Source organism: Cyrtonyx montezumae, unplaced genomic scaffold, assembly GCF_038088225.1.
Source record: "Cyrtonyx montezumae isolate F1298 unplaced genomic scaffold, pur_monq_1.0 scaffold_25, whole genome shotgun sequence".
Lineage (NCBI taxonomy): Eukaryota > Metazoa > Chordata > Aves > Galliformes > Odontophoridae > Cyrtonyx > Cyrtonyx montezumae.
Window position 1 is genome coordinate 857,420 of NW_027071992.1, and position 144,179 is coordinate 1,001,598.

General features: G+C 40.0%; 2 protein-coding genes across 3 annotated transcripts; one reads left to right on the plus strand and one right to left on the minus strand.

The window, feature by feature from the left end:
• Nucleotides 1-20,076: 20,076 nt before the first annotated feature.
• PDE8B (phosphodiesterase 8B) lies at nucleotides 20,077-95,333 on the plus strand. Of its 2 annotated transcripts, none has more exons than XM_065739745.1 (22): nucleotides 20,077-20,358; nucleotides 50,833-50,892; nucleotides 56,510-56,700; nucleotides 57,981-58,040; nucleotides 59,149-59,206; nucleotides 62,916-63,004; nucleotides 67,231-67,309; nucleotides 67,811-67,951; nucleotides 68,334-68,422; nucleotides 68,882-68,942; nucleotides 77,941-77,992; nucleotides 81,573-81,650; nucleotides 82,426-82,502; nucleotides 83,661-83,825; nucleotides 84,637-84,682; nucleotides 85,076-85,211; nucleotides 86,292-86,490; nucleotides 87,085-87,302; nucleotides 87,743-87,878; nucleotides 90,705-90,872; nucleotides 92,720-92,849; nucleotides 93,334-95,333. In XM_065739745.1, the coding sequence occupies exons 1-22, from the start codon at nucleotides 20,077-20,079 to the stop codon at nucleotides 93,447-93,449; spliced, it is 2,631 nt and encodes an 876-aa protein (XP_065595817.1). In that variant the 3' UTR covers nucleotides 93,450-95,333. The 2 variants fall into 2 exon arrangements, with proteins under 2 accessions (XP_065595817.1, XP_065595818.1); XM_065739746.1 differs by having other exon boundaries at nucleotides 50,836-50,892.
• A 4,122-nt stretch (nucleotides 95,334-99,455) lies between these two features.
• On the minus strand, nucleotides 99,456-121,060 carry WDR41 (WD repeat domain 41). Its single transcript, XM_065739747.1, has 13 exons — nucleotides 120,989-121,060; nucleotides 118,293-118,408; nucleotides 113,886-113,934; nucleotides 112,896-113,027; nucleotides 112,468-112,530; nucleotides 111,864-111,975; nucleotides 110,311-110,373; nucleotides 108,987-109,097; nucleotides 107,937-108,121; nucleotides 104,722-104,843; nucleotides 103,792-103,880; nucleotides 102,164-102,294; nucleotides 99,456-100,281 (listed from the first exon to the last, which is right to left on the minus strand). Exons 1-13 carry the CDS (start codon nucleotides 121,037-121,039, stop codon nucleotides 100,141-100,143), a joined length of 1,365 nt encoding a protein of 454 aa, XP_065595819.1. The 5' UTR covers nucleotides 121,040-121,060; the 3' UTR covers nucleotides 99,456-100,140.
• Nucleotides 121,061-144,179: the final 23,119 nt, after the last annotated feature.

Consider the following 144,179-nt stretch of genomic DNA (forward strand, 5'->3'; position numbering starts at 1 on the left):
ATCACATAACAATATTTTGCACAGGCATGCTGTGTTTTGTCCCATAACTCCAATGAATTTTACAAATAATTATGTTTAATAAGGCCTATAATATTTCAAAGCTGCCTTAGCCCTATGCTTGTCCATTCAATCATGAGTGTTGCAAAAAGTACATAGTCTTTGATGCAAACTTTATATTTAGTTGAACAGGTGTGCATTTTGTGATGTAATCATGGCTTGACAAAGCATTAATTACCGCATAGCCCTGCTGTAGAAGGATATGAAATATTGGGATTCATGTTTGTTTGTTTAACAAAATAGTTCTTGTTACCTCTTTGTTTTGTGTGCTTGATGAGAAACCAGAGAATCATAGAATGGCTTAGGTTGGAAGGGATCTTAAGGTCTATCCAGATCCAATCCCCCTGCCATGAGCAGGGTTGACAACCCCTAGGTGAGGCTGTCCAGGATCCCACCCAGCCTGGCCATGAATTTCTCCAGGGACAGGGTACCCACAGCTTCTCTGGGCAACCTGTTCCAGTACCTCAGCACTCTCTGAGAAGAGAAGATCTAATCTAAATATATACTCTCTTAATTAAAAACCATTATCCCTTGTCATAGAATTATATAATGGTTTAGGTTAGAAGAGGCCTTAAGATCATCTAGTTCCAACCCCCTGCTATAGAGAGAGACACCTCCTCCTAGGTTTTTCAAAGCCCCATCCAGCCTGGTCTTGAGTGTTTCCAGGGAAGGGGCATACTCAGCTTTACTGGGCAACCTGTTCCAGTGTCTCACCATTCTCACAGTAAGAATTTCTTCTATCTAAGAGCCTAAATCTACCCTCTTCCAGTTTAAAACCATTTCCCTTCATCCTGTCACTAGATGCCCTTATAAATATTAAGTCCCTACCCAGCTTTCCTGTAGGCTCCCTTCAGGTACTAGAAGGCTGCTACAAGGTCTCTTTGAAGCCTTTTCTTCTTCAGGCTGGAAAGCACCTGCTCTGCTCAACCTGTCCTCACAGGGGAGGTGCTCCAGCCCTCTGATCATCTTTGTGGCCCTTCTCTGGATTTGCTTCAACAGATCCATGCCCTTCTTGTGTTGGGGACCCTGGAACTCCAGGCTGGATCTCATGAGAGCAGAGTAGAGAGGCAGAATCACCTCCCTTTACCTGCTGGTCACACTTCTCTCAATTTAGTCCAGGATACAGTTGGCCTGCTAGGCTGCAAGCACACATTGCTGGTACTTGTTGAGTCTTACATCAACTGATACCCACAAATCCTTCTCCTCAGGGCTGCTCTCAAAGCCATTCTCCACCCAACCTGAATCTGTGCTTGAGACTGGGTCCGACCTAGGTGCACAACCTTGCACTAGGGGTTGCTGAACTTTGTGAGCTTGGCATGGAGTCAACTGTCAAGATTGTTCAGATCCCTTTGGGTAGCAAACCTTCCCTCTAGCATGTTAACTGCACCACTCAGCTTGCTTTCATCTGCAGATATGATGAGGATGCACTTGATTGCATTGTCCTACTAAGATGTTAAATAACATCAGTCCCAACACCTGAGGAATGCCACTCACCACTGTTCTCCACTTCAGAGTTGAGCTGTTGACCACAACATTCTGAGTGCAATCATACAGCCAATTACTTATACAAGAGGTCTGTCCATCAAATTCATTTTTTTCCAATTTGGCAACCAGGATATCATGTGGGACAGTGTTAAATACTTATCACAAGTTCAGGTAGATTATATCAGTTGCTCTTCCTATATTCACTGGCACTGTAACTCCATAATAAAAGGCCACCAAATTTGTCAGGCATGGCTTACCCTTGGTGAAGCCATGTTGGTTACCACCAATCACCTCATCTTTATTTTACATGATCCTTAGTAGGGCCTTCAGGAGAATCTGCTCCATGATCTTGCCAGGCACAGAGGTGAGACTGACTGGCTTGTCATTCCCTGGATCTTCTTTTTTTCTCTTCTTGAAAATGGGGTTTATGGTTTCCCTTTTCCAATCAATGGGAACTTCACAAGATTGCCATGACATTTCAGATATGATAGATAGTGGCTTGGCAACTTCATCTGACAGTTCCCTCAGAACCAGTGGATGAATCTCTTTGGGTCCAATGGACTTGTGCACCTTCAGGTTCAAATCTGATTTTCACCCACAGCAGTCAGATCTTCCTTCTCCAGGTTCTTTCCTTTGCTTTCTGCAGCTTGGTTGGTGTAGGTAGACCCTTTGCTGGTGAAGTCTGAGGCAAAGATGTCATTGAGCAAGCATTTCAGCTTTCTCTTTATCCATCATGACCAGGTCTCCAGTTTCCTTCCAGAGAGGACCCACCTCTTCCCTGGCCTTAATTTTATCACTGATATGCCTGTTGAATTTCTTCTTGTTCCCCTTTATGTCACTGGTTAGATTTAATTCTATCTGGGTTTTAGCTTTCCTAATCTGATCTTTGGCTCCACAGACAACTTCTTTGTAAGTTCATAAGTTCATAAGTTCATAAGGTTGGAAAGGACCTACAAGATCATCTAGTCCAACCATCCTCCTATCACTATCCCTACCCAACTACTAAATCAAATCCTTTAGCACCTCATCTAAACGCTTCTTGAACAGCGCTAGGGATGGTGCCTCAACCACCTCCCTAGGCAGGCCATTCCAGTGCCTGACCACTCTTTCAGAAAAAAAAAGACTGGAATGACTTGTAGTCTTCCAAGGTAACCCATTCCTTCTTCCACTCCCTATAGACTTCTTTTTTGCATCAGTGTAAGTCCAGGAGCTCCTTGCTGATCCATGGAAGGCTCCCAGCATTCTTGCTTGCCTTCCTTTTTCTCAGAATCCACTTCTTCTGAGCTTAGAGGAAATGGTCCTTGAATACTGACCAGCTTCCTCAGGCCCCTGTTGCTTCCAGGGCTTTATCTCATGTCACTCAGTGAAGTAGTACCCTGAAGAGTTCGAAGTCTGCTCTCCTGAAATGCAGATTAGCAGGCTTGCTGTGCACTCTTTGACACCCTAAGGATCTTGTTCTCCACCATTCTGTGGTCACTGAAGTCAAGGATGCCCTTAAGCTTCACATTACTCACCAGCCCTATTGGTGAGGACAAGGTCCATCATAGCACATTTTTCATGGGTTCCTGTTCCACTTGGAAGTGGAAGTTATTATCAACACATTCCAGGAACCTCTTTGATTGCTGGTGCACTGCTGCATGTACTTCCAACATATATCAGGGTGGTACCTTATGAGGACCATGTTTTGGGAACATGATGCTGCTCCTATTTGCTTCTACAAGGCCTATATTGTATTGTACTGAGCTCCACCTGGGTGTGAATGATGAACTAGTGGAGAGCTTGTAGGTAAGAATTACGGAGTGAGCTAACATAAGTGACACAGTTGTGGGTATGGCCACCTGACAAGGAGGAGTTGATGAAATCTTCTACGAACAGACGGAAGTAGTCAAAAATCCCAGGTACTCATCCTTATGGCAAGCTTCAGCCATCCTGATATTTGCTGGATAAACAACTTGGCCAGGTACAACTTGGCAGCTCCTGCAATGCATTGAAGATAAAAGGAAGGGCTGGCTGGGGATGTGAAGTTTGGGGGCAGATTTAGAGACAGTGGAGTTCAAGATTTTGTGTGGAAAAAGCAAAGCAATAAGTAGGATTGCTACCCTGGACTTCAAAAGAGCCAACTTCGACCTCTTCAAAGACCTACCTGGAGGTATCCCAGAGGCTTGAGCTTTATGAGGTACCCATGAGAGCTGGTTGACTCTTAAACACCATTTCTTCCAAGCTCTAGATCAGTGCATCCTTAAGAATAAGAAATCAGGGAAAAGTGGCAGGATGCCTGCATGGATGAGCAAGGAATTCATGAATAAACTGAAAGGAAAAAAGAAGGTCCATGAAATGCAAAAAAAAGCCTGTTTCCCTGGGAAGAATATAAGAATGTTGTAGGGATACAACAAGGAAGGCTAAGGCCCTCTTGGAATTACACCTTGAAAAAGGGGTAAAGGATGACAAGAAAGGATATTTAGCTTTGTCAGTAGTAGAAGGAAAATCAAGGAAAATGTGGGTCCCCTACTAAATGAGATGACTGCCCTGGTAACAGGGTACACTTAGAAGGCAGAGATTCTGAATGCCTTATTTGCTTCGGTCTTTAAAGTTAAGACTAACCCTCAGGAATCCCAGATCCTGGAAGTAAGAGGCAGTCTTGGGAAAGAAGGACTTCCTGTTGGTTGAGGAGGGTCTGGTCAGAGATCATCCAGTCAAAATAAATACGCACAAACCCATGGTCCCCAGTCAAAATAAACACACACAAATCCATGGGCCCCAGTAGGACACACCTACTTGTGCTGAGGGAACTGGCAGATGTGATTGCTAAACTGATCTCTATCATATTTGAAAGATTCTGGTAAATGGGAAAGGTCAATGTCATTCCAGTCTTCAGAAAGGGCAAGGAGGAAGATCTGTGATACTACAGGACAGTTAGCATCACTTCTGTCCTTGGAAAGGCTGTGGAACTTGTTCTGGATATTCTTCCCAAGAAATTGGAAGTGAAGAAGGTTGTCAGTAGTCAGCATGGATTCACCAAGGAGAAATCATGCTTGACCAACCTGATAGCCTTCTATGATGACATCAGTGGCTGAGTAGATGGAGGGAGAGCAGTGGATGTTTTGTACCCTGACTTCAGCAAGGTATTTGACACTGTCTCCCAAAACATCCTTGTTATGAAACTTAGAAAGTGCAGAATAGATGAGTGGACGATGAGATGAATTTAGAACTGGCTGACTGGTAGAGCTCAGATGGATGTCATTAGTGGAACAGTCTGGTTGGAGTTTGTAAGTAGGAGTGCATCCCTGGGGTTGATGCTGCGTCCAGTCTTATTCAACATCTTCATCAGGAACCTGGATGAAGGGATTGAGTCCAGCTTCAGCAAATTTACTGATGTTACAAAGCTGGGAAGAGTGTCTGACTCACTGGAAAGCTGTGCTACCATTCAACAAGACCTGGACAGAGTGGAGAGTTGGGCAGGGAGGAAGTTGATGATGTTTAACAAGAGTGAGTGTAGAGCCTTGCACCTGTGGAGGGATACTACATGCATCAGTACCGATGAGGGGATGACCTGCTGGAGAGGAGCCCTGCAGAGAAAGACCTGGGGCCATGGCGGACAATGGGTTGGCCATGAGCTAGCAGTGTGCCCTGGTGGCCAAGAAGGCCAACAGTATCCTGGGATGCATTAAAATGAGCATGGCCAGCAGGTCAACGGAGGTGATTCTTCCCAGCTACTGTGTTTTGGACAGGCCACATTCAGAATACTGTGTCCATTTCTGGCTTCCCAGTTCAAAAACAGAGAGATCTCATAAAAGGAGTCCAGAGTACTACAAAGATGATAAAGAGCCTGGAGCATCTCCTATATGAGGAAAGGTTGAATAACCCAAGTCTATTCAGCCTGGGAACTGAGGGGAAATCTGATTGATGTTTATGAATATCTGAAGACAGGTGAGGGGAAATAGATGAGGCTCTTTTCAGTGTTGCATAGAGATAGGACAAGGAGTAATGGACTAAAACTTGAGCATATTAAGTTCCATACAAACTTGCAGAAGACCTTCTTTACAGTAAGGGTAATGGAGCACTGGAATAGGTGCCCAAAAGAATTATAGAGTCTCTTCTATTCAAGACCTGTCTGGACAGCTACTGTGTGATCTATTGTAGGCAACCCGCTTTGGCAGGTGTATGGACTCAAAGATCTCTTGAGATCACTTCCAACATCTGGAATTTTTTGATTCCATGATTCTCTGTAATAATTTACTGAGTACTTTCACATTCTCCTTGTCTATTGTACCATTTCTTCCTTTTCATATATCAGAGGAAGTACACTCTCTATGGCCTTTCTTTTCTGATTGCACCTGTGGAATCTCTTCTTGCTGTTTTTCACATCCTTTGCTAAAGTTCCACTTGTGCCTTGGCTTTCGAGATCCTATATCTTTATGTCTGGAGGGCATCCCTGTATTATTCCCACACTACACATCCCATCTTCCACTGCCTGTACATGTATTTTCTAACCCTCATTTTCACTAGCAGGCCCTTGCTCAGCCATGATGGTTTATGCCAATCTGGTTCTGCCAAGTATTGTAGCTTTTAAAAACCAAATTTATGTCTTTCCACACAGACAAATATCTTTCATGAGCCTACAGTTTGCCAAAATGAATAGAAAAGGAATTTTCTTGTGATGCATAAGATGAATACTCTCAAAATAATGTGATATTAAATTGTATGTCAATGGATATTCAACATATGGATATTCAGTGCCAAAAGTTGGTATTTGTTTATAGGGCAGACAGCAAAAAGAGCAGAGAATCATTACTTGAACTAGATAAGATTTTTTTTTCAATGTTTTTATGATGACTTTACTTTGCAACGACAATACCCATTTTTGAAAAATGTCTTATTTTTTTGGAAGACATATCACTACAGATCAGGATTTACTGGTTTCTTTGTAACTGTTTTCCAGTTGGAAAATGCATCCCTCAGCTGTTTTTGTAGTGGCATTGTTTGTTCCAGAGGCAGTAGAGGACTATGATCCACAAAAAAATTGTGTTTCTTAATCATGAGATACAAGACAGTATCTCCATGTGAACTTGCAAGGCAAAAGGACCAGATGGTATGAGTCCTAAATTTACTCCAGAGAGACAAAATTAATTCACTGTCTTCTATAGCAATTTGAACAGTATTTCTCATCCACTGCCTGATATCATAGAATCATAGAATCTCAAGGTTGGAAATGACCTACAAGATCATCCAGTCCAACTGCCCTCCTATCACCATTGCTGCCACAAGCACTAAACCATATATTGTAGCTCCTCATCCAAGCACCTCTTGAACACTGCTAGGGATGGCAACTCCGCCACCTCCCTGGGCAGGCCATTCCAGTGCCTGACCACTTGGTGAGAGAAGTTTTTCCCTTTATCTAACCTAAACCTGCTCTGGTACAACTTGTAGCCATTTCCTTGGGTCCTATTTGTTGCCTGGGAGAAGAGGCCAAACCCCTCCTCATCACAACCCCCCTTCAGGAAGTTGTAGAGTGTAATGAGGTCTCCTTTGAGCCTCCTCTTCTCCAGACTAAACAACCTTAGCTTCCTCATTCGTTCCTCATAAGACCTGTGCTCCAGACCCCTCACCAGTTCCGTTGCCCTTCTTTGGACGTGTTCCAGGGCTTTGATGTCTTTCTTGTAGTGAGGGCCCCAAAACTGAACACAATACTCAAGGTGCGGCCACACCAGTGCTGATTACTTGGGGGCAATTACTTACCTGCTCCTGCTGGCCATGCTACTTCTGATGCAGGCCAGTATGCCGTTGGCCCTCTTGGGCACACTGTTGGCTCATGTTCAGCCGAGCATCAACCAACACCTCCAAGTCCCTTCCCTCTTCACAGTCATCCAGCCACACATCCCCAAGCCTATAGCATTGCATGGGGTTATTGTGGCCAAAGTGCAGGACCTGACACTTGGCCTTGTTGAACCTCATCCCAGCAATATAGCTTACCCAGGTCCCTCTGAAGAGCCTCCCTACCCTCACGCAGATTTACACTACCTCCCAGCTTGGTGTCATCTGCAAACTTACTGAGGCTACACTCAATCCCCTCATCTAGGTCATCAATAAAGATATTAAACAAGATGGTCCCCAATACCAACCCCTGGGGGGCACCACTTGAAATGAGTCGCCAGTTGGACTTAACTCCATTAACCACTACCCATTGGGCACGGCCCTCTAGCCAGTTACTTACCCAAAGAAGTGTATACCTGTCCAGACTACGGGCTGCCAGTTTCCCCAGAAGAATACTGTGAGAGACCGTGTCAAAGGCTTTGCTGAAGTCTAGGCAGACTACATCAATGCTTTTGCCTCATCTACTAGTCTAGTCACACAGTCATAGAAGGAGATGAGGCTGGTCAAGCACAACTTGCCTTTTGTGAACCCATGTTGTCTGGGCCTGATTTCCTGGACACCACGCATGTGCTGTGTGGTTGTGCCCAAGATGACTTGCTCCATGACTTTCTCTGGTACTGAGATCAGGCTAACAGGCCTGTAGTTCCCCAGATCCTCCCTGTGGCCCTTCTTGTGGATAGGAGTCACATCGACAAGCCTCCAATCCTCTGGAACCTCTCCTGATAACCAGGAGCACTGATAGATGGAGAGTGGCTCAGCAATTATTCTCGCCAGCTCCCTCAACAACCTGGGATGAAGCCCATCTGGACCCATGGACTTGTGACAGTACAAATGGAGGAGGGGCTCTCTAACCATCTCCACCTGAATCACCAATGGTGTATTCTGCGCAGCATCCCAGACTTCCAGATCAGGGCATAAAGTGCCCTGAGAGTAACTGGTCTGGCTATTAAAGGCAGCTGTAAAAAAGGCATTGAAGACCTCAGCCTTCTCCTTATCCTCCGTGGTCACATTCCCCACTGTAACAACTAAATGATGGAAATTCTCCTTGGTTCTTCTCTTACTATAGATATATTTATAAAAAGATTTCTTATTTTCTTCTACTACCATGGCCAATCTGAGTTCAAGCTGGGCTTTTGCCTTCCTAACTTCCTCCCTGCACACCTTTGCAACTTCCTTGTAAAATACCTTATGAGGTGTATGTCCCATGTGCCAGCTGAATGATCTGCACTTAATTCTTCCAGATGGGCTCACTGAGTTAAGTGTTTCAGTTTCTGTAGTTTTTCACAATGTAGCATTGTGTAATCTTCTAATTTACTGTAAGTCTATAGAGAAGTGATTCCCTTGATGAGCATTTGCTTTGTGCGATGATTACAGCTTTCTGGCTTGTAGTTCAGAGATTTTCCTATGCTGGAGTATTTTTACACTCCATTACTTTTGATTTGCAAGGTAAAAAAAAAAAAAGCATGCAGAATACCCATCACACATCCAGTTGAAAACACACTTAACAACAAATTGATGATCTACCAACCAAATGAGCCACTCCAAGGCGATACAAGACATACCATACATTACAGCTTATGCAATATGTAAATGACTTAAAGTATTATGGCATTGATTGCATACAAATATCATGCTGTAAAACATTACTTTGGACAAATTAAAAGCAATTCAAGTAGCAGACACACTTTGAAGCCTACAGAAAGCAAGACAGCAGCCTCTCCCTCATGCTAACTGTACCAATAAAGCCAAAGGACATCAGGACTATGTGAAGCCTGATGGAAACTTTGAACTGGGACCACTCGTTCTCAAGTGAACAGAGGGCACTTTATGCCATTCTTCTGTTTCTGCATGCCAGAGACAAGAAATGGGACTGTGAGCAATTCAGCTGTTTTCTCCTCTCCTCTCCTCTCCTCTCCTCTCCTCTCCTCTCCTCTCCTCTCCTCTCCTCTCCTCTCCTCTCCTCTCCTCTCCTCTCCTCTCCTCTCCTCTCCTCTCCTCTCCTCTCCTCTCCTCTCCTCTCCTCTCCTCTCCTCTCCTCTCCTCTCCTCTCCTCTCCTCTCCTCTCCTCTCCTCTCCTCTCCTCTCCTCTCCTCTCCTCTCCTCTCCTCTCCTCTCCTCTCCTCTCCTCTCCTCTCCTCTCCTCTCCTCTCCTCTCCTCTCCTCTCCTCTCCTCTCCTCTCCTCTCCTCTCCTCTCCTCTCTTCTCCTCTCCTCTCTTCTCCTTTCCCCTTTCCCCTTTCCCCTTTTCCCCTTTTCCCCTTTTCCCCTTTTCCCCTTTTCCCCTTTTCCCCTTCTTCTTCTTTTTCTTCCCTTTTCTCAAAAGGTCCACAGAGATATGTGCAGATGGAGCAGAATTAGGGGAACATTTTTGAAATACAATGTATAAGCAAGAGACAGGAACTTCAATGCAGCTTAAATGCAGCATAAAACCCACAGCCCTTTCAGTTTCATCTGTGCCTTTATATGAAGTGGCAGCTAATTGTATAGGAATGCAGATTTATTGCTATTGTTCTTGTTGCTATTATTAATCATTATTACTACTATTACTGAATGACGTTTCCTTTTCTGAAGAATCGTTCTTTCTTAGCCTGTGACAAAAGCAATGCTTTTTTTGAGTACACATCACATGACATCTCTGTCAGGCAGTGTTGTATTCACCCAGCTGTGTTCTGCTGGAGTATTGTTAGATATTTGCCTTGGCTTCTAACATCAATCTTCAGTGACTTATCTGTTTGCCCCTTTGATGATCTAAAAACCCAAGAAGAGATTAATACAAATTTTGTGTTTAAGCACTGAATGAGAGAAACAAAAACAAAAACAAAACAAAACAAAAAGAAAACTGTAGCAACTAAACACCAAAGATGCAATAGGATTCTGTGCTCTACTTTAGCTTACAGTCTTGTAAATTGTGGCCTTTTTGGTATTAATATTGTATCTTACACATAGATTATGGATAAACAAAAATTGTTTGTCCATTATAAACACCTGATTTTGAATGACTTATCTATTGATACCTAGCAATATTTTCAAGGCTGACAAAACATAAATAAAAATAGTTTTTGTCAAAGAACACAGGAATCCTACTCCTACCTAGGAAGTATGAATGAAATCAGAGGAGGAAATTGCTGGCAAGGAAATGAATGAGGACTTTATTCATAGGGATGGGTCAATCTACAAGACCAGGAATCTTTTGCACTTTGCTAAAGCCAAACAAATGACCAAGCACAAATTTAGTTGAGCTCTTAAATCTGCTTGAGATCAAAGCCTCAGAACCAGTGCAGTGAGCATTCTGCTTGCATAGAAAACGTGAGCTCTATTGCTATCAAGGCATGGGGATCTTGTTCATACATAAATTGTGTGCTAGGGAAAGTCCATAGAAGGAGACAATCAAATAACCACTTTCTTGCTATTGGCATAAGTGCAATAACTCTTCAGAAATCGGCTCCTCACAAACTAATTTGCGGAAGAGATTAATTTTAATAGCAGATTTATGCAAAGAAAATCAAGAGGGCAAAATGTTAATATAACCGGATGATGTGGAGGAAAGAACAAGGGAAACAGCATAAGAAAGAAACAAGGGACCTCTAGAGTGTTAAAAATGTTGAAAATTACCTTCTTGATAGTAACAGAAGAAAGTCCCAGAGAAATTAAAATGAAAATGCAGCCCAAAGGAGAGTTGAAGTCTGTGTACATTACCCACTAGGAGGCACAGTGTTTGCATACTAGAATTTAAAGTTATTACTCAGGACACTAGAGTGTACTTACAATGCTCTCAGAATACAGCAGAAGCAAATTAAGAGAGATGAAATGGATTAATAAAAAAGCAAATAAAAAGGCTGTAAAGTTCAAATGAAGGGCCTAATTCCATTCCTATTAAAATATAAACAGACACATTCCCATTAATTTGAGTAGAAGTAGTACAGTGAGCCTGAAGTAGGCTCCACACTGCATCCTAAAATCTGTACACATGGAAAATGTAATGCAAAAGCAGACAATTAACTTTTCATTTTACTTCTAGATCTAAGAGGAGAATAGGCAGAATAATGGACTATCTTTGGGCTGCTTCTCCAGAAACAGCTATTTTTTTCTTCTAAATTGTTGTCATTAGAGCAAGCAACCCTGTCTCAAGTCACAGGTGAATAAAAGACAAGCGCAACTGTGTCTGTGCAGTTTGTTTGCTCACAAAAACCTGTGCTGACAGAGCAGTTGCTGGATAATAGCATCCTCCATTGAAAGTACACTCCAGGTGCCATTTGCCTGCCGCATACTGAGCATGGTTGTTAGCAATGGGACTAATCCTGCTGTGTTTCATGTGTCAGTTTCTCAGTACTTGCCTGGAATTGACACTGGCTGTTCTCAACATTCCTCCAGCAAGACCTGAAAAATCATGCCAACTGGAAAATGCTAGGAGAAATGCAGGAAGGATCTATGTGGAAGCTGCAAAAAAAAAAAAAAAATCTCTGCTGCTGTATCTAAAATTTTATCTCTGTGAGCACTTGTCTGTCTTTGCTTACCTGTCTCCAGATAAGCACCTTGCCCTCATCCTGATGTTCTCTAGGCAAGGTCCGAGCAGATTCCTGCCCCTTCTCTTATCTTCCTTTGTCTTAGCTGGAAAGGCAACTTGGCTGTACAGAATGGACGGAGTGAAAGCCACCCTTGGGTTAGCTCCTCACCTGTTCACCTGGGGAAACTAGAGTCCCAAGGCAGGCTGCAATGCTTGCTTGCTGCAACATGGTGTGAGTCCTTTGAAATAACTGGGCAAAGCTGACTCTAAGGTTTGCACTTAGAGGCTGACAGACACCAGTTTATACCTCCTTTGAGATCTTAACACGCCTGCATGCTCAGGTGTCTCAGAATGTGCTATAGCAAACCTCATGTCCACCACTCTGATCACTCTGAGAAAATGGAAGGGACATACGCTCCTAGACAACAGCTCTTGCAGGTGTATGGCCACAAAAGGGTAGGTGTTCTGACCTCCTGTTAAGGACATTTCAATGTATGCTCTCTCTGGGGTTTTGGGGGAGCTCAAGCAGGATTGTGCTTGCAGACGGTGTTTCTCCTCCTGGAGAAGTAGGGCAGCTCTTCACGCTCCCTGGCCTCAATCTGACACAACTTGCTGACCCATACTGTTTCTGCTGCTTCTCTGAAGAACTGATTTTCTGTACAGGTTCAGTGCTTTGAATTTACTTTGTGATGTGGTCTGTGTTTTTTGGGCCTTTGGATAGATAGCTGCTGTGACTTAGCTACTGTTTGTCCCACACCTTCAGTGCAGTGACAATATCAACCACGGTAATGAAGTACCCTGAATCAGTAATATGCCAAAAAGGAAAAAAGCAACACACTGCCTTTGAATCTTGAAGTGACATGAGTTAAGTCCAGTTAAGCCCAAAGATATCATTCCCAATGCAATCCGTTCCACCATTGTGGTACTTGTTGCAAACCAGAGTAGCCCAGAAATGAAAATACACTTTGCAGCATGTCCTTGGTCACATTCCTGACGTTTGTGTTTTGCCCAAGATCCGGGTAATGCTACCCTCTCTTAACAACAGGTTGTTTGTTTTCCCTCTCTTTGTCTGAGGGGCTGAATTTTACTTGTGAACCCTAGATATCTTTGGATACGAGCAGTCTGCTCTGTGGATTTACTCTCTCGAGGGGCTGCAAGGGGCTGCCTTTTTCCAAATGTTACACGTAACTAATATCACACTGAAGCAAATCCAGCCCCCGCATCACCTTACTTTCCCCATTCAAAACGTTCCCAGTCGGGACTGGGATGAACTGAACAGGGCAGGGGCTGGAAGCGCGGGACAGCCGGCTACCCCTCCATCCTGTGGGAGCGGCGGGGGCTCGGCGGCCCGGCCCCGGGGCGGAGCCGGCGGTGGGTCCCGCCTCTCTCACCTGTGCAGGTCGAACGGTCGCACTGCCCTGGCTCCTGCTCCAGCCCGCTCCTCGGAGGATGAACGCGCCGAGGCTGCTGGCCGAGCCCGGCAGGGAGGTGAGGAGAGAGGGGACACACTCAAGAGGGACGGGCGGCTTGGGGTCGCTGGGCAGCAGCCGGGTGGGTGTCCTGTGCGCGGGGAGCGGGGGGAGCAGAGTTGGCCGGGACGGGGGCATGGCTGCAGAGGGTCCAGGTGGAGGCGTGTCTGCCTGCTGCGGCTGAAACCTGGGCCCATCCAGTACAACTGGGAGTTGCTTTCAGTGGTGCTCCACAGACAGAGCCAAGTGCAATAAGCACCCAAGTGGTATTTGCCGTGCAAATATCCCATACAACAATAAATCGATGGGGAACAGTTGTGCTATTGAAGTTGTAACAAGTGAATGATAAGGAAATGACCACTGTAGTGTTTCTGGGGGACTTTTCCATGGCGCTGTGGGAACTGCAGGTTGACTCTTTTTGATTTTGAGTGCTGTGAAGTACCTGGTTCACTTCTATTCTGAGGCAAACTGAAGGGCTTGATGGAGAACCAGAGATGTCTAAGCATTGTTAATATGATCACTATTGCCCTATGAAATTTGCTTGTAACTACTGGCTTTATAACTCAGATCTTTAGAGAGGAATAATTGCAAGCACCAGTACAGGCTGGGTGATGAGCTGCTGGAGAGGAGCTCTGCAGACAGGGACCTGGGTGTCCTGGTGGACAACACATTGACCATGAGCCAGCAGTGTGCCCTCGTGGCCAAGAGGGCCAATGGCATTCTGGGATGCATTAAAAAGAGCGTGGCCAGCAGGTCAAGGGAGGTGATCCTCCCCCTCTACTCTACCCTGGTGAGGCCTCATCTGGAGTACTGTGTCCAGTTCTGGGCTCCCCAATATAAAAAAGATAGGGATCTCTTGGAAAGAGTCCAGCGCAGGGCCACAAAGATGGTGAAGGACCTGGAGGATCTCCCGTATGAGGAAAGGCTAAGTGAACTGGGTCTCTTTAGCCTTGAGAAAAGAAGAGTGAGAGGGGACCTCATCCAGGTTTATAAATATCTGAGGTGTGGGGGACAAAGTGGTGAGGCCAGACTCTTTTCAGCAGTGTGTGGAGACAGGACAATGGGGAACGGACAGAAACTGCAGCACAGGAGGTTCCGCATGAATGTGCGCAAGAACTTCTTTACGGTGAGGGTGACGGAGCACTGGCACAGCTGCACAGGGGGGGTGTGGAGTCTCCTTCTCTGGAGATATTGAAGACCCGCCTGGACGCCTACCTGTGTGACCTGGTGTAGGGAACTGCTTTGGCAGGGGGGTTGGACTCGATGATCTCCTGTGGTCCCTTCCAACCCCTATGATTCTATGATCGTTGAGGGGATTAACACTAACACGCAATGGCAGTGCTACTGACTAAAGGATCTAGCTTTGTACATTACTTATCCTCTTCAGAGTCAAAGAGTAGCTGTGTCTCTCAAGAATGTGCTGATGTGAAGGACAGTGCAGTGTTAACCCATTTTGGGGAAAACAACTGCAGGTGTCTGTCTCCTGGAGTGAATCTGCATCCCAGAGTACTCTGAGGCAGCCTGTGGCTTGGGTTTCTGTCCCTGTCAGCACCAAGATACAAAAGCCCAGGACTGCATCTTTACCTGCCCCAGGGGAGAGAAACAGCTGCAGACACAGGAGGTGGGAAGCACAGCCCTGCCTTGCTCCTGCAGGAAGAGCTGGAAGTGAAGAGCAAAGGAGGGCCCCTGCCTTTGTGTGCTCTCAGTTGCCAAGCAGTATTTACACCAACACAGGCTTCTAGGAAGGGCAAATGCTCTGCGGTCCCTCTTCAGCTCTGCTCCCTTGTGTGGTTTTGGTACTGGACTTCTCTGTGACTCAGTCTTCCCACTTGCAAAATATCCATAGGGCAAAGTATTCTATGAACTTGTGAACACTGAGATAGCTGTTATTGTTCAAGCCAGACAAATCTGCCTGTAAAAGAAGACCAATTTTACTTAGAAGTTTTACAGTGTGATCATCCCAACAAAACCATTCAGTTTGAGCAGTATCTGCCTGAAAGCATATTACTGTAGTGTGAGTTATTTATTTATAGCACTCAAGAATTTAGTATACAGACATATTAAATACATATTAAATTGAAAAAAAAAATCAGTTATAAAATAGAGGAGTTTTAAGCTGGAAAAAAAAATTCAGGAGTTGATTTTGTTTTCTGGCTGAACTGGAGGAAACTCTTTGCTTCCAATGGGTTATTCTTGTTTACACTGGTGTGAAAATCATCACATAATTGTGGGCTGAAAGATACATTGCGCTCTTCCTCAGGCAGAAGAAATAACCCTCACTCTTGTGTTTAACACCTTCCTTTTTTCCAAGCAACAGACTTTCTTGTAATTTCTTCTTTCTTACTCTTGACAAGTAGAAGCATGAGGTAAGCATCTGATAATCTATTATTACAGAGCTAGTTTTTTTCTTGTTTTGTTTTTGACAAAATAGTGGTATACATAGAAGGTTTTCATTCTTGCTACCATCATTATATTTTTTCTCATATCTATTTTGAGTTACAAACACAGCATGTAGTTAATATTTAATTAATTTTTATATTAATATTTAGGCATTTACTTTACTCTCATCTGGGCATGTGTGTTTTTAACATAGTTTTGAAATCCACTGGACCAATGTGAAAGGACTGAGAAACTGTTGAGCCTCTTCAGAGGCTAGTAGTTTTACATACATATATATATATATATATATACATATATATATATATACATATACAAGTTTATTTATCATTTATTAAACTGGTTTCACAGTAAAAGAACCATAAATGTCTTCAGAAGTTGGTCGTGAAGTTCTAGATTTTCTGTAAAATATTACCTCTGAAGTAGTATATTCTTACTGTAATGAACTCAGATTTGCAGATGTTACTTCCAATAGTGTCAGCACAAGCTTACCAATCTACTTGTAGCATAGGCTTAATATTGAGGTCAGAGTGAAGCCTATAACTGGCTTTGGAAGGGATACAAAGTTTGGAGGAGTATATTTTCCTCATTATGAGGGGATTTGCAGGTATAGATGCCATAGAGAATGTGTATCTCTTGCTTTTTGTTGGAAAAATAGATGAGGTTACACAGAGGCTCCAATGATGTCCTCCGTAATCACTTGTACATTTAACGTCACCATGCTGAAACTAGCCTTGTAAGAAACTGGTTTCCTATACAGTGTAAAATTTGTTCTACAGTTGCAAAAGCCAGCAAAAGATCTTTAATAGTGGAAAAATAGGTGCACATGCATATCTACCAATGGCTGGATGCACTGGCTAAATGCTGAGACCATATGAAATGTGCAATTTTGAGGGCAGAATCCACATCAGTATCTTTCCTGTCCCTCCTGTAGTTCCCTGGTTGAGTTAGCCATGCTACTTATAGTAAAACCTTCCATGTTAGTGAACCTTAGTCAGGATGAGTAAGGCGTAAGACATGGTACAAGTAGGTAAGCATGCGAGTTACATGTTCCCTCTCTGCCTTGCTCAATGAATCTATGGCTGTCTTCTCACAGGAAAGATGCAGGAAGAATACCAACATTAGAAGAGGATCTTTAACTCACTTCTCCATTTCTTCACCTGTTCCAGCTGTGGACAGTCATCCAACTCCTCTGCATCCACTTACTTTGTCCCCCTCTGCACACACAGTCACTGCTTGCATGTTCCATTTCTCTAAGTTCCTCTCACTGCCAGACAAAGCAGCAAGTGACCCTCCTTTCTGTTGCCTTTCGGCTGTCCATGTAGCACTCTGTCCTGCAGCCTTCACTCTTCTTAAGTATTCCGGTACTCTGCACCAGCAATTTCATACCTTTGGTGGTGATTCTTCCCCATTAGCCAAAAACCAGTAGAACAGAACAGGGAGAGCTACTCAGCAGTTGTGTTTAGTAAAAAATTTTCCAGAGATGTGACTTATCCTCTATTCCTAAAATTAAATCTCTAACAAATATCATGGCCGAACAAGGGAAATCCACATGAGAATGGACAGGTGCCTACAATGCTGTCTAGAATAAAGAGCAAAATTGTAGCAGAGCTCAGTAGGAACAATATAGAACCTTGAGCACGGGGAAGTTGTGGAAACTTAAGTAGTTCCTGACTGATAAAATAGCTTTTTTCTTTTTTTCTTTTTTTTTAGACACTGAATCTACTTGAATGAATGGACTGCAAATAGCTGAGAACGTAATCTAGGGTGTGATGTGACATCTTCAAAATGCAGTTTACCCTCACATTTTTATTTTATTAAGTTAGTCTAAACCTAAATAGTAAATTCTTAGGGGTCTTTTTGTGACACTTCATTTACAATGCATGTATGTATTTCATGTGGAATGGTCCTGGTTCTCTTCTAAAATTCTGCTGTGGCCCACAGCAAGTAATTCAGATGCTAAGCTTGTATTTCCCATTCATTAACAGTAAGTTTAGTTCTTCAGCATAATAACACTAAAATGAGGAGTGGTATACAGCAAGAAATGAAGACAATTTATTGCTGTGTTCATAGAATCAAAGAATCATTGAGGTTGGAAAAGACCTCTAAGATTATCTAGTCCACCCATCTGCACCATGCCCACTGAACCATGCCCCTCAGTACCATATATTTCTTGAGCACCTACCTGGGCAGCCTGTTGATTTCTTCTGAGATGAAATATTTCCCGATATCCAATCTGAACCTTGCTGGTGCATCTTGAAGATACCCCTCTTGTATTGTTACAAGTGAGAAGAGACCTACCCCCACCACACTACAACCTCCTTTCAAGCAGTTGGAAAGAGTGATAAGGTCTCCCCTGAGCCTCCTCTTCTCCAGACTGAACAATCAGTTTGCTCAGCTGATCCTTATGAGCATTGTGCTCCAGACTTCTCACAGCTGTGTTGCCCTTCTCTGGACACATTCCAGGGCCTCAATGTCTTTCTCGTAGCGAGGGATCCAAAACTGAACACAGTACTCAAGATGTGGCCTCACCAGTGCTGAGTACAGGGAGCGGTCACTCCCAGCTCCCACTGTCAATGCTATTTTGATACAAGCCAGGATGTCATTGGTCTTCTTGGCCACCTGGGCACACTTCTGGCTCATGTTCAGCTGGCTTACAACTAGAACCCCAGATCCCTTTCCTCCATGCAGCTTTCTAGCCACTCTGCTGTAAAACAGTAACAATGAGTGGGGTTTTATGACCAAATTGCAGGACCCAGCCCTTGATCTTGTTGAATCTCTGGCCTCAGCCCAGCAATCAGCCTTTGGACTGTACAGGACATGTTCATCTGCAGCTAAGTGCATTAGGCTCTGGTGGACTGAAAGATCTCACCCAGAACCGCAGCCTAAGCAGCTACAAAGGCTACACTGATGAGGCGTTGTTCACTCACAACCAAGCCTGGTTTCACACTTGGTGTCTAAGGCAGCTATCAGCAGGGCAGCACCACACAATCATTCAACACGTGCAGGATATGAGCCAAAATTTTGTGAACTTTGACAACAAGTGGGGAAAAAATTACTGAGAGAAATATGACTGCTAGAGCCAGCACAGACAGGCTCTCTCTGGTAAAGCCATAGTTTGTCATATAGGATGGTGATCTCAGAGAGTTTCTTGATGGATGGCTGAATGCTCCTACTGCCACAACGATGCATGGAATGGACTGGCACACGCAGGGGTCTGAGTAGTCCCTCTACATGTAAGCACTTTGTCTGTGAAGCCGTTGCTCCTGTGGCAGTGAGTGTACTGGTCTCTGATCACAGGGCTGCTTTTGGAACACCAGGAAGCGAAATGAAACGCTCAGAGCATGTTGTTTGGCATCACAGTCCTTACGCCAATCATTCTTCGTGTTGTATATTTACAATGCTTATTAAAAACTGGAATGACTAAACATCAAGTGATGCTCCAAGGAGTGGAAAGATGTATACATGTGCAATTTGATAACTGGATATTGGATAAATGTTGTATTAGGCAGTAAGCACAGAGATTGGATGACAGTACCAGTTCTTGAGGGATTTATGACGTGCCATGGAAAACAGAGGAATTTAAACTAAAACGTTGCAAAGAGTTAAGAACCATAGTTTTACACCTTTGCCTGCACTTTCACTGAGGTTAGTGACACTTTTCACTGTGGAAAGCCAAGGAGGAATGCAGGTCCCTGTTGGGCTGAGCCTGCGTTTCTGGGACTGGATGCGGTGGCTGGTACTTAACAGATGTACAAGCTGAGGCCGCAGGGGCAGCTCTGAGCACTGATTTGATTGAAAAGCAGCATTCAGAGCTGTTGAGCAGCCCTGGCCTTCTTCCTACCCCTGCAGCAGCTGCTGCACGGCTCTGAACTCGTACCTGCAGACCTACGAAATAACTGACACTTGCTTACCAACTAAGTAAGCTCAGAAGGATTTTCCTGTAAAAGCGCTTTTGAGAGCTTTAGCAAACAAAGCGTTAGACAGCAGGGGCGAACCTTGCTGGGGGTGTGACACTGCGAGTGCCACCGGGCCCTCTAGCCGAGGGAACCGGCGGGTCCGAGAGAGAGCTGAGATCGGAGGGGAGGGCGCGGCGGTGGCCCGGAGGCGCAGCGGGCGAGGTGGGCGCCGGGCGAGCGGAGCTGCCGGGGCTGAGCCACGGGCTGGGCGGCGGCGGCGGGGGGCGGTGCCACGGGCGGTGCGGCGCAGGGCGGCGGCCCCGCAGCCCGGGCGGGCGGCAGGTGGGAGCGGGCCGCGGCCGGCGGTGAGCGGAGCGGAGCGGGGCGGGGAAGGGATGGGCTGCGCGCCCAGCATCCACGTCTCGCAGAGCGGCGTGATTTACTGCCGGGACTCGGACGAGTCCAGTTCCCCCCACCAGACCACCACCATCTCGCAGGGTGCCGCCACTCTGCACGGCCTCTTCGTCAAGAGCGACGCTGCCGACTCCATCCCCGCCGTCCTCGCCTACCAGAGCCGGCAGCCGCCGCCCTGCTCCGGCCCCCGCCGCAGGGAGCCCAGGGCGCCGCGCTGCTGCGGCATCGAGGCGGAGACTCAGACCAGCAGCGGCAGCCTCAAGGTGAGCGCCGAGCGGAGCGCGGTAGGAGAGCCGCCCCGGCGCTGGGATGCGGCAGTCCCCGCTGACTCATGGCTCCCTGCCCGCCGCGAGGGCAGTTGCGCGGCCCGGAGGGGAAGGGCAGCTCCCGGCGCTGCGGTTAGTGGTGGGGAGCGGGCGTGCGGGAAAGGTCGGTTCTCCTTAGCGAAACGCGCCTCCTGGACGCTGAGCTCTTCCCATCTTCCGTCGGTCAGAATGAGCTGCTGCCGTCCGCAGGAGTACGGCCGTCCACATCCGCACGGCCGGCCGCCGCAGGGCTCCAGCAGCGGGCGGTCAGCGGCTCCGAGCCGGCCAGGGCACCGCGTGGCTGCGGCAGCGGGCGGCGGCTCCGCGCCGCGCTGTGAGCGGGCGGCCGAGGGGACGGACCCTCCGGAATGGCGCGTTGACGCCCCGCGTGCTGCCGGCGTCGTGGGGCACAGGTTTCCCTGCAAGAGAATCCCGCTGGGATCCCGTTTCGCAGCGTCGCACCGCTAAAAAGTTGCTCTCAAAAGAAGCGGTGTGGTAATCCCAGCAGCACCCCGGGGTGCCCCTCACTCGTGTAAATAAAGCCAGGTATCGTGTCACGAAGACGTCTTCTGGGATTAAATAGACTCTAGTACTCGACTATAATTAAGAAATTAGGAGATTAGGTGAACTTAAAATATACTCAGTAATTAAAAAAAAATCGGAAAACATCCAACGAAAACATAGGTTAGGTCACAGAAAATAAAAAGGAACAACAAATATAACAGAAACCACTTCAACTCATGAAGTAAAAAGAAATGTTAAATTTGTTGGGGTTTTTGTGGATTTTTTCCACTCAGAGTGGGATGTTTCCTGAGACAAATTACAACTTTTTAATATGCAAAATAAAATAATTGCACAGAATAGAAATCACTGCACAATTGTTTACATTGAAAGCTGGAAAGAGATTCTGAAAGTGGTTCTACCATTTTTTGTTCTTAGGGATTGTTTATGCTTTGTTTACATTTTTGCTGTTACACCATGTGCTCTTGTAAGCAAATATACTTGTCAGCTTTCTGGTTTGTCAGAACTGAACACATTTCAGATGTTTCTGAGCTTTGTAATTGGGCACCCTAATGTCATTGCTTCAGCATTTTGCACAAGTGTGGGGACCTGTGCTCAGGGAGATGGGGCTATTCAGTTAAGAACTGCTCCAGTTATGCAGTGGTAATGCTTCCATCTTATGTGCATTAAGAACTGTAAAATATTTTGTGTCATTTTAAAACCAAGTCAGAGCTCCCCATTTTAACCACTATTCCCTCCAAGATAATATATTCTTTTGTGACCAAAAAGAGGTCTGAATATTACAGAGCTGTTGCAAAGGCAAAGTAATATTTGGCATCTGGCTATAGAGAAAGAAAGAGCATGGAACTACAGTTTTTCAATTAGATAACAATATTTACTAACATTTGAAGAAGTTTTCTTTGTTTTGGTTGAGATTATGTGTCTAGAAATGCCTGAAGGCTTCAGCCACTGCAGTTGCACGTATGGGCTGTGTTGAAATGGCATCTAAATATTTAGGTGGAGAAACAAAGACAGGGGTCATTTGGCTGCTAGACGCATGGTAAATGATATAATGTTCCAGTTGTGGAACTTATCAGCCCACTTGAGCCATGCTGCTTCATTTGTCTTCATTTTCTGCTCTAAACTATTCTCAAATTGTTTACATGATTGAGTATTGCATTATTTGCATTTGAACTTATATTTATAGAATGTTTTAGAACTGGTCCATATCACAGTATTAATCTGGCATTGAAAGACATCATCTCATAATGACTTCAACCCAGTGTAATTCAAGCAAAAAAAAAAAAAAAAAAGGAAAATATCACTTGTCTCTTACAATGTCTTTCCCAGACTTCATATTTTAATTTAATTTCATCCAATCTATTCTTGCTGGGGTGAGACTTGTGTTACAAAGATAATTTGTTTTGCTCTTCTTTCTTTCATCATTTGTTCTGAGTTGTTCCAGGTATTCAGATGTGTTGGTTGCATCCTGCTCATAAGGCTATAAGTAGTCATTTTGTATTTCTAGCGTGAATGCATTGCTTTGTGGATCTCAGAACCTTGCTAACAAACAGATCAGCTGACAGAGAAGTTTAGTGACTTTTTAAAACACCAGTTGAGCGTTACTGATGATAGAGATGGTAGATCACATTAGATGATGCTGCATCCTATTTGAAATAGGACCTCCAGTTTGAGGTTCCCTGCCACATGCTGTACTATTAAAACACTTGTGCACAAGCGCTGAAGTAAAAAACAGCCATCCCTTGCCCATGTTTAATTTTTAATAAAACACATGATTTATGTATTAGTTATGGCCAGCTGATAATCATTGTGTACATAAAGCCAGGACAGATAGTAGATGCAGTCTTCTGTGACGAGTTGACTTCAGCACCAAGTCCTTGCCAACACTATCATGGCAGAAAGCTATTAGCATCTCAAACCTTATTTTGGCCTTTATAAAGATATGATGCACTTAATTTGCTTAATTGAAAGCTAACATTGAGTGTGAGATGATGCAGAGAGAATAATGGTTGCTTGATCCATTGCCTAAATATAGCTAGTCTTGAAATGCAAAAATACCAGCTTTTATCAAGAAGTAAAAACTTCTTGAACATTTCTTTGGTGATGTGAAAAGATGATTGTTTCCACTGTGGGATTTAAAGAATACAAATGCATATTTTTATTATGGCCAGTACGGATCTTGAGCAGAAGTGTGTGCATAGATGGACGCTTCTTGCGCACTGTGGTACTTAGGCATTGGCCAGAGTATTACAAGAACAAACAAGTTCTTATCACTAAAACATAGTAACAAATGGGAAAGCAAAACAAACAAACAACTCTGCAGTCTTTCATTGATTGATTATCCTCTTCTTGAAATAACAAGAAACTTCTCTGTGGAAGAGAAAAATATGTTTATGAGCCTCCCACAGAAGTCAGTCGCAGCAGAAATTGTGACAATTTTCAATCTTTTCCATATCAAAATGGAAGCAAAAGAAGTTCAGGAAAAGGAAGAAATGGAATGGGACATTATCTTTAATATTAGCACGTGTTAAGCTCTGAGGTAGAATTACTGAGAAGATGCACCTCAATATGTCAAGCACCTAGCTTTTCTGATTTGTTTATTTATTTATTTACGTTTTTGTTTTATTGGGGAGTATAAGAAACGATGCAGCTATCAGTTGCAGATCTGAGGATGTCAAAGTGCTATGGAGAGCATTGAGAAACTCAGGTACAGAGGGAGCTGTCCCGGGTGCACAAGCCCTGATGGAATGTATCCCTATGCACTGTCTTGAACTAAAATATGTTTCTTCTCTTTAAAGAAGTATCATGTCCAAGAACACAAAAGGTCTATACGGTACTGCCAACTGGCTGGCAGAATGTTCTGTAGAATGTGGAACATATTAGACATAGAGTAAGCTTTAAAAACAGACACCACTAGGAGAAGTTGTCCTGCTTTGTGACTCAGTGACAATCAGTTCACAGCTTGATTTCATATGTAAGACATCATAGTTCTCTTGAACATACTGTGGGACAGCAGAGCTAGGAAATGAAAATTAGGGGCAGTCTGAAAAATACTGGTACGTTGAAGCTACATGACTGTGTAGAGTATTTTCAGTTTATCCCAGCTGGACTGTGAGAGGTACTTACCATAAAAAAAATGTTTCTAGAAGAGAATTGCTTTTCTTGGGCTAAGCCTGGATTTCTTATATGAGCACACCAAAGCAACTTTTGCAAAGGTTTGCTGTTCCGTATTTGTCCTTTTCATTCCTCCCTCAGCAAGTGCTTAGTTATTGTCTTATACACTGACTGACAGTGGAAATGTGTAGACTGAAGTGTTACAGAATGGAGAAAACAGTTTCATCAGAAAATAATAAGCTGCTTGGCAAAGGAAAAAGAGCAACCTGATAGAATAAATTCACTTGATATTGCATCGCGTGTTGTTCTGGACTTCCAAAACTGTTCTGGGTGATACGTATGTTTTATATAAAATTATAGAAATGTCTATTTCTTGTTTCTTTGTTTCCTTCTTCCTTAGCTGCTATAGGAAATGTGTAGTTAAATTGTAAAAGATTTGTCTCAATCATTGGGATACTGGGAATTGACAGTCATCTCAGGACCCTGCATCCCTGTTAGTATTTTAGAGCCCTAAGTAATGAAGTAATAGCAGCACCTGTTTCCTACTTTGTACCATTTGCTATGTGCAAAGAAACATTCCAAGGCTTTATCTTTTGAGGAGACTGATGTGGATCATTTAGCAATTTCTAATACTCCATGATAGTGCTGAATGCAGAGAGGGATTACAAATAGAACTGACCACACAGGTGAAAGAAATAATGCAAACTGAGAAGCTATGCAACAAATCCTGAGAATACCGAATATTCTTGGGATTTATAAGGTAATTTTGTGTCTCTGCAGTTTACAATATCTTTTAATTTCTGTCTGCTTAATAATTACTAGGTTGTCACACAGAAAATGGGTGTACTGTTTCCCCTCCTTTCTCCTTCAGGAGAGGAAAAACCTAGCAAGCTATATCATACTAAAAGTAGTGGTTTGGTTTAGAAAGTGAAGTAATTCAGCAGTTCTAGTCTCTACAACTAAATCACACACCTGCTCTGCAGGTACTCTAACCCAGAGCAGAAGTGCTCAACAGCTAATGCAAGCACTTCCTTACAGATGGCTTGAGTGCCCCTTGCAGACACCGGTCACTGTTTTACCCTATTGTGGTAATGAATTTAACCCTTTTTTTTTGGGGGGGGGGGGGGGAAGGGAAGGGGGAGGAGGTGGTCTTTCAATTTATTTGTGTTTATTTCATGCAAGGTTGCTGCACCTCTTCTAGTTCCATGGGTACGAACGGTCCTACATCAGGTAGCTGCACACCCAGAGGAATAAGAGTTGGTGAGAGTAATTAGTGAGGCAGGTGCAAGGCAAAGCAAGGAGTGAAAAAGCAGCCCTGCTCTGGGCTATGTTTTCCTCTGGTGTCACCTGCAGTGCTGACAGATTTCAGGGTATTTTATTTTTGTAGACCATTCTCTGCTCCTATTTCTTGACCACCTGTTGATCACTCCTTTTCCAAAGGCTCAGCTCTTGTCTCAGTAACAGGCTTATTTGGTGAGGCCCAAAATGAAGAAGTTGTAGGTGTTTCTTTAATGTACGTGTTACTTTTCTGAAATTTCCTTTGATGAAGTCTGCATGTACCTGTGTGGTTGCTAGGAGATAGCATGTGAAGTGTTTTGTGGTATAGTGGAGTTTGCCTCTTTTGGGGGATTGTTGTCATAGTAACCAGGCCCAGAATTTTCTGCACTTCAAAATAAGTCAATGGTAGCTAGATTGTGGCTTCAAAAAATCAACTGTCACCTTTACAGATGTATGAAAAAAAAACATACAGCACATTATGGCATGCAGCATTTGTGTTTGAGGTGCACCATGCTATTGAATTTGCAGCAGAGCGCTATACAGTGATCTCTTGTGTGTTGCTGTCTCCTTCTGGCCCAGTTTAGGAGCTGCATTTCTAGCCCAGCAAGGCACCTGTCCTACAGGGCTGCAGCACCCAGCCTCACCATGCCTTGCTGCTCCATGGGATGGTGTTCGAGGACAGTCCTTACAGGCCATGAAATACAGTGAGCTCATTCTGTAGGAGCTCCTGCTTCTCCTCAAAACACTAGAGTGCTCTGGGCTTTTGGACCTTGAGCCACATTTGCTTCTGGGTGAGGGAGAGGCATGTTATTAACCCTGAGTGAGACAGAATGCTGTACTGCCTTTTGGAGGGACTGCCTAGCACAGGTAACTCCCTTCACAGGAGAAAAGCAGCTGGACTGGCTCATGAGATTTGTTGTTTCCTCACAGATTAGCCATTTGTGTCAACTACTGCTTCAGCCTTCTGCATCCAGTTATTCATATGCTTGTTTCTCACCTGTATTGTCAGCTGTAACAGAAAACAAATGTATTAATCATGTTCTGTTCCTTTAGGTTACCTCTGTTTCTGTGAAGAGAGGATTACTCTGGAAAAGTGATTAAAAAATAAAAATAAAAATCCTATGTACCTCAACCCATTGGTTTTGCTCATCCTGTAACAGATATTTCATATCTTAAATATAGAAGAAATAGAACTAAGATTTATTGCAAGCCTATCGGCTATGTGGTGTTACATTAGAAGCAGTCTCAATATGAAGTTCCTGATAATAACTTGAGTTATTCCTTTGAAAATACAAAACTAATTTTGTAAATTCACAATACACTCATTTGTTGCCCTGGATTCCTATTGCCTCTTAAAAAAAAAAACATGTTATTTCTAAAGGGATGGGAAAATCCAGCCAGTGTGAGGCGGTTTCATAGCATGTAAGAGAGGAGCAGAAATGAAGTGATATAGGCTGCCTCAACTGCAGCACACCAAATCCGGAGCAGGTCTATGGGAATTCCACAGAACCACTGTTTCTTCCTGGTTCCTGTGAGTTTACAGAGTGTGTACATGTGTTTAAATATTACACAATAATATTTAAATGAGAAATTCAAAGAAATGGCTGTTAATTGAGAGACTATGTATTGTAAGTGTCCACTGCGAGGTGGGGGAATGAGAGGAAATGGGCGGAATGGAGTTTTGAAGCAGAGTAGCTATTAGAAAAGAAGTTATTGAACAGCTATTTATAAGCCTAGTACAAACTGTGCTCACAGCCTTTTTGCATGTGGAGCTGTAACCTGTTAATTTAATTACAACTTATTTGTTTATTTTTGCAGGAGCAGAGTCTGACTTACTTCTTATTTTACAAACATTTTAATCAAAATAGTGGTATACTTCCAGTGGCACGTGGCCTAGTACTATTAAATAATAAGCTTAATTTAATGTGGAATTGGGCATGTGGCCCATTAAGTTAACTTCAGAGCTGCTTCCACCACTCCTTTTTCCCTTTCTTTGGAGGTCAACAGTTTTGCTAGAAGAACAGCAAAAACTCTTTCTACTTGCCCCATTACTGGTGTAGATGGCTCTTGGACAGCACTGTGAACTTGAAAGTTGTCAGTAATCATTCTTGTCTTGTATTTATGTTTAGTAGTCATTGTGTCTGATTAGAGATCAAAACTCACCAAGCCATTGTGGAGACAGAAAACTAAGGAGTCTCTTTTAGAAGAGGGGAAAATGGAACTTTAAATTTCCTGTTCATCTTGAATCATGAAGTAGATTTCTTTTGAAATGCTGACAGAAACTTTCCTGAGGATTGGTGACATTATGGTGGCTAGGCTATCTTCTGGAGACAAGACACTAAGGTTCAGTCCTCTGATTTGAAGGAATGTGTCCCCAGCTTCCTGAAGTGCTGACAATAGTGGGTTTCTCCTTCTGTATGTCTGAGATAGCTTCCCTGGCATCCACCGTTAGCACACAAATCATGTGTCAAAAAGAGTTACCTAAGCAGTTGCTTAATTACTTTGGAAAAATAGCACAAACTTTCAGGAAAAAGCGTTATGTTCTATCTCAGAATAAAACTGTTCAGATACATTAAATATTGAAAAGGGTGTGCCTGTGCCAAACTGTATTGTGAACAGGTGAGTTGCAGAGCACCTTTCCACAGCCTACTTTCAAGCTACTTCCCTTTACCTCAGAGAACACAGCGAGGGAAACCAGGATGTCAGAAAGTCTCAGAAGGTCTAGTTTCCTAAGTTCTTGCAGACTTGGTGAGGTAGGGGATTGCAGAGGCAGTACTCAGCACGGCAGCCAGAACATCCAGTGAGCACTGCCTTTAGGCAGACTGAAATGCCTGCTTGACTGCCTTTGTTTATAAGAGGGGTTCATAGAATCATAGAATGGTTTCGGTTGGAAGGCATCTTTAAGACCATTTAATTCCAACCCCTTTGCTGTAGGCAGGTACACCTCTCTCTAGACCAGTTTGCTCAAAGCCCCATCCAGCTTGGCCTTGAGCACCTCTGGGGAGGAGTCATCCACAACCTCTCTGGGCAACCTGTTCCAGTGTCTCACCACCCTCACAGTGAAGAATTTCTACCTAACATCTAGTCTAAATCTACTCTCTTCCAGTTTAAAGCCATTTCTCCTTGTCCTGTCACTACATGCCCTTAGGAAAAGTCCCTCCCCAGCTTTCCTGTAGCCACCCAGCTTTAAAAAGGGTGTGAGAGAAGACTCAGAAAACTACAGACCTGTCAGTCCAACTTGTGTCTCTAGAATGTTGTGGAGAAGATTGTCCTGGGACATACTCAAAGCAATTCAAACAGCAAAAGTATTGTCAGGCGTAGCCAGCATGGATTAGTGAAGGGAAAACCCTAACTTAGTAATCTCTGTTTGTGATGATATCTCCCACATAGTGGATGAAGGAGGTGGCAGGTGTGATCTTTCTGGATTTTAGTAAGGCCATTTAGACTTCTGTTACAGACTCCTTTTGGACAGATTGTCCCAGTGTGAGATAAAGTTCATGCTGCCTTGGGTCATGGAGTGGCTTGATGGCAGAGCACAAATGGCTGTAGTGAATGGGGCTAGATCTGGTTGGCTGACAGTCATTAGCAGTGACTAGTGTCAACTCTAGGGCCTGTCCTATTGCATGTTTCTATAAATGATCTGGGTCCAGGAGTGGAGTGCACCTTCAGCAAGTTTGTTGATGACACTGAACTGGGAGGGTCTGTTACCTATCTGCAGGAATGTGAGGCCTTGAAGAAAGATCCAGAGACACTGGAGTATTGGATAATCATTAAGAGCATGAAGTCCAACAAAGAAGAATGCACCTGGGGCAAAGCAATACTGGACACAGGCACAAATGGGAAACAAGTGACTGGAGAGCAGTCCAGCCAGAGGGAACGTGTGGGTGCTGGTGCCAGCAGTCACCTCGAACCAGCAGTGCACCCTGGTAGCAAACTGCATCTTGGGGTGCATTCACACAGCGCAGCCACATGGTCAAAAGAGATGACTCTCGCTGTGTTCAGTATTGGTGCAGCCTCACCTTGTATACTGTGTACGGTTCTGAGTTCCATAATATAAAAAGGATGTTAAGGTCCTTGAAAATGTCCAGAGGAGGTAATAAAGCTGGTAGCTGGACTGGAAGGTGTGGAACATTTCCTAGTAAGGTTGCTGGCAACCTGTGGATGTCAGTTCAAAAGGCATTTGCACAATGCCATCAATAAGTGCTGTAACTTTTATTAGCCCTGAAGTGATCAGGCAGTTGGACTTGATGAACTTTGAAGGACACTTCCAACTGTCCCATTCTGTTCCATTCTGTTCTGTTCCTTGTAAAACAGGACATAATTGTTCAAAAGAAAGATAATTAATCTGTAGCATAGGTTGTGGCAGGTGTAGAAGGACCATCTCTTACAGTGTAGAAGTGGCCTGAGCTGAGATGTAAGCCAGAGAGAGCGGGACTGAAGAAGCACATGGGAAGGAAGATGTTTTGAGGAAACTGAACAAAAGCAAGTGTAGAGTTTTGCAGCTAGGGAGGAATAATTGCATGCACCAGTACAGGCTGGGTGATGAGCTGCTGGAGAGGAGCTCTGCAGACGGGGACCTGGGTGTCCTGGTGGACAACACATTGACCATGAGCCAGCAGTGTGCCCTCGTGGCCAAGAGGGCCAATGGCATTCTGGGATGCATTAAAAAGAGCGTGGCCAGCAGGTCAAGGGAGGTGATCCTCTCCCTCTACTCTGCCCTGGTGAGGCCTCATCTGGAGTACTGTGTCCAGTTCTGGGCTCCCCAATATAAAAAAGACAGGGATCTCTTGGAAAGAGTCCAGTGCAGGGCCACAGAGATGGTGAAGGGCCTGGAGGATCTCCCGTATGAGGAAAGGCTAAGTGAACTAGGTCTCTTTAGCCTTGAGAAAAGAAGAGTGAGAGGGGACCTCATCCAGGTTTATAAATATCTGAGGTGTGGGGGACAAAGTGGCGAGGCCAGACTCTTTTCAGCAGTGTGTGGAGACAGGACAAGGGGGAATGGACAGAAACTGCAGCACAGGAGGTTCCACATGAATATGTGCAAGAACTTTACGGTGAGGGTGACGGAGCAGTGGCACAGGCTGCACAGGGGGTGTGGAATCTCCTTCTCTGGAGATATTCAAGACCCGCCTGGACGCCTACCTGTGTGACCTGGTGCAGGGAACTGCTTTGGCAGGGGGGTTGGACTCAATGATCTCCTGCGGTCCCTTCCAACCCCTATGATTCTGTGATCCTATGATGATTTTTTTTTTGTGTCACTGAATGTTGATGACACCTGGAAGTCCTGAGGATGCCTGAATTTGGATATTCTCATATGAATCTTGTACCTACACTACAGGAATGTAATTTGCATCTCATTTCTGAGAACTTTGTTTTATAGTGGTCTTCTTGAAAATGTGACTTCTGAAGCTTATTTGTGGTATTCTTAAGACATTTCTAAAGTTACACATCTGTTTCACTGCAACAGGAAATTCACAGATGGGTTCACTGTTCCCTGAAGTCACCAAAATAGTCTGTGCTTTTCTGTGTTTTTATTTTTCCACCTTCACAGTGGTATAGTGCTACTAAATCCATATAATCTTTTATTTGAGAACAAGTCAGAAATATATAATACTTATCCAGATGAGTTGAAGGCTTCTGATCAGTCTGTTTGGAAGATGTATGTTCTTGAAAGCTTCTGAAAGTTTCAGAGTATTTTTTCACTGGAGTACTGCTCCAAGCATAAATAATATTGCTTTACTGTAGCCTCATGATACCTGGGGGAGAAGTGCTGGTAGCTCAATCAGTGCTTTTATGCGGGAAATGTAGCTTACTGGGAGGGCTTGTTGACCTAAGGAGAGCTTGACAAAAAGGAAAAAAAAAAAAAGAAAGAAAACAAGTTGGATGAGAGGATGAGACTTGTAAATACAGAGATACTTCTGGTACAACTTTGTGAGAGGACAGTGTGCACTCCTGTGTTCTAGTATGAAGGGTTAACACAACCCTTGTTACTGCTCTGTGGTAGTTAATTTGATTTTAATATCAGCTTATCCTTTAAAAGGGACTTTGTATTGATGTCACTTTATCTGATGTAATATTTTCTTTGATGTATTCTGCTCATTTTAGTGACAGAGTTTATTATACTACATTTTAATGACAGAGTGCATTATACTACGTTGGTCCTTCAGGTGAGCTTGGAGTGCAACATTTTTGGAATTGTTCTCCTTCCAAAAAGATATTTTTTTCCTAATGCAATTGAAAGCCACAGGTTTGATAAATACTGATAAGTTCACAAGCTGGAGGCAAGATTTGTGCCACTCTTAAAATACATTTAGAACTTCATAATTATAAGTTCGGTTCTGTGCATTCTGATTTTGGAATTGTCAGATTTCTTTCAGGGAAGCAGCAAGCTTAGTTGTTTAACTGAAATACACAGGTGTGAAGCCAGATGTTTAAGGAAGTCAAATATCTTAACGCTGGCAGTAAAATAAAAAAACTTGGAGCTGACCAATGTTACATTCAGCTGTAAAGCACAAGGATATTGCACAACCTCTAGTAAGATCCTGCAGTGAATTACATCCGTGTGATGCTCTTGGGTCCTCATTAATTTATGTGAAGCATTGTTTTGTATCTCTCTGTGTTCCTGGATTTTGCCATAATACTTAACAGTTTGTCCAGGCAAATTCTTACAGATTGAAGAGGGAAAAAAAAAAAAAAAAGCAGGTGGCAAGAAACTCTTAAAAAATAGTTCAAACCAACTGTTCAGCCTTCAGGCTTAAATTTGTTTCTTTTCTACTCTATCAACTTGGAAGGTTTCTTTGTTGTCTCTTTGCAGATATCTGTTAACTGGTACAGCTGATACGCATGTAGATCTTTTTTGGCCCTCTGGCATTTCAGTGACTTATGGACTATCCATATAGTTCAAACAGTTCAGTAATGAATAATCTTCAAAGCAGAGAATCTTTTTCATGGGTTCCTCCAAATTTATACATGAGACTATTTTTAGATCAAGGACTTTTTTTTTTTTTTTACCCTTAGGACTTATAGGCATCTGTGGCCTTGCCTAAGATTTCAAAAATCTGCTGTTCTGAAAGTAGGTTCTTTAGGGCCATCCTTTCAAGTTCACATTTTGGTTATTTTTCATTTAATTGCAAATAGCCTGCAGATACCTTAAAACTGTAAAGGGCTCTGGATTTCTATAGCTTACATGTAAACCAGAGAAGACTGGTTCCTCGTATGGTGAGTGCAAATGTCTGCCTGTGGCAGAATGGTACTTAACTACCATGCTCATGTTTATTCTCTGATGACAATGTATGTTGCATTTTAACTATCCAGGCCTGAGCTAGTGTGTTTACAGCTTGGTGCTTTATGATAGAGATATGCTTTTGGAATATAGCTTGTTAAATATCAAGTGAGTAAATAGTATCTTCAACATAGACTTGTTGTATTTGTGATCATAAGTAGTATAGCTGTACAGGATTTGCTGGGACAAAATGGAAGAGACTGCAAGCAATTTTCTGGCAGTTGGAAGGTGATTCATTTACGTAATCAATGTTTTGAAAAAGATAGTAGTGGTATATAAAATCATAGAATCAAAGAATCACCATGGTTGGAAAAGCATTCCAAGATCATCCAGTCCAACAGTCCATCCACCACCAGAATTTTCCACTAAACCATGTTGCTCAGTACAAAATCTAAACATTTCTTGAACACCTTCAGGGATGGTTGTTTTTGAGTTTGAGTAAGAACAAGCTACCCTTAGAAGATATTGTTATCAGGAACATTTAGGAATGCTTGAATATAAAGAAGAGCAGTCAGCGAGACAAGACTTTTAGTTCAATGAAAATTCACTAGTGAACCTTGATATCTTCTCTTCTTAATGAGCAGTCATGGTCAAAAGTCACTTACCTCCTAAGCCCTTATCTGCTATGGCTGTAGCTAGTAGTTGGGCTGGGCATCTCCAAATACTTAGTTCCTAATTCTCTCTTGCAAGGCTTCAACATCTGTTGATGAGTAAAGAAGGCAGTGTCATGCCATCAGTGATGCATTCTAGCTTTACATCAGTTGGAGATGTCACCAGTAATTCTGGCCATCACTACATTTTGGTGGTCAGCCAATCTCTCTGTCATAGAGGATTCTTGTTTCTTTTTCACTCACTGTTTCAGTACAAGATCATTGAAGAGGATATTCTGCCATTTTTTAGATGATGGCAGATCCTTTTGTATGTTTGCTTAATTTATGCTCATCTGCAGGTTGGATGAGCCTTATTCTGTTATCTGCACTCCTGTTTTTGTGTTTTTGTGAGTTTTTTTGTTTTGTTTTGTTTTGTTTTGATTTGATTTGATTTGTGTTTTTTTGTGCAGTTGTTTTTTCTTTTTCATTTGACCAATTGCGGAGGTGTTTCTGCTGCTGAGAATGGGATCAAAGTTGAATACTTTTAAACATATGGGCTTCTTGGTTCTTTCTGGCCACAGTTCACACCCTGTGTCATTGCCAAGCCTTTGCGGTTATTCTTTGGTGATTGATTGTTCTCTCACTCTGGAGGAGCATAGTTCTACCTCTTTATTTCAACTTTGATGGAAGAGGGTGAGTATCTGGCAACAGATCTTACCCTACCAGCTTGTATGCCATGAACAGCATCAGACAGGACAATATTATGTCACAGATTTGTGGCTTAAAACAGGACTTTCAGTGTTGACCATTACAGGATTGAGCATAAAAGATGGATAATGATCTTCCATGCATTTTATCTTAACTTTTTCCAAACTTTTTGCTGCTTTTCTATTCAGAAATTTGTTTGGCAAGTGATTTGTTTCTGGGAAATGGATATTCTCTGGAAATATCACTTCAGAAAGAGAAATATTTCTGAGATAACATTTTGGAAGTAAGTATGGAGTCAATCAAAACTTAGTAAAATTAACCTCAGGTTCTGTTTATATTTATATAAAAATGTCCACCCGAGTTACTACATCTACAAAGGCTTTACTTCTTGTGGCTGGGAAGATCCAGCTGAAAAATGTCCCGTCTGTCTGGCAATGCTAACTTAAATGACTTCATGCTGCAGCTGGGAGGTCTGAAGACATGTTATTATAGAGATACCCACATTCATTTTAAATCAGCTTTACACTGCTACAGCTTGAGGCTTAATGATTACAGCAACATCAGGTGTGAAACACACACCAAGAAGCTGATACATCCAGAGTGGAAACTGATATGCTTCAGCAGCTGGCGGCACTGAGTATACCTAATTACTGCCCTTCAGTGAGTGACCATTGAGCTTGAAAGCAGAGGACAGAGCTCATAGTTCTTGCTGAGACAGTCAGCCTTTTGCTAAGGAGCCTGACCAGGTGCCTGAATTTCTCAGTTAAGTCACCCCTGTAAAGAACAAGTAAGTGGCATGTGGTAGATGGATCAGATCTAGCTAGAAAGGCCCTCTAGTTCCACAGATAGGATTGCTCTCCTTGTTATTGCTATTCGTCTTCATTTGGTGACTTTTTTTTAATCAATGACTTACCTACCATCAGAAAGAGCAAAAACTAAGAGTGATTATAGTTTTGCCTTCACTTCTGTATTTAATGCTTGCAAATACGTTCAGTGAACACATATAGAAACAACAAATCCTTGCCTTTGAATGGAAAGATGAAGTAGAGCACAAATGTGAAGAATTTAGAAAGATATCCTTAAATAAATGTCTTTCTTGGTTTTGCATCTCATTCTAACTCAGTCAAAAGAGGCCAGGTGATAGTTTAAATTGGGCTACTATGGATCCATTGTTGTTATGCTTCTTTTCATGGAAAACCTAGTCATATGAGCATATGTATGGTTATCTAATATTACTGTCAGCAATAGAAATGGAATGTGAGTGACAGGAGTGTTTGTTCTGTACTTAAAAATTCACAAAGACTGTACTGATTTGTGCTGTACACATTTCAGTGATAAGTAATAATCTCAGAAGGAAATGTCTGTAATCTACCTTTCAACAGTAGCACAGGCAATCACTAAGCCAAGCCATCTTAAATTAAGAAAGATGTTCTCACAGCTGTTTCATTTTCTCAGGGTCAGTCTTATCACTAGAGCTCATTTATAAGTCCTTGCCTAGTAGAGTATATTTATTCTATTTCTGTACTCGGTTGCAGCGTCTTCACTAGTCTCCAAGGATAATAAAATAATTTGTGGTGGCTACTGGTGAAATTAGTTTATTCATACTGTAATGTAGTTACTTGTACCTGCATACATTTTCATTGCAATTATAGCAAGTGTCTTATGCAACAAGGGAAAAATTCGATTGAAGTCTTTGGCATGTATGAGAAGTGGAGGAACAGTTCTTATTTGTTGAGTGTGTGGGTAAGGTTTCCATTCTAATACCATATTTTCACCTTCTTTATTTGTTAAAGTAATTGATAACTGCAAAATCATAAGTGTTTTTAACTGTTGAAATAAGGAAACCTTTTATATAAAGTTCAGGAACTAAGGACTCGAATTGTGAAGTGTCCTAATGCCTTTAATGCTGTGGCTTTTGTTTCCTCTGAGATGTATGGCTGCAGAGAGTATTCCTAATTTGCAGTTATATATGTATCATAAGTGAAATTAAAATATCGGGGTGGGGGGCAACTTTGTTATTATTATTTTTAGGGGCAAAGCATATAAGGATATTTCTTGGGCTTTTGCCTTAAAGTCACATACAAAAGTGTCAGTTATTATGAATGTGTTTCAGTAGAACTTTTGAGAGAGGAACTGTATCTGCAAATGTATATGTCTCTTTACTGAAACTGTGAGAGGAAATGGAACAGAAGAAATTTCTGTAAAAGGAAATATTCACAAACCAGTATTCAGACATTCATATGGAAATGGCACTTTTTCAGCAATTTGTGTTTTTCCATTCCACTTTTTTTTCTAAATTCACCCTGAAATGGGTCAACACCACACCTTTATGTAATCTCTCTACATTTCTTGTTACCAGAAAACTGACTTCTCACCTTCTTTCTCACCTTGAATGCAAACTGATTTTGGATTCCTTTCCCAGGGCCTCCCTAAAATCAAGCAATGGTCATAATTTTCACCTAAGCAGCAGCATTCTCCTTTCTGTGATTCTCCTTATCTGGGATGATAGCAAAGAGAGGGAGGTGATCATCTCCTCTGCTCTACTCTCATGAGGCCCCACTTCCAATATTGTGTCCAGGCCTGGGGCCTCCATGCAAGACAGACATGGAGCTGTTGGAGCGAGTCAAAATTATTTCCTGAGGTACAGTCAGCTTTCACAGAAGTTAAGGAATATTTCATTGATATAAATGAAAGGAAACAAGCTTCCAGGAAAGCAGGGAAAGTGATTTGGGTAAACACAGATTCATCGTGTTGTCATACATGGAAAAAAGTAGTGCCAGATTTTTTGAAGATATTGTGTTATATTGAACAGAAGATGCAATTCACTATAATGTTATTAAGCTTACCGGGTCAGTCTAACGTGAATGCTGTTGAAAGCAACGTGATTTTTCTAAAGAAAGGAAAGTTAATAAACCTTCGAGGTTTTGGGAAAGAATTTGTATTATCAAAGACAAAGATATTCAAAAAGCTATAGTAAATGGGATAAAAGCAGTTAAGGTAGCAGCAAACCTTGAGGGCAGAAGTAGTAGTAAGGGACTGAAATTCAAACAGTATGAAGTGCTGCACTGTGCACTTAGGTTTGCTGCTCTTTGTTGGGTGACTCTTGGCTGAATATAACAGAAAAATCAGAGGTGACATGAAGAGAGAATAGATGGTTTTAAAAGTGAAAGGAAGTTTCTGTTCTTCAGAGTAGTATTCCAGGACTTTGATCAAGTAACGTCAGAAATTACTAGAAGCAAACTTTTCCAAAACTGGTGAAATTAAAGGGATTATAGAAAACGACTTTCCACAGTTGCAGGGACCTGCTCTCTGACTGAAAAATCCTTTCTTGAAAATGCATTTGACTTCACATAGCAAGTTTCTGTTGAAGTTCTAACGCTTCTCCTGAAATAAAAGAGATGTGGAGCTGGAGGCCTCCTAACAAAATATGTAATAAAATATCAGCAATTGTTACAAAAATCATTGTACATAAAAAGCTCATTTGTGGTCACACATAAAAGTCAGACTGGCTCATTGATGACATCTGTAAAATCCCTATGATGAAATGATACTGCAGTAGGAAAGTTGAATTCTCCACACAGGAATTTCATTACTTATTTCAGTTGTGGTATTACAATATATTAATACTTTTCAATGGTTTATGAGCTGGTTCGGCCCGGTTCCATGACAACTGGTGCGGGGGACCCACAGCCCAGGAAAGGGGAAGGGGGAAAGGAAAAAGGGAAAAGGGAGATGGGCCTAGAAACAAAACAGCGGCAACGATCTGAGGAGGAAAGCTAATTTTAAATAGATATTGGAAAGCAAAATAACACAATATAATACAATATAATTGGAATTGAAGCTAATAAATAAAATGAGCAAGAGAGTGTCCGAAAAAATGAAGGCCTTACGCTAACGCTGAAGGTGAGATGACAGCGAGCACCCACTGCTGAGTCTATCCCAAAGGAAAGAGAGTGTCCTGTAACCGCAGACAGTTTTTATCTTTCCCTCTGAGTGGAAATACGTAAAAATACAAAGCAACACAAAGTCCTCTGGGGAACGTAGTTCTTCTTCTCTTCTGAGACAAGTATACTCATAACTATTGATGATCCATGGAACTGGAGCATTAACTCTTTAACTCTTAATGCACTGCTTTATGTTATGATGTGGAATACCAATACCAAAAATCATAAAACCATGACATACTCCTCACTACAGAATTTAGGCCTCAAGTCTTCAGAGTCACATAACACAATCTGAATAAGAAATTTTTGCATTCACAGCTCCTCCCAGTGAAGTAGCACTTTTCGTCTGTGCTCCTTTTCAGACTTTTGTAGTGACACAGAGCTAACCAGCTGTTCTATATTTAGCTGCCAGACACAGGCTGTAACCACCCCAAGGTTGTTTAAGGATTCTTCCAAGTTCAATAACCCTGTAGAAATGTGTCCAGCTACTGCTCTGGTTTTTCTAGTCAAGCTGGATGGTTCTACTGTTATGCTTAAGTATCTTGCTAAGTTAGGCTTCAGTGAAGGGCAGGATTGCAAATACATAATAGCAGGTGTAATGGATCAGATCAAACTGCCAAGCTAGTATCATATCAGAATGGTCTCATATTAGAATGGTCTACACTGGATAATAATGTAAGATAACAGCAAGCTGATATGATACTTCCTGCATCCACTACTGACAACGAAGTACAGAGATCTGTTATGTTTACAGAAGACATTTTTTGTTTATCCTCAAAAGGTATCATGTATATTTTTAGTGTCCCCATGAACACAAGTTTTGTGGTTTTTGGAATACTAACTCCTTTTTTGTATTTATAAACTTAAAGCAGCGCACAGTCTGATGTATTTTGTAATTTGCTGACACAGAATCATAGAATGGGTTGGGTTAGAAGGGACATCAGTGATCACCCGGTTCCATACCCTCTGCCATGGGCAGGGTTGCCAACCAGTAGGTCAGTCACCAGCTCAGGCTGCCCAGGAATCCATCCAACCTGACCTCAAACCCCTCAAGGGATGGATCAGCCGCAGCTTCTCTGGGCAGCTGGTACCAGCACCTTGCAACCTTCTCAGTAAAAAAAAAATTCCCAGACATCTAATCTAGATATATCCTCTTTCAGTTTAAAAACATTCCCCCTTGTCACTATCTACCCTTGTAAAAAAGTTGGTTTCCCTCCTGCTTATGAACATCCTCTAAGTATTGAAATGCTCCTATCAGGTTTTCTCTGGAGCCTTCTCTTGACTGAACAAGCCAAGCTGTCTTTCTTCATAGGAGATGTTCTCCAGCCCCCTGATGATCTTTGTGGCCCTCTTCTGGACCCATTCTAACAGCTCTGCATACCTCTTGGGCTGAGGACACCAGCCTGGACACAGTACTCCTGATGGGGCCTCATGAAAGCAGAGTAGAGAGAGACCACCTCTCCCTGCTGACCACCTCTGTTTTGGTGCAGCTCATTGTGCAGTTCGCCTTCCAGGTTGCTGGCTTACACTGCTGGCTCATGTCCAGCATTTTTTCATCCATCATTAGGTTAAACACCTTTCATGTTTGTCAAGGTCCCTCTGGATGGGGTCTTTTCTTTCTGTTATATCAACTGCACCACTCAGCTTAGTGTTGTCTGCAAAATTCCTGAGGTCCCATAATCTATGTAAAAGAGTACTGTCCCAAGGCAGACCTCTGGGGAACACCACTCATCACTGGTCTTGACATGGACATAGAACCATTGACAACAACCTCTGGATATGACCATCCAACTAATCTTTTATCCATCTAACAGTATAGCCTTCAAACCCATCTCTCTCCAATTCTGAGATAAGGATATGGTGTAGGAGCATGTCAAAAGCTTTGCACATGTCAAGATAGATGAAATCAGTTGCTCTTCCATTGTCCAATGATGCAGTCCTTTGTAGAATGCCACCAGACTGATAAGTCACAATTTGTCCCTGGTGAAGCCCTGCTGGCTCTTGTGGATCAGCACCTCATCCATCATGTGCCTTAACATGGCTTCCAGGAAGATTTGTTCATGATCTTCTCAGGCACAGAGGTGAGGTTTGTGAGCTTGTAGTTCCCTAGATCTTCCTTTTTTCCTTTCTTAAAAGTGTAACTGATGTATCCCTTCTTCCAGTCACTGAGGACTTTGCCTGACAGCCATGATCTTTCAAATATGGTGAACAGCCTGGCAGCCACATCAGCCAGCTCCTTCAGGGCCATGAGATGCATGTCACTGGGCCCCAGAGGCTCATTCACATTCATTCTCCTTCTTGAGAATTCAGAATTTATGCCTAAGTAGCTCTTCAGTGGAGCTTTGTGTAATACTGACTAATCCAATAAAATGAGGAAAAGATACTTGAGTAAAAGCTTTGTTGCTGAACAGTTTGTCAGTAATTTGGAACTAAAATATTCCATGGCTTTCAGGGACATGATTTCTAGATAAAGGTGGTTGGAAATTTTCAGAACTTGTATTTATATATTGCAGAGGAAGCTAATATTCTCTTAGAGTTCACTATATGTATATAGTTCCTGTTGCTTAATAGTTACTTAGTTCTGGGGAGAAAAAAATAGCTAAGCATTTGGATCATGCCACCTCTTTAATCATACAAGAAATCCTTTTTATCTGCAGTGATAAAGTAAAACCAAACACATTGCTGCACTGAGACTGTGATGCATAGAATTTCAATGCAGTAGAAGGTATATTAAAAATAACCAGCTGCAAATATTCTTTGCAGAGAGAACATGTGGTTAACACTGCATTCAGCAGCCAGAACTTCTGCTTTTAACTCATAAGCACGGAAGTTCAGGTTCTGTACATACCCTGAATCCATGTGAGGGGATGTTTGTTAGAGAACTGCCTTTTGCTGTCTGTAAACAATATAACAATATAATGTGCTGTTTGTTTGTTTGTTTGTTTTCTCAGTTTTGTGTAGGGAGAGTTGCATTTTACGTCCTAATGATGGACTGTTCTAGTGATGGTCTGAAATGATTGTACTCTGCTTAAGTGTCAGTGCATGAAAGATGGAATAGAAAGCACGCTGTGGAACATTGTTTTGGAAGGGACACTTGAATATGGTTCTGTTTCTCCTTGTTAAGAATAGAATAAATGTCAAATAAGTCTTTTTCAGAAAGCTTTCAATGATTTCCTCCCAGTATGTGGAAATAATGCTGAGTAATACAGAAACTACTGTTGTTTATTGCTTAATTAATAATTCGCTCCAGCGCAGCGGACTAGCTCAGGGCTATGTAATGCCTTCTTTCTATACTGTTGCAGAGCTTATTTGGATTGTATCTGCATGCAGTACTTAAATCCTAACATTAGATGCTCTTCCTACCTGTATTTTCATGAGTAGAGTAGGGACAGTGAAATTAGTATGTCTGAATTCTGGTGTTTAAAACTGAGTAGTTAAGTTTCCAGATTTGTAACATGGGGTAATTAACTTTTCAGGCTTATCAGGCCACTTCTTACTTTTCACATCTGCTGCTCTCTGTTATTCTGAGTCAGATTTTACTTTCTTCTGACTACTTCATTTATACCTCTAAACCCACATGTACAGATGTTACTTTCACTCCTCATGTTTCATCTCTGTTTGGGTAGGTTTATAGGATCAGTCAATCTGTGTTCCCTGTTGTATGAGGTATTATAAAAATAAGAGGTGAGCTTTCCCTCTGTGATTTATAACCTAAGTACACGAGACAAGCTTCATGAACACTTTAGTCTTGAATGACAAAATACAGAGGTTAATAATGCTAGTTTTGAGTAACATCCATGCAATGAACCGTCAGTGCTGCTAGATGATTCACCCATGAGCAAGGCATTGTGCACTTCCCAGGAAGTGATATGTGAATGTCAGTATTTGACATCTCTTAGATTCATACACTACTGCTGCTGTCTGGATTATCTGCAACAGTTTTGTCAAAGTTAAAATAGAACCTTAAACTGAATTAAATGTGATCGTGCATTATTCAATCAGAATACAAACCTTTAAGTTGTGTATTTTTATGAGAACTGTGCTTTGATTTTTGTTGCCTGCCCAGTTTTTTAGTGTGAAACATGGCACACACTGTCATGTTGACAGTTTGTATCTGTGTAAAAAAAAGGTAATGTTTAGCTGGAGGCTATTTTATTTGAGAGAACCTTAGTCTTCATATTTGAGGTGGTACAGTCTACTCAGAATAATTTTTCTATCCAGACTTCTGATATGAACAACAGTAAAATAGTTAATTCTAACATATATTTATGTTAGATTGTAATGGAAAAAAAGTGTACATACCTAACCATTATTGTGAAAACTCAGGAAGATAGTGTTTTTTGCTTTATGTTGTGGTGGTACTCTGTGCAATCAGGAAGTTTTGAGGGTTTTTTTTGTTTCTCTGATTCTTTATTTCTGGGTTGGGGGGAAGTTTTTTTTTTGTTTTTTTTTTTTTTTTGTTTGTTTGTTTTTGTTTTTGTTTTTTAATTTGTTTTAATGGAGTTTCTATGTGTAATTCCAGGGCATACCCTCTAGATGCTGAAATTTGCTTTAAAATGTTGAAGTTGTAGTCTTCAGCTGCCTGTCCCCAGACTCAAACAACCAAGACAGAAAAATTGCAAAGCAAACAGTGCCTGGCACTGTGAAAGAGCCAGGGAAAGACAATGGAGAAGTTTTTGAAGGAAGTGAGGATTACTCTATTCTTTAATGCTATTTATTTTGGTATTTTTGTAAAATTTAGGTCAAAGGTCATAGCTCATTTTTCTAAATGAAAGAAAATTCTGAAAACTTCAAGAGGTGACCACTGCTCAGCACAACACTGTTTTCTGTGTTCCAGCAGGAAGAATTTATGTTAGTTTTGGTCAAATATATAGATTTCTCCTTTGGTTACTCCCAGGAGAAATTTCAGAGATGATAACTGTCTTTCAGTAAACTCTTACTGACACTGCAGGGCTCGGCAGCACAGCACAGAGTGGGACAATGGCAACAACTTGCACGAGAGAGAGAAGGAACAGGAGAAGGTCTGGAGCAAATGCTCAGCTGGCAGCACTTCTGATGCATAAATTAGCCTCCTGTTGGTTTTCCTACATAGGCAGTCTTTGGAACAGCTTTAGAGATATCTTGAAATACCTGTGATTATTCTTGTTAATTTCTCTGTTTATATATATATATATATATTTTTTTTTACTTTGTATTTTTTATAAACTTCTTGTAAGGGAGGCAAAAGATGCTATACAGCGTTGAACGTGTGGGTTCACTGTGAATTCCAATAGCTGCATGAAGCTGTTTTGTTACTTTCTTGACTGGCTGAATGTACAAGGGTGAAAATAAGATTAACACCTTACTCTGCCTGTAGTTTCTGAATTTGTTCTCGCCTAAGCATCAGTGTTCCTCCTATGCATCAGTATTTTTGAACAGTTCAGACTTAGTTGCTGTATTTTTCACTCAGATTGATGTAATGAGATTTGATTGGATCCATCAGTAAAGCATGTGGCTCATTTTCCTACTAAGTTGAGACTGCACAGTAATGATAAAATAGATTTACAGAAAGAAGCCTCTTCAGGCTTAGATCTTCAAATGTTGAGCATATCCTACGCACTTTTTCAGATGTTTGGAAAAGTTTGTTTTCCTTATGCCAAGTGTCTCCTTGCAAGGACCTTAACATAACCTGAAATGTGCATGCTAACAGAATCGATACAGTTCTAGATAAACCTCTGCTGACAAAATCAGTATTCAAAATAAATGTCATTGGAGACGGTATTCTGTAATTCTTCTTTCCACAAGTCTGACAACTTTGCTATGTATGAAACAGTTATATCTCTCCATTACCTTTGTGCTGCTGGATGGAAACTTGAAAGTCTATTTTTCTTAAAGAATATTATTAATAACCTTGCCCCAGTAATTATACCAAAAGCTGTTAAAGTTTTATTTCTTTGAAGGAGTCCATAGGAGTTCACTGTTTGCTTTTAAAACTATTTTCACAGAATCACAGAATTGCAGGGTTTGGAGGTCACCTCAAGAGACTGAGTCCAATCACCCTGCTAAAGCACTTTGCCTACAGTGGGTCATTTCTTTTTAAAATGAAGTATGCTATCTGTTTTTCCAAAACTTGAACTGAAATTGCTTAATATTACACATAGGTAGAAGTGAGGTAACATAACTACATTATGAAAGCAAATATGTCTCTCCAACGTTATAGTTCACAAATCAATACTTCTGTCCAGTCTTTAGGTTTTAATTCCTTTTCACAGAATTGTAGGGGTTGGAAGGGACTTCTAGAGATCAAGTCCAATTTCCCTGACAAGCAGTACCCCTTCAGCAGGTTGCACAGATAGACATCCAGACAAGTCTCGAATATCTCCAGAGAAGGATAATCCACAGCTCTCCTCAGCAGCCTGTTCCAGTGCTCCATCACCCTCATTGTTAAGAAGTTCCTTCACATATTGGTGTGAAACTTCTATGTTCATGTCTATGACTATTTCCACTTGTCCTGTCCCCAGAGACGACTGCAAAGAGCTTGGCCATGTCCCTTCGACTCCCACACTTTAGATATTTATAAACATTAATAAGATCATCTCTGAGTCTTCTTTTCTCAAGGCTGAACAGACCTAGGTCACCCAGCCTTTCCTCATAGGGGAGATGCTTCAGGCATCAATTTCATCTTTTTCATCAATGCAGGCTGGGAGGTGGTTGTCAGAGCAGCAGTCATACTGGACAGGCATAGACGAAGTCATGGCTGGCCTGATGTAGTGTTACAACAGCACCAGTCGGAGCAATTAAATGATCTTCAGGGGTCTCTTCAGAAAAAGGAAAACATTTTTGTGACTCATTGGAATTACAGTGAGTACCTCTAAGTGTTAGTCAAGGCCCCTCTTCCTATTTGGGTTCTGAATACTTAGCTGTAACAGAGGGAGTTTCCTACTGTTCCAGACCTTGAATGCCTGTGCTTTGCTGCTCTATGAGCAGGAAAATCTAGTCAAAATACTGCTGAAAATTGATGCACCAGATTTTTGCCATGACTTGTTCCCTGATTAGAAAAAAATGTTGGAAGGTAAGGTTTTGTTTTGTTGCTTTCTGTAAGAGATAACCAGCATCTGTGATAAGTAGTGTTTTGAAATGCCACATTCTTATAGCCGCTTGGTTTCTCAAATACTGTATTGCAATAGTATAAATATCAAGCTAGTTCTAATTAAATGTGTTTAAAATTCTACTTAATAACAAGACTTAAGAACTTTCAAACCTAAAAATAGCTTCATGTAAAAAGAAGAAAAGCTGGCTTTCTCATCGAAAGGTAGGAAGTAAAACATTAACCAGGAAATTCAACAAGAAATGTGTTTGTTTGTTTTTTTCTTAAGATAGCAGTACTGAATTTAGAGCTGAAAAGGTAGGATCCACTGGAAGTAGGATTTCTTAAAAAAAAAAAAAAAAAAAAAGCATTTGGCATCAGAATGTGATACAACATTTTATATTTTGATGTCTTCCTGGGTGCATATTTTTCATATGTGACATTTTTGTTAACCAATTTTAAGTCATTGCTATAAAAACGTTCCTGACAGTTACTATTCTGAGACTATGTCCTTCTCAAGCTATGCAAATGGCTGACAAGGCAACCGAGCCAGCTGTCTTCTGGGCACTTTGCTCTTGAGAGACATGAGAAGCAGATCTGGGGATGCAAATCAGTTAGTGTACTGCTGTGGGGGGGGGAAGAAGGAGAGATTACTGGGACCTTCTTGGCATATTCATCCTGGAATTCACATAAATCTGAAATTGCTGAAGAACTAACTACTAATGGTGATGTGTCACCTGTTCTTTAAACTGATCTCAGTGGCAGCCAGCATAGTGAAAACTGGATCGTCATAGAATCAAAGAATCACCGAGGTTGGAAAAGACCTCCAAGGTCATCTAGAATCTGTCCACCTACCACCAATATCTCCCCACTAAACCATGTCCCTTAGTATCACATCTAAACATACGTTAGCTTTCCTTAGGGGATTCAAAATGTCAAGAACTACATTTTGTTTTCTTCAACGTCTAAAGGAACCTTTAAAGATCACCTAGTCCAACTCCTCTGTAATAAACAGGGAAATCCTAGCTAGATAGGCTACTCAGAGTATGGTCCAGCCTGGCCTTGAATGTCTCCCAGGATGTGGCATCCACTGCTTCTTTGGGCAGCCTGTTCCAGTGCTTCACCACTCTCATTGTAAAAGACTTTTTCCTTATATCCCATTGAAATCTACCCTCTTTAAGTTTTAAACCATTTCCCCTTGTCATGTGTGCTTATAATTTTTGTTTACAGTTCTTGTGTATCTGCTGTTTGACACTGTAAAAGGTGTTCATTACATACTGAGGGGTTAGGCTTCTTATGGATGCCTGCAGTTTGCAGTGGCTCCTCAGCAAAATCAACAAAAAGACCTTATTTTTTCTAAAAAGTATGTGTGTTTGATCATTATGTTTAATTTATAAAGTAAGATAATCTACCGTTAACCTTACTGTTGAGCTATCCAAATGTTCGGTGGACTTCTGGACAATTTGGGAAGATGGCAGCAGGCTGGCATTGAGAAGAGCAGTGGTTTTAAGCCCTCTAGTGGAAGCCGAGGAAATGCAGGGTATGAGCAGCTAGGAAAGCAAAACCACGAATCAACTGGAAGCCGCAGAAATGGAAGAATGAAAAATCAGATGGGTGCATTCTGAATTACTGGGGGGAAGATGACAGCAGAAATAGCTCTTTGCTGGATGAGTAACTGTGCTGGTTACAGGAAAAAATTAACTGAGGCAACTGATCAAATGAATGAATGAATCAGGGAGGAATGGTGTCTGGGAAAGCCACAGAGGTCACACTGAAAACCGTCTAGCTCAGGACCAGATCTCCAGCAGCAGTAGCCCTGGGAGAACCAGATAGCGATCTGTCTTGTTTATTCTCCCAGCCATTGTCTGGGAGATTATTACTGAGGTTCTTCTTGGGTGGAATCTTTGTCAAAACATTTCCCTTAATTTTTCTCTTGTAAATGTGTCTAAATGTGTCCTTACTTCAACATACAAAAATTTCCAGACAGGACAAGAAATACATTTCCTGTAACAGATGATGCCCACAAAAAAAAAAAAAAAAAAAAAAAAAAAAAAAAGCATGTGAGAGACCTAAAGCATAGAAAGACTAGAAAGACTGAGCTCAAGTGACTACAGAATAACATCAGTGAATGAAATAGAAATTATTTGAAAGAGATAAAGAAGGAAGGAAATAAAGAAGGAAAGAGAGAAAGAAAGAAGAAAGAGAGAGAAAGAGAAGAAGGTTTGGAGTATAGTTCTGCTAAACAACATGAGACAGAGTAAAGGGAAAGAAGAGAGGCATGTAATAGTGTTGAACAATGGGAGATGACCTGGTTGTTGACAACTGCAAGCTGGGGATGTTTTAGAAAAGCTGTGAACCCTATATCTCACAAGGGAATTCAAGCCACCAGGAGAATGGAAGGTCAGAGTTCTAGTACAGACGTCGCATGTGATTGTAATCTTTTTCAGGGCCAGTTCTTGGTCAGGGAAAAAGGGAGATCTCTACCAGGCCTATCCAGGAGGCTGGTCTCCCCAGCAAATGTGCTACACCATTCTGCTGGCTCCAGCTGCTGTTGTTTCTCTGGAACAACGAAGCGTTATTCAAGATTTTTTTGCTGTGCTAATAAGTCATCATGTTTACAGTACTTGTGTTACTAATTACTGATGATTCATAAACTGCAGGGGCCTTAAGTCTTCGGTCATACAAAGAGTAAAGCTTTTGTATTAGTGATTTAGAATAGTAGAACTTAATTATTGAGTGGTGAATTTGTTTTGCTTAATGTACTGCTTTGAAAGGAAGGTAATTGATAATCACCGATTTATATAAAGGAAAATATATAATTTATATAAAAGAAAGGATTTAAGAAAATACCATTTACTTTTACATTAATTCCTTGATAAGTTGCTGATTCCTCTGGAGGTTACAATGATGCTGGAAATAATGTTAGGTAGTTGAAAATGTTAAAATAAAAATTTCTTCACAGTTTTTAAGCTCTTTGTTATCCACGGATGGTTAGTTTATTTATTGTGTTTGTTCCTCCGCCCAGTGAAAACAGCAGTTTTCTCACTGCCCTCTTTGGAAACAAGCTCTGCTTGTTTTACCAGAAAAGTTTGTCATGAAATACTGTACTAATTGATTTAGGTTGCCAGCCTATTAGCAGTCCTTCCTGCCAGTCAATAAAATAATTGGAGATTTATTTTAATTGGAAATCATCAGCAATTAGATGTTCACTTAAGCCAGGAAATGAGCAGAGGTATGGTCATGGTATCATTAATATGCAACATCCACATCATCACACTTTTCTGGGAGTTAGGAAGATTTGAAATTAGTTCTTTCAGGCCAAGGAGAAATCCTTGCTACATTTTTGAAGATGAAGCACTTGTGTTATATTCCTGCTGCCTCTTCTAGCAATGTTTTGAAAGAAAAGAGAGGCAATCATTTTTACCAGGTGCAATTTAGGCATACAAATGTAGGGGACTGATTCAGTTCATAAAACAAAACTCAGAATTCCACGTCCAGGAAGGAGGGCTTTGAACATGCTCCTTGTTGTATCCAATGAGATGGTTTATTACTCCTTCCAATCTTCAGTCCTATTACCAGCCTTAATCTGAGGGTGCCCCTCTTATTTCCATGCGCTGTGTAAAGAATGGCTTAAAGGTCACTCCTTGAGAATGTCAGTCTTTCAGATAGAGCAGCACCATTTCTACATCCTTGTGTAGCTGTGACTGTAAGTAAATCATATCTCTGCAGTGCAGGACAAGCTTACCTATGTTGTACTCAGATTTTTCTAATTCTCATGAAGCTTTCCTGTTGCCAGCACAGCCAAGAACACTCTGAAATACTAGGAGGAAAAAAAAAAAATGAGGGGACCTGATTTGCTGGTCCTTCCTTTCATGCATTTTCTTTCACAAGTCTGACATGGACATGGCACAAAGAGAAACTCCTGGTCACAGTTCTGTGAATTTTTATCTTATTTTTTAAATACCTGGGCTATGATAGGTTAAGAAACCTCCAAAAGTATTCTGATAGACTTGATCGTGTAGATCTGTCTCTTAGTCATTGTTATTCTATCTTGGACAAAACTGAGAACTGAAAGCTGAATGCATCTGAAGTGGTAGCGAGGCAGAAATCACTCATTCAGAATGTCAGTTCCCTAGTGGCATTAATAAATGAATCATATAATAGTTATTGGTGTCCTCAGTGTACCTTACAAAGAATGTTAGGCTCTTGATCAAAGTGTTTATTTAAAATATACATTTTAAAAAGCAGTTTTTGAATGATACAGACCCAAGCTTGCTGTGTATCTGCTGAGTGTTCTCCTTACTATGGATTCTACAACAGAGACTACTTCAAAACATTTATTTAAATCAAAGTAATTCTTTATTTGAAAAAAAATAAGTTTTTTTAAATAATGCACTGTAATATGAATGTTCTTTTCTGGTTTTTTTTGTCTGTTTGTGAGGGGAGAGGAGCTGGGAGCTTTGAGAGAACTCTGTTTCCCTAACTTTACTAGTTACTTCATGGCTTATGATCAGTGCTAAACTTTTATTTCTATTCTAACATTACTCTCACATTATGCTCCTTTCCAACATGGCAGGAGTTAAAGTGGGAACTGAACTTCTGTGTGAAAATGTTAGCTATTCTTACATTGGAGGCATGTTTTGCTTTGGAAAACAGTGGCAAGCCTTTGTGGTTTAAACTTCTGGGGTACTGCTTGCTGACACACATTGGACTCAGAAAGATCAATGCTCAGGGATCCATGTAGGTCCAACATGTAATTTATAACTATGCATAGTTCCACTGTCTCGAGTGCAAGGCAAGGCTGCTAATAATTGCAGCACTGGTGTGTTCTCCAAGGTAGAAACCCAAATATTAGTAACTTGGTGAATATTTATGCACTGTCCTTTGGAAAAAAAAAAAAAAAAGCTATATTTAGGTAGGTAAAACCCAAGTGAAAGGCTTGAACTCTCAAGCAGCACACAGCAAAGTGGTGCGGAAATAAGAATCCATGATTCATGGGAGTCAAGGAAAGTTCTAGGAATGTGCCTGCAAATAAGGGCTTTGTTCAAACACCTTCACCTGCCTGGCGGTTGCTTTAACTCACCTCCTCAGGCACATGAAGTAATCTGTATCAAGAAAGCAGTGAACTTGCCCCTTCAGAGACTGCTAACTTGGTAGTAATCCTCTGTAGCCTGAGGAGAGGTTCAAAGACTTTTCTTAAGTACATACATCTGTGGGAGGATGTTCAGTTTTTTTCATTGTTCAGTTGCTTGAGAATAGTCTGTAACTAAAGTGAAGCGAATCAGCATTACAGGAGGAGTGTATCGAAATGTGTCAGTACACAAAAAACATGAAGGTAATCCAGCTATTAGGAAGTAAGGTAACAAAGCAGCTACAATGTTTGCTGTCATTTTAAGCAGCGATGTGCTCTCAAGTCTTCTGATAACATCTTGATTTGTGGTATCAAAGTTTTCATTTTTTTCCTGTAAACTAAAGGTTACAGTTCTGGAAAATAATTTTAAATCCATAATCCAAACAAGCTGTCTTGTCTGAAAAGTCACTTTTTTTTTCTAACCAAATGTATTAAAATATTATACGTCACAAGATGTTGAAGGTATTTCATTCAAATGAATAAGGCAATTCTTGGCCAGAAGAAAAAAAAGAATTTCCATAGTCTTGAACAAAATGAAAATCCTTTTTAATCGAAGTGCTCTGGGGAAAGAGGAAAATGGAGGTTAGATTTTTACTATGTTAAGCCCCACAGTGTTTAACTTAGAAGCAAATGAAACAAAATTGTGAGCAAAGATACACATAAAGCAGATGAATAAAGGCTACTGGTTGTATGGCCTTCCTTTCAGAGTCTTACTGGCTATGTTTGATCTTTCTTGCTTGCAAAATGCTATCTTGTTGAGAAATAGAGTGGAAAAAAAATCTCTTACTCTTACTTAGCAGGCTTCAGCTACAGAGGTACAAATTGGGCCCATGAGACTGACACAAGATCCAGTTCAGGTAAGATGTTCTCTTAGTTTCTTGATGCAGTCAATTCAGTGTTAATGGGTGAAGAAATTAAGATATAACCTCATGGTCATGCATAATGTTTTCATTTTACTGTGCAAGAAATGTGAGATAATTGGTGTTTTGGTTTATCTGAGTGCTTGAGAAAAGACCTGTGGGTAAATTAAATTGGTAAAGAAGGTGCTCTAATTTTCATTAACATCAAATTGTTTATTTTATGTCCTGTCAGTAGGAATGTATCTGTGTGTTTGTGCACTAGCAAGGAAAACAGCTGCCTCTGAAGGTTAAAAACTGCTGAGTTCTGATACGCCACAGCAGAGAGCAGTACTATAAAGTTTAGGTACCAGGCAAGTTTTGCTGGATATTATGCAGCAGAACAGAGAACTGTGCTTTTACAGGTCACAGGCACAAGAAGTCACGTGTTCCAACACAAACATTGCATTTTGTCTTCACAAGCAACAGCTCTACCCATGCTTGGTACTGTTTCTGTACAGTTTGTATCTCTGTCTATAGACAGAGGGATGTCAAAAATATATTTTTTTCACATATAAACTTTATGTTGTTCCTGTGAAGCAGTGTCTGTTCAAAGCAACTTTTTGTCCTGGGTCACTTAACTGCAATTGCAAATGGCAAAGATATTTAGCAGTCACTCTTCCTGTGTTTGCTTGTTTTGATTTTTCTGTGTCTGCCTACAAGTAGAAAAACCTACATGTGGAAGACATGTTGTGCTGTTCATAAGGTCAAAAAATCCTATGTACCTCTTTCGTAAAGACTTAAATTTTCCTTTTTGTATTAAATATGACAATAATAAGCATAATTCAGTTTTAACAATGGCTTGACCTGTTGAAATTGTGTTTGTTATGAAAAGACTACATGATGATGGGATCAGTAGTAGATCAATCTTCACTTAGCACTAATTTCAACATAAATATGTAGAACTTCTTATGGAACAAAAGGCTCAGTAGTCTATGATACTCTTAAGTAAGATGCTCAAGATAATATTTAAATAAGAATACTCATTGTCTATGGCAATGTTTTATTTTATTTACTTTGTAGAAATTGGATTTGCGAAATTATAGCATCTGTATTTGCTGTTACGATATTATTTAGTCACTTGATAGTTCATCATGTGAGAAGGGAAATTGTTCCAGGTTTTGTTTAGAAACTTTCTTGACATTCATCTTTATATTTAGTTAGGTGCAGTTGCTGTTTTGTCTCTTTATTAGTGAAGAGACAATCTGTGGTGCTACAGAAATCTGGCCTTAAGTAAAACTTGTATCTGAAGAGTTTTTTTGTGAAGACTTTGCTGTACACTAATTTATTTATACTAAAGGGAAAGCACTTCATGTAAACCCAGTTCCTTTATGGAAAAAGTGACATGACCTCAGCCAATTTGACAAGGATGGCACATACTTACTCATTTATGTTAACCTTTTTTTCCATCTTAATGATAGAGCTGTGTATTTCTCCATGAAGTATTCCATTTTAGATATCTATTTGTTGGTGCTTAGTCACGTTCTTAATTGACGATTCACTTTGTTAAAACAATTGTCACCAGGATTTTTCTTAGCAATGTTCACTGTATGCTTGTGCATGTTTGAAACTGTCGTTTGGTACTGGACCTATGCCAGCTGGCAAATGGATTGTATATTTTTACTTTTTTTTTCATCTGGAAGGTGACCTTAGTTGTGACTATGATTTGCCATAAACCATTTAATAGATTTCACCTTAGATTTTATGGGCATCTGTGTTAGAGGGCAAATCTGTTTTGGTTTGTACCAGCTCCTACCCTCCAAATGCCCTCCCAGCATGCAACTTATGTGTCTGCCCAGATTTTGTACCAGTTTCCAAATTGACTTAGTTTGGTTGGACCTTAGAACTGACTGAGAAAAGTGTACATACATAGGTCTCTCTGAAAGTAGTGCCACCTATTGATTTCCATGGAAACTACAACAGATATAAGGAGCACGATAACACTATTTTATAGAGCAAATTCTCAGCTACAAAACACTATTTTCCAACACATTCACCACCGTTAGCTGTGTATTTTTAGTGAACAAGAGCCTGCAGGCTGCAGTTGTAAAAGTGGATGTGACCCTCTCTTTCACACCTGCTACAGTAGTGTTTTTGCTAAAAAAATTTGCCCACTGAGCTCATAAAGCTTAATCAGCTTTACAGATGGCAGTCATAAGGAACTGTCACCTTCAGCCTTGTATTGGTTCAATAGGTCTTGAAAAACTTGTGTACAGTGTTTGTTCTCTTCCTGTGTGAGCATTTGTGGAACCTACCTGGCACAAACTTAGCACAAACCAACATTGCCACCATTCCAATGATTAAGCTGATACACAGCTCTCTCTACTGTTCCCAGGTCATAACTGCTGGTTCTCAGTTGAGCTGATAAAAATGCTCTTCGTTCTGTGGTGTGAATGCTGTGCGTGGCTGTCCAGAACACAGCTTGTCTTTCATGTCACTGTCACCATTGCTGAAACACACCATGCATTGCCTCACTGTGCTCATGTCCACTATTTGATCTCCATAAATGCTCATCAATGGATGTCGGTGGGTCAGTGAATGTCTTTTTTTTTTTTTTCCTCATGGAAGAATTCAGTGATTCACCTTTGCTTCATACTCATTTCCATGTCAGACACAATTTCGTCAGTGTCCCTCTGCTGCCATCGGTCCAATGGAAACCAAATGTAATGGAATACTGGTAGTAAGGTTCAGCCTTTACTGCCATACCACCAACATCCCACTCTAATGTCACGGGCCAACATCATCAAATAGAGGCATTACTTTCACAGCAGCCCGCCATAAATGCGCTGTTTCCCTCCGTGACACAAGAGAGAAAGATCTGTTACCATTAAGTGCACTTAAAAAAAACTTCTGTACTCATTTGCAGAACTGTTTTCTAGGACTGGCAGAGGTTTGTATGTGGGCCTTTCCTATACAGTTTCTAAGTCAGCACCCTACATGATTTAAATATTAGGAGAAAACAAGCTAAATGATTGTCAGGAAGAATCAATTGATGTGATCAGGAACATCTCTTAGGTTTAACACTTTGATAGAGGATGTAATTCCTTAATGGACAAAGAGTTGGCTTGCATGAAATGCCTTTGCATCAAGTCAAATGGACTGAACAGGAACCTTTTCAGTTGATGGTTGATGAGAGCTTAACTTTTGAGATCATAGGTAAAAACCTATTATCAACTTCTGAGGACAACTTTGCAAAGCAGGAAGCCAATTTCCATCTGCAACTCTAATGATTGTTAAATTAAGGCCAGAGACAGAAGATCAGACTATGTTATGTTTCAACATGTTTCAATCTGAACGTCTTTTAAAGCAATGACTAATGGAAAAACTCTTGTTATGTTCTTTTTATGTTGTGTTAAAGTAAAAACGTGTATAAGCTGTAATTTCCTTAATGACCAATGAGTTAGGAGTGGTAAGGTGAGGAAAATGAGGCAAGGCACAGAAATTATAGTAATTGCCACTCCTAAAGCTGTTACTGGCATTTGAGTTGAAGTTTGTCATCATCTCCACACAGAACTTCATATACTGGAAATAAATGTGGTTGTTTCCTGCAGTAAATGTGGTGCTTTTCTGCATTCATGGCTTTATTGCACAAAGTTACTCTTTTTTTCCCCATAGTCACTGTCTTGTGTCTTTATTTTCTTTTATAATACCTGTCTTTATTTCTTGCTTGGTCTAAGCAAATACCTCTTGCTTCCTTCCAGAGAACTGCTGTAGAGTTTGTCTGCCACGTGTCATCATTTGCACACTTCGCCTTACTGCCTAAACCTGTCCCCCTTCAAATACTGCATTTTCTCCCCTCTCATAGCAGTCACTGGTCATCATCACTTTCACGGTGTTGATGCTGTGCTGCATGTCTGTTCTGACAATGATGATCTTCCCTCTTGAGCTGAAACTAAAGCTTTATGATGCTCAGCATCTAAGTGTTTGTCCTGTCCACTGAAGGTTTCGCACAGTCAAAGGCACTATTAAAAGAATTTCACTGGGATGCCTGCAGAGACATAAAAAGGTTTAGGTATCATGTTTTATGTACTCCTTAAGTTCTATTTCTGATTTTCTCATTGTTTTCTTCTGGTATACATGTATTAGTGCTCAGCTGATGTATTTTGGCTGTATTCTGAGATTTTCAAAGCAGATCTCAGTCCATTTTCTGTGTTCACATGATAAACTGAGAATAAGGCATGGAATAGCTGTGCAAAATGAATTCTGAAAAATGTGATAGGAATTCCAGTAGATGACTGCAAAAATATCTCAACAGGAGAAGTCTATGGGATTCCTACAGCACTGGGTAAAAAAGATCTATTTACAGCAAGACTAACAAACCATATTACAAAAACAGATAAATGTTTCCCTTCAAGAAATGCAGATTAAATTAAATTTCCTGTCGAACTGTCAGTCAGATTTATACCAATTGTTGTAGTCTCATTTGGATTTTAGGAGCAGTCTTGCTAAGTACTTGCATAATTCAAGTTTTGTTGTGTTTTCACTCTTTACAATAAGCTTCATACAAATTTTAACGAGCAGGCATGGTGGTACCTTAATGATTAGTACCTTTTAAAGTTAATATACTCAGAATGATTCATGCAGTGATATTTAGTTTCCAGTGGAGGATCAGGTGTTTAATTAAACACCATTATTTTGCATCTGGTAAATGGCTGAATTTTTCAATCCTTTATTTCCAAATTGGGAAAGTTGAGAGAAGGAAGATATCAAAATGTGTTCAATGAGAAAACAGTTCACTAACAGTGGCTGGAGCCAGACAGGTTAATGAAACAGAGTAGCTACTTTACCACAGTATAAGCAGAGGTCTAGAACAGAAATTATCATGTAATTGCTTCTGAACACTTGATGATAACTATAAAAAAATATAGATTAGGTAGAGTGACAGTTGCTGCCTTGGATGAGGAGTGGCAATAAACCAACATACTCATACTAATAAATTAAAACTTTTTTCTATATATTTCTTGATATTAATTAAAGTTTCATACATTAAATTTTTTACTACTTTTTAACTAAATCTTGAATGATAGTCCTGCCTTATTAACAGCTGTTCTTTTCAGTTTTGAAAGTAAGTTACATTTCAGAAAGTTCCTTACAATTAAAAATGTGTGTAACTCCAACAACCTGAAGATGGGAATGCTGCTTGAGCATCCTCTCACTGAGTCTGGGTTCTGATGGAATTTGAACATGAATTAGAAGGCGTCTATCACCCGGCAGCTGTTTAGATAGGCACCTGTGTGTCAAAACTGCCTGAATAGTTGTTGTGCTCCTGAAGCCATGTTGCTCAAAGAATGAGCACAGCAAGGTAACCTGTCACCTGCCAACACATGCACATCCAGAACAACCACAGCTCACTCAAAAGCAGTAAATATTGGTCTCCACACAGTGAATGCTATGTTGATAATCACTCTATTAATGAAGTTATCCTACTGTGTCAGCTCTTTTACAATATATAGTCCATACTTCCACTTTCAAAGTGGACTTGATCTTTCAAATGGTAGAAGTGATTTTTAAGATTTTTGCCATGCAGATAACTATTCTGTATGTTTAAAGTGATGATGCTGCTTTGCATACTTTGCAGGTTTTGCTGATCTTTGCAAAAGAAGACAACCAAAGTGACGGTTTCTGGTGGGCATGCAACAGAGCTGGTTACAGATGCAACATTGCTCGGACTCCAGAGTCAGCACTTGAATGTTTCCTTGATAAGCACCAGGAAATAATTGTCATAGATCACAGGAACTCCAGATATTTTGATGCAGAAGATATCTGCAGGTAGCTGAAGGACCTTATTCTATTCTTGAATTCTGGAGCTGTACAAAATCAATGCTCTTGATTATAAGCACAAACTCCTTACCCTCCAAAAAAAAAAAAAAAAAAAAAGAGAGAGAAGACACAAAACTATAGTAAAATGGAAATTTGGATGTTGAGTACAAAAGGTTTTCTTAACTCTCTAAGGGGAGTACAATTTGAAAAAATAAGCTTTTGACCAGGGTGACATTTGACCTTTAGAATAGTCTCTTCAGATCATGAGCATTATTCAGAGCAAAAGCCACAGTTGTGAAATCACTTTGTGCTTTCTGTATCTGCTTCTCCCTGAATCTCCTTTCCTGATTTAGCACTATAGCAAGGTTTTAAGAAGCAAGGCTTGAAACTAATGTTATTGTTTGTCCACCAAGTCAGGCACATGTCAGTGAGAGTTCTTCACAAAAGTGCACCTCGCTCTTCTGTACATGTGGAAATGGAAAATCAGGATGCGGTTTTACCATGCACCATGCCTCAATTCTCAGTCCTTCATGAACTGAAACTTCTGTTGTTTATGACTAATATTTTAGAGTTCACATATTTGAGGTTATGGAATTACTTCTAAAAGAAGCATGTATAAATATGACTACTCTTTATTCAGGAGAGAGTGACATGTTTGAAAAAAATTATCTTTTGCCAGTGAAAGATAGAGTGTTCTTAATTGTGGGTTTTGGGGTTTTTTTTCAGTTTCTCAGTAAAATAAGTGAAATAACATGGTGAAATTTTGTTTACCATGTTGGTGATAAGTCCACTAGAGAGACATATATTTGCTTCTTTTCTTACCAGTGTGCCCTAAGAGTTCATTATATACTTTTAAGAAAAAAATATGATATCTGTAAGGACAGTTGTGAAGGGCGTAGAAGGTGGTGGAGATTCTTGTTTGATGTATTGTTTAACTGGATGTTTAAATGGATGCTGAGAATGCACTGTATTGACATTGCATCTAGTAATCCTCTGCATTCAGGACAGCCTGCCCAATCCTTACCTAGGTGAGTAGGGCAAACCTTGACTAGGTTTGAAAAGTTTTTGGAGCTGTTGCCTCTGAATTGCTTTTTATTGTGCAAATTCTGAGGAGTCTGATAGCAAAAGAAATTGAATGAATGAGGACAGATGAGTTTTGCCCACTTGGTCCTATTTTCAGAATTCAGTGGACTCTTTCAGTCCTGTTTTTTGTTTATATTGTCTATGAAGACACTGTGTTTAACACTGAGAAAACATGTGGTGTAACTAAGAAAATGTTGTTTTCTTAGGTCTATTCGTGCCACAAAGCCATCAGAACACACTGTAATACTTGCTGTGGTTCCACGCACGTATGTTTTACTCTGTTTTGTGAGATATTTTTGTCTTACTTTCTAAGAATGATACACAAAATAGTTAGATATTAACAAAAGGTATCTTGTAGATAAGATATAAACTTACATAAGTTTAAAAACTTACAGATTACGTTTAATATTAGTTATTTTTTGCCTGAAATGAGTAAGTGATAAATGTCTATTTAAGTATCAATAACCTTCCATTTGTATAAACTAATATATCACCTTAACTTCAGAGAATTGTTATGTAATGGCTTATATAGTGAATTAATGGTCACCTATACATTTGTTTCTAAAATGGAAGAATAAAAAGCTGTTTATTGTGTTTTAAAGGAAATAAATAGATCAGATAACATGAAGTCATTATTAGATAACTACGTAATGGGGTAAACTTTATTTCTGGTGGTACTAAACTTGGCATTGTATTGTCCTGAAATCCTTACTGAGTAATTCATACTCTATGCATTCAGGCAGATTTCTTACCTTTAATGCTCTTAAATAAATTGATTATCAAATACCTTAGAAAAAGAGAGATTTCCCATCATTCATCACACTTCTACATACTGCTAAATCCATTCTAATTCTGTTAATTTCCTAGTTAAATTACAATTTTAGGTAATTGAATAATTGGTAAATTGGGTAATTTTAGGTAATTGAGTTGGCAGAGAACTTCTCTTGCCAAAGTTAGAAAATAAATGGATTATATTTGCTGCTTAACAGGATCTTATAGCTTGTTTCACATTTTAATAATTTAATAATTATTTAATAATTATTAGTTATTCTAGGTTCTTTCTTGTAGGATATCATAGGATATCCTTTATTTATTTATCTGTCTATTCGTCTATCTATTTGTTTATTGGAACACCCTTGTGTGTGTATGAAGAGAAGCAGAACCTGTGTTATAACCATCAAACTTGCTGTAGAAATTACTTTTTGGCCATAGTAACAGCTGCAAATATCTATAGAAAACTATGTCATCTTTGACAAGTACTCATAAGACCAATTTCTGTAATATCATGGTTATATGTGTTTTACTCACTGTGTTTAGATAACTGCTGAATTGATGCCATCTTGCATATTGTGTGACCGGCATTTTGTCTTGTAGATCTGCTGATCAAGAAGAGATTTCTGTTCTTCCCCTTCTTAATGCAGGCTTTGATAGGGTACGTCTTCTTTCATGTATTATGTATTTAATATAGTTACTATGGTTACTTTGTAAATTATGCTTCTGCTTACTCAAATTTTAACAAATCCTTCATGTATATGTTTGCTTCTGTCAAAAATGTATTTATGAGATAGTAGTCACAGTTGATTGGATACTCTTGTTTTCAGTAATATACTGGAAAAGTATATGAGATAAGTAGGTAGTTCTTCCAGAATAAGCAGGGGTATGTCTTTCAGGCAACAGCAATAGGACAAGAGGTCTTCAAGTTGCTCCAGCAGAGGTTCAGCTTGGATATTAGGAAAAATTCCTTCTCAGAAATAGTGGTGAGGTACTGAATCAGGCTGGCCAGGGGGGTGGTGGAGTTGCTGTCCCTGCAGGTCTTTAAGAAAAGGGTAGATACACTACTAAGGAATATGTTTTAGTGGACAGGATTGGTGGTAGATGGATGGTTGTACTGGATGACCTTAGATACCTTTTTTAACCTTAATGATTCTATGATTAAATCCATGTGGTCTGGACAGATGGTGAGTAGATTTTGTTTAAGAGTGCATTTAAAAAGCAAGGACACAGCACTCTAATTAATGTGTACCTAGTCATCTAGACATGTTTGTGTGCATGACACTGCTTGGAATCTTTTATGAAAGGAGTACCAAACTAGTCGTGCTCCTGCTGAATTGAAAATGGATAATTCTTTTTTTTTCAGTGAGGTTTGAATTGACTCATTACGTTTCAGAATATTATAATCTGTCTTGTACAAGAAATCAGAAGAGCGGATAATTGTTTCTTGCTGTTTCTTAAAGTGGCTTTGTGCTGGAGAGCAGTGGTTCTCAGTTCTGAAAGTCTAGCTTCAGTTGCTTACCATCTTCTAACCTTTGTTTGAATGGTTTTGGGTGGTCATTTATGTTTCCTAAGGTAACATAAAATATGTGTAATACTAAAGCTAACTCTTCATAAGAAAGATTATATACTGAATCAGTAGGAACTCATCAGTAGGCTCTGTAGTTAGGGGGGATTAAATATATATAGTTAGAACAATTATCCCAGTCAAAACATTATCCTATTTTGTTCATGCTGAGTCACCAATGTGTAACATTACCAAAAAGGGGTAATAGATCTTGCTACTCTTGCAAGGGCAGTGACAGGGCAAAATCATTAAGGCTTTCTAAAGTGTTCTGGTAGCTGGAAAAGCTGGGGCTAAGAGAAAGGTCAGCCCAAGATTGCTAACATTTCTTTAGTAGAGCTCTCTCACACAAAAAGAAAGGTTTTAATATTTCTCAAAGATATGTCAATTTCTTCTCAAGTCTAGTGTTCCATTAAAAAAATGCAATGTGTTATATTTAGTGGACTAGATTATAACTTCAGATGCAGTAAGTACTGAGAACTGGCATGGGACACATTGTATACTGCTGAGGTGCGTACATCACAGTGTCATTCTTTCTGCTAGGAAAATGAAAGTATTTGTGTCTTCTTTTGCACCTGACAGCTGCCCTGACAGGCGAACAAATAAGATTATGTACAGTCTCTAACCACTCTCTCTAACTGTCCCAAATACATCACAGAGCTTGCATCATTCAATTTCCTAGTAGAACTGCTTTCAAGCCTTTAAAAATATATCTGATGTCAAAAACCCTGTGTGTTCACTGATTGGAGAGCATAGGAATTATTTCTGCTTGGTAAGTATTTATAGGACCTAAGTCTATTAACAACAGTGTATATACAAAAAAGATACAAAAACCCCAAATAAACACCTTCTCCAAGTAGAGGGACAGTACCTCCAGGGATCTTTACCTCAGCAAATTAAGAAAATTGATTTTTGGAAAATCACATCTGCTCAGATTACAACTTTATCTTCACTAGTTTTATTTTTATAGTCCATCTTTTCCAATAGTTTGTTTTGCATTGTCACTATTCAGTGTATCGGCATTTGTCATAATTCCTCTTCTTCCTCCTTCCCTTGCCAAAACTAATTGTAATTGTTCTGTTTGATGGTACCTGTCTTTCAAGTGCATCTCCAACTTGATTAATGAAGAGTCTGATGCTGCAGCCAATTAGTCTGTTGCCTCTTTTTTAGAATTTTATATACAAAACCTCAATTTTACATCAGATTCAGAGCTGAAGATTCCCAAGAGTTTCTTTAATATTTTTGGGGGGGATGCACCTACAAATAGGTCAAACCTAATTTATTTTCCTGCTGAGAGAAGTGACAGTTAGAGAAATACTCAATATTGTAACTGGAGTATTCAATATTGTAATTGGAGTGAAGTAGATCCATGGTAAGTTATACGGTTAAATTTGGGCTTAAACAGTTGATTCCCAAATCACCATTTTTCATGAAGGAGAAAATCAAAGGTTCCTCAGAAAATGCCCCTTATTCTACAGAGATCTCACTGCTGGCTCTTGACTCAGCACACAGCTGAACTCTGAGAACTAGTGATGTCACAGAGTATTCTCTGTTAAAAACAAAGTCTACAAATGTATTTATAAATCACTGATTTAAGTCCTCGCAGCAAAGTTTACTAGTGAGCAGGAAACTTGAACTGAAGTCAGAGAATGTGCTAATACTTTCGTGATGAATGTGAAGTTTCTGATTGCAGCTGGACCAAGCACAGTACCTCTCTACTAACTGCTTCTGCCTAAGAAATATGAGACTTTATTTCCATCTGGAGTTTATAGAAGTCTTGTTACCAAATGTCAAATTTTACTTTTCTGCACTTCTTAATTCAGTAGTGACAACTCACTGACTTTACTTATGAATTAAAGTTACTACAGTTTGTGAGTTTCAGCTGCAGTACTTACTTGAAAGCAGATGAAATGCCAAATGTCATTAGTTTCATTTTAATTAATAGCATGGATATTTTATGTCTTTAAGATATTCCATTCCTGTTCTGAATCAAGGCATAGACATTCCTAATGAAATATCCAAATAATACTGATTTTATGTTGTTTATTTTTAATTATCTATTTCTAACTGAATACCTAGAACCAAGTGGCAAAGCTCGTAGTTGTAGTTTTAGTGTACTTTTATACTTGTTTTATATTTAGCTAGCAATATTTTCATAATGACTAAAAAATCTTTCCCATTGAATAGATGATTACTTAACATAAAAGGCTCAATGAAAGCATTTTATTTCTACAGAAACACAGAACAGCTGAGGTTGGCAGGGACCTTTGGATCTACCTGGCGTAACCCCTGCCTGAGACAGACACCCAGGGTGGATTGCCTAGGGCTGTGTCCAGTTGGTTTTTGCAAATCTCACAGCCTCTTTGAGCAACTTGTGCCAGTGCTCAGCCACCCACACAGCATGGAATCATAAGATCATTTAGGTCGGAAAAGATACTTATGATCATCGAGTCCAACCATCATCCTGACACTGGCAAGTTAGTGTCAGGAGGAACCTCTACTACTCCATTTTGTGCCCATTGCTTCTCATCCTGGCACTGGGCACCACTGAAGAGCGCCTTTGTCCTTTTTACACTGTCTTCAGGTATTTATTTAACTTAATGAGGTCTCTCCTGAGCTTGCTCTTCTCTATCCTGATCAGTCCCAGCTCCTCCAGCCATTCCTCATATGAAGGATGTTTTGGCCCCATTTTTGTGGCCCTTTGTTGTCCTGTCTCTTTGTAATGTTAGAGTTTTAGACGCAAGAACCGGAATAATAAATTACAAAACTTCCAGTCTGTTTCATGCACTCTTGATTTGTTTTCCAGCGATTCATGGAGAATAGCAGCATAACTGCTTGTTACAATGAACTGATTCAAATAGAACATGGGGAAGTGCGATCTCAGTTCAAATTACGGTATGTAGAAGAAAGCATAAGAAATTAACACTGTTCAATCTACGTTCCCAACTGCAGGTATATGTACTTCATGTGCTAACCATTTCCTACAGCCTTGTTCCTTGTTCAGTTGCAAAACAAGGCAAATGTAAGGGCTTTAGTAAGTGGTACCTTTAGAAAGATCTGTTAATGTGCTTCATTCACTGATGGTTTAGATGACCGTTTTCTTTAATGCAAAATGCAGTACTTGTTCTTAATTCTGACACTTGCCTGTGCCCATATGTCTTGAAATGCCCACATTGAGTTTGGCAATAGTACAGCTACCATCTCTGGTATTGCAATCAGAATGAGATCTTTTATCAGAAATATTGCAGAACAGATTCTGCTCATTTAATTGGAGGGGTAGCATTTTACAAATGCTTGTGTGTAAATGTGTGTAAGTAAGTGTTATGGGCTGCAAAATGGCATGACAGGAAAGTTTCTCAAAGTCATTTGTGATCTTATATATGTGAGATTTCATATCTGACAGCTTGCGCTGAGCGCAATATTGCGCTGGCTCTTCACACCCTGCTTATGCAAGATTTTTCAGACCAAGATCACAATTTTTTTCTTAATGAGAAATATTTAATTGTCTAATTGTATCAGTAAGATAAAAAGAAAGACATAGTTATGCAATTACATTATCAATTTAATATGACTGATTTTACATTCAATACAGGTGCTTACACCTACACGTAAATATCTTTACAGTTCAATTGTATGTAAAAAGAGGCATTTAGGTTGTCTCACAGAGTAAGTCTATTTCTCTGGATTCCCAGAAATGAGTTCCAGTTCCTTCTACAGAAAATACTATCACTTCTCTACTGAAGTCAGTGTTGCTGTTTAAGCAGTAGATTTTTCTAAGATTCTATTTCCAAACTTATCTCAAAGGAACTTCATGTTCAAGCAAATATCCTTGTGTATGCAAAGCAGTAGAATTCTCAGGAAAAAAAAAACATAGGATTCAAGCTTTCACAATTTTAATAGACATTTTCCAAGGCTCAACAGGAAAAATAAATAAAGCAGAAATTTTAGAAGTTAAAAGTTAATTAGAACAGAACTTGACGGTTCAGTTGAAAATGCAGTGTGAAATGTGTGATTTGTGAATTAAGGTAGTAAATATCAGCTCATGCTCATACAAGCAATAACTGTAACTTGTATTTAAGTCCAATAAATTAGATTTTGTAATAACAAGCATCCTGTAGATAAAAAGGAAATTTTTTTCCAGCTGTTGTATTCCATCTTGAGGATTACTTTTCTCACAGTTTAGCCAGTGTTCTACTTTTTCCCTGATGATGTCCCAAGATTCTTAACAGAAACCATAAAAACATATGCAGATGTCCTCCTTAATTTGTTAGCTGAGAACATTCATTGCTTATTACTCTGTGTGTGGTAGCTTTTTGATATTTCCACCTCCGTCTTAGTGTTTACTGAAGCATAAAACATTTTAAAATATCCTTGTGTTTCTTTAAAACATCAGTGTATGTGTCAATGACTTCTTGTGGTATGTTTTGTTTTCCTTTATTTCTTTTTGTGATAAACTTTATGTCCTTCTCAATGAAAATTACCTGCTGTAACATGTGAAATAACTTCAAGAAATCAGTGCCAATAGAGTTTAAGCATCTCTCTTTAAGTGATATCAACTATGAATACAGATTATTAAAACGTAGAAGTAGGGAATGTGATTCACATTGTTTGGCATATTTTTCTGCAATTTTTTTTTAACTATTATAAAAAAAACAAACAAAAAACAAACAAAAAAACACCTTGCAATTTGGAGGAAAGAGTGTCAGCCCTCAGAATCTTTTCTGCTACTGACAATTCTCTTGTCTATATTATCTATGTAAACAGTGGTCTATCTCGCTCTTGGATTGCTTTTACCCTTTTAGTTTTAGTTACGTGAACTGTGAACATCCTTCCCGTTAATTTATGTGAATGTATAGCAAATTAGATGTTTTCTGTTATCATGTGTTTTGTATGTTAGTAATGTCACATATATATCTATGCGTGTGTATGTCTGTATATTTACGTCACTTCTGTGCACTACTGTTTCAGAAAGCTTTGGCAGCACAGCAGCACAGCTGGGTTTTGTTACTGCCACTGCCCGAGGCAGACTCAGAGGATTTAAGTAATACTATTTTTTTTCTTTTTTATTTGCATCAAGCTTTGTGGTAACATCTGAGGGATCAAAATAGCCTTCTGAAAGATCGAAAGATAAACTTTCTGAGACGACAAATTTGTAACTTAGAAAAGCTGATGCCTTGCAAAACAGGATTTCTTCCTACCTTTGCACAAAGAGGCAAATGTTCTGAGTTTACCATGAAAAATTAATCACTACTAGATTTAATAACCCTACTTGGTTACCGTTTCTTTTCATCTCTGTCATTTAATGAAATGGGGAAAAAAATATTGCAATGTACATTTATCTCACAGGGTTCCTGGTCTTCAATATATCTTTGTGTGTGAAAGAGATAACATACTCAGAAAGTAAATCAGTGGGACTAAACCCAGACTTTTTTAGATGTTTGCATAGTTGAGAAACACTGTGAGAATGCTGGACCAGCCTAGGAGAGCAGTGTCTAAAGTAATTTCACTGAACAGAACTGTCTTTCCTATTCCAGATGGGCGCACTGTTTATCAGACAGATTTTGTTTATTTTGTTCTGAAGTTCGGTTGGATGTCTGTGGGATGTATGCATTTACCAAAGAGTTCTGCCAGCTTGATTGCCAGATTAAGTGAAGAAGTAGGTTTTGAACAGTGCAAACAGTACTCTGTTTTCTTGCAGAAAGCTTACTTAGTGACTTGTTAGTGCTGGTGTACCAGATGAGTATCTATCACTGAGATAACTCACTATTTCACACAGCGCAAAATCACAGCATGGCGCAGACTTGGTCTGCAAGACTGTCCTTGAAAAATTACAATGATAACTCATTTAGTTGTATAAACTGAAACAGTACTGTTGTCTTCTGTGTACATTTCTTCCTACAAATCTTCATCCACATAGTTGAGTATATATGTCTTTTTTGTGTATTTGCTTTTGTTTCCAATTTGTTTCCGAGTTACTTCCGTGATAAGCAGAGATGCCAGTACTTCAGTGCTAATCATTCACTAGTCATCAGTATTAAATCACACCCCACTTTACAGTCTGTGAGCAAGACAATTCTAGGAGGTAATAGCTGTACAAAGACGTTTATGTATGGTGCATTTTATACTCCTTCTGTGTGAAATACGAAGCAGAGAGTTGGTCTGTATTCAGGCCAAAACAAAGTACTAGGATTTATCACAGCACATTTGTCGGAGTTGTTTCTTTCAGTATGGGTTATATGTTCTTAATTTACTTTCTTGTGTTAATTAACACATTATTTTAATTAACATAATTAATTAGCAGTAAATAACATTAATGTCAATCCCATTCTGTGCAGATTATAGTTTTAGCAATATAGCCCCTGTTGCAAAGGGCCAAGGATTTTGTTTTCCTGCATTAGTTCATGGATAGCCATGAGAAAATGGGAAGTGGAAATTAGTTTTGCCCTTAATTAAGATTAGGATGCATGAAAGTCAAGACACTGAATTATAAATTGAAAGCTGGAAAAGTCATATTTTTCTGACTAGGATTTTGTGATGATTTAAATTCTTTCCTCTAATTGTTTAGCATTACAGCTTATTTGACAATTGAGGTCTGTTTGTTGTACTGAAAGTTACAGTTATACATACATCTGTGTGTATATATATATATATATATGTATATAAAATGAGCACAGCACATTTTATATATGTATATATTAGGACATTTTATTAGGGTATTAGGATATGTTTTATATATATGCATTCATAAAATGTGCTGCACTGATTTTTGTGTTCCCTATCCTTATTGCTCACAAAACTATGTATTGAAGAGTAAACAGCCACTTGTTATTTTTGCTAATCATTAATTCCTTCTGTATAGAGTGTGTTTGGAAGAGGCAACATGCAATAAAGTGTTGTGGTGCCTGTGAGCTATTTTACAAAGTGATTTCAGAAAAATATTTCAGCAACACGAGTGCCCAAAGATGAATTTCCTCAGAAATTTATAGTGGTGATATTCTGGTTTGGTCAGAACTGCATGCTGATTTGTGATTAATCTATGGATAATTACAATGTGGTAAACAGTTTACAATAAGCAGAATGTTCTACCAATAAAACTAATGTGAATCATTTGCTAATTTCAGGGCATGTAATGCAGTATTTGCAGCCTTAGAACACTGTCAGGAAGCTATAGAAATAACCAGTGAAGATCATGTTATTCAGGTATGGGAGAAAAATCATTTTGTAGAATTCAAAGACAGAAACCCCAGTGAGATCTTTGCTTGGTAATGTCTCTACTAATTCAGTGTTTTGCTTTAGTTGTTGTATTTCTGCAGCATTTCTCGATGCTGCCTGTTGACAGTTGCTGAATTTTTAGGACATTTTCTTTTGTAACGTTATTCAGATGATCATTTCCAGTAAGGTGATGTTGCTTGTAATAAAACAAGTGTGAAATCTATTGCAGAAATAGACATCCTACACTGTAAAGGTTTTTTTTCTTTTTCTATGTGTTCTATTAATTTCCATATCTTCACCTCCTTATGTAAGTAAAATTTTTTACCATTTGCCTAATATTTTAAGTTATATACTGCAGGGATGTGTTGTTTTGGACTAGGTGTGTACCCTGAAATACATAATATAAAAATAAACAAAAATAAATAATAGGTTTATGTGAGTAATTATCTTCTAAGTGTGTTCTTATCCCAAAATTCTTTTGTTTCACAGTATGTTAATCCAGCCTTTGAGCAGATGATGGGGTATCACAAGGGGGAGCTCATTGGCAAGGAACTTAGTGAGCTACCAAAAAGTGATAAAAACCGGGCAGATCTTTCAGACATGATCAACACATGTATTAAAAAAGGAAGGGTAAGTAACCAAAAGTAAGCTTGGGCAATTCTAATTTGGATTTCCAGTCTACTTTATTTTTTAAACTCTGGGTTTAAAGACACGAGACTCTGTTCTCTTGAGTTGCATATATCTGATCAGAATTCTGTTCCTCTGGTTCCTAAACTTTTCTGAAATATTAGGTACTCTCTCACAAGAGAAAAATGTGGAAAAAGTTTACACTATCCTTAGACAAGCTAAAATCTGCTTAGGGTAGTACTGAGGATTACAAAATTTTATACTTCTTTTAAATATAAACATGAAATAATATGTAATTACTTACTTCAAAAAGGACTAGGCAGTAATAAATGAATATTTGACTGCAAGCTAAATCAGATGCTCTGTGTTGTGTTTGTTTTCTTAGGAATGGCAAGGGGTTTACTATGCAAGAAAAAAATCAGGAGACATTATCCAGCAACATGTGAAGATAACACCAGTGATCGGTCAAGGAGGGTAAATAACTTGTCTAGAGCACAGTTGCTTTTTGGGTTTTTTGACCCTTCTCTGTGCTTTCCTTATCCATGCATTTGAAATGAACCTCCATGTGTTTATGAGAAGGGTGGTGATAACATTATAAGCAGTGCAGGAAAAATGAGCAGAATTAAGAAGGTCATGACTCATTTGGTGTGCACACTTGCATGTGCTAGCATTTTTTGCAGTGTATGATGTGCATGTTGTCAAATTCTGCTCCCACGTGTGTGAGTGAACTCTTGCAGTATCAATAGAACCATGCATCTTAGAACAAAAACCTCAACTGTTTCACTGCTTGTTGTTCAGTCAGTTGTTTGGTGTTGTTTTTGGTATCTTGTTTCATAAAAGCATCAAGAATTCAGCTTTAAAAAGTAGCAGTACGTCATTTCACTTCTTCCTTTACCATGTGATGTGATAACAATTGATTACTTCTGTTGCTAGGAAGATCAGACACTTTGTGTCCCTCAAAAGGCTGCATTGTACTAATGAAAACAACAAGCAGGTACTGTGTTTCTTCCATGTCATAATTCTCATCTCTTTGAGATTATATATTTTTTAAGCAATTAATGTAGATCACATTCTCTTGGAAAAAAATATTGCCAGTGAGATTATCAATGGCTGTTGGATCAAGCAAAAAAAAAAAAAAAACAAGATTGTATTTGCTTTGAGCTTTGCCTTTTTCTGCAGGGCTATTCTGTTTTTGTAGAGCTGCTGAGTAGAGAAAGGCTATTACTCTGGAATATGGATATGACAGCTGAGTCTGTGGTATTGGGGAGCATCATAGACTATAAAGGAAAGGAAGTTCAAGGTCTTTTTTCTACAAAGGCTGTTGACAGTCTGATCTGACATACTTATGTTTGATAATGACCTATGCTTAGCTGTTATAAGATCTGTAAATATGTGGATCTTGAATAAAATAAAAGTTGTATAGTATTGTTTTCAGTGTAGGACCTGAGATATCATATACTTCATAGCATATCTGTCGTGGAGGCATGTAATTTCAATCCATGCCATAATTCAAGCCACTCTCAGTGGTTCTTGACTGCACTCAGCATAGCACTCTCATCAGGTCAAAGGCGATTCCTCTCCTCTTTGCACTGGTACAGCCACACCTGAAGTGCTGTGTCCAGTCCTGGACCACCCATACCAGAGAGACCAGAACATATTGGAGAAAGTCCAACAAAGATCCACAAAGATGATGAGAGGACTGGAGCATTTCTTCTGTGAGACAAGGCTGAGAGAGCTGGGAGTTCAGCCTGGAGAAGAGGAGGCTCTGGGGGATCTCATCAATGTCTATAATTACCTGAAAGGGAGAGTGCGAAATGGATGGAGCCAGGCTATTTTCAGTGGAGCCCAGAGTCATAACAAGGTGCAGTCGGCACACACTGGGAGTCTGGAGGTTCCTTACCCATGTGTTCACGTATGTGCAGGCACATAACCACTAGGTCCAGAAAAAGCCATGGAGGCATGAGAAGCTGTTTGGCTGATCTGCTCACTATCTCAGAGAGCCTTTGAAGCCCATGAGCGTGTTTCATGTTTTACTTCAAACACTCTGGAGAGCAGAATAAGGAATTGTGGACTTTTCTGAGTCAGAGAAAAGTCTGTGGTCTGTTGGAGTGAGATTGATAGTAGGGAGCAAAAGGGATAGTTACCAACATTTAAACTGAAGATGTGCTTACGGAATATGATACATTTCCTATATCAGTTTTTCCTAAAAATGTGGTTTTAGGAACAGAGTATCTATTTTTAAGATTTTAAATGTGCTTTCACATATCTGAGGATGAAGATAATGTGCGCATAAAGTTGTGTGGAATGTCACTAGAACTTCTAGTTGCCTGTTGGTCAGTACAACAAGCCTATCCTCAGCAATAGATTACTGGAAAAAGAGTAATGGGAGTTATTAGGTAATATGATGTAAAATCATCTGTTAGTTGAAACCATCCCTGTTGCACAAATAGTATCAAGTCAATGAAAATATTTACCACCTAAAAACAAAGCTTGAAATGTTTTAAACAGACCTCACATTTGGATCAAAAACACACATTTTAGTATTAACACCTGGGTATCATTTACAGTAGCAGGATTTTAAAAGTACAGCCTAGAGTGAAGGAGACTTTTGTAACAGAATAAGTACTAAAGTTCCACAGTTATGTCTTTTTTCATTCATTAATGAACTTCATTGTTCATCTTGTTTCATTTATCGCTGCTTTGATGTTGATTTGAAAGTGAGGTACTATTTGATGTCTTGTTCTATCATATACACACAGCTGAGAGGCTGGTGCAGTGTAAATGTAATACTGTTTATCTAAGACCATCAGTACAAAACAATTATAGACTTGCAGACATCTGTAAAAAAAAAAAAAAGCCAGCAGTGGGAGTCTTCCAGTTCTTTGGACTAACCAAGTAAACTTAACAACAAAATGTTATTTACAAAGGCCATGCCCTCAGTACTTCTGACACAGTAGGAAAGCACAATCAATTTGAGTTTTTTCAGTATTGGATCATGAGCAGTTATTAGTAAATAGAGCCCAAATGCAATGGACTTTATGCCTGGGCAGTCATAGACAAGGTTGTATGACCTCTGGAACATTCTGAACAAATTTAGAAATCTATTACAATGGTTAAAGGTTATAGTCTGACAGAAAATATATTATGTAGAGATTTGAGGTCTACATTGAAAAAGATAAGGTACAGCCAACAGAATTAGGTGGGTTCATTTGTGTTTCTGTTCTGTGGTGAAAATCTTTCTTGCCTGTAGTACAATATCAGATGTTCTGACATCAAATAGAAAACTCTTAACAACATATTAAGGTCTTGTTTGGTTTGGATTGGGAGTGGTGGTTATGTGTAATAATACCTGTACTGTATTCGTGAGACGTCTTACGATTATTTTTGCAGTGCTGCTGCTGTGATTTTATTGTGATTACTGTTTGAACATTGCAGTTTTGCACCCTCTGGTGGCAAAGAGACGTTCAACCAGAGAGAAAATGCTACTGACGTTTGCAGGAAGGTTTCAATTTCTGCAGCAGCTGGTGGGGCACAATGAAAAACTGTGAAAACATGATAAAAATTAAAAATAAGTTTATTAATCATTTAATAGAAATACAGTGTCAACAAAATGGACTCCAGGATATAAAAATTAGCTGTTGGAATTTATTCAGTTAGCCTTGTGGTACTCCCTGTGTTTCAAATTCTCAGAACACTAAAGTATTGTCAAATGCTTTAGACCATCCTGCTGAAAACGGTTTCAGGAAAAGGAGGGCAAGTGTCTACGTGTGTAGGTTTTCTGCATTTGTGAAAGAAATGTTTTCAGAGGTTGAGGAATTTGACAGCTAATGGCATTCTGACTGCAATTACAGAGAGTTGGGGTAAGAAGACAACATTTAGAGCTTCACTGAGCCATTTACCCTGTTCCCTCCAAACACAATGGAGATGTGCTGCCATTGAGTTAAATGAGGCATTAGGAAATGATCTGGATAGGCTGAATCTGGATGGGCTGAATAGCTGGGCTGAGCTCAATGGGATGAGGTTCAATAAGACCAAGTGCCGGGTCCTGCACTTTGGCCACAATAACCCCATGCAATGCTATAGGCTTGGGGCAGAATGGCTTGAAGAATGTAGAGAGGAAAAGGACCTGGGGGTGTTGGTTGATGCTCGGCTCAACATGAGCCGGCAGTGTGCCCAGGTGGCCAAGAAGGCCAACGGCATCCTGGCGTGTATTAGAAATAGTGTAGCCAGCAGGAGCAGGGAGGTGATCATCCCCCTGTACTCAGCTCTGGTGCGGCCGCACCTCGAGTACTGTGTTCAGTTTTGGGCCCCTCACTACAAGAAGGACATTGAGGCCCTGGAGCGTGTTCAGAGAAGGGCAACAAAACTGGTGAGGGGTCTGGAGCACAAGTCTTCTGAGGAGCGGCTGAGGGAGCTGGGGTTGTTTAGTCTGGAGAAGAGGAGGCTCAGAGGAGACCTTATTGCACTCTACCACTTCCTGAAGGGGGGTTGTGGTGAGGAGGGGGTGGGCCTCTTCTCCCTGATAAATAATGACAGGACGAGAGGGAATGGCCACAAGTTGCACCTGGGAAGATTTAGATTAGACCTGAGGAAACATTTTTTCTCTGAAAGAGTGGTCAGGCACTGGAATGGCCTGCCTAGGGAGGTGGTTGAGGCACCATCCCTAGCGCTGTTCAAGAAGCGTTTAGATGAGGTGCTAAGGGATTTGATTTAGTAGTTGGGTAGGGATGGTGATAGGAGGATGGTTGGACTAGATGATCTTGTAGATCCTTTCCAACCTATGAACCTATGAACCTATGAAATACTTGTGTAGAACACAGTTCCAATGTAGGCAAGCCCATCACAAACACTCCTATTCTTTGGTTTCAGAACTAGTAATCTTATCTCATCTATTATTTTAGACAGTCTGAAGACATCCTTAGATTCTACTGGAAGGCAGTCCCTTTCTTTCATCTGTCATTTTGAGTTGATATGTTCCTGAAAAAGATGCTTACCTCTCCCTTGATAATGTGGCAGCTGGCTGAGTTGGCATGTGCCTTCAGGCAAAGGAAATTGCTTAAGGTGCAACAGCTGCTTGATTTTTCTGTGCCATGAGGCTCAAGTATTCCATGCTTGCTTTGGCATCCTTTCAGGAAGTGCCACCTACATTTTGGAGATACCAGCATTGTAGCTGCAGCTTCTGCTGCCCAGAAGGCCTCTGTCTGCCAGGAACATTCAGAAAACATAGTCTTCCTGAGCTACTGCCTCTCACTGAACTGTCTTGTCCTGTCCAGATGATGGAGACAGTGCAGTTCATGAAGCTGCTATTCTTCTCTGTGGATATCCTTGAAAGTCTGATACTTTGTGAGATAACCTCTGAGAGTAGACCAAATTCTTTTTTTCCAGCACTGCAGTAACTGGTCAGTGTGTGGGTCTGATGAGATTTGTGCTTCATGTTGGACACTCATCTAGTTCCTGACTGAGGAGACCACTCCACAGCACCGTCAGTGTATGTGGTGGCTCCATCACCTTGCTGCCAGACCATGCTCACAAACCAGCTGCCTTTGAGGGGCTGGTGCGAGATGTTGACTCTGGTGGCTCTAGGCAGCAGATTCCTCCCAGGACGACCCCAGTGCTTGCTGCAAGAACATTGCTTTTGGCTTCAGTGAAGAAGAAGAGAAGCTCATTTCTTAACACTTGACTATTTCTTGTTTTGCAAAACAACTCTCTGAAGACTTTTTCTGCAACAAATAGAATATTTGCATGACTGTTTTCCTCCATTCATTGTTCTTTTCCTCTGTGCCTCTAGTTCAGTTTCTATTCAGCTTTTTTTTTGAGGACTTTAACAATTATTCTCTCAAAACAATTTCTGCAGAAAAAATAAAACCCGTAAAGAAGTTGTGTACATGGTAGATCCTGACATCCACTTCTGAATACTTGCATAAATAGAAATTTCTTCTACCCTAAAATGTATCACGTTTATGTTCAGGGAAAAAAAAAATCTGCAAGCATGCAAGGAATTCGAATGAACTCTGTCTTTTATTACAGATAGTGTATGTCATGATTCAAGTTTTGATCCAAATTTCTAATGCTATGCTGTATCATTATTATTATATGTGGTTTAAACTCAACTTTCAGATACCATATGGAAGCTTACAAACATCCATGAATTACTATGAATACAGTCTGGGAGAACTTTTTGGGAGCAGCCAGCTGGAGAAGGACTTAGGGGTTCTGGTACACAATAAGCTAGATGTGAGCTAACAGTGTGCACTTGCAACTTGTAAAGGTAACTATATCCTGGGCTGCATCGAAAGGGCAGTGGTCAGCAGGGAGATGGAGGTGATTACCCTCCTCTACTTTGCTCTTGTCAGGCCCCATCTGGAGCACTGAATCCAGGTCTGGGGCTCCCAATACAGCAGGGATGCAGAGCTGTTGGAGCAGGTTGAGAGCACAGACACCAAGATGATCAGATGGCTGGAGCTCTTCCTCTGTTAAGATAGGTTGAGGTAGCTGGGCTTCTTTAGCTTAGGGAAGAGAAGGCTCCAGGGAGTCCTCACAGTGGCCTTCCAGTCATAGAACCATAGTCTGGTTTGGTTTGAAGAGACCTTTAAGATCATCTAGTTCCAACCCCCCTGATGTAGGCAGGGCACCTCCCACTAGACCAGGCTGCTCAATGCCCCACACAGCCTGGCTTTCAGTGCTTCCAGAGAGCAGGCATTTACAGCCTCTCTGGTCAACCTGTTCCAGTGTCTCACTGCCCTCACAGTCGAGAATTTCTTCCTAATATCTAGTCTAAATCTACACTCCTTCAGTTTAAAACTGTTTCCCCTCATCCTGTTGCTACCTGCCCTTATGAAAAGTCCCTCCCCAGTTTTCCTGTAGGCCCTCTTCAGGCACTGGAAGGCCACCATAATTTCTTCTCAGACCCTTCTCTTTTCCAGGCTGAACACTTCCAGCTCTCACAGCCTGTCCTCATAAGGGGAGGTACTCAGCCTTCTGATCATCTCTGTGGCCATCTCTGGACCTGCTCCAACAGCACCGTGTCCTTCTTGCATTGGGAGCCCCAGAACTGGATGCGGTACTCCAGGTGGGGTCTTAGGAGAGCAGAGTACAGGGGCAGAATCTCCACCCGTTGAACTGCTGGTTACATTTCTTGATACAACTCAGGATACAGTTGGCCTTTTGGGCTGCAAGCACACATTGCTGGCTCATGTTGAATCTTACAACTGACACCCTCAAATCCTTCTTCTCAGAGCTGCTCTCAAAGCCATTCTCCACCCAGCACAAATCTGTGTTTGAGATTGGGGTTGACCTAGGTGCACAACCTTGCACTCAGTGCTGTTGAACCTCATGAGGTTGGCATGGGCCCACCTCTCAAGCCTGTCCAGATCCCTCTGAGTAGCATCCCTTCCCTCTAGTATGCCAACTGCACAACTCAGCTTGGTGTCGTCTGCAGAGTTGCTGAGGGTGCACTCAATCCCACTGTCCATGTCACCTACAAAGATATTAAATAACACCAGACCCAAGGAACGCCACTTGCCACTGGTCTCCATTTGGACAATGAGCCATGGACCAAAACTCTTTGAATGCAACTATCCATTTAATTACTCATCCAATGAGTGGTCAAATTTGTTTTTCTCCAGTCTGACAACCAGGATGTCATGCAGGACAGTGTCAAAAGCTTTACACAAGTCCAGGTAGATGATGTCAGTTGCAATATTTAAAGAGAAAATATAAACCGAAGGGAAATCAATTTTTTTTTTTTACATGGGCAGATAGTGATAGGACCAGGGAAATGATTTAAAACTACAAGAGAGGAGACTTAGATCAGATCTGTAGAAGAAAGTTTTTAGTCAGGGTGGTGAGGTGCTGGCACAGCTGCCCAGGGAAGATGCCCAATACCCGCAGGTGTTCAAAGCCAGGTTGGATGGGGCCCTGGACAGCCTGAGTTGCTGTGTGGCAATGGAGATTAACTTTCATGTGACTGTTCCTATATGCTGAAGCCTAGCTAATGATCAGCTACATTTGTGAATTGAGGCCTGGTGGGATATTCTCCAGTGTTTGCACATTCATGTATTTGTAAGAGAGCTGCTGTTTCTCCTCTGAAGAGCATATCAGTTCAAGATAAACTATGTAACTTCTCTCATTACTCTTCCATGGCTCTTTCAGGTCATGCCTGCAGAAAGGGGTAAGAGAAGTAGCCCAGAAGTACTGAAATGTGGTTTATTTTTATGTAAATGAGGAATGTGTCAAGTTTCCTTTCAATAGTGAGAACCAGAAAAAAAAAAAATACATCCAAAGACTCAGAATAGCTCCAGTTTTGGGCTGGAATGAGCAGTTCAGACGCTTTATATCAATGTACTGTATGACAAGCTTCCACAATATTACTTTGTTGAAATAAGATGATTTCTCTGGGAGTTTCTGCATGGTTGTAGGAGAAATGTATAAGATTTTAAAATGAGGTTTTTTTTGGGGGGAAGAGTGACCCCTTAAATTCCCTCAAACAAGATTTATGTAGAATATTACTGCAGAAATTTCTCTTTTTTTAATCCTTAGCCCACACAGTAGGGGTTTTGGTTTTTGCCTTTCATTCTCTTCTCTTTCATTTTCACCTTCTTTATCTCCTGTCCCCATAAGCAATAAAGAAAATAAGATGGAAGGGGTTCAGGAGTAATGAAAAAGAGATTTCATGTAATTCCTTTCTTTCCTGAATAATCCCTATAGCAATGCCACAGTGTGCTGTGTCACACTGACATAGACACAGAGTGCATAAATTCAGTCTTGTCATGCTTTACTTTTTACTCACTGGTTGCAACTATGAGTTTGTCATCTAGTGCTTTGTTATAGGCAGGCAGTCAGGCAGCAGATTGGATCAAAGGAACTACCTATGTATGAAGTGACTGTCCTGGATTCCTTAGTATGGTGTGTAATGAAAGATGTGCAAATGCAGTGTGAGGGACTGTTCATCTCAGTAGAGTAGAGTACCGAGGCTAATTCATCTAGAGTAGATGATTTATATTCTTTCCCTAGTGATTACAGTACAATATAAGGTAATATGTTGTTTTAGTCCTTTCCACTGTCTTTATTAACTTGACCTGAATAAGCCACATGCTTTCAGAGAGAAGACTTGGGGAACCAAAAGTTCTGCTCAGTTTTCCTGTTAACAGCAAAATATTTTCTTGTAACCATGTAACAGAGGATTGGGCTGAAGTGTTCAGCAGATATTAAACTGTCACCTGTTGGACAGACTGTGTGTTTCTGAAGAGGGTGAAAAAATAGTAGAGCTTTTAATCTGTTATTGTATTACCAAGCAATAGGTGGAAGCATTGAGATGATGGAAAAGTCCTATTTATGTTCTAGAAAGACTGAAATATCTATTAAACTATCAGATGTTTCAGAAGCATAGTCAAATGAGCTATTGTATTTATTTTTTTCACTCATGGAAGTGATTAAAAATTACTGAGAAGTAAATGTCTGATGGGTGAGACCTATCTTCTCCTCAGTATTATGAGTGTTCTTTTTCTTTTTTGAAAATGACCCATTGTATCACTAATCTGTGAAAGGTATACACAAAATTAGCTTAGACAGTAGAAAGAAAATAATGTTAAAAATACTGTACAGAGGACAAGAAATGAATGACGTTAGATTTTTATTTATTTGTTTATTTTTCTCTATTTTTGCATTTCATTCCTGGAATCTTTCACATTCGTATGCAATTTGTGTTTACAAAATCATCTAGAAAGGAACTCAGTTCTCTTATAGACTTAGGCATTAAACAGGAACTGATTGTAACATAAAAGTACTTTTATATCTGTGATTTCCTGCATTTAATGTCTGTTACATCTAATTACACCTGAAGAACAGTCTTTTCCAATTATTTTTTTTCTTTTTAAATAATAGAAAATGTTGGATATGGACAGTGCTGAATGTAGCCCTTTTTAAATCTTTATGTGTTTGTTGTTTTTTTTTTTTTCCTTTACATATGTAATTTACTCTTGGTGCATCTTCAGCTGTGCAAGAGTCACCGTGATGAGAATTATGCAGGAGACAATTCTCACTCAGGTTAGAATGCTATCATTTACCCTTATATAATTCTGTCCTTGAAGTTGTGGCAAGAATTTGCTGCTGTGAAATGTTGCCTCTTCCCTCTGTTAGTCTGTGCTCAGAGAAGAAGGCCAGCTGCTCAAATGTTACACCATAATTGGGTTTGTGACAGTTATTAATAATTAAGTCTACTGTGCAGAGTGCTCAGAAACAAGTTGTGTTGCTGTTTGTTGTACTATAACACTGTATCTCATCCCAAAGCTGACTTACCTCGTTGCTCCCTCATGTTTGAAATAAAAGTGAAACTGTGCTGTGCTGATTTGTGCCAGCATATCTGCCCTAGTGCTCCAAAGTTCAGGACCTGTCAGCAGAGAGTATTACTCTGCGCACAGCACAGGGTAAGACAGCTGTCTACTGAGTCCAGGCTGGAGCTGGGCATGTCCCATCAGCCCTGAGCATGGTGGCAGTGTTGCAGCATATCTGCACAGCCCTTGCTCTGTGTCTTAGGAAGCTGTTCACTTGCAGTCAAATTCAAGATCTCAGCCAGGAGATATCTGCAAAAGTTACTAAAGGTGACTTCAGGAAGGAACATAAGGAGATAATCACTGTTTAAACACTGTTCCCTACAGGAGACTGAAAATCTGAAAAAAGTGATGTAATGTTTGTAACAGTCTTCTGTTGATCTGTTGATCTGAGGTAGATGCACTACTACCTTATTCTGAGAGGTACTTGCACCTTGTTGCCTTCTAGAATCCAAGACCCTTCCAACAGCAAAAACTGGGCAGCATTGCTGTGCGTTGTCAGGCAGCCTCTGATTTTCACATGTGAGAGATTTTCACATACTGAGAGATTAGGAAGTGAATTCTTGACATTCACTACTTTTCAAAGTAACATAAGAATATGTAGAAGCATTGGAGAACTTTGTGGTGCAGAATGAAAGTGAGAGTAGGAGTGAGGAGAAGAGACCGTACACACAATTTGATATCCTCATTATCATTGTTGCCATTAGAACTGATCCATTTTGTGTCAAATGGTTTGCTCCCATGTTGCTATAATACATGCAGGTTTTCTTTCTCACTGTTCCTTTCCTGATGATGGAGTCTGCAAACAGAATAAGGTGAGAATACCTGTGAATTAAACTGAAGAATACTTCCTACTAGTTAACACAATGTTACTGGTGTACTAATGCGCTTGAGAGACGGAAATTTTGAGACTTGCTCATTACTGTGACAAGCAAGATTGGAAAACAATATGAGTTGTGTTGATAGCTTGGTACAATTAAAGCAAATAGCCATAAAGTTACACATATGTGATATTTGTTTTCCTTCCTGGTGTCCATGGTTATGCTTCAGGTATAAATTCTTGTGATTTGTGGTGAAGGTAGGAAAATAATCTATGTGTACTGAGTTTGTCAGGAGCCCTAGCACAAGGAAGAGGTACAGTTGTTGCAGTGGGTCTAGAGGAGTGCCGTGAAGATTACCAGAGGGCTGGAGCACCTCTCCTGTAAAGATAATCTTGTTCAGCCTGGAGAAGGCTGCAGGGAGATCACAGTGCAGTCTTCCAGTACTTAGAGGAAGCTTATAAACAGAAAGGAAATGATTTTTTTCGTGGGTAGACGATGATAGGACAAGAAGGAATTATTTTAAACTCAAGGATGGGATATTTAGGTTAAATGTCAGGGGAAACTCTCTTATGAAGAAAGGTTGAGGCAGTTGGGCTTGCTTAGCTTGGAGAGAACGTTCCTGGGAGATCTCACTGTGGTCTACCAGTACTAGAAGGGAGTTTATGAGCAGAGGGGGAACTGACTTTTTTACATAGAGTGATAGTGACAGAACAAAGGGGAATTACTTTAAACTAAGAGTGAGGAGATATAGCTTAGATATTAGGAAGAAATTATTCAGAGGGTGGTGAGGCACTGGCATAGGCTGCCCAGAGAAGCTGTGGGTGCTTTGTCCCTGGAGGAGTTCAAGGGCAGGCTGAGTGGCACCCTCCCCTGTCCAGGGCTAGTGGTTTGGAATTGGACAGTCTTTAAGGTTCATTCCTACCCAAGCCATTCTATGATTCTACAATTCTTTGTGTTTTATAACAAATCTGGATGGGAAGATATTCCACTCACACAGTGAAGGGTACAATTTTTTTAAGTATTTTCAACTGCTGTAGAGTAGCTTTTCTACCCTGTTTCTCTCTCTCCATGTGGAACCAGTGAAGTTTCCAGTTTACATTTAGAGCACAGAGTTATCTTGTCTCCTACTGCCACTTGGCAGCTATGCTTATGTGTAAATGTTTACTCTCACTCTAGTGCCTTTTGTTAAAATCCTGCAAAAGTTAAGGTAGGAAAGAGATTTAGATATGGAGTCCTACTAAATAAATTAATAAAATAACATACTTTATTCCTAGCTCTTAGATATCAATGGGAGAAGATGCTTTGTGTTTCTTCACAGTGGAGCAGGACAAATTTTAAAAGATCCAAGCTTACTTGTGAATGTAAGACAGGAACTGTGTTCATTGTTTTTCATCATGTTCTTTTTTATTCTGGAGGACAGTATACTAACACTTTGTTACAAAGAGGCTGCATGTGTGTTGTCTTGAAGAAGGTAATAATAGTCGGTCCTTATGTTGAGTCTATACATATTATTATATTTCTGATTCTTCACTCCCTTTGGAAGCTTTCTGTTGTCTCTGATCTTTGAGCAGAATCTCAGATAATCTGCAAACAGGCACTATGGAGATTTTTGCAGAAGTGTCTTGATACTGTAATGTATTGTAATAAAATGGCATTTTACAGAGTTCTCATCTTTATACAATTTTTTATGTGATTGAGGTATTATCTAGTCATTTGTATGAGTTGGTTTATCTGGCTTTTTCTATTTGTCTGAATATGACTGTTTCTATTTTTTTATTTGTTAGTTTTAGTAAATCGCAATTTCAAGAATGACAGGTTGGTTCATGGTTAATTTCCACAGCAACTGGTCAATTGTTTATAATTGTTCTCAGTATGCTGAGTTTGTCTTAAACTGTATTCTTAAAGTGTGCAAGTAATAACTGAAATTAAAAGCAAAAGCTGTCTGAACATGGAGAGAGCAGATTAGTCCTTGTGCTGGGGCTAGAAGAGTGTTGGCTGAGATTGGATTTTTCTCTCTTATCAAAGTTTCTGGGCAATTAAGCTCTGTCTTATCCAGTGGTCAGAGGAGAACAACAGAAAGGGTTGCTGGAGGAGTCCAGCTTGAAGTGGAATGAGCTGTTTCTGGGTGTGCTGCTGTTCATCTCCATTACCACAGGAGGGTCTTTGATAGTTACCTCAGACAAAGAAGGCTGAAGGACTGCTGCTTTTAGGCAGCTGAAGTTAGGTGAAGTGAGTTCCCTATTCCATTAGTGGTCTTATCTTTCTTTCAAAACATCTTTCCAGGTGACATTAGGCAAGTTGCTGTACCTTGGTATACTTCATGTTTGTATCTCAGTCCCCAGTTCTGATCTGTAGATTACAATATTTCCCCCTCTTACATGGTATTGTAAAGATTATATAAACAGTGTTTGGAGTTTGGGATGGAGAAGCATTTATTACTGGCACATTTTTAAAGGTTTTGTTTTGCATTTACAGAATCCCATTCCTTCAAATGCAAGAACAGAAGGAAAGACTCAGTTGATGTTAAGTCGATAACTTCACAAAGTAGTGATGGTAAGAAAATAGAAAATAGTTAGGAATAAGGTTAGAAATAAAGAAGAGTAGCAGTGAAAATACAGAGTGAAAGAGGAACCAGACAGGTTCACAGGTGATTGAACAGATTTCTTCAGCATCTTACAATGTCTTTAAAATTTCTTCATTCTGAACTGCATAGCAATGCCCCAGCACGAGCATCAGTGTAACTGTGCTTCATGTCAATGCATGGTGCCTTCACTGAGGGGATTGCAGGCTTCATTGGTGGGGGACACAGAGGATCTAATTTCTGCTGGTTGCTTGAGAGCTGAGATCCTCCTCCTCATCCCATCTATGACTGCCTGCCAGGCCTGGGATGATGGTGGCAGAGCTTTCCTTCTGCTTCAGTGTGTAGTGAGAGAAGCACACCTTATAGGGCATGATAATGGGTTTCATTAGAGCAACTGCAGTGCTGAGACAAGGGAGCCATGCCCTCTCTCTCAGAAAAAGCTGTGGCTGACAAACAAGGGGAGAGTGGGAGATACTGGGCATGTAGTATAGTGTAAGTACAGCTTCTTTTCAGTATAGCTCAAGTGTGGAATGGGTGGAGAAAAACTGAGAGCAGCAGTGAGAGGTGGCTGCACAGGAGGCAGTCTGCAATGCGGGAAAAGGAACAGTAAAGCAAAAGCTTGCAGGAATAAAAGATAAAAAGAGACTGACTGCTGTTCCCTAATGGCAGCCTCTGGCACTGGCTAAATGGTGCCAGGTAATTAATTTACACTTTGCCATGTGCAAACACTACTCTCTTTAATGGCAGCTCCAAGTTTACAGACGCGGCGACACTCTTCTATGGCAAGGATCCACTCAATGACAATAGAAGCTCCTATCACAAAGGTGAGACCTAAGCATTGCCTTTCTGCAGGCTCAGTTTGGAGTTGCCCTTACAGTAAAATACATAGTTTTTGGCAGTACAGCCAGATCTTTACTGCATCTTATGTTTAACAAAATATTTAAAATCAGACTTCTTTTTCTTAATTTTCTTTGTCTCTCATTCCAAGACTTAATCGTGAAGAAAAAGATAAAAAAGGTGAAAAGTGTCTGTCCTTGCTAGGTGCTCTGCTTGTGGCAGGAAATCTACTTTGTTGTCTGTGTTTGTGTAGAATAACATTTACTTTGCAGTCTTATCTTTACTTTTGCCACTGATATTTGTAAGAAAGCATATAAAAAAGGCAGCCTCTCCCCTGCATTCTGTCTCCTACTTTCCTGCACTCATTTCTTCACCATCCATGTTAGAGTCTGCTGTCTTAAACTAGTGGTATGATCATTTGTCCCTCAAAACAGGGTGCCTGCCATCTACTGTCCTTAGTCCATTTTTATTCTTCCAATCTTCTTACCATCAAGCTTTTTGCTTCCTAGCACTTGTCTGTCCATTGCAGCAGCTAACTCCTGTCCTCCATAAACACAGCCTGTTGTGCCTCTGCAGCAGTTCTGACTGCTGAAGAGGTCAGCACTGTGGTTTTATCCCAGTTCTGGCATTGCCAGGGGCATCCTTAGTGCTGCTGTGCCATTGCTACCTTCCTGTATTGCAACTGAGACATATTGTGGATGGCAACAAAGAGCCATCCTCTTCTCCCTCATCTGGCACTGAGAAAATGAAGGCTTTACATCTGTTATGTAAAGCCTTCGTTTTATCTGATTCATAGGAGTTATTTTTGTGTTGCTTTTTTAATTGTTCTTGGTATGAAATGATTTATTCTGAGCAGCCTTGGCTGTGCAGCAGAACTGTGATGTGGCTGTGTGTCTGCTTACCTACAGCTACTCTGGGTACTTCATACCCTTCTGCTTTCACTTCCCAGGAGGCTGCCAGTTACAAACAACAGATGGGTATCAGGGGCTCAAAGCATACAGTTACATTTTCAGAGTTAAAAGACTGAGAAAAACTGCACAGGATTTGCTAAATGGGAAGTAACATAATCCAGTTAGTAATATTATATAGCAAGAAAAATATTTCATATTCTCTCTTCCTTGCCTACTTCTCTAATCTGCTTTCAGGTTATTAACATAATTAATGCTGCCCAGGAAAACAGCCCCATCACTGTAGCAGAAGCCTTGGACAGAGTTCTGGAAATCCTACGGACAACAGAACTTTATTCTCCTCAGCTAGGTACCAAAGATGAGGATCCTCACACAAGTGATCTTGTTGGAGGTCTGATGACTGTAAGTAAAATTAATAAAAATGAAATTACTGTTACCAGTGTCACGTATCACAGTTCAGTGATCTGCTACCACAAGCAGTGGAAGCAGAACTGTAATGTATCACTGTTTCACTTAAATGTCTTGGCTTACCTACCTAGATGTAGTAAGACACAGCTATATCTCAGCCTGTTGGATACATTCATCCTTATGTACAAGTGAACATAGTCACCACTAGAAACTGTGTCATCTAATCTGCTTTGTCTCAAGGAGATACTTTTTAGAAACCCTAGAAACGTAGATGGGATTAGAGAGATAGTTCTGTTGCTACTCAGCCTGACAACTAGATGAGAATAGTGGGTTTTACTTTCATCGGGTTATGACTTCAGTATTCTAACAGTAGCAAAGCTGTCTGCCAGAGACAGACTGCCTAGATTGCAATGTGGATTGCCCCATTTTGTAATGAACACTGAGATAATCCTTGTCAAAATAATGTAAAGGAAATGGAAAATAAATGATGGTGGTGAATGTGAATGATGAAATGCTTCAGGTGCTAATGGAGGGGTCAAGGAGGGCAGTACACTGCATGGTTAGCAATATCCTTTCTGGAAATCTCATGTTAGTGTTCCTTGGATCCTCTCATGTCTGTTTTGAAACACTTTAAAGCAAGGATGGCTCTTACGATTCTATTATAGTGTTACAAATAGGAGCAGTACTTTCAGTGCCCAGGTACAGTAGCTGAAGAGGAAGTACATATAGAGGGAGTGTTTTTGCAATTAATGAGGCGTGGAAATCATTTTTGCCAAAAATGTTTTAATAACCTTGTTTATTTCAGGATGGCTTGAGAAGATTGTCTGGAAATGAATATGTGTTTTCCAAGAGTAAGCCACCATTTAAAATCTCTTTGCATGTGTAACTTCATTTGTGAATGCTTATGACAGAGAACTTCATGCTAGCAGAGGGACGTATGTCCTTGGAAATGGTAATCTAAGTGACTGCAGAGATAGTTCTGGACTGCCTCCATTCTGGAACTGAAGCAGGTTTGAATAACTAAAACAATGCATTTGAAATATAGAGAATCAGACCAGAAACTTAACTAAATTGTCATTCACATTGTCATTTGACAAAAGCCATATATACTGTAGGCTTTTACAAACTTCTTATTGTAAGGAAAAGTTGTTTTTTTCTCAAAAGAGTTGCTTTCTAAATGGAATACTGCATGTAGAAAGAAAAAAATCCATAAATGCTGTAATTCCCAAATTCTGTTTCAGCAGATATGAACCTGAGCCATAGTCACCTTTCAGTGCCAAATACAATCAGTGATGTTCCACCTTGTATTGCACAGCTCCTGGAGACGGAGGAAAGCTGGGACTTCAATATCTTTGAATTGGAAGCTGTGACAAATAAAAGGTACTTGATTCCTTTCTCTGGGTGCTCATAAAACTGAAGCTGAGGTGCTGTAGCATAAAGTGCTCTGCTTGGGAAAACTGAAGATACGTATTGCAAGTCTGTGAGAACCGTCTTCCTATTTATTGTGTGCACACATGTACGTGTCCATACCACCTATGATGTCTACAGAAATCAGGGTTAGGATGTATGCACAGGCCACAGAAAGCTCTGTGCAGGCTTTGCTGTCTTCCCTGACAGCACCTCCAACCGTACCTGTTGGTAGGGTTTCTGTTGGTACTGTTTCCTATTTGACTTTGTTTGACTCCCACCAGCTTTCTCAGGTTGTGCTATCACACCCCAATGTTATTACATTTTAGATGTCCCACCATTGCCCTCAGTCCTGCTACTGCACAAATAGCCGGGCTTGAAAAAGCGAGCTGCTCCCCTCCGTCACCTAAATCACCCTATGATTTTGTAAGCTGTGAGACAACCATGGCTTTTAAGGATACAAACTGGGCTGGAGCATAAGCCACTGGCAGGATCAAGAGCCTGAGATTGTGATTACTGTAATGATTGTAAGACATAATCAGTAATGCTTGTGTATTGCCGACCTGATTCATTCAGGAAGTAGGAATCTGTACCCATGAAGTCGTAAGATTATATGAAGCTGTAAATGTTTGGTACTTGGTCCTTTTGGTTTTTTAGCCTTTGAAATGTGGCTGTATTTAAATTGTGCTTTTTCTCTTCAAAAGAAAATGTATTTTTGATGGATAGACACATACCCAAAACACAAAGGAAATGAGCTTTTAAGCATTTTTATCTGAGGCTTCCTGAAACCCAAGATAAAATCATAAGAATTGTTGAATCTGTAGTGGAACTGTGGCACTTTGCAAAACACACCAAGTCTGAAAGAAGATGTAACCATATGTAACCTAATTGGTTGGGCTTTATAGAGGTTACACATGTGTAACAGAGGTGTTCGGTATTCCCCCTACCTTTTATTGATGAGGTCTTGTTGGTTTCTCCAATGAAAACATTATTCTTTAGAACCACAGAAGTAATGATTTTACAGCAGCGCTATTCTCTCATGTTGTTTTCCAGGCCATTAGTTTATTTAGGCTTAAAAGTTTTTGGCCGGTTTGGGGTCCATGAGTTTTTGAACTGCTCAGAAGCCACACTGCGAGCATGGCTGCAGGTGATTGAAGCCAACTACCACTCCTCCAACGCATACCACAACTCCACACATGCTGCAGATGTCCTCCATGCCACTGCCTTCTTTCTGGGGAAGGAGAAAGTAAAGGTAAAACTGTTGCCTGGGAGCTAGGAGGTGGGTATGCTTGCTCAGGTGCCACTTGGAACTGCCATTTTATATGCCTCATTCAAAGTCATTTATTTACTCAACTGTCCTGGCCCCATAAGGTTACTCTGCCCTTGAAGTCTTTTCCTGTGATTCCTGCAGGCCCACACAGTTTCTCTGAAGTCTGCTGATGGGAGGAAGGAATTTATAACTAGTGACAACAGGGAAAAAAAATATCTTTTCACTCTACTTTTAAGTGACTGTTAGTTCTTTGTAAAGCTTTGCAGAACATATACGGTCTGTATGAGTACCGTCAGTATAGAGTCATTCAGATAGATGTGCAAAGTGGAAGAACGCCTGCGAGAGGATATTGTTCAGGTGACAACGCAGTAAAATCTTCATTTATAAAGTGAGTTTGGCTGAGGATGGAGGATTTTGAAGGAGGGAACCAGTGTGCACAGTGAGTGAGAGATTACTGTGAGGAGGTGGGTCCCTGCACTCAAGCTTAAGGTTGTACATTTGTGGGAGCACAGAAATGATAAGGAATTATTTTGTTGTAATTTTTGAGCCATGTCATGATCTCTCTCTTGTCTGTAGGGAAGTCTTGATCATTTAGATGAGGTGGCTGCATTGATAGCAGCCACCATTCATGACGTAGATCATCCTGGACGGACCAACTCTTTCCTGTGCAATGCGGGCAGTGAATTAGCTGTCCTTTACAATGACACCGCTGTGCTAGAGAGCCATCACACAGCACTGGCATTTCAGCTGACAGCTAAAGACAGCAAATGCAACATTTTCAAGAATATTGATAGGTGGGTCTGCTGGAAAAAGGCAGTGTGTTTGTGTGGACTGACCGGGGATTTCAGGTTGGGGCAGATTAAGAGCTTAACTTCTGAACCAGGAAATTTAATTTGAATGAACATATTGATAATTAACCTCTTCCAGAATCCCAAGTAAACAATACTCTAAAAAAGGCTTTGATTCCCCCACCCCCTGTGCTCTGCATTTTGTAGCACTGAATGTTTTGTATTGCTTGGAAGTACAAGGATATTTGGTAATCTTTTATGGATTGCAGTGGCACAGTCCAGCTGCCAGGCCCTTCTCTAACCCAGGACCTTTCATAGTTATGAAGGCTTCAGCTCATGTCAGAGAGCCCCTGAGCTGTGTTTTGCAGCACTGTCTGGGAAGGGACAAGGAAAGGACGAGGTTCTGTCTGGCAGGCTTGTGAGCAAGAACTATTTTTGTTTCCTAGAAATCACTATCGGACATTGCGACAGGCCATAATTGATATGGTTCTGGCAACAGAGATGACAAAGCACTTTGAACATGTGAACAAATTTGTAAACAGCATCAACAAGCGAATGGCATCTGAGGAGACCAGCTCACATGTAAGTGCCTGCACAACCCCACAGCTCTCAGCATTTCAGCAAAGTTTTTGCAAGACAGCGTGAGATATCATTTTATTCACACTGTATTGACTTGCCCAAAAGCAAAAATTTGTGATCTCACACTTCGACCTTAAAATTTGCTATGCATGTCTAGACTTTGCTTTTAGCTTAGTTCCATTTAACAAGCCTTGCTCTCAAAGCTGTTTTGTGTTCACAAAACATGGAAGTAGATGCTTTTGTACATGCAAAATATGGTGGGTGGAGCCAGGTCAGCACTGCGATTACAGTTCTGCCTCGGAGCAGTGCAACTTCCCTAAGCCTGGGGTTCTGAGGAAACTGCAGTTTTGTTCCTATGAAATCAGGAGTCTTAAAGCCTTGAGGAACAACTCTGTTGCTTCCTGACATCTCTCCATGTCAGCCCCATTCCTGATTTCGTGAAAAGCAATCTGGGCCAATTTTTCCTGTCAGTTCACGCACACTAATGCCCAACAGCCAGCCCAGACCTATTTCATGAGTTACCTATGTGTCTACTACCTCAGGCCCGTCTTTACCTTCGTTTGTTGCCTCTCAAGGTTGAACATTGACATGGTTCTCCTGGCAGCATTACTCACCTAACAAAGACCATCTTATCACCTCCTGGTGAAAACGGGGTTTTATTAGAAATGGAGAAAAGAATTAAGACCAAGGTAAAGTTTGATTACACTTTCTTAAAAATGAGAATAGCTATTGTTACTTCCCCACAACTCAACTTTTTCATTCATAGACTGTCATGGGAGCAGAAACCAATGAGGTGAGGTTTATGACCTTAGAGTCACTTTAACTGGCCTGCCTGTAGGGACCACTGAGCTCCATCCTCCCAGAAGTCTGAGCTGGAAATCAGATGCACAGATGAACTTCATTGTGGCTCTGTGTATCCTTTGCACTGTTAGTCTCCAGCACTTAAAAGCTCTGGAGGGTTAACTGGATGTGCCACTGGGCCTGAATTTGCCTGACACATCTGTGCTGCCAGAACTGAAATGGTGCAGACGGACATGGGTTAGTTACCACATAGGCCTCTATCACTGTTCTGCGTTGTTCTCCCATCACATCACCCAAGCACAGCTTCTCACAGGTGAGGGATAGGCTAGCCAAGACAGCAGCAATTCCACTCTGTATCAAAGCACACAGAGCAGTAAAACATCAGCATGCCCCACGTTGTAGAATCAGCCACTTTCAGATTTCTCTGCCTGCACTTAAACACGGGCCACAAAGCAACTTGCTGCAACTTTATCAATTTCTGAAAAGCTCTCTGAGTTGGCTAAGGGAAACCAGCACTCTCAGATGGTGCTCCGTGTCTCCCTCTGGCAGATCAGGTGTATTCCTCCACCTCCTCCGTTAAGAAATCTCCATGTTCTAGCATCCCTGCCTGTAGGATTGTTTCATGAGAGCCACTGAAATCACAGTGTTCCCAAGTTCCAAATGCAGTCCTGGGAATCTTCATTAACCCATCTGTTCTAACAGTTCCTAAATAGCTTTTAAATGTTCTCTGTATTTTCTACTCCAATCACCATGTTGTACCTGTAGAAAACATTATATTTTTCATTCAGCCTCTTTTATGTTATCTGCACATTACACATCTGGTTCTTTTTCCCTAGTGTAGGTCATTCTGTTCCTTATTTTAATGGCAGCTCTTCCTATTTTTGATCTTGACCAGCAGTGTAGGAGCAGATCTAATCTAGCAGCTCTTTGCTGGGCTGCCCATGCTGAAAAAATTAACTGCTAAACATAAAGTTAGAAGATTAATGCTGAATTGGAAACTGCAAAGTATGTGCCCATAAACCACAGAGATTAATTTAGCAGTGGTGGTAAAATGTATTTATGTCCAATTTTTGACTTATAGTTGAATTTAGCAGTGAAGGGAGGCCATAATTACACAAATATATTATTTTGAGAATAGTATTAATGCCATGCTGAGCTGAGGTGGAGGCTTTTTATTACTCAGTAAGGAACATAATATACCTGTGCCCTTCTAAACTATTCAGGACCCAGAAGATGATGCCACAGCAGACATTTCACAAATGCTCTGTTCCCTCCACTCATTCTCCACAGCAGTCAGTGGACACTTCAGTATTTTGTGCTTTGCAAGCAAGCAGAATCTGTCTGCCCTCAGTCTGCCACTACTCCATTTCCCTAATGTTAATCTCCTAAATTGGCTAATTGGCTGAGGCTGAAATTTAGCAGGTACCAAAGACCAAAAGGTATTCTAGGCCTAAGGTACAAAATCCAGAACAAAACCAGGCAAGTGTTATTGAAAACATAATGGAATGGAACATAATGGAACTGATTGGGATATACTTGCTTTTCTGCCTCTAAAAGAAATTGTGCAAATCAAATCATGCCCCTGTGCATGCCTTAATTTTCTAATCTGTGAATGAAATCTGAAAACATCCATCTGGATGAAGCAGCCTCCTCCCATCACAGCCCCCAGGTTCTGAACGCAGCAGTGACAATGGTTTGTCAGCTTGCTGTACCCACCCTGGCCCAGTTTCCATAAGGCAAAGCTGGGATGCAGAGAAGAGCAACATGCTCTAGCTAACAGAGCCTCTCTTTATTTCACAAGCTATGTTATTTCCGAGAACCTCCCCATCTGCCACTGATGGTGGTGCTACCATCAGATACACTGCAAGGCTGCTGTTCTCAAACACTGCTGACTTCCTGGTACTCTGCATGGAAAGAGAAGGCACCGGGTGGGGTACCCACCTGCCACATAAGCACTGCTAATAACAATACATTTATTCCTAGCAGGGATACTGGCCATCAGTGCTTATAATCAACTCTCTGTTGCAGAGTGAAGGCAGCGACTGTGAATGTACAGCCAACTTAAAGAATTTTCCAGATAACCAAACACTGATCAAGCGTATGATGATTAAATGCGCAGATGTAGCAAATCCATGTCGCCCCCTTGAATTATGTATTGAATGGGCAGGGAGGATTTCAGAGGAATATTTTGCACAGGTATGTGCACTTTTATCACTGGATTATTATCCCATGTAAGAAGGTGTCTATTAGCTTGCCTCTTGTTCCAGAGGAATCTGTCTGGTATCTCCATGGATGCTACAGTTCAGTTTTCTCCCCATTCATAAGAATTCAATCCAAAGTTAGTTCCTTTGTTTCTTCTCAAGCTTGTGGTACAGTGTGGTGGAAAGGTTTTGTACTTTCAACTTTCTCCATCTAACAGAAACCAAGTTACTTGATTAACTTTTATAAATCTACGTGTCTAACATTCAACCATCATCACTGTCCTAGCTTCTAGTCCCAGTCAATACCTGCCCTGAACAGAGCATGAGGAGCAATTCCATGCCTGATGAACCCCTCAACTGAGTCATCAGGCTGCTGATGTTTCCTCTTCTATGATGGTACCCCCATAGGCAGATGATGGGGCAGGCCAGTATTGGCAGAAAAATGTTTATTACATGGGATCCCTAAGAACAGAACCGGAAACCCAACTTCCTTTCTGACTACTTAATTTTTCTAACACAAATACAGCAGTATCTTCACAGAGAGTTGCTCTTCAGGTTCCCTATTTTGAACAAGTGACTTTTTTTTAGCTTTTGTTTGCCACTGATGACATGGAAGTCCACAGCTTGGAATGGAGAGACAGAGGGTGGGTAGGTGTCCTAGCATGCCTGCCTTGCAAATTCAAAGCATACAGACAATTGTTACTGGGAGGAAAAAATACTAGTGAATAGGACAAGTTAATTACATTTTAATCCTTCTGAATACATTTGATTATTTTCTGATCAAGATGAAGGATCACTTGAGGTGCACCTTTTGAGCCTTCAAGATAGTGTACTAACAGGCAAGTTAGTTTTAAGTTGCTAGCCTTAGGCAGTAACCACCCTACAGCACTGTAAGGTGTGAAAACTGCTCTCCTCTTCATTCACTTCATTTGGTAATTTTGGGGCTGCTTCATTGCCACATCCAGTATTTGGTGCTGACAAAAGTACTTCACACGCGTATCTTCTCAGCAGTGTGTGGTGACAGAACAGGGGGAAATGGCCACAAACTGAAGCATAGGAAGTTCCACACAAATGTGCGTGGGAACTTCTTCCCAGTGCAGTGACGGAGCAGTGGCACAGCTGCACAGAGAGGTGGTGGAGTCTCCTTCTCTGGAGACGTTCCAGACCCGCCTGGACGCCTACCTGTGCAACCTGGGCTAGGGAGTTGCTCTGGCAGGGGGCTGGACTCCATGATCTCTGGAGGTCCCTTCCAAACCCTACAGTTCTGTGGTGATTCTGATCAGGATGGTTGGCTCCACCACCACACTAAAGAACAACACAGTCAGCCCTCTACCATTTATGGGTATAGTTAAAGAGCATATTCTGACCTCTGTTATTCTTTTAACATGGTAGAAGCAAAGCAAGTAGAGACGGCAACACCTCTCTTACTTAAAAGATAATCTTTTAACATGTTTATCTCTTAACATGTTTAACATCTTAAAAGATAAAGATGTTCTGCTTGGAAGAGCAACCAGAGTTCAAAGAGTTCAAATCCGTACTCTGCTAAAGGACTCTGAAATTCCATTTCCCATTTTTAGTTGGTGTACCCCAATCGCCAGATTAGAGCATTCTGTCTCACTTGAGCTTAAGAACAGTCATAGCACTGCAGTAACAATACTTATGAAGAGGATGAGATGTTAATTTTAGTCCCTGTTCCAAAGGAAATGAAGCACAGGAAGTTCACCTTTGGGGTTCGAAGTTTTGTCTGAAGCCTCCTACTGCAGTTCACCTTGTCCCTTGGCCTTTTCTATTCCAATATGAAAGGCAGCAAAGCTGCAGAGGCTAACTGGTATTTCATTTTAGACAGATGAAGAGAAAAGACAGGGTCTGCCTGTTGTGATGCCAGTATTTGACAGAAACACCTGCAGTATTCCCAAGTCTCAGATTTCCTTCATTGACTATTTCATTACAGACATGTTTGATGCATGGGATGGTAAGTAGTTCTGCTTCTTTTTCCTTGCTCTGAGGCTGCAAGTTTTACAGATTAAAATGAATAATCTGAAGCTGGTCATTAGTCTATTTTTTGTACAGGGGCCGCACAGTATTCAGTATGAAGCATTCAGCATGCAGTATAGCACATGATCTTGAATTTGATTTCTGTCACTGTGCAGTGAAACATTCCCCATTTCACAAAAGCTGTGTTACTTACTGATTATGTAAAGGGGGAACCAACTATGTAAAGGAATAGTAGCATACAACCAAGTTTTTCTATTTAGGTCTTTTCCTCTGAAAAGCAAAAACTGATATCAGAATGTTTGCATGATAAGAAAAAAATGGCTAACCTCATCATACATTACGAAAGGAATTAACTTGCAAAACATTAACTTACAGGAGATAGGAGAATGCTGATTTCAGACAAGGCTGGGCTGTTCTGCTGCACATTTTGTACGTGTAGTAAAACTGTTTCTCCATTTCAGCATTTGCACACCTGCCTGTTTTGATGCAACACCTGGCTAATAACTACAAACACTGGAAAATGCTGGATGAGTTAAAATGCAAGAGTCTCAGGCTTCCATCAGAAAACAACAACTGACACTAAAGCAAGAAAAACAGACCTCCCAGTGCACCAGTTTCACTGTGAATCACTTCTAAACTTCAATACAAGGGGGATAGTGTTTCATTTCAAGTGAAACTAAGACTGTGTGGCGATAGTGAAGTACTTTATCCATCACTTTTAAACTTCTCTGAATTCCACACAAAAAATGTTCTCAAAAAGGCCATAAATAAGTGCACTTTGGAAATATCTTTTTGTGGCAGAAAAGGCACTTCCAGAACTAATTTCTAGTATTGAATATGAATCTGTCAAATCTTGTATCAAATACAACTGTATTCACCAACACTTCACACAGCTGTTCTTCAGACACAGGTAATCTAGTCACCAGGAAAGGAATAAGTAACAAAGAACCATAAGGACTACTCAGTTATCTACCATAAACTTGCTCTAATTCTGCCAGTGTTCTTTAGCTCTTTCAACCACAGTTGTAAAGAGAGCAGGTACAGTAGAACAAGTAAACCTCAAGAAACTGGGCACACAGAAAAACAACCCAGCACCATTTAAAGCAAAACTTCAATATAGACAATATAAGTCTGTTCTTCCCTTTCTGCATAAGTGAAATTTCCATAAATTGGCTATACCATGGAGGAAAATAAGCATGTTCTGTGTCACTGGTGCCATCCACATTTTTCTCTGCCATCTTAGATATTAACATGTGATATTCTTCCAGGTTTTACATATAAACCATTGAGGCAGGTGATCAACATCTCTTTTTGTAAAGTGATGGTTCTACACAGTCATTAATTTTTTTAAATTGATCTAAACTTTGTGACAAGGCCATATATTGTGCTACTTACTTATCAGATGAACCTTCAGCTTTAAAAAAAAAAAAAAAGTTTTCAGCTTATAATCTATAACAGCATTACGATTTGTACTGCTCTTTCCTTCCTAACAAATTGCTGCTTTGTTCAGTCACGTAAAAAGGTACTCCAAAAGCTGTACATAAATAAGTCAGAAATCAAACAGTTTTTCACTGGTTTTAAAATATGACATTTATGCTAAAGCTTCCTAAGCACAAATGCATATTTTTGTACATCTCATTTTAACCACATGTAGACCATGAACATGAGTTCAAATTTTAGACTATTTTCAGATTATTCAGTTAATAAATTCCAGCAGAATTGCTGCTTTTTAAACACTTTGCACTGCAGGCAGCAGGCAAGAGTGTCAAATCTGTGACTTCAGTTGTAAAGAAGGGTCTTGAGGGAGACTCTTTCTTATACCCTACACTGTATCAACGACTGAACTAATTAAAAAATAAAAGGAGCTGGATAGCTATGGAAGAAAAGCAACAGTGCTTGTTTACTGCAGGTAGCTTACGTAATGTGCCAACCTTTTTTGTATGTTTTGTATCAAGTTTGGAAAATGAAATGAAACACTGATAAAATGTGTGTGCAGAAAAAAATGTATATAAGGTATATTTTTGTTAGAATTGTAATAGAACCTCACTTTTGGTTGCTATGTATTAAAATGCTGTGCTGTGTATATTTGAAGAATGGTGTTTCTGGTGAAAGATGTATATTCATTATTTCTTATTACATATGCAACATTTTTCAAGAGATTTTTATTCAGATGAGTGGAACCTGTTTTTATACAGTAAACTGCTTTTACCATTCCTTTATTTAGAACTAGCGCTCTCAGTAGTTGTATTTTAACTATTCCAATGACTGAATGCTCGCTGCAGCTTGCATTAGAGAAAAAAAATTAAACTTCCAAAGCTTTGTCCTCTTAATTTAATTTGTTAAATACTGTAAGATCATACTGTGTAACTGTAAGATCATAGCCATGTAAAACATTTTAATTCAGAATTGTCACAGCTCTGTCACATGAAGAGAAGTGTCAATGGTAGATGGAACGTTAAGAAATAAAAGTTCAGCCTCAGTACCTGAGTTAAAGTATTAATGTGAAATCAGTATATCTGTTGCAAGATCCTGTTTCTTTTTTTACCCAAAGTAAAAAAGTAATTTGTATGGAGTAATGTCCTCTTTAAAAGCAGAAGAAATAAGCATGAATTAATCTTTATGTACCACTTCTGTGAGACACTTACCTGCCCTGTACAAATATTAAGGATACTTTCACAAGAACATTCAGAATTCTGTTTTACTGATATTCAGAAAAAGAAATTTAAAAGGAATCATAGAAACATTGAAAAATCCATTGCTCTCCAGACCCTTCACCACCTCTGCAGTCCTCCTTTGGACACTGATAGTTTCATGCCCTTGTCTTGGGATACCCAACCCGCACCCAGTGCTGGAGGTGAGGCTACACAGCACAGAGCACAGCGGCACAACTTCCTCCCCTGCTGTTCAACCTACTGTCAGCCAGAACCCCCCGATCCCTTTCAGCAGGGCTGCTCTCCAGCCTCTCCTCCTGCAGTCTGAACATATAGTCAAGGCTGCCCCAACCCAGCTACAGAACCCAGTACTTTCTGTCATTAAATTCCATGTGGTTGGTGATTGTCCAGCCCTCTTGGTTGTCCAGATCGCTTTGTAAGGCCTCTCTACCCTCCATATACAGACGTACTTAGTACATGTTTGAGTCTTGCAACAAGATCATTTACAAAAACATTTACAAAAATCAGTACCAAGATGGAGCCTCGCAGAACTCTGCTAGTGGGCTCCAGCCTGATGTAACCTCACTAACTGTAATCCTTTTAGCCCAACTTGTCAGGCAGTTGTTCACCCATTAAATTATGGTTTTGACTAGCTATATCCTGAACATGTTGTCCCTAACAGAACTATTGCCAACTAAGTCTGAAAACTCCTTTGACAGATATAAATATTTATATAAGCATGTAGGATCTTTAAGACTGAACTACCTCCTGTAAAACATACATCTGTTGTTACTAGAACTATTCATGAAATAGGTTTGTAACTTGACAAGGCATTCACTGAAAAACAGTCACATAAAAATGAAATAATTATTCTCATAGTACAGGAGGACATGATAATATCATGTTCCTTCTCTAGTTGTAATTCATAGGTTCATTAGGTTGGAAAGGACCTACAAGATCATCTAGTCCAACCATCCTTCTATCACTATCCCTACCCAACTACTAAGTCAAATCCCTTAGCACCTCATCTAAACGCTTCTTGAACAGCGCTAGGGATGGTGCCTCAACCACCTCCCTAGGCAGGCCATTCCAGTGCCTGACCACTCTTTCAGAAAAAAAAAGTTTCCTCAGGTCTAATCTAAATCTTCCCAGGTGCAACTTGTGGCCATTCCCTCTCGTCCTGTCATTATTTATCAGGGAGAAGAGGCCCACCCCCTCCTCACCACAACCCCCCTTCAGGAAGTGGTAGAGTGCAATAAGGTCTCCTCTGAGCCTCCTCTTCTCCAGACTAAACAATCCCAGCTCCCTCAGCCGCTCCTCATAAGACTTGTGCTCCAGACCCCTCACCAGTTTTGTTGCCCTTCTCTGAACACGCTCCAGGGCCTCAATGTCCTTCTTGTAGTGAGGGGCCCAAAACTGAACACAGTACTCGAGGTGCGGCCGCACCAGAGCTGAGTACAGGGGGATGATCACCTCCCTGCTCCTGCTGGCTACACTATTTCTAATACAGGCCAGGATGCCGTTGGCCTTCTTGGCCACCTGGGCACACTGCCGGCTCATGTTGAGCCGAGCATCAACCAACACCCCCAGGTCCTTTTCCTCTCTACATTCTTCAAGCCATTCTGCCCCAAGCCTATAGCATTGCATGGGGTTATCGTGGCCAAAGTGCAGGACCTGGCACTTGGTCTTACTGAACCTCATCCCATTGAGCTCAGCCCAGCTATTCAGCCTATCCAAATCCCTCTGAAGGGCCTCCCTACCCTCAGGCAGTTTGACACATCCTCCCAACTTGGTGTCATCTGCAAACTTGCTGAGGGTACACTCAATCTCCTCGTCTAGGTCATCAATAAAGATATTAAACAAGATGGGCCCCAAAACTGACCCTTGGGGGACACCACTCATAACAGGACGCCAGCTGGACTTAACTCCATTAACCACTACCCTCTGGGCACGGCCCTCCAGCCAGTTCTCCACCCAGAGAAGAGTGAACCTGTCCACACCACGGGCTGCCAGTTTCCTCAGGAGAATACTGTGGGAGACCGTGTCAAAGGCCTTGCTGAAGTCCAGGTAGACTACATCAACAGCCTTTCCCTCATCTACCTGTCTGGTCACCCAGTCATAGAAGGAGACGAGGTTGGACAGGCATGACCTTGCCCTTTGTGAACCCGTGCTGGCTGGGTCTGATCCCCTGGTTGCCGTGCACGTGCCATGTGATCTCCCTCCAGATCATCTGCTCCATAACTTTCCCTGATACCGAGGTCAGGCTGACAGGCCTGTAGTTCCCCGGGTCTTCCTTACGGCCTTTCTTGTAGATGGGAGTCACATTGGCAAGCCTCCAATCTTGTGGGACCTCTCCAGATAACCAGGAATGCTGATAGATGGTAGAAAGTGGCTCAGCAATCACCTTTGCCAGCTCCCTCAGCACCCTTGGGTGGATCCCATCTGGCCCCATGGACTTGTGGCAGTTCAGATGAAGGAGCAGGTCTCTGACCGTCTCTGCTTGGATCACAGGGGGTGCATTATGCACTCTGTCCCAGACTTCCAGGTCAGGGATGATAAAAAATTGATGATAAAAAAATTGATGATAAAAGTACCCTCTCTAAAATAAACTGTTACATAAGCTTTCAATGTAAATGTTTAGTAACAACAAATATACACATACTTAAAGAACAATATTCATTTTTTCAATTTAAATGAGGAAAAAGAGCCAAAGAGGAATCGTTCTCTCCCACTTGGTACCTCTTTACCTCAGTTGTACAGAATGCAACCCTTGCAGATGAAGACTATCTGAAACAATGCATTACATAGAGACTAACAAGCAGATGGGCATGTCTTCCTCCTTTCACGTGCAGTATCACATACCCAAAGGCATGCTACAACTTTCTCCTTCTCTACCATAGTACAGCCAGCTTAAGAAAAGAACATGCAGTTCAAGATTTAAAGCTGACTTAATCTTCCAGAAAATAAAGAAGAATGATACATAACAATTTCTCCATTTTCTTTTTTATTTTAAATGCCATTTGGAGTTCTAAATTCAACAAATTCACAAAATCAGGGAAAAATACAGCCTAAAATGTTGTTGTTCTCTGTCCTACCCTCCAGGGATGATTATGGTCAGGCCCAAGAGGCAATGTTTGTCTTTTGGGTGTTATGGGGAAGGCATGTATCCATGGAAGCTGGGGGAAGCAAATCTAAGTTTCTTTATCTCCTCCTAGGAAGCTGGAGTGCCACCTTTTGCTTTTGCTCTGGTCAGGATCAGCTTAGCTCTTTATTTTAATTAAATATACTGCGGCTGCTGGACTTCAAATCTGGAATTATAAGTCTACAGTACTGAAAACAGTTAACTCACTGATTCAAAAGGAAGGGACAGCACTGGAAAGTTCCATAAGACTTAGAGTTGTTCTGTATGCTGGGTTTTAGGCAGAACTAAGGACAATGGAGTCCTATTTTAAATTCCCCTAGTCTTCTACACCCTAGGTCCTCCCTTTTCCAAAAGTAACAGCAGGTCCTCCTTCCTGCTTACTTTCTATTGATTTTGATAATTCCTTTCCCTATTCCCCATCTCTTGATAATTACATGAAACAGTTGAACAACTGTCCCAGATTTATCTCAGTGGAGTGTTTGGGGGAATTGGGAGGGGGGGGGGGGGGGGGAAGTTGCTTAGCTGGTTGCTTTCTTCCCCCAGCTTTCTTTTTGTTTTTGTTATCTATTTATTTAAATTCTGTTTGTTTTTAAATCTCCTGTTCAACTGTACAGACTACTGCTTCTTTCTCAGACTTGAAAAAGGCGTCCACTAGGAGGCTTTACATTTTTAAACTCTAAAATACTATCTGGGCTTACATACATAGTGTAAGTTTCTTTGCAGTGTAATTTTATTTGAGAACTCAGTGTTCAGCTGGCAGAACAGATCGATTACTGTTCTGTAAAAAATCCACAGTAAGGCCAGCACCTTCATGACTGACAAATGAATTTAATGAGTACACTATGTAAAAACTAACTAATCAATCACACTTCATGCTAGACATCATAGTGTTATTATACAAACTTGAGTGTAGGTTAACTCACAATAAAACTGCAGTTGTTCTAAGATGGAATTATTTCTGTTTTGTTCATTTTTTTAATAAGTACATAAATCTGAGCTATCAGTGACTATGGTCTTTCAGACTTCTGATGTAAGAAATAAATTATATAAAGCAGGAAGCCCTACTGAGTCTCTTTTCCACACATAACACTGTGGAAACATAAGTCATGTAACACAGCTGCTTTAGTCATGATCTAACTAACTATTTTAACAACTCTTTAATTTTGTTATTCACTCATGGTTGCATTTTTTTTTAACACTAGGAATAATAATATAAACTATTTAATAAGCCATCACTACCTTCAGTCATTTAAGGGAACACAATTTCTGCTGACAGAATAAGTCAAATAAGCTTCAACATACAAAATTCTCCTTTGAGAAGAGTAGCCATAAAAATCCAGTATAATACATGACATTAAGTGTAAACCTTAATGATAGTCACATCCCCAGTAGCTCAGACTTCCCCTCACATTCACATTTAAATGTATATCCAGTTATGCACATTTAGCCTGTATTGAGGCAATTTAAAATTTAAGTTACAAATCACCATTTTGTGCCAGTTTCTGAAATAACGTTAAACTGCGGAGTCTAGATTCTCGTTCACCATCCTTCCACAATATAATGAGATGGTCAGCAGAGCATGTAACCAGTCCCAGTTCACTGAAGTACAGGAACATCTGCAATGAAACCATTATGATTATTATGAGACTCATATGATACTATCAGCTGGCTTAAATGCTAAGTGTAAAGCTGGAATGAACAACTATGTGTCTTAAATGGTTCTGTTCAAGCATTAGGTATGCCAAATTACAACATATATTTTCTGTATGTTTGAGAAGTCATAAAATATCTATACAAATACAATCCTTAAACAACACTTTGCCCTGAAAGATTTTCATGTGAAGAAGGAAGTAAGACTTTACAGATAGGGAAGCTAAGGTGATGCAACTAGAATACATTTTCTAAGTCAGCAGTAGCAGAGGGCTTGACTTGCATGACCTCTGTCTTACAGTTACTGCTTAGAAACAGAAGCCACTGTACTCTTCATTTGACTACACCATTCCCACACAACAACACACAAGCTGCTCCCACCAGGCCTTAAGGAATCAAGAATAAATACCTGTATCAGAGACACCAGCACACACCTGGTCACACACACAGGCAGTGATACAGGAGAAATAATAGCAGTGGAGCAATTCCACAAGAACAATGAAGCCAACAAGTCATGTAGTTACCCCTGACTTCAGTGACCATCACAAGGTTGCCTCTCATCAGCTGCTAACATTCCAACATAGCATCCAGTGGAATAGGGTCACACAAAGTCATCATGGCATACTTGCAGTGCTAAGACCTCTCATGATGCTGAAGGGATCTGCCTGGAGGAAGCACCAAGACTGTCCTACAGCCTATCTGCTCCAGTAAAAGCCAGTTATTAGTTTTCTGATTCCGGTAAAATACTCTGACCATCACATTTCATCCACCACTCAGCATCTCCAGCCTCAACTGCTCCAGTCTACCTGGAGTCTAAAATATTTTCTGTATGTAAAGCACTGCAGGAAATCAGTTTCACCATTACCTTAGCTGCCAATTGACTCTGAAGCATCCCAATAAAACATATAGAAACAAAGCAAAGAAGACAAGAGACAAAATATACACTGTACCTGCTTTTGTGGGTACCTACTTTTCTTACTGCTAACATGGCCTCTAATAGTTTTGGAAACAGACTTAATGAAAAAGATAGGAGAGAGACAGAAAATTGTGCAGAAATCTCTGTAGCAGATGTGATCATCATAGCTACTAGCCTGAGTCTTTCAGCTTTTACCAGTCATGAAATCCAGTTAGTCTCATGAATACTTCTGAGCAAAACTACTCCAGGACCTGCCCCTCTCCTCCCTTCCTCTTTACCAAACCTTTTCCCTGCTCCTACCAAGAATGTTTGTATCAGTTCACTGTAACAAAGTAATTTTTCACTCCAATGTGTTTGCCAAGAAATAACATTGAAAACCCTAGTGTGGGGGGAAAATACCATTTAAAACAAAAATATACTCTGTTACGCAGATAGAAGCACAGCAGAATGCCTGATCTAAAATTAAAAGATAACCTTAATACTCACAGCACAGGGGGCTAAATTTGCTGGATTGGTTTCATTTTTTATGAAATTGATGGGCTGTTAACTTAAGATGAAATTCTGAGTAAACATCCAGTTCCCAGTTGCAGTGGTTGCAGTCTACACAGAAACCCAGTATCCCACTATATTTTCTGTACCATTTTGGTACAGAATCCTCAAGCATCTGCTACTGCCTGAGCTCTAATGAACTTTAATTTATTAATATTATTGTTTTCAAATTTCTACATCCTCCATACAATCAATGTGTCTATTTATTAGTTGCTAAATTCTGATGAATTTAGAAGGACCTAAAGTGAAGGATTCCTATGCAGATTGTGTGATGAAGACATTCCCAGATCTACATAGTCAAGAATTACAGCTGCTTAAAGAACATATCCAAAATCACTTAAGTAAATGAAATTCACTTTTTCATCCTACTAAAATGGGCTTACCTGTACAGCTGATGAATGACCAATCAAATCACCAACTAGCTCCAGGAAATGCATACATGTATTCTCCTGCACCTTCTTAGTTTGGTTTGCCTGCTTATTTGCCCTTCCAAATCCCCACATGTTGAAGAACCCTGTAGGAAAAAAAAAAAAGAGAAGAAAAAACGTTTTTATTTTGTCCAGAAAAAAAAATAACACCCACAATTTTTATTTTTATTTCCACTAGCTAAAAAGAAATCTTTGAGAGTTGCTTATAATCTAGAAGGACAGTCTATATGAGAAAGTAATTGACATATTGCTCTGCACAGCATTTCTGTATCCGAATTACTCATTTTGATGAAGGAAACACAGATATTTTGACTCTTGTTATAATGTGGCTAATTTTGCATTACTCACTTGGATGAGAAAATATATGTATTTAGCAGAAAATGCTTAAATGAACTAACTGAATGGCGAAAGTTGATGTAAGACAGCAATGCTCTTCCTTGCTGTCATTTGTGCTCAGGATAGAGAAATGAGGTGCCAATCCAATCCCTGTGTCCTTCACTGAGCTTTAGAGCACTGCACAAAAGTGGCAAGCAAGTTTTTGGTGCTGAATTGCCTCTTTTCATACCACTTACTGACTTCTTGTTTTGTCTTAAAATCATCACCTAAACTGTGCAACAACAATCCTCCACACATTCCACTCAGACAGCAAGAAAATACTTATCTGAAGAACAGCATAATTACATTTACAGAAGTAAGAAAGTTGAGTTCTACACACAATGGAGTTCTGTCTTTGTTCCTGCCCCCACCCTCTGGTCAGTCAGCACACGAAAAGTGTGCTAGGCTACAGCCTTAGTGCAGGGCAGATGACAAGAGAGATGACTTAAGGGATTCCTCAGAATGAAAACAGCACAGCAACAGCAGTCCAGCCATCACACAACTGCATATGGCTTCTTTCAAATTTAACTCCAATGATCGAAATTAGACATTTCCAATGTGAAAACAAACACATCATAATAAGCAGCTTAACTGCACAGGCCAGTTGCCATCAGCAAGTCTGAAACAGGACATTCCTGAAAACATGTTCCTAAGCCAACCCAGAAGGCAAAAAAGATTTGCAATTAGAAAACAATATTAGAAAAAAATTTTTATAATTACTATTGGTCAGGCAACAAGACCATGAGGACTATATGCAAATGAAGCTGGGTACAGACTCAAAGTGAGTCCCAGGTTCAAGGAGAAGATAAAGAAATTGTGTGTGTGTGTGCGCGCGCTAGCTTTTCATTTGCAAGCTTGTCTTTAACTTTCTTAACAAGGTTTTGCAACTTACATTTGGAGTACCCAGTACAATGAGACGTGAATTAAAGTTTGTTGAGAGAGATAATAGTTTTTGTCAGACCACCAAACACATCTTAAAACTGAAATAAGCTTTATTGCACAGAACTGCTCCAGTAGGACCTCAATTCTCAAATCAGATCTTAGGTGGCTTGTATGCCCAATGTATTCTCCGATTTCCCTCACACATCTGTCTCAGCTGATTGATTACATGATATTATCTCATCTTACAAAGCCTTCAAACCTCTCTACACCTGAATAGAGTTCCCTGGTTTTCTAAGTGCTGTTTTCACCCCACCCTCCCAGCAAACCTGTTGGAACTGGTTCTGCTGGCATCTGCTGCTTTTCTCGGAGCTCCCAAATGCGTACACTGCCATCTTCTGAACAGGATATCAGCTGCCTGTCAGAACAGTTGATAGACAACACAAGCAGAGATTCAAATAAACTGTATCTGCAGCAGGACAAACTATAATGGACTTGAAAAATAAATGGAAAACAGATATGTTTTCAAACCTTTTTAAAAATATATCACATTAGAACACATTTAGACTGCAAACAATAACTTCAGCAAGCTTACTTTCATTATGCAAAACCATATCATTTTATGGAAAAAGTACAAGGGAAAAATAGCCTTTATCATTACACACAGACACTGTGCTTTAAGAAACATTGATTTACAAGATCAAGACCCAAATTTTTAGCTTCTGGTAGAATTTTGCTCCATCACACACAAATATTAAGGGACTTAAAAATACAGCTCCTGACTTATATATGTAACAAGTTTTTCATGTTATTTTCATTAATTTTTAACTTGGCTATCAAAAATAAGTTCTAGCCAAAAATTCTGCTCTAATGAAGAAAGGCTGCAAGTTGTTTTTGGTTTTTTTACTAAAATATTTTGTTCATTCTTAAATATTTAAGGAAAATGATTTACCAGATCTGCCATAGGATAAGTAAAAAGCCATTAAGATATATGTTCACAACGCAGGCAAAAGTGTTCAAGAATTCTGACTTTGAAAAAAGCCAAGTTTTTTATTTTGAATCTCAGTCCAGCACACTGAATTAGTTATTTCACATGAATTTCAAGAATCAAATCAACAAGTTCTACCTAGTAAAAGCAAATCAAATGAAAGATTAAGTCCCTGTCCTAGAAATTAGATGTAGATTTGTAGACTGTATCTAGCCACTCTGAGAAGTTCTGCATTACTTTACTGCATGACAAAATGCACCATGCCTTGTACCTGTTTGGAAGCATCTCAATGTGCAGTACAGACGAGTCATGAGCATTTCTCTGGCAGGCAATCACACGCTTCATTTGAAGATTATATACGTATATGCCTTTCCCAACTGCAGCATACACATGCTGGAAAGAAAATTCAATGGAACAACTTATAGAAACAGACACTGAAAGATCACACAGTGTGTTATGGATTTCCAGCAGTCCTTACGACATCACCTAGTCAGCACATGGCTAGTTTCTGCCCTGATGTTAACTGCTTTATCAAAGCAGTTAGTAAGCAAGTTTCAGGAAAAAAAATACTGGAAGAAATGAGAGATACTCTACTGTAAGCAGTTATTTAATTTCAGTATTTTCACCTATGTTACAGTCTAAACAGAAACCAGGGATACCAACAAATTAATGCATTCCTACAATTAAACATTTATATTCTTACACTAGAAGTATAGCTCTATGTTTTAACAAACACTACTTTCCTTGAGAAAGATTGAGAATTCAGGAAGCTATCCTGGATTTTGGGCTTTGTTCTTTGTTTTTAATTTTAATTTAACAAAATCTGTACAAAAAAGTTTTACTCAAGGATACAGGCTCTACTAACAGATATGTAGAAAAGGAACTCCCACGTATTACACAATACTGTAGAGACCAGTAATCATTTTATATGCAAGGCTCTCAGAAAAAATGCAGGGATTCCATCTGATAACCAGCATGGTCCTAAGAAGCCACAAATACCTTTCACATCATTGGACCTGGATCTTATTATGAGTTAGCTGTAATGATTTCAGAAAAGAAGAGCCATACAATCGATAAATACTTGGTGCCAAACAGGAATGAAAGACACTCCTATTCAATATATTCCAGGACATACCTTGTTTAAGCAACAGTACGTTGAACCTTTTCCCCGAATGGCCTGCTTCCATCCACACAGTCTCAACATCAATGTCTCACAAGCAGATCACTCTACACACTCGTCAACATTTCATAAAATTGCTAATCTAGGGGCTTTAACTAAAATTTCCTATATATATGGGGAGGACTGCTCCAAAAGTAATGCCTCCTATTTTATTATGTTGACTCATAACATCAGAGACAGATGTTGGTATTATGGCAGTAGAGGTTGAACATTCCCACCAACATTCCATTGCCATGTGACAGATGGCAGCAGAGGGACAGTATGAAACAAAGGTGTGTCACTGAATTCTTCCACATGGAAAAAATGGCACCCTCTGACATTCATTATAAACTGAATGTTTATGGAGATCAAACAGTGGACGTAAGCTCAGTGAGGCAGCGCACGGTACATTTCAGCAGTGCTGACAGTAGGCCACTTCTTCTTGTGCAAACTTTCATGAGCATGGCATGTAGGAGCTTACTCGTGTATTTTTGCCAGCAGTGACTATGCTGAAATATAGCCTTTTGTAACAGAGAATTTGCTCTGTCAAACAGTGTTATTGTGCTTTTTGAAGCTGTTGTCGTTTCCATGGAAACCAACAGGAGGCATTACTTTTTGAGTGATCAACATACATTCAACAATGTCTCAATGTACAACAGTAGAGTAATGTTCTTTGTTTGGGTTTGTGGGTTTCTTTGGTTTTGTTTTATTATTTACATCTACGGTGAGAGCTCTGAAACCACTGAAATTAAAGTCATTAGCTCTTTCGTTACTTTTCCATTTTGAGACACACTCTTGACTTTTATAAAGGTTACATTTATCATCTGCAAAAGGTGCTCTTTACCAAAAACACTCCTTTTACCCTGACAAAACTGTGGACTTAAAACCCCAAGAAAATAACAGATGAGGAAGCATGAATTGTACTCTGATGTTAACAAGTAGGTTAAGCACACAGGTCAGGAGGTGCATTTCATAGCACGCTTTTTTTAGTATTGCCAAAACTTTACCATCCATTGGATTCTGAATGGTGCTATGCCTACAAACACAGCATCAAATTAGACGAGCTCTTCTCCAGCTATACGACTACCTAGTATGCCAACAAGGCTCCTAACAGAGAATTAATCACTTTTAAAAATATATATTTAAAAAAAAATCACAAACCATGAAGAACTGTGATCTGCTTTTAGATAGCAGGAAACAAAGTAATTCGCCATCGGAATACATTTCTTCTCCACTTTCTTGGTAGGAACTTTACAAGCCAAACAAAGACAGATCTCTCCTATAACCTTCTCTTTCAGGACATAGGAAGAAAAGGTGATTCTAGTGCTGCCACTCAAACTTCACAATAAATAGAAATAGTTCAAAATTCTTCAGTAATCTGTGTTCAGTTCAATTCCATGAATGGAAGAAAGTCCACAGCAGACTCAGATAACACCCTATTCAATACTTCAACTACTTCTGAACTTGTCAAAATTCTTTTTCTCCTATAAACTCCATCTAGAGCATCTTTTGTCTTCAAAACATTCTGACTCCTTGCTCAAATCACAGAACTTCTGAACAAGACTGGCTTTTTATTCCTCAGCATTCCATCAGAACAACATATTATCCTACATTTAAACACAACTACATCTCTCTCCCTCTACTCCTATTCATTCATCCTATTTCTCTTTACAGCACTTTGAGAATGTTTGTTTCATAATCATGAAAGACCTCACGTGATGACTTGGCCCTCAGACTGCATTAAGGCTTTTCCACTGTTTTATTCTGTTATAACTCAGAACTTCAAATATATTTTGAGGACTTTTTTTTTCTAAAATCATTCCCTTGCAATGCATGTTCATGTTCCAGAACAGAATCCCAATAATGAAATATTTTTTTTCCTTTGCTGCTAACAGGTGGTAACATTTCTCAAAAGTAAACAGCAATATGACAATTATTACCCCTTCCTGAACAAGGGCTGAGCTCTCCTAGGTTATGTACAAAGTTACTAGACAAGAGATGGGTTATTTTGAAAAATGCCATTCCAGAACCATGTCACACAAAATGCACTATTTTTTTCCTAATGGTACTTAAAAAAGCTCATTCTTACTTGTCAGTGAAAATCAACACAACAGTTGTTGTGACAGTCCATTATGTTAGTTTCCATAACACCAGCATCCTACAACCTGCAGTTAGCTCAATGACCAAAATCTGCATATAAAAAATGTGCACATTTTAAATAAGCCTATCATACTACTTACAACAACAACCAAACTGAAAACACAAAACATTTGGCTTTTTCAGTAAGATCAGACTTGAAGTAGTTTGCTCAGCTTAAGATTTTTTACCTCCTCATCAGATGCTAAGTGTCGAACTGAAGTTTCATTTGGACTTTGGAATAACTTTATTTCTGTCTGTGCATCTGGTTGGACAGAAGAGTCCCAGAAGTTGCACTCAGATGCCTGCTTTGTCCAGTCAAGTGCATCCCAAACTATTAACTCACCCACATGAGAACCTGTCACAAAAGTCAAATCTAGAGAGGAAGAAAAAAAATCACATTGAAATCATGTTATATTAAAACAAACAGACAAAAAAGAAAGAAAAAAAAACAACATCAATTTTAGATAAGGTTACAGCCCTATATAGAAAAAAGCTTATGTTAACATAAAGCAATGTAGAATACACAGTCACTACCTGACTGAACAAAATCCTCTCCCTCTTGAGAAAATACTCATTTCATTACTTAGAACAGCTTAGGCAACCGAAAGGAGCAAAGAGGACATTCACTTCCTGCAAAGCACACTATGACAAAGGCAGAGACCATCACTGGAAGTACGTACAAGTATTTGAAGTTCATATGTCGACAACATGAAAAAGCCTCTTATTTCTTTGATAAGTAGGTACATCAGTAGGCCAGAAACAACCACCACAGAATCCAAATTTTATTCTTTCCATCTCTGCTCAACAGGCCCTTGGTGCCAATGTGGTTGGCACATACAAGCCAGAGGACAAATATACGCTCTGTCACACTGGGAATAACTTGTCCTGGGCTCAGAGGGAATTCAAAGAGACAGATAAGACAGCAAAGCAGAAAGGATTGGTAACTGCAGTCTTTACCCAGACAAAATTTCAGGTAGTCACTTGGTCCTGCCAAAATGAGCAGCAGAGATCACATCATCTTCCAGAGCCTCTAAATGATGCACCTACGTGCAGGCCTATATCTGTACTCCCTTTGAACCTTTTCTACATCATAATCTGCTTGGTTTTATTTCCCATTTCACTGCCCTCACAGCTACCACAGAAAGGTTCACCTGCTAGTTATGAAGTTTCAATCCAATTACAAGTTTGGTCCCAACAAGCAGTGCACAGCTGAAATATTCCACCAAACCCCCTCTTACCATTGACACTGACCAATGACAAGATGTTATCCTGATGATCAACAAGGCGTTTTACTTCAAGGATACTCCAACCTTCAGACTTATCACTGGAAGCAATCAACCTAAAAATGACTTCCAAGACAAAGAGAGAACTGACTAAATAAGCTTTATCATTTGTCAGAATAAATTATAGATACACTCAAATAAAACACATCATATTCAGACGGACACAAATTTAAGCACATTAAAAGTGAGACAGTGCAAGATGTGCAATTCCACTTACGATCACCTCTTTAACTGCTTGCCTCATAACACAAAAATCTGAATAATTTATTACAGTGTTATTATTAATGTCTCTTATTACAGCAGGTGTAGGCACCAAGGATTTCTACCTAGTATCTTTTAAATGTGGAGACTTGATCAACACCAGAAGTTGTACAAATCAAAAGTATTAAACATCTGTAATGATAAGCAAGGAAAAAAAAATCTCTGTCTCAAAGACTTATTAAACAAAAAGATGCAATATTCCTTAATAATGCAGTCAAAATCTCCAGGAATTTAGACTTTCTTTTAACCAGTCTTGGAATTTCTTTTACGCTATCTCAAGGGCACATCAGAACTGTGGGAATTTCAGATGGAAGTTTATTCTGCTTATGAGTAAAGTCTACGCATGAGAAGATTATTTTTAATTTGCTCCCAACTCTTTGATCAAGCTGTAAGATGTTTGTTGTTGTTGGTTTTTTTTTACATTTAAGCATTTAATAATATTGGGCAAAATCTGTTGTTTTGTGGAGTCATTGCTACGCTTTATGTCTCTTTCTACATTTTGGCATTTCAATAGTTTCATAAAACATTCTTAAAAGGCTCCCCACCTAGCTAGTAGATAATTTACAGTTTGCTTACATAGAAAAGCCCATCTCTAAGTGAGTATCAGAAACCACCACATCATCTACTTACAGCTTAGGATATTGCTTTATTGGCAATACTGCATTATGTACCTTAGGATACAGAGTTCCTAGGTATCGAACATCTATGAAAACAAACCACAAGTTCCAGACCAGAATAACAAATGCAGATACTCACAATCAGATCTGGAGAGGTGGCATTAATAATACTAAAAGAATGCAGAGAAGTTTTCACCATTTCTTGATGAAATTTCTGAAGGAGATGAGTACTATCTGCTTTATTGTCAAATAAATAAGAAAACACAGGAAAGTTGCTAATTTCACTAATTAGTCCCTTTCACTTTTCCTACACAATTCCAGCAGTGTTCCATGCACAGGTATCTCTGACAAGCAACCAATGACAGAGGATTCAAAATGTAACAGAAATGCAGTATACTCACTTAGTTCTTTGCCAACAGCAGCTGCAACACTATTTTTAGGCAATTCAACCAAAGCACTAATACCTTTTAAAAAATAGAAGAAATAAGGGAGAAAACAGTATTTATTGACCAAAAGAAAACACAGTTAACTGGTAACTCCTTTTCAGTAAGGCTTTCCATAATTTTCCTTCCACATACAAATTACTAGCAAAACAAAATCATACTGCATGAAGCCAAAGTAAAACCACAACAGAAGTGAACAGATTACTTCAGAAGGAGATACAGTTTGGTTCAGAAACCAGAATTCTGAGCACCTTGAGAGAGAAGCTACAGCTCTTACCAATAATCTTTTTATTTTAATTAGGGCTAAGATGTTTATGTCCTAGTGCTGGACAACATCAGCAGTGGTAACTACTGAGACTCTAAACACATGAGTTGCTAAAATTATTAGAGATACTGATATTACCACAATATACTTGAGATTAAAATATTGTGCAGAGCCAGCTGAAGCAAAACGTGGCGTAAGATGTCCAGCTTACTGTTATTCTGCCTTTATTCAGCACAGACATTCTACAGTTTCTGCTGCCACACCATTATGGGAAAATTCCCTAAAGAATAAGCAATCCTTTTCTTTGCCCAAAAAGGAAGCAATGGATTAGGAGGGCCAATGATGTGCATTCCACTGTCAACATCCTGTACAGAAGTTTAAATAGCACTCCATGCTACTGACTACAAGCATCACTTAGAACTGCTGCTACTGGTAGGATACCTTGTATCAAACCTAAAGAATTACTGGTATCCCTGAAGATTCAGAAGGGTTTTGCTTACCACTACCGTTTTCTATGACAAAAATAAGGAAAAAAAATGGTTTCAATTTTGAATTTGATTCACAGCTTCCTAGCTACCTTTGTAAAGCACAGCAATAATAAGTAACAATTTTCTTTATGTGGGTAGATAATATATAAGGTTATTAACAGAAAAGCATGACTGACATTAAGGTTTTGATACAGTAAATATAAATATATAAATTATATATATATATTTATTATATATATATTTATTATATATAAATTAAATACAGTAAATATAATCAGATCTCAATCGTCTACAAAATATATATATATATCATTGATTCTTAATAATAAAAATAATGTTTTACTGCTCTACTACTAACATCACTAAGTTTTAAATAGAAATAATAAAACCCCAGCTCCCTCATAGATAAAGTGAAAAGATCTGACCCCCATTACAGCAAATACCTAAATGTCAGTAAAGAGGGTCTAGCCCTGAAAGATTCCAAGTTAAATGGAATACACAGTTACTGTAAAAAATTTAGAATAACAGTAAAGTACAATAGTTACTGAGGTTTGACATACTCTTTTATTCACACAGCACAGGAGATTAAAAGCAGTCTTAATTCTGAAATGATGAAGTTTGACATTTTTAAAAAAGCAGCTCTAATACATAATGTTATCATTAAAATTAAAGAGAATTTGCCAAGTTGGTTTTGCATCATTATACAGACCCATTTTACTTGCACTTTAACTGCTATAATGAGTCATTTACATTTTTACCTGCATCAGTAAGATGACTGGTCTTACACAAGAGATCTAATTTTCGGTTCCAAACACATAGATCACTCCCTCCAGACAACCATACATCCAGTCTTTGAAGGACTGTCAAACACTGTAGAACAAAAATCAGATATATGTCCCCTGCAAAAGTTCTACAGGGAATTTTTCACTGAAGTGATTATGAGGTTTAGCTAGATGATCCTGTAAGTACTATGAAATACAGTATCAAAGTGTTAGTTTCTAGAGAAATACAGAATTGGTTATATACTATACATTACATTTATCCTAACTAAGATACAAGAACTGATTTTTTCCAATTAACATCCAAGAACAGTTTGATTGTAGATCACCTTTCCCAGTGCAATAACAAAACAGAGGTATAAAATCATCCTTAATCTATAGCCTTCAAAAAAAAAGGAATTAAAAGTTCCAGAAAGAAACTAACAACTGTGACCAATTCTCAAGCAGTCACTGTCTAAGGGATACATCTTCTTAAATTACACTGTTGTTCATTCAAATAAACTTGCCCATAAGACTCATGACCCACACAGAAAAGATTACTGTGCGCAATAAGACAGGCAGACTTAGGGTTTGCTCAGCTTACCTTCACCGTAGAATGGAAACATGATACTTTTTGAACCTGTCTGCCAGTAGTGCAGTCCCAAACCTGGCTTAATTCATTAAGGAAATTGATTTAATATATTTATCATAACTGCTGTATTTTTAACTGAAGGAAGGACTGGGACAAAGGTATGCAGGAACTCAGTCTTTGGGTTTCTTTTGGATTGTCTTTTCAGAAGGAAAAAAATGATATAGTAACAATTGACTCTCATTAGGATTAATTTTCATAGTAGATATTACATGTAACTGTAAGCAATGACTAGAAAAATCCTAGCGTGATCCAACTATATGTACTGGATACTACCAGCCAATAAATTCAAACAAAACGTAGCCTCTGTAAATGCTTCCAGTAAAAAAAATAGAAATAAAAAAGAAAATAAACATTCAAAACCTCTCCAGATACAAGGATACAATAACTGTTCTATCAGCTGATGCTGATAAAATTAAATTACTGTTTTCTTCAGTAGCGTCTGATGAAAAAAATGGTGCTATAGCTGTAATTTTGTGTGTGTGACCACAAAGTTCAAAAAGTTTCTCTCCAGTCTGAAAAATAAAAACAGGGAAAATTAAGGGTATAACTTGGATTAAACCTCTTATAACACATGACACAGGTACCAAACAACTTCTGAAAGCAAAAACTTCTAAGAGTCTAAAATCTCAATTTCTAAAATCATTTATGGTTTTGCTTCTTACTAGACCTTCAACACTTTCCAAGATCTTAACCTGAATTAAACAAGTACATACATAAAGAGTACTACATAACAAAAACTACAGTGGTTATTAGATTTACAGAGCACAACTGTAGACGATTTCCATAATCAGAGTTTTATCACAGCAAGCAAGGCCTTACTCTGAAACTGTGTGAAGCTTAGCTTTTACTGACTAGTGTTTTTCCAATCAAGTTCTGTGTTAGCTCTCCATTTGTCTTGGCAGTTATAATGCAGTTATTGCAAATGGAGCTACCAAGATATCCTTGAAGCGTATATATAATCCTGGGATACTGGGATCTTGCTACATATTTATCAAGTCTATAGTTAGCACCTTGGTGTTTTCAGCAAACACTGAACATATATTAAATGAAGAATTAGTCAGAAGTTCATATTCCCTTCTGCTTTTCACATTAACAGAAAATTCCCCAAATTGTGTAAAAATCATGCCACCACAAAACATTTCATCTTTTAAAAATTATTTTTCTCTTATGTTCACAACACAACTTTTATTTTCCTAGTTCCTCTTAAACTGAGATTTGACAAACTCCACGTCTACATTTTCAAATAGTTTTTCTGATACAAAGCCATGCAGCATTTCTTTATGCCAGTAGACTTTTCTAACAGGTGTCCCTAATGCTTATCCTCTCTTAAACAAATAAGTTACCCCCCTATACACTTAAAAAGAGCCAACCTGAGCATTCCACAAAAAAATGATTCCATCATCTCCTGCAGATGCAAACCTGATAGGAAAAACACAGTGAAATCTTAAATACAGCATAATATATAATGGAACAGAAGTAAAAATACACATTAAAAATATTTCAAATATCGGACTCTTGATTTTGATCCAAAGAATAAATAAATATCCATACATCTCAACTAGTTTTCAAATTGAAGTCCTGAAATCAGTACATTTAAATAGCTGTTTGCCAACAAAGAACAAAACTAAAGAATTTCAATAAATACTATTATAAACAGAAGCCCACATTGCAGAACCAATTCTCTTGTTGTTTAAAAAATTTAATGAAAGACCTTATATACTGAATAATATCACACCCAAAACCAAATACTATCAGTCAGAGCCAATTGGCTGCACAACATCAAACAAATTAGAAACCACTCATCTGAGCTCAGCAAAGGAGTAGAGGAGCCTGGTATTTATTACTGTATGTACAAGTAGCTTAAAAAACATCCCAGAAGGTCTGTATTTAAGGTGCCAGTAGGGAGTGAAACATGACTGTCCGCTTCTACTCTGCCCCATGAAGCCCCATCTGCAGTACTGAGTCTCCCAGTAAAGGAGGGATGTGGAGCTACTGAAACAGCTCCAGAGGAGGGAGGGCCACAAAAGATCTAAGGTCTGGAACACCTCTTAGAAAGAAACACTGAGGGAGCTTAGACTTGTCTAGTCAAGAGAAGAGAGAAGGCTCCAGGGAGACTTCACCACAACCTGTCAGTAGCCCCTTTTAACATATAAACAGAAAGGAGACAGAACTTTTACATGGGTAGATAGTAATAGGAAAATGGGGGAATGGTTTTAAACTATAAGAGGGTAGATTTAGGTTAGATATGTGGAGGAAATTTTTGCACAGGGTGGTCAGGAACAGGCTGTCTAGAGAAGCTGTGGATGCCCTATCCCTGGATGTGCTCAAGGCCAGGTTGGATGGGGTCCTGGGCAGCCTGAGCTGGTGGGTGCCAGCTCTGTCCATGGCATGGGGCTGGAAACAGAGCCTAAGGTTCCTCTGAACTGCAGCCATTCTACAATTCCATGAACTAAAATGTCTACTGAAGTTCAAGAAAGTAGTGAGGAAGAAAGGCTGTATCAGTTCCAGTATTTTTTTCTGTTGCCAGATACAATGAACTACATAAAAGTCCTTTCTTTTGGACTCTTACTTCGAGGCTTTGCTACTTGTGAAACCTGATAACAAAGTACATTTTTCTGGTTTAAAGTTACATTCCCTCAGCCTCTGTTGCTTTCAAATGCTCTCATTTTTTTTCTGTTATAGAAAGGAAAAAAAAAAGGGGGGCAGGAGGCAAATATACTTTTTTTTGCATCTTTTGTTATTTTACATCCAATCATGCCATTTCTTTAAAAAGAACAGAGAAAAAAAAAAACACAAAACAAAACACCACCTCTTCCATGCATGCCTTTGATAACAATTTCTCATCTTTAGTTGACTTTTAGCTGAATTACAACTTGTTTTGACATAGGGTCAAGAACTTAAATCAGACTCTCATATTTCAGCAAGATTCTTTTAAATTCCAGTTGCTTTCTCAACTGTCTGCCACTTTACAGAATTACAAGAAAGAAAACCGGTGTTTGAAAGAAGTTTTGAGTATGATTCATCAGCACAGAAGTCCAAAGTGCAGTTTTGTACTTCTTCAACATCTAACACCAGGATTTCTGTTTAAGCATACAATATACATTGTAGTCAGCTATCCTACAAGTACATCCTGTTCACCAAGGTAGTGTTTCATGAGTCATCTATATCTTTTCCAGGCATGATCACCACCCTCTGTAACCTTGCATGCTTCCTGAAGGAGTAAGGAATGGTCAAATAAGCAAGAAAGAAAGCTATACTTAAAACGCGTTATGAACTCTGTTTAGTTTAATGTGTCAAATGCTAGAGTATTACATGCAATTTTGTCTCAGTCATTTTTTGGAAGACTTGCTGAGGCTTAGCCTTCTTTAGCCATCTCCCAATCAATATGACCCTCACTTCACTGTCAAAAAAAGAAAAAAATACAAGAGAAAAGGAAAAAAAAATAAAATAAAAGAAAACAGCTTCTTGTTACATTTATACAGGATTTATTTAGTATCTTCAAAAACCAATCTGAGAAAATTTTCCACCCACTGGTTTTAGCTGAGCCACTGAGAAAACAAGAAAATCCTTCTGCAAAATTCTCAATAAGATGATATTATCTGAAGTTCTGAAGCGTGAAACTTGGCTTACAACAGTTGACAAAAAGCACACAATGGAATAGCAGCAGAAACTAAATAAAAACATTTCAGAAGCTGAGTAACAATACTAATTTTACTGAAAAGAATCAAGTGAAAAATATTATCAGCTGTTTAACAGCCCAGAAACTACAATATTCTTCATAAATAAAACCCTTGAACTACTGTTCAGTGAGGCGACTATCGAACTCTTCAAACTCTCAGAATATTAACCACCTATGTAACTTACTCCCCATCCAGATGCTATTTCACAATCCATCTTCCATGCAGCCACACAGGTTTTAGCTTCATGCTTATTATCGTTAGTTTAACTCCAATAATTTACCTGATACTATAAAATGATGCCCAAATGGTAAAAGATTTCTTTACATCAGAAAGTGCCTAAATCTAAGAACACCCTGGTATTTGTTTTAGGAAAAGTGTAACCTGAAGAATATTTATCTTTGTAACTTCTCTGAAAATGGAAAGGAAATGAAAGGTCTGAGGAAAAACAAACTACACTGTTTTAAATGAATTTAACTTCTGGTCCAAAAAATGTTGTGGAAATGCATGAAACTTTCCATTCTATAGTTATATTAAGAATGAAAACCGAGAACTTTCCATGGAGTGGAATATGTATACATTTTACATCTTGGAAACACAGCATCATTAAGGTTGGAAAAGACCTCCAAGATCATCCAGTCCAACCACTCACATATTACCAGTGCTTCCCCGCTTGAACTAATTGAGGAAAAAATGAACTAACTGGGGAATTGACATATCTTGCAAATACATCACATTCCTTCACAAAATGCCTGCTGAATACTGTGAAGATACAGGTAAGAGCCTGGTTTGTATCTGTGTAGTGTATTGAATAGTATGTTAGAAATATCCCTCTGCACATAGTCCATAAAAGACAATAAAATCCTCCTCAGCAAAGAGACCCCTGACTATTAAGTAACATAACTAGTTCTGAGGGTTTTCTATTTAATTCTTCAAGACAGCTAGGAGTCACTCTGGTTAGTACTGACTGAAAGCTTCACAACCTTATTTTAAGGCAGTTAATTAACTCCTTTCTTTAAGGATTATGTTAAATGAGAATTAAACAAGTTACAAAACACTAAGAACAGAACAAAGATACCAGGGAAAACACAAAAAATGTACAAAGTTAAAACTGAGAAAGATAATGGAACTGAAAGGTTTCAGATAAGTACAGCAAATTGCAAACAGGAAATTGGAGTAAATAAATAATACAGTGATTAGCCGTCATTTTGAATTTTAGTAGTCATTCTGCATAGAATTAAACTATGGAAAACTTCAAGATTTAAGAATTACACAGAAAAAATCGCATCATTCATAGATCAAGTGAATTAAGCACTGGAGTTTCAGAAGAAAGGACAACAAACGTGTTGCTTTGGACCCTACTGAAAAGGCAGAGATGTGAGAGTCCTGAAAAAAAAAGATTGAAAAGAAAGGAATAGCAATGTTCAGTATCATCAAGAATGTAGTATTCAGTTCTCACACTGTGGGCTACATACACTCTTTTGCTGAACCAAAACGTGAAGTATAACAGATATACTCAAATCAAGAACATAGAGCACACGAGTCATCAGTCCACTGAGGAAAAAAAGGAAGCACTACTCTGTAGCATCTCAAGAAAAAGTACGTCTATACATATACAGAAGTTCATAAGTTCATAAGGTTGGAAAGGACCTATAAGATCATCTAGTCCAACCATCCTCCTATCACTATCTCTACCCAACTACTAAATTAAGTCCTTTAGCACCTCATCTAAACGCTTCTTGAACAGCGCTAGGGATGGTGCCTACAGCGCTAGGGATGGTGCCTGAAAGAAGAAAAAGTTCAGCCCAGAAAAGTATGGGTTGAATTATCTAAAGGCACTTTTTTCAAACAAATGAACTTATATCAAGAAATATAGCTCCTGCACCATTCTTTCTCATAAAATAACAGCTTACACAAGAAGACAAACAAGGGAATAACATCATAAAAGAAGAGTGTTCACCCTATGTCTTTTTAAATCAAGGCTTTTCCCCACCCTTCCCCAGGAAAAATGGAGAACTGAAAATATTTCTACATTTTCAACAATATTATATGAAGCATTCCCAAGAACATTATGGAACAACTTAATATGCAATTTCATACCTGCAATCATCTATTTGTACTAGAAAACGTACTATGTCTTGATGACCTTTCAACACAAGGAGCTCCGTGTAAGGATTTTGTACTTGTTCTTCACCAATGGTCTGCACAGATGACTTCTAAAATACATTAAAATATAATAAAATTTATTTTGTGCTGACTTTATTACTTTCATTAGGTTTTTGTAACATTTAACAATCTATTTATAGGCTCGTGTGCAAAGGTATGGTTATATTAGAAGTTAAATTAATTTTATGAAGAAATAATTCTAATTAAAATCATTAGAAAGGCTCATTTCTTATCACTTCGAGTAAATTATATCCTTCTAGAGTATGTATTTTAAATCAAAACAGAGCATTTTCTGTTCGAAAAACATTTTGTACTGCTTTATTCACTGATATCCCATGATAAAAAGCCAGTTCAGTCACCAGCTACCACATGGATACAGTTTCATACACCATGCATTTAATTTTTCATTAACCTGCATATCCTGAGTGGTTTGTGAACCTCTCATATATTTCACCTACCTTTCAATTTTAAAATTCTATATAAAAACACCTTTAAAATAGGCATAAATGCTGTTCTGTTACACACACACACACACACACACACACACACACACACAAATATATATATATATGTGACTCTATTCACAAAATACCAAAGCCAACAGGTTAAAAAAAGCCATGAAGAATGATTAATCACTTCATAGAATGACATCTACAATTATCTCAACTAGAATATTAATTAAAAGCACTACAAATCACTTATAAATCACTAGCCCCTCATCTAGTCAAGTCAACAAAACACTGCATAGCACTACAATGTCAAGATAGGATAGTTCTGCTAATATTAATCATCAGTTTGTTCAATAGAAGACATCTTCTTTGTGTTTACAGTCTTCAGCATTATCGAACAACTTGCTATTAGACATACTGTTTTTAATAAGTTGAGAACATATAAACAGCTCAACAGTAACTGTGACAGAATTCTCCTGCTTCCTAACTTTATAAACTCTAGGACTGTCTATTCTATAAGAAACTATGCTGTAATACTGAAATTACTGAACACTGTAGCATAAACGAGAGATAATCCCACATGAGACAAACATGCTCAGAAATATCAATATTCTCTTGCAGGAATAATCAATTATTTTCTATTTGTTCTCTATTGGTACTATGATACTATACTTCACAAGTTAAGAACAACAAAATTAATTAAAAGGAAAGGAAATCTGTGTTATATTTAAAATGAAGGGGCTGTCAAAATGCTAGTTCTTGCAATTTTATCTTGGTTTTGTGGTATCTGATGCATTTCATGAAGCAACTGTTCCTCATTTTATGCAATTATGTGAGAATAGCAGTTCCCATTTAAAATAATGGAAGTATCATCCTCCGAGTTATAAAGAAAAGTCAGAGAAATATGAAAACTAACAGTTCAGCCATAAAAAGCAAATCAAAATATTTCTTAAAAAATAATCTAGCATTCTAAAACTCCTATTGATTTTGAGCTGATGACATAAGCGGTACTGTAGTTAGAAGACTTCAATTATTTTATTTAATAACAGAAACATAGATTCACAAAACAACTGCACCATTGTTTTGAAAAAGCCAGGACTTGAAACAGTAATATCCCAATTCTATATTTTGTGTTTTCTTTTTCTTCAGTGTAAAACAGCGATACTTCTTTTGAACCTGACTCATTTTTTCTTAATTCCATTTTACCTAAGAACACCCCTGAATACTGAAAGGTACAGTGCTATAATGTGATACAGAGAACAACAACACACACAAAAAAGCAGTTTTTTCCCTGGTTGTGTCATACTACAAGCTGTTCTCACTTCAGACTTCAATCAGTATCTTCTCACGTGTTAGATTACATGTGCATTCTTTCTCTAAAGAAGTCTGCTTGATGTAAACTGTTAACTGAACTCTTGTAGTGACACTGAGTTCTTAGAAGATAAGATGCCAATTCTAGTGAAATCCATTCCCAGCACAGCTTCAGAGCTTTCCGATAATCCCTGCAATTTGAAGCACTTCAAGGTGGGAAGAATGTACAGAAACAATCTACCAAAACTACGGGTACAAAAGTATACGGAGAATTTTCTGAACTTAGTGCGGAGCACAATAAGATAGGGTTGATATGGACATACACTTTGGCCATTAACATAAGAGATGCAGGAGCTCAAGTCTAAATTATACACTGTGAAACTGAGTGCCTAAGAAGAAATTCATATTTAAAATTAAAAACCTTTTCCAGAGGTTTTCACTATTCTCTCAGTGGTATGCCAGGCTCTAGTACCACAGTACAGCCGGGGTTTGGACTGATGACACAGGTCAATGGCACTGCCACGACAAACTGGAGCAGACCCACACTGCCACCGTCGTAAACACCGACACGAAAAACAAAACGAGATGCTGTCTCGTCAGCTGAAGAAGAATAGCTTCCTCATACCTGCCCGGATTACGAAAGCACGAAGCGTGAGGAGCCCTGTACCCTTTAGCCAAGTCCTGCTGAGCGCAGGCTGAGCTGGGCACCGCTCATGACGGGGCAGTGACAGCGCTGCCTCGCTCGCGCCCGGCACAGCACGTCGGCCATGTCAACAGCGCTACAGCGCCACCCCGCAGCACGCACGGAACGCTCCGGGGGGCTGAAGGGAGACGTCCCCCCGCCGACGGCCCTACCCGGCCCCGCCGTACCTCCGCTAGGCCCTGCGGCTCCCGGCCGCCCCCGATGAGCCAGCGCAGCATCCTTCCTCCGCCGCCTCGCTGCAGCCCCTGGCTGAGCGCTTCCCGGCGCAGGGCCTTCCCAATCGAGCTCCGCGCCGAGGAACGAGCGGGTGCCGAGAGGCGTGAGCAATCGAGCGCCGAGTGCGTCGGTTCCGCAAGGGGACGGAGGGTAGGGTTTTCCTTCTCTCGGTTCTTTTCTCCTGGCTTTCGGTTGCAGAGGCAGCGTGTTACAGCATGAGAATAACAATCCCGTCTTAATGCTAACCTCGTGCCTGTTTTCTGAAGTAAAAAGCCCCCCAAAGTGCCTCCAACATTTTCATTCATTTAACAGCTTCCCTTGGCTGTGACTGCTTGCATTCTCTTCTGCGCCACCCTGGGCTCCACGTTGAACTGGAGGAGCAAACACTATGCCTGGCCTCCAAAATGGGGTTATGCCATCAGGTTACATGCTGGCCTCACCCTCCTCAGTCCTGCCCTCATCTCTCTCGCGGCTGTCCCAGAAGCCTTTAAAGATTCAAAGCTTGAATTCCAAAGACTCGACAAGACAAGATTATAAACCCAACCAAACCTAAAAGACTTTGCAAAACCCGTTTTTGAGCAGACAGTGAAACCAAAGGAGGAAAAAGCACATCTGATGGGCACGACTTGCTGCCCCTGAGCCACCTGTTTTGTTTGCCCTCTGATTGATTGCTCACCCGTATTGTTACAGATAATCAGTACCCCATCCTGAGATATATTTGAGATTGCCAAAATACCTACACAGGAGAGAACAGTGGTTTACTCAGATCTTCATTCCTGCCATACCTCTCTAATCTGTGTTGCTGTAATGGCAGCCAGACATCACAAGGGTGGAGACAAAAAAAAAAAACAGAGCTACACTATGGAGGATTATATGGAAAAATGCAGAGTTTTGATCCTCATGGCACCCAGCCTGGAAGACAGTAGATGTCATACAGTCATAAAAATTGCAGGAATATATTCTTCAAAACATATGAGATGGAAGTATACCAGGTTCTAGCATAGTCCACATGGACCTTTGCATGGCTTTGATGGACTTTGGGAGCTTTCCCTTTGTTTTGTTAATTAAAATTGACTTCAGAATTCTGCTTCCAAACATCTTTAAAATCCTTCATTAAACTGAGAGCATAGTCTGCTTCTGTCTCCTACTTCAGACTCCATTTCTCTGTATGTTGTTTGAATTTCAACATACCTCTTTTTTAAATCCATCTTTCAATACTAAAATAAATAAATGAATACATACATACATAGTTGTCCACTTCCTGGAGCATATTATATGGTTGCTATCTTTATAGAGATGTTAGGTAATAAGTGTGATGCACCACTGCATTCCAGTTGCTAGGCTGAGATGCAGTTTCTTTTAAATGTAACCGTTTATTGCTGTCAGTCATTGCCTTTTGGTGAAGTGTTGTGTTAAGGCTCTTAAACAAAATCAGAATAATGTTTGCAGGCATCTGTCACTTCAGGAAATCTAACATGCATATTCCAGTTAATAGAATCATAGAACAGAATCAGGTTGGAAAAGACCTACAAGATCATCCAGTTCAACTGTCCACCTATCACCAATAGGTGAACTATGTCCCTTAACACAGTATCTAAACATTCCTTGAACATTTCCAGGATCAATGACTACATCACATCCCTGGGCAGCCCATTCCAGCACCCGAACAATCTTTCAGAAGAGCAACATTTCCTAACAGCTAGTCTGAATTTCCCCTGGTGCAACTTGACGCCAATCTCTCTCATCCTGTCACTGGTTATGCAACAGAAGGCTGACCCCCAGCTCACTGCAATCTCCCTTCAGGTAGTAATAGGGAGCAATAAAGTTTCCCCTGATCCTCCTCTTCTGCAGACTCAACAATCCCATCTCCCTCAGCTGTTCCTCATAAGGATTGTGCTTCAGACCCCTCACCAGTTTTGTTGCCCTTCTCTGAACATGCTCCAGGGCCTCGATGTCCTTCTTGTAGTGAGGGGCCCAAAACTGAACACAGTACTCGAGGTGCAGCTTCACCAGTGCTGAGTATGGGGGGGACAGTTACTTCCCTGCTCTTGCAGGTAACACTATTTCTGATATAAGCCAGGATGCCATTGTCCTTCTTGGACAACTGTGCACTCTACTGAGGATCGGCCAATGCCCCCAGATGCGTTTCCTCTCTAGAGTCTTCCAGCCACACTGTCCCAAGCCATAGCATTGCCTGGGGTTGATGTTGCCAAAGAGCAGGGCCCAGAACTACAGAAGGACTCTCTTCCTCAAACTTGCCATTTCTGGACCCTAGTCCTTTGTAACTGGATGGAGGAACACTTATTCTTGCCAACATCTAGTACAATGGCTTCCATCTTAACTATCCACAATAACATGATGGCCTCATGCTGCACACGTGAAAATCTGCGCCAGTGGAGGCGACCCACTGACACTGTATCCACTGCTGAAATGCATCACCCACCACCTCACTGAGCTCACATACCCTGTTTGGTATCCAGAAATGTTCAGCAAGAGTCGATGAATGTCAGTTGGTGCCATTTTTTTTTCTGCATGGAGGAGCTCAGTGACACACCTTCTCTTCATACTCACTTTCATGTCAGATGCCACTTTGTCAGTGTGACCCTCTGCTACATGGCCATGAAATGTAACAGAATATTGGTGGGAAGGTTCAACCTCTACTGCCATAGCACCATCTGCTTCAGATATCGTGGGCCAACATCATGAAGAGGGAAGTATTACTTTCAAAGCATCCCTTGTACTCTTAAAAATTCAAACTCTTCAGATACAGACATTTTATAGTTACTTTAGACTGACAACATTGATATTCCTGTGGGCTTTTCCTAGTTAGAATATTGTGCAGCAGTACCTCTGGATCTGGGTGCATAGTATTTGTTACTCTCCTCCATATACTTTCAGCTTTTTGTCACAGTCGCATGTGGCACTTCTATTTTCCCATCATTTTATCTCTCAAATGATCATTAATATTAAGAAGCTTTTCACACAGTCATCTGCAGTCCTGTTAACAAACTGCTTAATGGCTTAGTTTACTATAGGCATAAAGACATTTAAATAAATGGACCGATGTTTTTCCTGCATAAGCATGAATGTATGTATCGTTCTCCATGTACATACACATACAAAATATACAAATATAGATCTGTGTAACTATGTCTACCACATATATACATTAGAAATTAATTCTATATACTAGAAGGAAAAGATTATTAATGCGCTATTTTTTTCTCTCTGTTAACATATTGATGAAGCATACCACAGATTCCTCAAGTTACAAATTTAATATAATTTTTTGCTACAAACTGTATTTATTGAATTGAATAGCAAGGTACAAGTGACATAGGCAAACACAAAATAACATCACCTGCCACCTCTAGAGACAGACTTAATTTACGCTCCATCTTGCACAGTGTCCACCTTCAGTAGGATAGCCAAGTTCCTGTATCTTTGGCCTCTGAGCAGCTCATATGGTCCAAGGATCTAGCAGTAAGTACCTGAGTGCTTTTGAATCTTATGACTGTGTTGCAGCTCATGCTGTAGGCTTTGCTGGAGTCATGCTGTGCAGTTCTACTTTCCATTGCTTCATGGAGAACCTTAGGAAACTTGGAAGGGAGGGAGAAGGGTGCTGGATTGTCTTTAACTGAAGCAAAGTTAAATTGTGACTTAGCAAAGTTTTCAGAGATGGGGATACCTCTTCCTCTCTGGCTTTAACACCTAACTGTGCAAAATGAATACTTGGTTCTCCTGCCTGGTCTGAACCATAATGAAGTGTATAAAGGTTCACAAAACTGCAGATTAATGCTAATGATGGGAGAGATTACCTACATTTTTCTAACTGCAAGAATTTTTGCATACAGTTGTACTTCCTGGCAAAGATTAAGGTCAGTTCTCACTTTTGTCACTTCAGGTTCATAATGCCCTAAATTGAAATCAAGGAAAGATTAGTAGTAATTCAATGGATTGGAAATGGGGTATGTATATTTCCATGTTTAACGCTTTGATCTGTCACATTACAGAGTTTATTTGTACTTGAATGGTCCCACTTCTGCTTGCAGGTACTCTGGCTTTCTTTATTGTCACTGATGTCATCTAGTGTTTTCTAATGTATACTAAGAAGAAAAATGTGTGTGCATGTGTATTGTGTTTATCTGAAATTTTTCTTTTAAAAAAGAAATTCATCATCCTACATACAGGCATATTTCTGTGTTTCCCTTTGCAAAACATATTAATATTACTTCTTCAGTGCCCTTATATTTTTTATGTGGTTGTTGAAGGATTAAGGAAGAATATGCCTTAAAATGGGATAGTTCTTTCCTGAGAGTCATACCATAATTCATAAAGAAAATGGTGAGAATATTTCTTTAATCTGACAATATAAATCACAGGCTGCTCTGATCTTAAGTGGGGTGTGATAGCAATAGAAGCCCCCAGGTGGCATTCTAACCTTGTTTTTCTAAATCATTTGTTTTCATAAGGAATAGATACGATTCTTTTGTTTAAAAAGAAATTTTCCTCGCCCTCATGGTAGATTTGAACAAAGAAATTACAGCTGTACTCTGCCTCATTTTTTTTTAAGTTTCCAATTTGTGTACGTTTTGGTAATTCAAATGCAGTGGCCTTAAACCCAGCTTGACATTTGATAGACATTTAATGGAATCATGTAAATTTTACTATATTCTAGATATAAAAGTTCGTAAGCTAATGATGTCCTGCAACAGCTATTCAATAAAAGACACCATTCAAATTTTAAAGATCACTATTACATTAAAATTAGTTACATTTCAACAACTTTACGAGAAAAGTGTAAATCCAATTATAACTAATACATTACAACACATGGATATTAACTTATGCCAGGACAGGATGAAATCTAGACAGAATTTAATACTATGGCTACATGAAACCAATGGGCTTCTGGTATGATTTATGTTCCAATCCAGAAGCACAAACAAGAAGCCCTTTGCTAAGGGCAGGACCTGCAATTCCTAACTTAGGCACTTACAGTAGGTGCTGCAGGTGCTCCTGGAACATCTTCATCTCTCTCTGCCATTAGAGGATGAAACCTACCACAGAGACATATACTCTGGCCATTCCAGGCAGACACTTTTGCACACTGATCCGTCTTGAAGTATTTATCTCCCTGTCAGCTTTAAGATTCAAAGGCTGGGGATTGATGCTGAGCAGTGAAAATGCCTTTTCTTATGTTTTTCCCCTTTCAGATGTTTCATGCGCTGTCACTACTTTGCTGGCATACACTGACTTACATGGTTTCCCTACACTTCATTGAACCTACAGGAAAAGTGCCCATGAGGAAAGCACTGTTTCCTTTTAAATACCTTCTTCCAGTTCTCACCCATAACTTCCATAGAAACTCTTCCAAAAGAGTCCCCTACCCACACACCTCATGTGCTGCACTTTCCGTGTCTCTTTGTGGCCTCCTTGCTTCTATTTGTTTTATAACCTCTTTGAAAGGTGGACTGTTTAAATTTGTTTTAGTGCAGCACTTGGACAAATGGAGTTCTAGCACCTGCTTAGGATGCCAGTGGGATACAGCAGCACAAACACACGGCAATCATATTTAATAAAGCAAACAGAGCTAATCTAAATTACTGCTTAAAATACATTTGTGCATGGGTCATAAATAAAAATAAGCCTACACGGTGCCCTGGAAATCTTTCAGAGCACACTGTTGGAGGAGACAGTAAGTCAGAGTATCATCAACCACACTTCGTAAAGCAAAATTGCTGCAGCAGTGCAAGGCTATTGGTAGCTATGAGATGCAGAGAAAAAGCTTAAAGTTCCAATTTGCATCTGCTTTTTCGTGTTTCAACTTTAAAAATGCCAGTAGTTTACCTGAAAAGTCATTTCACTGTCAATTAAGAAGCTAGATTTTACCATGTTTTGGTCAGTTGCAGGTGATGTTATTACTGGGCTTTGGACTGGACAAATGAAGTATTCCTTTGATTTTGAAACAAAGTCTTGCATACTTGTGAACAAAAATTTACAGATAACCCTCTTTAGACTGTCACTGTGTAAATGACATTTCTGTTTAGTTATCTTCCTGCTTGCCAGTGACAGTTTTTCATGCTCTGTTGTCTGGCAGCATTTAGGTATGTGTATATTTAAGTATTAAGCAGAGGTTTCTAATTTCAACAGCTAAGGCCCTTCACAATAAGTGTAGAAAGGGCCATAGGTTTTTTTGTTTGTTTTTTCTACTCTAATTCAGAAATGGTTGGGAAGATTCTTTGCCCTTAAAAAAAAAAAAAAAACCTCTTCACAGGAAAAGTACAGCCTGATTGTAGTAAAATTTCTTGTGTGCGTGTACCAAAGAGGTCCAAGATGGAAAAGCAATAAATCCTAGACTGACAACAAGGGAAGTCTTTGATACTTACACCTCAGTAAGTAACCACAACGTGAAATCTGGTTGCTTCTTGTTGGTCTTGGGTTGGTCTATCCTCAGGAGAAGGCATATGAATGCATATGAATGCATTGGCAATGTGAAGAAAGTATGCAAATAATCTATGCAACTTCCATGGTAGGATAGTTCTAGTATATATATGGATCTATGAAGACCATATATGGATCTATAAAGTACAGGACGATTTCACTCAGTGTTATGTACCAGTCTGGTAACCTAGCCAGAAAAGATTAATTAATGCCGTTATGTGAGCAGGGACCATAAGACCCAAGGCTGATCACAGCAAATGGCACTAGAAGTCCATCTCAGCCAAGCACAAGCAGGAAGGGGAGAACAACTCTCAGTGGACTATCATGGATATGCTAGAAAGGAGAAGAAAAAGCTGATGTCATATCGGAGTGAGTGGTCATACTTCAACATACTGTGAATAAATTTGTACTGGAATGTGGAGTGTTTTTTCTTCAAGTAAATGCAAAATTTAATTGGGATAAGCCCCTAAACTACTAAGCTGTTGTGCACATAGGCTAGGAAAAGTGCCTGAAGGGACAGAGTTGGCTACTCCTGGGAGTGTCTTTCCTAAATTTATCTACTGGCCCACCATTCTGGAACAAGGCCACTAAGCAACAACCTCAGCCATAGAATTGTGTGGAAATAAAAGATGTGTATACCTTGCACCAGTCTCTACATGAAAGAAGGAAGGATGTGGACATTTCACTGTTCATTTGCCAAGTCCAATCCAGCAAAGTATTTCCATCACATTTCCAATGTACATATCTGAATAGTCCTACCAAAGTAATAGAAGGTACGTTTGTACTGATCTCTAAGTGGGTCACATGCTGATAAGAGTGTTCAGGTGGTGCATCATTTACCCTATTCAAGAGGCATCTTCCTACTTAGAGCAGCATATTAAGACAAATTCTTGAAATTTTTTTGATATTTCACCCATTCATTCAAATTAAGTTACAGGATAGCAAGTAAATAAATACCTAAAAAAGTAAAAGATCCATCATATAAAGTGATCACTGAACCCAAACCTAGGTCCAGAATTCCAGTTAAGATATATTCTGAACTGTAAGTTACATGAGCACTATATACTGAGATTTTTTCTTTCATATTTCAGTCTATACACTTTGAGATAAAATGTCATTCAACTTTACATAATAAGTTCAGAAAAATTATAATTGATGAGCCATAATGATTTAAAAGATTAGCTAGGGAACAGTTCTTTTCTACACATAACATGGTTAAAAAATATTACTGTATTAATTCATAGTATGTCATTAAATAAAATGATTTTCTCATTCTGACATCCTTCCCTGTATGAAACTACTGAAATGCCACCAAAGATAGCAGTACTAGGCCATATACTTCATTCAAATTCCCCCTTGAATTAATGAGTAAGGTTAAGTCAGGAGAGGGTCTCATTTTCTTTGGACCTGATCTCTTAAGTCCTTGCATGATGTACAACTGAAAGATATAGAGTGATGTTTTCAGGGCTAAGTTTTTGCCATGAAAGTCAAAATGGTGCAGAAGAGTGTGTCTGAGGGCCAGCTAAGTGGTTGTGATACTTGTCCTGTTGCTGCGCTGGCTCTCCTTACTGACTCTGTTAAGAAATTAACCTTCATTGTTTTCCAGTGCAAGTAGGGGCAGAGGCTGTATTTGGGTTGCAGAGGAACTTGGGTGATAGCTGTCATCTTCCACTTGGTGCACAAATGATTCCTGAGGGCGTGCTTTCTTACAGTGTTCTTCTCTTCATGACCACAAGGGAATAAAATGGTTCGAAGGGCATGGGCCAATGTGTGATGAAAACTGTCTCCCACTTGTGGTCATTGGCAGTACTGTAACATCCAATTCAGTGGTACTGTGTAGCTGATAGCAACACTGGTACCACGCACTCTGTTTCCTGTGACAGTCTTTGGATGAAGTTTGGATGCACAGTGTACTGGATGACCTCGTCCTTTTCTCAGCTGGGTCAGAAACTGCCTTTGTGAAACAACAGTTGTAAAGTAAAACTGGATTTGTGATAGAAGGCTATTCTTGCGCCACAGTTTTAGATACTTATTTACACCCCTTGGCTACATTCTTCTCTGGACTGCAGGCAATGGAGAGCGTTATCCCTGGTCTCAGGCAGCCAAAAGGTACTAACAGCTAAACGAATACAACATTACAAGTCCAAGGCTCACAGCTCCCTGTAGGCAGACATCCCCACCTTTGCCAGACGGCTCAGCTCCTGTTGTCATCTTCCAAGTTAGACAAAGAGCCTGTCAAAGCCAAACAGATTGGTACATTCAACAAAATCCCCTCTGACCCACTCTTTTTTCTCCAGAGACATCAGCTCCTCTCAGCTTTTACATCATTAGCACTCTAAGGGCAGGCAGGGGGTCATTTCTAATTTGTGAATGCCCTTGGACCGCAAGCTGGGATTTTAATTTGTTTACCTTGCATATTAAACAGGACTTTCAAAGGTACTGTCAATAAATCCTCTATGGATAGGGATCTTCATTCCAAACCTAGTAGTTACTTTAACTTCTTTTATTTGATTAAATGAGAGAAAAAAATTCTTGAGGGCAATCTCATTTACCAAGTGCAGTGCCATCACCAAAATCCCCAGAGGGCTGAGGGCAAACCTCAAACTTTATGATGTTTGGGAAGAGTGCTGCTTTGCAAAGGGGAGGTTAAACTAAGCCACTACTTCAGACTCAGAAGTGGGCACTCCGCTTGTAGGCATGTAGCAATGATAGTAAAGCTAAAGGAAAAGCGACATACATCACCTCCCTGACAGCAGCTCTGGGTGGAGCAGCTGCAGTGACAGAAGTAAATACTCTCTGCTATCCATTTATTTCTGTTTTCAAGCCCTACATGTCATTCATTTCATAGTATCCTATTAGTGTATTTCTCCCTTTTCTTTCTTTTCCAGGATAAAACAGGAGATCTTATTTACTTCTCAGCTTTTCATTTCCAAAAATACTTTTATTAAGCTTACAGGGCAAAAAGGGGAATGTTTCCATATGGTCAAACATAAAATGATGCATGGTAATTGATCAGTATCTCTCTTTCTGCATGATGTGTGGTATTACAAGGCTATTGAGCTGCAGCACTGGTGTCATAAATAGAGACAGGTGGAACTCAATCGTTTTGGTTCACAGGGTTTGAGTCAACCTTGTTCCCACTTTTAGCTCCTGGGAAGTTTGCTCACACAGATGGATATGACCAGATCTGAGTTTCAGGGCATTTGAAACTTTGAAGAAAACTTATGTGAAGTCACCTGCGCTCAATTTCTTATAGAAGCTGTGGGAAAGCCATCAAACATTTGATAATGTGCCATAAAAGTGCTGTTTGAAAGAAGGGTAGTAAAACTTCCAGTTTTGCACCTTCTTAGCCTCAAAGTTCAAAACGATACTTTTAGGTCCAAAAGGTGCAGGACTGAGGACAAATCTTCAACAACACAAGAAATGCCCATAGGGCATGGTGTAAGGTAAATGGGCCCCTGGGTCATTTTCCCCTAGAAACTACCAGATAGATAGATAGATAGATAGATAGATAGATAGATAGATAGATAGATAGATAAATAGAAAGATAAAAGGAAATCAAGCTAGAAACTACCTCATATGCACCTATGACTTGACCTTCTCCCTGGGCAAAAAGTAAGCAACCTTTCAAATAACTGTGTTAAGAGGTTGACTAGTATCTTGAAACATCAAGGATTTTCTCTAACTAGAAGTTAGAGAAAGTTAGCTTCTCTAACTAGAAGAGAAAGTGTGTTGTCAAACAATCTGAGCAAATGCTGCCAGCAGGGGAACAATGACAAGTTCCTTCCCATTTCCAGGAAAGGATGGGACCCGTGGTAGCTATCACCATGCAATCCCAGCTATGGGTTTAAGCATCTCCTGGTCTCCCCTTACCTTACCACAAGTGAGCTGTGCAGATCACTGCTCCCTCTTACATCTGCCACCCCACTGGCAGCACCTTGGACTCCCAGGTAGGGCTGCTGTAGTGTGAAGAGATGGTTTCATTAAGCAGTCTGTCTGGTGAAGGCAGCAGGAGTGTGAAAAAAAAAAAAAAAAAAGAGAGAGAGAGAGAGAGAGAGATCAAGAGTATCAATGGCTTGCTTTGTGCATGCCCTTCCACAGTGTGTGCCACCACTGCTCTGTGGAAAGTCAATGAAGGCTCAAAACCTTCTGTTGCATGCCTGACATGGAAACATAAGCACTGTGCTTTGGCCTGCCTGGGCCTGGGACTGGGGCCACCTTGGTGACGGCCACAGTACTGCAGTGGCAAACATCTCTGCGTAGTGTGCTGGAGTGGAGGGACTGTGTCCGCCCATGGGAACAGGCAGCTCAATGGGCTCAGACCACCAACACAGGGAGTGAAGGCTAGAGGAGCCCCTCAAACTATGAATTACCTGAATCACTTGTTAAGGTGTAGCACTGATTAAAAAGCTCCTTCAGTTTGCTTTCACTGTGATTCATAAACTCTTCCTGCAAATTCATGTGTTGGGATAAGCACAAAGATTAGGAAGCTGGAATAAGATTGCCTTAATTTAAATAAGAGACATGGTTGTGAATATTAGGCTTTTACACTGTTAGCAGTAACCCATCAGATGTTAACAGAATCTGATATGCAACAGTTTTACATATCCCCTTGTGGGAGAAAGATCAACTTGCAAACCGCTTTATAAATCAGCCACACTGTTAGAGTTAGGCTACTGTATCTAAATGGCTTTTAGATATGCTTCCTCTTTTAAGCTACCATATTTACAAATGAAAGCTTTTTCGAACCACGTCTTTTAATATAATTTGCATATTTAGTAATACATTGATTAACATTAAACACGGATTATTGCAATTTATTTCAGAAACAGATGGGATGCATTAAGTGAAAAGCCAGAGCGTTTAAACACAGTGCACTCACAGGCTGACTCCTGATGAGTGATGAACGCACAAACTTTATTAACTAACAACAAAAAGAGAAAGCAACGAGGAAAGGACCCTTTTCATGCTGCTTACTTCTCAAGAGCCTTTCTCACTTGAGAGTCTGAAATAATTACCCTTAAAGATCATTTAAAACCACTACTGTTCGCATGAGCGAGTTTTCTCCGGCGCACCGAGGGCGAAGCGGTGCCCGCGGGTCGCGCGGATCGGACGGAGCTGCCCCAGCCGTGGGCCCGGCCCCGAGTGCCGCCAGGTGGCAGCCGCCCCACAGGCACACTTCCCCGTCGCGTTCCCTCTCTCCACGATCCCAGGGAACTTCTCTGGCTGGGGGAAAACTCCGTTTGTTTTGCCGATATTCGAAATGGCCTCAAAGCATCTGCTTTTCGCAGGCAAAGCCTTTAGAAAACGGGAGGAACACCCCTCCTCTGCTGTAGGCTGTGAAGCTCTTTCTTTGTGCTTGCAAGCATATAGGAGAGATGTAATATTCTGACGCAAAAATAAGGTTTACATAACCCACAGTAATCAGCCATGTGGATGCACATGCTTTTTCAATTGCAAAATGACCGTTAAGAGCAGCACTGTTACTCATGTTCACAAATACTCTTCTCTTAGATAAAGCATCCTTTCCCGAAAGCACATGCAGTTGTTTTGTTGTTGTTTCCTTTTTCCTATTTATTTAGAAAAAGGACGTTGAAATAGTTCCAGGAAAGGAGTAGATAGGGTCGTGGAAGGCAAGTCTGCAGGTGTTATTAAACATGACAGTCCAATATCTGTGCGAGGCTGGCTCCCATGGCCAGAGAGGAACAGCAAGGAAGGGGTTTCTTAGATGTGTGCTCCACTTCCTACATTCTTGTGAAGGTGTATTCACTGTTGTCCACCAGCAGATTTGTAGCCTGACTCAATGCTTTGTATCTTATTTAAATTTAATTTCTGTATAATTAACAACGCAGCCAATTAGATTGTCAAAAGCTGAAGTACCATAGTTAGAATAAGCTTTGCCACTTAATAGATCTGTTCAAGTAGGTTACATAAATGTTGCTTCTATAATACCCATTCCTTTTATTTCATGCATTTTTTACTTTTAAACAGAAATTCCTGAAGGAGGAGGTAGGGATCTCCAAGGGGAGCAGTTCTGCCTTCCTGCCTTGGCTTTTGCTTCCAAGGGACTCCATTCTCCTCTCTCACAACAGCGCAGGAGCTGACAGTTTTGGACAGTGTAGGAAGGAAATCATTCTGCCCTCCCACAAATCCTGCATGCCATACTTAGACACGCAGGCAGCATATTTGTGTTTCTTCTTCCTTTTTACCAAACATAAATGGTTGCAGAGCTGGAGAAATGCGGACTGTATCTGTCAGAGCACACAGTCCATGCTGAGGAATGGGAAAGTGTTCTCCTTCAGCAAAGTCCGAGGGAAGAGACCCGGAAAGCACTGTGCTCCAGAGGTCACTTTGGAGGGAGCTTGCTCCGTTTTTTTTTCCAAATAGAAGGAGCAAAATCAGTGAAATCCTGCCAAAGTTTAGATCTCAAATCCCAAAATTTTCCCAGGCTCCCTGTGGACCAAGGGGAACTTGCAGAAGGACAGTGTATCTCAAACAGAAACCTGTGTGTTCTGGTCAGTCAACCACCCCAGTGCTGAGGTTCTCAGGGTCTGCTCAGGGCGATGGATATTTCTTTTTCCACCCCAGTCTTCCCTTTCTGTTCTCCAGGAATGATACAGTCCCTCAGAGGTGGGAGGTTTTAGATGACATTCTTGTGCAGGGCCATGAAGAACCATGCACGACAAGGGTACCTCCTGCATAGACACAGGCAGAGGCCACCCAGAACACATCTGCACAGATGTAGGGGTTCATCCCCTGCACTGCTTCTGCTCCTGCAGTCCAAATGAGAGAAGGCACATGGCTCTGTAAGTTCAGATCCTTTCCATATCTCTTCATCTCATTTCAGCTTAGGCTGTAGACCACCTTCACAACCCCACTTAAGCCCCTCTCTCTCTCTCACTGTCCCTCTACTATTTTCCCTTCATCTAGTTTTGTGCTGCTGTTACAGTATGCAATTCTGGACACCATTTTGGTTTACACTTTTTTTTTTTTTTTTTTGAAAGATGTTGCTAGCAAAAAAATATATTTGTTGTATCCCCATTTAAATCTCTTTCTTGTTAACAAGCCATTTAAAGACATCTGGGTAAGCTTCATAGCATTCAACAGAAAATTATCCTGAAAAGGGATAATGTATTTAGGGAGAAAAAAAAAGGATATGGAGAACTAATTCATGAGCTTTTAAAATATACTGGTCCTCCTAGCATTGGGAGAGAAATTCTTTGTTAACATTTTGATTTGCTGTGGCGCAGAGCCAATGTTTCAGTTACAATATAAAAAAGCACCCAAAAATTACCAACGTCTCCTTTCTTCTGCCTTCAAAGTTTTATTAAATACTCAGAAGTATTTTAAAAGGTCAGTTACCCATTTTGCTGCTATCAGGGGATTACTCTGACATGAAGTGTTTGTCTCCTGTTGTGAGTAGTGAAAATCCCCCTGTATCCAGCGTGTTTTGTTTGGATTGAGATGGCATGCAGCTGATGGCTGTGACCTTCATGGTGGCTTAGATCCCTGGCTGGCACTGATTTTTGATTTAGTGCCGATCTGCTGCGCTTGTCACAGGCTGCAAGGTGCTTTCCATGCACTAATGGAACAGCTCAAGGGCAGAGGGGCCCTGTAAATGTCTATCTTTCACCAACACTGTGCTAAATAGAGAGCTGAGTTTTCTACATGTGAATGACAGACCCTGAGATTATATACAGTAGAGAACTGGGAGTTCTTCCACCTGAGCCGATGCTTGGTGGTAAATAAATGTCACTGTAAAATGGGAAGTTTTTATTATTCCGAGTGGTAATTAATGTAAGTGTACAGCATTAAACAGAATATGTAATACTGTCTGTATATCCATGTCCAGTGACAGAACCTAGCCACACACAGACCACGTGCCCCATAAGCAGCAGTGTATTTCCTTTGAATCCTGCAGGATTTGTACCACAGCTCAGTTTGACTCATCTGCATTAACAAGTCATTAATAAATCCTGTTCCTTAATAACATATTAAGCTGAAAACGTATTCACCCTGAGCTCTCTCTTGAAGGAAACCAACACACCAGATTGCAAATGGCAAAGACTCTCAGGTTAACTCTTTGCTTATTCACCAATGTTAGGAGCAGTGCCAGCCCTGTGGTGCTTACCCAGGAAAGATCTCTAGTTAGGCTTGGTGGAAGATTCTCCTGTGGATAGGTGCAGGGAGAGGCCATTCCATTTGTCTGCTGCAGAGCAAACAACACAATGCAGCCATAACAATCCTATAACCCTGATATTTTCCACAGAACAGGTCTTTAGAGGATAGGCATATTCCTTGTGCTCAGAACATCGTGTTGAGGTGATATACAATTTCCATAGAATAAGTGCAAGCTGGAATATTCAGATTACACATACACACACACACACACACAAAAAAAAAAAAACAAATTCAATGGTGAATGCAGGTATGATGGAGAAAATCATACCCTCAGCTTCTGCATACAACTCGTTGGGGAAATCATAACGAAGAAGAGCTCTGAATTGAATTGAGGAATGATGAACTCAACTTAAAGGCCAGAACTGTTCTTCTGTCAGCTGATTTGGTCAGTCCTGATTATTGGAATATCATCTGTTCGTTAACTACTGAAGTGCTTTTGAAAGTTGTTAGCTTAATGATTAAAGTTGCCATCACTAATTTCTTAGACAAGAGAGAGAAAAGAAGAGAATGCAACCTCCTTGTCCTGCCTCAAGACAGCGAAGAACAGTCTCAAGGATACTCAAATCCACACTTTGCTGTCCATTGCCCCAAGGAGAGTCTGAATCCTACTGCCCTCTGACTATGGGGCTGTGCTCAGGAACAGTTCTGCTGGATTCAGTCCAGGTGTGGTGCAAAGCTGTGTAAGCCTATTTTCCAGCCAAAGGGATATAAAAAAGCCATGGTGAAAGAAGGCGTTTCAACCCATTTTCCAACACCATTTTCCTACTTACATGAAAAACAAAGGAACAGACAAAATGTATGAACGAATTAAGGCAATTTGAGTATGTGTATTAAGGAAACAGCCAAGGAGTTTATGGCAAAGGCAGAAGCAGTAACATCTACCTTCAAATTTTCTAATAAAGAGGTTTTATAGTGATTACCCCAAAGCACTTTCTTTTCTCAGCAAAAAACTTCGTGACTTCAGTCTGTAGGAACCATTTCTTCCTCTGGGAAAGGATTATGATCTTCTCATTTTTTTACCCAAAAGTGTTTTTGACAGACAGAAGATGAGCAGAATTTGTTCACTGGCTGTGGAGCCTGAGCTTCTTCATCTGCAACACAGAAATGCTTTACTTATGGATATTGCTGAGCTAACTAATTACCATTATTGGAGTGCAACAAGAGTCTTATGGATGAAGATACCATACTGGGACAAAGACCTGATCTCTTTCAGTGTTTTCCAGGCTGAGGGTACAAGGGTCACCTTCCCTGCCCTGACACCTTGTCCTGGGGCTGTATCTGCCCCCAGCCCTCAGGATCCACAGAGGTCTTTTGGCCATGCCTGTTGGAAAGGTGCTACCAAGAATCTGGCCTTGGGGGTGGAAGAGACTGGGACATATGATCCAGGAAACTACCACTCTGAGAAAGGCATGGGAGTAAGTAACCAAGATTATGTGAATCATCATAGCAATTGGCCTGCTGGGAGATCACAGGTATGCACATTTATTAATACCTCAAAGACTTCTGCTTTGGTGTGACTGTGATGCTTGAACACAAACAAACATCCCCAAATACTCTTATGTGTTTCATATCACATGCCTCTATTAGCAGGTAACCAGAGAAGAACCCAGTTCACCTTCTGTTGTGTTTTTGTAATACAAGGATAAAGCAAATATAGAGTAAATCTTATTTGCCCCAGACATAATAAAACTGTTGTTGGAAATTCAAGACATATACAGACTGGACATGAAAGCATGAATTTACCTAGCACACAGATGAAACTCTTCAAGAACACTTCATCAACGTATTGCTGTGAAGCTGTCAAGGTCAGTGAAACCTTGGTTCAACTGCTGCATAAGTGCTACTTGCTGACATCAGAGCTTCTGGGGAATGGGTCTCTCAATACATTCCTGCCTCTGAAACCTATGAACTGTTGGAGAACCTTACATATGCTCTCCAAATCCTCTTCCACCCCTTCTCATCCCCTTATGCCATTTAGGTTTCCTCACAGAGCATATGTTTTCATGCTGCTCTGAATATGCTGCCCTTCTGGGGTGGGAAAAATACAAGTTAAATTAGTTCTTTTAGCAGTGTTAGTTCAAAGCCATTTTAGCAAAATTTGCTGGAGGTGTTCATTGCACTCTCTTTTTTGACTGAAGAGCAGTATGTATGGAACTTACTGCCTGTGAACTATATAAATCCTTGCAGCTGATCCACTCTGCTGAGGCATCAATAGACAGATAATGCAGTCCTTGTATCCTATGAAAGACCTTCTCCTTATCTTCTTCTTGTACATGGCTTTTTGAAGTATATAATTCTGGCTCATGTACCTAAGACCCACATTCTGTGGAAATCTCTGTTTCTGGGGTCAGAGCAGGCATTGTGTGCGTGTGAGGCTGAGCACTCAGTCCATGAAATGGCCAGAGAGTCCCAAAGTGAAGAATATTAAAAGCTAATTTTCAGTTTTAATTTTAGAAAAAGCTGCTTCAGTGTTATGCAGTACAGAGATATCTCATTAGCTCTTAGAAGATCCCTGTCTATGGAGGGCCCTTTCGCTGTGCTAATGGCACTTTGACATTTTGTGGATTACTCTTTCAGGTTCCATAATCAATTTAACATTAACATTCATGTAAACTATTAATGAAATAATATTAAAAAAGAAAAATGTTCCTACAATACTGCAACATTTTAATGCCTCATTAAAATCATTAGTAATGCTAATATTAAAGAACTTACTTCATCTTTCAGAGAACCCCAAAATAAATCATAATCAAATATTTGCTAACGTACAGCGAGAGAAATAATTTATACATTGCTGGCATATAGGCATCACGTACACTAACGATGACACCGTAAGGTCACATTATTAAGCACTACCAACTAGTTCTGGCTTTGGAAACTCATGGTACACAGTATTATTTTATAATTACCATTAAGCAGACCGAATATTGTTTGTGTTTTTTTATTTAGGAGAAAAATACATAGTGTGCCTCTCAGGCAGCCAGAGCTTTCATGGAATTCAAGTTGCAAACAATGACATGCTTCACCGAACTCAATGACTTAGAAAAGCCATTTATATTCAGTACTCTCATTTATGCTATCTTTAAAAATGAGTAAGAGACATATATTAATAGCAAGAAACTGGTAGAATGATTGCATCACAACTCGTCTCCAGACTTATTGCAACAGTTCATTCTCCATCAGTTGAACTGACATGGGAATGTAAATGCTGTATATAATAGTTGTATAAATTTCTACAACACGTGTAAGAAAAGCATGGAGGCACTGTGGACCCCCTTTGCTGGCCAACTTTTGCACCCCATCCTGGAGAGCCGTGGCCACACAGATCACTTTTGCTCAGTGGTTCAAGGAGATGGGTCCCGGGTACTGAGCCACCCTTGAGTGTTCAGCTGGGGCACACCACAGCTTTCATTGTTAGTGGGACCTTTGAGAGTGAGGGAAGTGGAAGAAGCTGGATGGAAGGGGCTGTAGGCACTGACCCCATTCCCACACCAGTACCACCTGAGAATGTGGCGTTGGCAGGAATGAGACTGACATTAAAACTTTGCCAGATGGGTGTTATGTTTGATGTAAAGCTTGGCTTATGCAGACATGCCAACCAGCCAGTAATCAGCAGACAGGATGTTGGTGACCACCCATCAAAACCCACTGCAATCAGAAAGATGTCCTGCAGCTATTCCCCAAGAGCCCCATTCTGCAAAACCACTCAAGTGTCAGGATCCATCCCAGTCTCTCTGGGGCTCTATGCCCACTCTCTGAATGCCACCCTCCTGTAGAGATAGTATAGCTTTCTCAGCCTACCACTGTTTTGAACATTGCCTCTTCCAAGCTTTCATTGCCTTATGGGTTTTGCTTTGAAAACCTCATCAAGGAAGCTCAGCAAATAACTCCAGCAGTGTACCCTTGTGAATATAAAATCAGAGAACTGATTCTGGCATTGTTTGCACTTTCTGTTTTAATTTGTCATTTGGTTTAGATGAAAGGTTAATTTAGTTTCCTCTTAATATACTTAATACATTGTGGTAACAAGTGAGCTTTAGAAATGATAAAGCCATTTGTTAAAAAATTCAGCTACATCATCTTTAGCCATTCATGTTCCCTTCAGAGAGAAAATTAATTGTTCCAATCTAGCAAGCTACAAAAGAAATAGTCGACAAAGGGTGAAATATGAACATCAATGGTAAGTTTGGAATTTACCCTATTTATTTTGAATGTAATATCTCATGACCCACTAAAATTCAGTTCACAATGTTTTATGAAAAATAATGGCTGAAATTGAATGTCTTAATTTACATTTAATGTAATTAAGAATGGTTTAAATTATGACTGATGAACAGCACACACAGATGTCAGTCAGTTTCATCAGAATAAATTGAAGTCAGTGTCAATGAATGCTCCACTGATAAATCCCACTTTACATAAAATTAATAAAAATAAGGAAATATAATCCTTAGCTAATTGCAAAATGTTACAGAATTCCCCTGAATTTTTGGGGAAAAAATGTGTAACTAGAGAAAACCACAAAGTAATGTCTGAAAAGCTATTTTTTTTCAAAGGTTCTCTGTGTGAAATTGCCAAAAGTGCCATTTAAAGGTTTACAACAAAGGACAGTTCTGTGTAGAAACATCTTGTGCAGAGGGAGGGAAGATGGGCCCTGCTCAGCACTGTGGGACCTGACCCGATCTGTGGCAGAGCTCTTGTTGGTCCCCCTGTGTGAGAATGGCGGCCACTCTGTTGAAGTCAGAAGGTCAAATTCCAGGTTTGCAGTGGTACAATTCAGCCTGGAGCTTCCAGCCCATGCAGTGAGTGTGATGTCCTTCAGTGCTCATATGTCACTAGAGTCACATCCTTGATGCAGACATCAACTTTTGGCTCCACAAATGTGACAAAGCAGGATGGTGATTTGTTGCTGATCCCCCTAAGCATTTGTGGAGCATACGGGATTGTGATAGAACTTGATTTACAGAACAGTTCTGAAGTAAAAAGCAGCCACAGAGCAAAATTCCACTAACTGTGTTAAATGTTGACATGTGGGGGCAGCTCTCATTTGGAATTCTAGAGGACACCTGGCTCCTTTTTACAGTATAAAGCATACAAAATATTTCAACCTCTTCCATGAACAAACATCAGACATGGAGCAAATATCAAACATATGGAAATCTGAGAGCTCAGTTCTTGGTTTGTGATGTTCTTATGGAGCGGTCCTACTGTCCTTATTTAGGAATTAAAAAAAATCCCACAAATACTAAAGTCAACAGAAATTTTGACTTCTTTTTTCCTGTCTTTCTAATGACCATGGAAGCTGTGTTTATAAGATTAAATTCTCAAGGTAGAAAAATTTATTTCTGTGGAAGATAAGGGAGCAGTATTTGCACACAGGAAAATGTCAAAGGCAATGTGAAAGCCTACATGTGTTCATGGTGATCAAAAAAAGCTGATTTGCCTTTGTGCACAACAACTTGAGGGCTCAGTTTGTACTTGGATCCATTGGCTTCTGGACCTCTTTGTAGGATTACATATGAGCTGCCCCCTGCCATGTTTCAATGGCATTTAGCCAAAAGCTATGCATAAGCACTTCCTGCATAGATGCCACGGGTTACTGACCAAATATTTGCATACATATGTATTAAGGCAACCATCTCCAAGACAGCTCCATATTCACATCAAACAATTTCTAGCCAAAAAACAGCTGTGCTTTTTCACGAGGAAAACTTCAGTCTTCTGAAACCAAGACACCACATCTTCTACAATGTATGCAAAGGCAATTTACAATGCTAGCATAACTAAACCTCCCAATAATATCTTGCAGTTAGAAGCTTCTCCTTTCATGGGGCAGTTTCAGAATAAGTGGCAATAGCCCAAGTTTAAATTGGCACTTAAATGCACGTGGCACAGATTTTGCATAGGTAGATAATTGGTCTTTACCTCTTTCAGGATGTGTCTATTCCCCCTGTATGACTCTGCTCTGTGATATCAGGTTAATCAGGATGCCTTAATTGTGTATTCTCTCTGGGTGCAAGCATTCATTGTCTGTATGTTAAAGAGCTGATCGTCTCACCCGTCCTTATACAATACAGGCACTGGGCCAATCTGTGACCTAGAGAGGTCAATCGCAAAGCAAAAGTTGTTCCAGAGGAATCTGAAGAATTTACACAGCCCCTTCCTGGTGTTCCAGAACAAACAGGACCCAACACCCAGAGGTGCACAGTAGCAGTGGGTGTTCCACAGCTGATTCTCATGGTGCCTGCTGGGGCTCAAGCCATGTATGGATTGCACAGTGCCAAACACGGCTGTACAGGGACTCTACAGGCACCAGAGTAAGATGTTGTCTAGGGCCAAAATCTCAGAATGGAGATGACCAGGACAGCAAATCAAAAAATGAAGTATGTTCAAAAGTGCACTCAGAACTGAATGCAGTATTAGTACAATGTGTCTTTGCTATGCCCTTATTATCTTGTAGATATATAGTGTAATTTATGCTAATAGACTGACTCCCAAATTTACCCTTGCTGTGCTAGGTACTTCTCAAGAAGGTACAAATGGCACATTGCTAGCCAAGGACCAGAAAAACCTGGAAGCAGAGGGCATGAGGGGCAGCCCCAGCTCAGTTCCAATTGTGCAGAAATGTGCCTTAAGTTTTTTCATCTTTATATTTTCTAACCCTTTTCCAATTTAGTTTTAAATGCATAGTGCTTCATGCGATGGGGCTTCTCTGCTTCCCAAGAGAAATTGCTCCAGAGCTCTATTATATATTTTGCTGTCAAGAAGCTTTTCCTGATTCTTAACCTAAATTTTTCCTTTGTTAACTTCATCCTATTACTCCTACTTATATCTCCTTTGTCAGCCTAAATAACTTTCCCACCCTCATTTGATAGCTGTACCCTTCAAACATTTGTAGCATGCCATCCTGTCCTCCCCACTTAGTCAAGCTACACATATTTTGTTTTTTTAACCCCTTTTTATCAGCCATTCTTCCCTTTCCCTTGCTCACATTTGTTGCTGTTCTCCACACAGTTTGCTCTTTTGTTCAGGCACGAAAGCAAATGATATTCCGCACACAAATTTCTTCTGAAAATAAATGCCATGCATTCGCTGCTCGCCTTCTGTGTCCACAAATTTTCCCCTGTGCGAGCTAAACATATAGCTGGAAGCACAGTGGAGGAGAGGGATTTGCATAGGCATGGAGGCTGTGTTGGAGTGACACAGAATGCTAATAAAAGCAGCTTAAGGGTTTTTTTTTTAATGTACTTTTTTTTTTCCATTTGATTTTAAGAGATCATCACTCAATGTTACTTCTTAAACTGAAGAATCTAAAGCAAATGCTTTGACTTGATTTTAAAGACATTGAATTTTTTCTGCTGGTATAAATAGTATGGACACAGTAAAAGTACTTGAGAGAGCCTAATGAACCATTTCTTACACCCCATTACCTTTAGTCTGATATGACTGAGAGTATGGGCACTAATTATCCTCTCTTTCACAGACACAGACATAGATCTACAGTAGGTCTTAAAACACAATATTCTATACAGCTCTTAGCAGTTCCTCATGTAATACGTTTCTGTATATTTTTCTAATTGAAATTTAAATTAGAGGCTTGCCACTTCCCATCTACCTGCCACTTTTTATGCTTTATGGACAATCCTTTAAGCTGATTTCCCACCAAAAATAAATAAATAAATAAAGTGCAGGTAGCATGCAGATAGCCACAGGGGAAGTTCTAAAAAATTTAAGGATTTTCCTTTGGAAGGAGCCAGGCAACCTGAGTACTCAAACAGTCACACAGCTCCACACCAGCTCGAGAACCAGTCAAGAGTGTGAAAGCAAGGCCCACCACTCCAAGTCCCTCTGGGAATAGAAAATTGCTTTTGGAGTTCTGTCTCAGCTCTCCCCTACAGAGTGAGAAGCAAGACTGCAAGACTGATCCAGGAGGACATGGGGTCGTGCATCACTCTGTATTGCTTTGCATTTCACACAGCCTTGCCAAGGCAACAGCCAGGTGCTAGTGAATCACCCATACTCCAGCTGAATTTCCCAGGGTCCACTTATGGGAGGAAGACTCCAAGACCACATGGACAGCAAAGAGTGAGGCACCACACCTTGCTGCTGGAGGTAAACACTGCTCCAGCGGCAGTGAGGATCTGTACTACTGTGCTGGGCTGGAACCTGTACTTTGTGTCAGCTGGAAGATGAAGTTTTCTGCCAGTTAACGAGGAAACACTTGGAAACATATGAGCTGCATATTGGGATGCAGATGGTTCTATAAGACAGTACATACATTTATAAAGGAGACATGTAAGGTCATTGGGAACCATCTGCTTTAAATATTTAAATGTCCTTACACTGAACGTATGAGTAGTTTTGCCCTGGACTTGTAATATTAGCAATCCACCAATTTTTTATAATAATGGTGAAACAAAAGAAAAATGGGAAGGTGGGAGACAAGGCATGGCAACCAATTTACAACATCTGGGTCCTGCATGGCCAGCTCAGGCGCAGCTCAACCTGTCGGGGAGC

Bases quoted from the DNA above. Each gene is read 5' to 3' on its own strand.
- PDE8B (XM_065739745.1), top strand. From the start codon at position 20,077: ATGGGCTGCGCGCCCAGCATCCACGTCTCGCAGAGCGGCGTGATTTAC. The intron at 67,952-68,333 runs GTAAGTAACCAA...TTGTTTTCTTAG, and splicing joins CATGTATTAAAAAAGGAAGG to GAATGGCAAGGGGTTTACTA. The intron at 90,873-92,719 runs GTATGTGCACTT...ATTTCATTTTAG, and splicing joins CAGAGGAATATTTTGCACAG to ACAGATGAAGAGAAAAGACA.
- WDR41 (XM_065739747.1), bottom strand. From the start codon at position 121,039: ATGCTGCGCTGGCTCATCGGGGGCGGCCGGGAGCCGCAGGGCCTAGCG. The intron at 118,409-120,988 runs GTACGGCGGGGC...AATGTATTTTAG, and splicing joins AGCCGCAGGGCCTAGCGGAG to AAGTCATCTGTGCAGACCAT. The intron at 100,282-102,163 runs GTAAGCCCATTT...GTTTCATTGCAG, and splicing joins GTCATTCATCAGCTGTACAG to ATGTTCCTGTACTTCAGTGA.